The 144,179-nt window shown below is 42.8% G+C and overlaps 3 protein-coding genes across 5 annotated transcripts; 1 reads left to right on the top strand and 2 right to left on the bottom strand.

Annotated features, from left to right (window-relative positions):
* Positions 1-25,466: 25,466 nt before the first annotated feature.
* On the top strand, positions 25,467-31,969 carry paqr9 (progestin and adipoQ receptor family member 9). The gene has a single exon (XM_060917672.1). The coding sequence runs from the start codon at positions 26,659-26,661 to the stop codon at positions 27,799-27,801; it is 1,143 nt and encodes a 380-aa protein (XP_060773655.1). The 5' UTR covers positions 25,467-26,658; the 3' UTR covers positions 27,802-31,969.
* Positions 31,970-47,155: 15,186 nt separating this feature from the next.
* Positions 47,156-69,348, bottom strand: pcolceb (procollagen C-endopeptidase enhancer b). Of its 2 annotated transcripts, none has more exons than XM_060924585.1 (9): positions 69,064-69,348; positions 67,454-67,562; positions 61,844-62,102; positions 60,040-60,164; positions 58,781-58,917; positions 51,064-51,656; positions 50,900-50,977; positions 47,781-47,951; positions 47,156-47,637 (listed from the first exon to the last, which is right to left on the bottom strand). In XM_060924585.1, the coding sequence occupies exons 1-9, from the start codon at positions 69,150-69,152 to the stop codon at positions 47,510-47,512; spliced, it is 1,689 nt and encodes a 562-aa protein (XP_060780568.1). In that variant the 5' UTR covers positions 69,153-69,348; the 3' UTR covers positions 47,156-47,509. The 2 variants fall into 2 exon arrangements, with proteins under 2 accessions (XP_060780568.1, XP_060780574.1); XM_060924591.1 differs by having other exon boundaries at positions 50,900-50,974.
* An 861-nt stretch (positions 69,349-70,209) lies between these two features.
* On the bottom strand, positions 70,210-143,946 carry per1b (period circadian clock 1b). Of its 2 annotated transcripts, XM_060917463.1 has the most exons (19): positions 143,720-143,946; positions 110,861-111,761; positions 109,836-110,089; positions 107,866-107,987; positions 103,829-104,030; positions 101,985-102,179; positions 101,576-101,761; positions 98,669-98,822; positions 94,050-94,293; positions 89,071-89,179; positions 88,802-88,940; positions 86,842-86,960; positions 86,510-86,656; positions 83,491-83,829; positions 79,469-80,307; positions 78,999-79,191; positions 77,926-78,118; positions 76,306-76,456; positions 70,210-71,769 (listed from the first exon to the last, which is right to left on the bottom strand). In XM_060917463.1, exons 2-19 carry the CDS (start codon positions 111,250-111,252, stop codon positions 71,452-71,454), a joined length of 4,296 nt encoding a protein of 1,431 aa, XP_060773446.1. In that variant the 5' UTR covers positions 111,253-111,761; positions 143,720-143,946; the 3' UTR covers positions 70,210-71,451. The 2 variants fall into 2 exon arrangements, with proteins under 2 accessions (XP_060773446.1, XP_060773535.1); XM_060917552.1 differs by lacking the exon at positions 86,510-86,656.
* Between the last annotated feature and the right edge of the window lie 233 nt (positions 143,947-144,179).

Genomic DNA, 144,179 nt, shown 5'->3' with positions numbered 1-144,179 from the left:
CCTCACAGCAAGAAGATCCGGGTTCGAGCCCCGTGGCTGGCGAGGGCCTTTCTGTGCGGAGTCTGCATGTTCTCCCCGTGTCCGCGTGGGTTTCCTCCGGGTGCTCCGGTTTCCCCCACAGTCCAAAGACATGCAGGTTAGGTTAACTGGTGGCTCTAAATTGACCGTAGGTGTGAATGTGAGTGTGAATGGTTGTCTGTGTCTATGTGTCAGCCCTGTGATGACCTGGCGACTTGTCCAGGGTGTACCCCGCCTTTCGCCCGTAGTCAGCTGGGATAGGCTCCAGCTTGCCTGTGACCCTGTAGAACAGGATAAAGCGGCTACAGATAATGAGAATGAGATGAAAAAGTCATCATCATAATCATAAAAAAGTCCCCCCCAGTGAAGTATCTTATTAATTATATTTCAATGTAAAATATAGGACTGGAACAGGCACAGTGCTGTCTCATAAGTGTTATAGATTGTATTAATTGTTTGATTTATTTATCTGAAACATGAACATAGTGTTGTAAAAGACAATGTACCCATTTTTTAAAAACGCCTTTCGTCTTTACATAGGCTACATAGTCGTAAAAGTAATATCAGTAGGACAGAAAAAATGTCACTGCAATCATGGAATCACCCATCCTAATCTATATAAATGTAATTCATGCAAATCCCTCATCAAGGCATAATTATTTAAAAAAAAAGCACACACGTGCCACTATTATTGGCACCCCTGCATTTAATACTCTGTACAACCTCCCTTTGCCAGTAAAACAGCACTGAGTCTCCTATAACATTTTATAAGGTCAGAGATACAGAGCAGGGCATCTGAGACCGTTCCTCTTTACACAATCTCTCCAGATCATCCAGGGTTCTCGGCCCTCTCTTGTGCTCTCTCCTCTTCAGCTCTACCCACAGGTTTTTAATGGAGTTCAGGTCAGGGCACTGAGATGGCCAGGGCAGAAGCTTGATTCCGTGCTCAGCGAACAATTTTTGTGTTGATTTGGACACATGCTCAGATCATTGTCCTGCTGGAAGATCCAATGACGACCCAGTTTTAGTTTCCTGCCAGAGGCAGCCAGACTTTGATTTAAAATGTCCTGGTATTTCATGGAGTCCATGATGCCCTGTACCCTAACAAGGTTTCCAGGGTTTTTGGAGGAGAAACAGCCCCAAAACATCATAGAACTGCCACCATATTTTACAGTTGGGCTTGGGTTCTTTTCATTATAGCCATCCTTCTTTTTATGCCAAACCCACCTTGAGTGTTTCTCGCCAAAAACCTCCATTTTTGTTCCATCAGACCAGAGAACACGGTTCCAGTCAAAGTTGTAGTAGCATTTTGCAAACTTCAAGTGCTTACGTTTGTGGTTAACTGATATAAAAGGCTTTTTTCTGGCAAACCTTCCAAATAATCTGTTGATATGGAAGTGGCATCTGATGGTGGTTTTGGAGACTTGGAAACCCCAAGATTTTACTTTTTCTTGTAATTCACCAACAGTGATCCTTGGGGATTTTTTTTTTTGCCTTGTTTATCATCCTCTTCACTGTACATGGGGGCAAAATAAACTTGGGTCCTCTTCCAGGCAAGTTTGTAACAGTTCTAGGTGGTGTCCATTTTTTTTTTTTTTTAATGATTGCCCTAACAGTAGAAATGGACATTTTCAGGTGAGTACCTATTTTTTTTTTTTTTTTAATAACCATTCCCTGACTTATGAAGGTCAACACACTTCTCCTTCATTTGGTTTGTGTGTTCGCTGATCTTTCCCATGTTGAAGGATGACTAAGGGAATTTGGCCTCTGTGTCACTTCATATTTGTTCCCCAGTTAATCAGGAAGTCGTGGATTACAGCTTGAAAATTCCTACACACTCCAATCAACTCAAACATGTACAGTGTAAAGGGGAAACAAGCTTCAGTGACATTGTGTTCACTATAATTTTTAGGGATGCCAATAATAATGACATGTTTTTGTTGAAAATAATTATTTCTTGATGTTGGAATTGTTTTTCTCTGAATAAATTTGTTTCAATTAAAGGTTGGATTTTTCTCATTTTTTCAGTATGAGATGAAGCGACTTCACCAAAAGGTGGATTTAAAAAAAAACAAAAAACTTTTTACTAATCTTTATAAGGTGGGCAATAATCATGGAGAGCTCTATATATCTACATTCATACATCTGTACAGCTGCTTTGTGGCAACGTCTATTGTTAAAAATGCTATATAAATAAAATTGTACTGAATCTACCCATGGATCAAACATGACCATACTCAACACTGCAGGTGGTGTGGAAATCAGCGCCCCCTGCTGTTAATGCCTAGTTGAAGCTTATGGGAATTGACTTGTCAGAACTCTGTGTGCGCTATGGCTTAAAGTGCGCATCACGGGTAAATTCAGGAGCAAGATCAATGTAATTCTCCTATTTTATATTAAACTTTGGTCAAATATCTGTTACATTTTACATTTTGTGTAATTTTTTGACCTTGTGCAATACCAGAAAAATTCAGTTGAAATCAAGCCATTTGAGGTGAATTGGTCCGCCTCTGAAAAAACTTGGCGTTTGGATTTCCCGGCAAACATTGATTTTCGTGGCGTTGCGTGCGGGACGCCTCCCTCTGAATCCTACGTCAGCGCTGGTTTGTTTATGAGAAAACGACCTGGTGGTTTTCTGCAAATTTCTTCAATGTTATCACGTAATTATTAAAATGGTTAACAGATGTATTGTAGGAGGGTGTAGCAACATTACATTCTTCATCCAAAGGTGAAGTAACATTGCGCTCAGGTGACAATTCCATATTTCAATGCAAAATCGCTAGCTGCTAAACTTGGTCTACACAGGCTGTGCACTGAAACCGTGCAAGCTCGTGCAGCCTGCTGGCGCTTCCGCATGTGACATCACGAATCTGGCTCCAGACTCCCTTGGGATTTTTCCAGACTTGTTTTGTTATGTTATTTTTTTCTGCTGTAGACAGATGGCCTTGTGCAAAATTACCCTTCTGGATGAGTGTGTAAAGGGACATTCTTTCATATAAAAAAAAAATGAATTTGGTCCAGGATATGCACTTTAAACCAGACATATGCCACATGGTGGTTTAAAAGCTGATGGTGAAACTTTAAAACTCTGAAATATTGTGGTGCGTGCAGAAAGCCAAATGAAAATGCATGAGTTGCCAACAACCAAAGTAGCCCATGTTCTTTCTTCCTCATTTGAGTGCTTTACTGAAGAAGAAACCTTTATTTGTCACATGTACACTTCAAGCACAGTGAGATTCATCCTCTGCATTTAACCCATCTGAAGCAGTGAACACGCACACACACAACCAGAGCAGTGGGCAGCCACACTACAGCGCCCGGCGAGCAGTCAGGGGTTAAGTACCTTGCTCAAGGGCACTTCAGCCCAAGGCCGCCCCATGTTAACATAACTTTTGTTTAATGTTCCTTCATCCAGTCATCCATTTCCACTTAGAGAGCCTTAGAGCTTTCTATTTCCATACTTTCTGCTGTCAGAACTAATTAAAGTGAAGTTAACATTATTTATAGGCCTACTTGTTCTTGAGTTATTGAGGCTTGGATTGAACCCAGCCAAGTCAAGTGACCAGTCAAACAGGCTAGTAATGATGATAACCTATAAATCTATAACAAGTTTGATAATGGTAGGCTTTGATTTCCACCACTAGCATGGATCCCTTGGCTATGCTTCATGGACCACAATTTGAGAACCACTAACCGTAACTCTTAAAGGATATGGGACATGGATTTTTACCTGGGCATAATTATGTATAAAGGACATAAGAAGTGCCATCTAAATCACTGCAGGGCGTCAAAAATGTGAAAATCATCACATTATTCAAGTTTTTTTATACATCAGCGTAAAACAAGGATTCGTTAATGAGCTAGGTGGTCACGTGACCCATGACGTCACAAAAACTTTCCAAGGAGCCAGCGCTTGGGAATCTAATGTAAACAGGTTACCGAAATGGACACCATCGACAGTGATATTCCCGATGTTTCACAGAGATGTGAAGTTAGACCCTATCAATTCGAACCGATAGCTGGAAATTCACATGAACATGGATCTTGTCTTTACTCTGACGGGTCAGATGATTCTGAGAGTGAGAGTTCATTCAGCCCTCATGAAACTGAAAGCAGTCGGCTCGATAACACTTCCTGGTAAGTTAAAAACAATTCTGCTCAAAGGCTAATGATCTGTTGAAAGTATTATTTTTGTATCATACATTGAAAGTTCATCATAGATCTAGCTAAAGTCCGTTGCAAGCTAGTTTTTTTTTTGCTGATATTTTTCGAGATTGATTGAGATACAATGCTTCCAGAGTCCGAGATGAAAACATTCAAAATGGTGAAATGAGTCAGAATTATGATAATCAATAATTGATACACCCAAAATTATAATACTAATCCTTACCTCGGCTTTCAGTCGCTTAGCGCAGAGGTCTTCAACAGGGGGGTCGCGAAATCGCACCGGATCACTCATATCAACAAAAATATTCCTGCCCTGTCCCCTGGCCTCCGTGCAGGGATGCAAACAGCGCGCCTTTCGGCGGATGCCGCCTTTTTCACGGCTGAATCGCGCAGATCCGATTTTTAAAAAAAAATAGCGATATTAATTCATGAAACACGAAACAGGAAGTATAAGGATGAGAAAAAAACAGTTTAAATCGGGAAGCTGCGCACATTTGTGCAGCCTGGCGCAAATGTGCGCAGCTTCCCGATTTAAACTGTTTTTTTTCTCATCCTTATACTTCCTGTTTCATGTTTCATGAATTAATATCGCTCAGTACCTGAGTATTAATGTTGAAAGAATCCTCAGTGAAATGGTCCGAACACAGTTTGTGGGAAACAGTAGGTGCAAAGTTTTTTCAACAGGTGTTCTGTAAAGTTATCCTACCTCTTGGATTTGTCCTACCAAGCCTACTGCGCATGCGCGAAGCCTACTGCGCATGCGCAGGTGAGCCCACACTTTCCTCAGCTTCGGGTCCTTGGGGAATGCAAAAAAACTTACTCCAGGGCATTTCCCATTGGAATTATTGCAACCATAAGCAGCACAATACACCATGATGTCCAATGTACTTTAAAGACTATAAAAACAATTTTCTTGTCATCCACTTCTCCATTCATCTACCCGCTTGTGCTGTGCCCGAAAGTTTTTGTTACGTATGATCACGTGACAGCGGCTCTTCCGGTTGCAAAAAATGCATATCGGAAGTCGAGCAGAAATGCCATATAATCATCACGAATATAACGATTTTGCTGAATTTAATAGATGATTTTGTATTTGTTGATGCAATTAATTCATATTTTTAATGGAAAGAAACTGATATAGCGTGCTTTTATGTTTCATGTCCCATATCCTTTAACCTAATTATTTCCTGATTTTTATTGGATTTTTACTTTTGCCCCCCGTCTGACTTCAAACATCCTGCTGTTTTTTCCCCTTCCTGTCACACATTGTTTCACCACAGAGTGTTTATTTACAAGGCAAGAACATCTGAACACACAATGGTGGCATGGTTAAAGAGTGGCTTGCATTATTTTGGGCATTTGGATTTATTTACTTTTGTTGAATTATTTGAATGCTGTGATTCATTGAAACATTCATTTGAAAAACATTCATAATAGGAACTTATTTGATCAGACCCAGACGGACTTATTGATCCTTTTTAAATGAGATTGTCTCTGTCTCTTTCTGTAATGTACACTGATGGAAAGAGTGTGCTGCTACTGACAGACTCGTCCAGTTTGCCTTTGGGGTTTGATCTGTTGCTGTGAGTTCACTGGGCAGACGAGAAGCAGATAGAGATAATGGGAAGCCATTATGCAAAGGATGCTAGGATTGCTCTGCCACTCAGTGGCAGCTCCAATGTGTGGATATTTGCTTTGATGACCAAAGCAACTTCACAATTGAGGATTACACTGTCCCATTATAGGAATGATATTTACTTATCCGAAGTTATGTGTATGCCTTTCTACATTTCTCTCTCTCAGCCTCTGTTCTTCCAGGGTTGCTGAGCTGAGAAGTTTTTCACAGAGAAGTTTTTTTGCCCAGACAAGTTTTTCACTCTCCTGGCCACTGGCATAAGATGGCTGGATGCCACCGATGTAAATCCGGGGAGAGGAACACCATGCCCAGAAGTGTTTAGCATGCACTGGCCACCCACTTTCCGCTGTCATACTTGTAAGAAACAGTATTTACTGAGCCAACTGAAACCATGGTAAGGCAAAGAGGGAGAGGGAAAGGAGGTTCAGAGAGAGGATGAGAAAAAAAAGAGGCAAAAGAGTGAGATGTAAAAGACAGAAAACCAAAGGAAATAGTATTTGTTATATTTCAGAGGGGAACCGTCAGGGCCTTCTATGCCTTTAGAGAAGGTCCAAACATATCAGTGTTTCAAATGTTATATTTCTTTCATTCTTTCATGATTTCATTTGCATTATTCTCTTCTATTTCTAATTTGGCCTCATTTTCATCATCGTCATTATTTTATTGTCAAGAATACATCTCATCTCATCTCATTATCTCTAGCCGCTTTATCCTGTTCTACAGGGTCGCAGGCAAGCTGGAGCCTATCCCAGCTGACTACGGGCGAAAGGCGGGGTACACCCTGGACAAGTCGCCAGGTCATCACAGGGCTGACACATAGACACAGACAACCATTCACACTCACATTCACACCTACGCTCAATTTAGAGTCACCAGTTAACCTAACCTGCATGTCTTTGGACTGTGGGGGAAACCGGAGCACCCGGAGGAAACCCACGCGGACACGGGGAGAACATGCAAACTCCACACAGAAAGGCCCTCGCCGGCTACAGGGCTTGAACCCAGACCTTCTTGCTGTGTAAGTCAAAAAGTTCTAAGACAAATTGAAAAAAATCTTTATTTATGAAAATAACAAAGCTGTTTCTCTACATATCCTCCATTTAAGTCTAAACACTTCTGCAAGCGGTGTTTCCATCGGAGAATTCCTTCTTTGTAGAATTCTGGGGGATGCCTTTCACACCTTTGGAAATTATAACATTTGTCTTAGAACTTTTTGACTTACCTTCGTGTGTATAGATATATAAAACAATACCAAAAAATATGTACAAGATTCTTGACAATGAGGACTAGATGCCTAATGGCGTATGTGTCCTATACTTATTTACATAAACACCATTTTCAGCATAACAGAGGCTGCAGGAGAAAATATAGCAAAACAGCAAAAAAGAACAACAAGAAAATAAAAAAAACAATGGAAAAATACAACTTTACAACAACAAAATATATATACAGAAAAAAAAGATATTCATATTCCTTGACAAACAGTTGCTATTTCATTTAACTTATTAGTCAATTACTTAATTAAATAACAAATATTTTTAAGGTTATGTTTGTAAGATGATATAGAGCAGTTGGTGTCTATTTTGTTAATTAATATGTTCCACACTTTAACACCAAAAAAATCTGACTGACTTTTTTTTTTACACTGGTTAACTTTGTAAATAGAACATGCAATTTCTGGAATTGTCGCATTACATGATGATGGATGTCACTATTTCTTACAAATAACTTAGCAACACAATCAGGCAAAGTTTTGTTTGATATTTTGATCATAAATAAAGCTAATTTATAAATGTATACCTTTTTCAAAGTCAGCATTTCTAAAGATAAATACAGTGGTGTAGTTGGTGTGTAAAATGGGACAGATTTAATGAGGCGTATAGAGCGTTTTTGTATTTTAAATAAAGAGGACAAGTACTTATCACATGCATCCCCCCATACTTCCTGTCTTACTTGACTTTCTGTCAAATTTGCTTCAGAAATGAAAGGGTTACTGTCCTGAAAACATTAAAATCGAGTGATCCAATGAGATTTTTGTGTTTGTTGTCTCTAGGCAGAGAAGAGTTTAGAGCTGGCTCACTCATCGGTTAGGACTTCATTGCCGGGACAGAAGGCCATGGCAGTGTATGTTTATGTAGGAAGTGACTGTTGAATGAACCAATCAGATTTTGATTTATAGTGCGAGGGACCAAAAATCGATTGCCCCCAGCCTTCTCAAGGGCCAACGCGAGCTTAACCGTGACTTGGCGCCGTCAGCATAGCAGTGAAGTCACCTTCCAGCCGGTGTAGTGTTCATCAGTAGTGTTAGCGAATGCTAATAAAGCGGTCAAGCCAGTCCTATCAAGCTCAAGTAGCACAGGCAAATGACTGAGAAACTAAGATTTCTGTCTCCAGACTCTTCTTCCATGCTGCACGCTCGCTACAGTATTTTTCACTCAGACTTAAGTATTCATTTCCCTACGTAATTTCCTGAGTTACTTTTAAAATCAACACTGACAACTACACACAACGGAGCGACCTAGCAGCCTGCCGCTAAGCCCTTGCAAAATCCTTTGCCCTGTTGAATTTTTGGTGTGTCTGGCTAAGTTTTAGCTGAGCTCAAGTCCCAGCTCTAATAGTAACCATTCACCACTATTGTATTTACAGAATATCTTATTTTTTGAAAATTCATTTACTTGAGAAACCAAAGAGCACTGTGATTAGATATGACTAGAATCAGGTCAAGACATAAACAAAATAACCTGCTTTAAAGCCTTGAGCCAGAGGAAACATTCTAGACATTATGAAGATAGAGGTAAAAGGCTTATGGGTTATGTAATGATTAAAAATATTTCATAAGCAAACTGAGTCATAGAAAGTGGCACGGAGGTGCAGCTCCAAGGTTTCTGGTTTGACCCTCAGCTTGGGTTACTGTCTTGCGTGGAGATGTGCATGCTCTCCCTGTGTTCCCATGCAGGCAGGTGGATTGGTTACTCTAAATTGACCCTTGGTGTGACTGAACATGTGAACGGTGTGTGCATGGTGCCTTGTGATGGACTGTTTTCCTGTCTAGTGTGTTCTCTCACCTTGTGCTCAGTGATCCTGAAATAGGCTCCACATCCACCACAACGGAGTCAAATACAAAAACAGGTCCAGAGAGTCAACTGGATCAAAGTGGATCACCATATGACCATCTGGAAATGTCTTTTAATTGCTACTCTTTTGCTTTTATTCATTCTGTACATCATCTTCATTCCAGCATTCTCCTCACTCTAGTTCCATGCCGAAGGCTGTGCTGTTCTGGTCAAATGAATGCTCTCCATCAGCTTGCTGTCTGTCTCCATTCAGCTTTAGTTGGCATCACTGCTCTGAAGAAATTGCCCTTTACATGGGCCACCACCTCCCGCAGTGAGCAGACCTGTCCTTTACATATGTCTAACACACACACACACACACACACACACACACCTAAATATCACACTCTTAATTTTTTTGTTAAAGCATTATAGGAAAGCAGATGATTAAAATATCTATATTTCATGTAGATGCCAAATGTACACATACACAGTATGACTTTATATTTCATAGAGCTGCCAGTCTCTTTGTCAAAGAGAAGTGAGACTGTCTGAAGTAGAAACTGACTAGAAATGCTGATTCATTTCATTTTATCTGTTGTGATAGGAGCTATCTGTGCTTCTTCCTCACATGACTTTTGAACTTTTATTCATTGGATGAGGCCTTCCACAGGAGTGTAATAAACAGCAATAATTTTTTACAGAAGGTTAGCACAGCCACAAAAAACAGCCTCTCTCTATCTCTCTCTCTCACACACACACACACACACACACACACACACACACACACACACACGTTTGTCTCACTATCCTTGTGAGGACCTTCCATTGACATAATTTTTAGGCCCTGCCTAAAAGCGGAGCTCCCATCTGTTTCTGAGTTGTAGAATTTTCTTATATCATAGCCAGCCTCTTTTGTTTTATTTCTTTACCGGCTTACACTAGGCAGTGTGTATGACTGGTAATTACTAACACTGGCCACTAGGCGGTGTGTCCATCCATCCATCCATCCATCCATCCATCCATCCATCCATCCATCCATCCATCCATCCATTATCTGTAGCCACTTATCCTGTCCTACAGGGTTGCAGGCAAGTTGGAGCCTATCCCAGCTGACTACACCCTGGACAAGTCGCCAGGTTATTGTACACCCTGGACAAGTCGCCAGATCATCGCAGGGCTGACACATAGAGACAAACCATTCACACTCTCATTCACACCTACGGTCAATTTAGAGTCACCAGTTAACCTAACCTGCATGTCTTTGGACTGTCGGGGAAACTGGAGCACCCGGAGGAAACCCACGCGGACACGGGGAGAACATGCAAACTCCACACAGAAAGGCCCGAACCCAGGACCTTCTTGCTGTGAGGCAGCAGTGCTAACTACTACACCACCGTGCCTAGGCAGTGTGTATAACTGGTAATTACTATAACACTGGTATGGTGGAGGCACGCACAGGACCAAAACCATCAGAAAACAACTTGATGAGTTTCTTTATGTATCTACGCTCTATGCCTATGGGGCTCCGCTCGCGTGGGCCTTTGGCCCGCGCAGGAGCTCCGCTATTAACACAGTTGATTAATGCTGTGCCTGGACTTAAATCTAAACCTAACCTTTAACTTAGTAATGAAAAGGAAACATTTTTTCTTTTTTTTGCTAAAAAACAACAGCAATTTATTTGCAGGTACCATTCAAATGTCCCCACAAGGTCGGAATTGTCAGATTTTACTGTCCTTGTGGGGACATTTGATCCTCAGTAGTATTAGACTTTGACTTAGACAACCTTTATTGTCATTCAGGGTATCAATGGTTGGTTGATGCGTCTAGTGTGTTGGTGAAGTGTGCATGTGCTCATCACGTCTCACTTTCTGCCCTCACCGCTGACTAGCAATGCTGCTTGCAGCACTGTGAAAAGGCAAGCAGAGGGCGCAAGTCTTGCCCTGTCAGTATATTAGCCTCTCACCAGCAATGTCCTATGTTAGTGGCTCCTCGTGCCGATACCTTGTAACAGTGACCTATCAGACACTGGCTGTACTACAGGGATGAGGGGAGGAGGTCTGGCCCCCTTGATGTGTTGCATGCATGGCCCATCTCTATGGTGGAACACGCCCTGGTGCCCACAAACCAAACCCCCACCTATGGGCAAATAGCACCACTGCCTTGTGGTTGTCACGGGAGTCACCCTGTCTTCTAAGGAAGACAACCCCGACAGAAAAATTCGGAGTGGAGCCCCGAAGGCGGATGGTCATCGCACTGCGTCACCATCCGGCAACCCCTGCAGCTGTGCTGGCGCCAACCGTATTGGCTCATCCTTTCTATTGAAGACTGCCAGCAAAGCCGAAAGGGGGATCCTGACGACTGGGCATCCCAGGATCTCCATATCATTGCCCAGGCCTGCGCCCTGGAGAGGTCACTCCAGTGCCGCTACCAGCGGCAGTAACAACACGGAAAGACAGCAGTTACGAGTTCAAAGCCTAGAGCGGATTGGCGTAAGCTCACGGCGCTATGGGTTGTATTCCGATGGTGGGAGGGATCATCGTGTCCCACTGGCCAGCTACTGCCTGCCTCAAGCTGGGCAGCCCCCAGCCAGTAAGGTGTTGGCCCGCCACAGTCTGCCCACTTCAATGGGTGCTTGGAGAGTAGGCCAAAAGCCGAAAGACGGACTATAATCACTGCACCAACAATTGTTACTCAGTATGCAACAAGTGTACACTGAACAAAATTTCGTTGCAATTTGGCTCAGCACAGAAATAAGTATGAAGTGTATTAAATTAAATTATGCAGCAGCAAAAATATTATAAAGTGCAATAGTATAAAGTGACCTGTGGAATTGGGAATGTTCAAGTTATAAATAGAAGTTTAGAGTTTGGGTTTGGAGTTCAGCAGTCTGGTGACCTGGGGGAAAAAGCTGTTACAGAACTTGGTGGTCCTGCACCGAATGCTGCGGAACCTCTTTCCAGAGGCCAGGAGGGAGAACAGTCCATTGTGAGGGGTCACTGATGATGTTTCTGGCTCGAGACATGCAACGCCTTGGTGCAATGTTCTGAATATACAGTATATAAACACACACACACACACACACACAAATTCCTTGCCTGCACACCTCTCAAGTTCTAACATGTTTACAGGTATATATACAGTTAGGTCCGTAAATATTTGTACAGAGACAGCATTTTTCTAATTTTGGTTCTGTACATAACCACAATGAATTTTGAACAAAACAATTTAGATGCAGTTGAAGTTCAGACTTTCGGCTTTAATTCAGTGGGTTGAACAAAATGATTGCATAAAAATGTGAGGAACTAAAGCATTTTTTTAAACACAATCCCTTCATTCCAGGGGCTCAAAAGTAATTGGACAAATTAAATAATTGTAAATAAAATGTTCATTTCTAATACTTGGTTGAAAACCCTTTGTTGGCAATGACTGCCTGAAGTCTTGAACTCATGGACATCACCAGACACTGTGTTTCCTCCTTTTTAATGCTCTGCCAGGCCTTTACTGCAGCGGTTTTCAGTTGCTGTTTGTTTGTGGGCCTTTCTGTCTGAAGTTTAGTCTTTAACAAGTGAAATGCATGCTCAATTGGGTTGAGATCAGGTGACTGACTTGGCCATTCAAGAATATTCCACTTCTTTGCTTTAATAAACTCCTGGGTTGCTTTGGCTTTATGTTTTGGGTCATTGTCCATCTATATTATGAAACGCCGACCAATCAGTTTGGCTGCATTTGAGCACACAGTATGTCTCTAAATACCTCAGAATTCATCCGGCTGCTTCTGTCCTGTGCCACATCATCAATAAACACTAGTGACCCAGTGCCACTGGCAGCCATGCATGCCCAAGCCATCACACTGCCTCCGCCGTGTTTTACAGATGATGTGGTATGCTTTGGATCATGAGCTGTACCACGCCTTTGCCATACTTTTTTCTTTCCATCATTCTGGTAAAGGTTGATCTTGGTTTCATCTGTCCAAAGAATGTTCTTCCAGAACTGTGCTGGCTTTTTTAGATGTTTTTTAGCAAAGTCCAATCTAGCCTTTTTATTCTTGAGGCTTATGAGTGGCTTGCACCGTGCAGTGAACCCTCTGTATTTACTTTCATGCAGTTTTCTCTTTATGGTAGATTTGGATATTGATAGGCCTACCTCCTGGAGAGTGTTGTTTACTTGGTTGGCTGTTGTGAAGGGGTTTCTCTTCACCATGGAACTTATTCTGCGATCATCCACCACTGTTGTCTTCTGTGGGCGTCCAGGTCTTTTTGCATTGATGAGTTCACCAGTGCTTTCTTTCTTTCTCAGGATGTACCAAACTGAAGATTTTGCCACTCCTAATATTGTAGCAATTTCTCGGATGTTTTTTTTTCTGTTTTCGCAGCTTAAGGATGGCTTGTTTCACCTGCATGGAGAGCTCCTTTGACCGCATGTTTTCTTCACAGCAAAATCTTCCAAATGAAAGCACCACACCTCAAATCAACTCCAGGCCTTTTATCTGCTTAATTGAGAATGACATAATGAAGGAATTTCCCACACCTGCCCATGAAATAGCCTTTAAGTCAATTGTCCAATTACTTTTGGTCCCTTTAAAAACAGGGTGGCACATGTTAAGGAGCTGAAACTCCTAAACCCTTCATCCACTTTTAATGTGGATACCCTCAAATGAAAGCTGAAAGTCTGGACTTTATGTCCATGTCCATTATATAACTATAACTTGAATATGTTTTAGTAAACAGGTAAAAAAAGAAAATTTGTGTCAGTGTCCAAATATATATGGACCTAACTGTATACTAGTAACCTTTCTCATTATTAAACATCTAAAATGTGTGTGCGTGTGTGTGTGAGGTGAATCCTGCTGTAGGATTTGAAGAAAAAGTTGACAAGAGGAGTATACAAATCAAAGCATACAAAAGAGCTTGCATCCTCTAAGGCCCCAGACCAGACCTGGGGTAATTGGTGTGTGAAAAGAGAGAGAGAGAGAGAGAGAGAGAGAGAGAGAGAGAGAGAGAGAGTGTGTGTGTGTGAGTGTGAGAGAGAGAGAGAAAGGCGTCTTGACACAACACTTGAATAGAGGGAAGGAAGCAGTTGAACCCCACCAAAAGTATGAATTGTTCATTAATGAATCATTTTGCTGTGATCTTTTTTGAATGTGCACAAAATCCCAATACAGCACTAAACAATACAATGCAGCAAATGTCCCAGCACTGAGACCATTCACAGCATGTTTGTGTGTGTGTGTGTGTGTGTGTGTGTGTTTGCGTATCAGCATGACTCATGACTTTGCACTATACCCAGGCTTCAGGTAACACACTCTATCTCCAGTATTTGCTGAGCGTAATGTTACGTATTGATTATTTACTAAGGCCTGTATCTACCAAAGCACTGTCCTCTGTCCCCTGACTACGAGTCTCTCAGAGTCCCAGCCTATTTTTGTGAACTCAGCAAATTGAGCTGCAAGTCCACCAAGCAGGTGATGAGTTCTGCCACAGGTGGCGTTCTCCCGGCACCGATTATTAACCCTTTTCACTGTAAGGATCTGTGTAGCAGACAACCTGAAACATTGTTAAGAGGAACATGCGTTTTTCTTCTTTTTAAAATGTTCTACTTCCTCAGAATGCTGAAACCTAGTATACAGATGAAACTAGCCCAAGTTGACTCTGAGTTTCTTCAGTTTGGCTGAAGAGAAAATATTACATTTGAAGATACACTGGATTGGGGATATATCATATTTCAAATCCAGTGATGGATTTTATTCCAGGAACGCATAGTTTGTGCACGAACACGAGACACATTCTGTGAAAGTAGATTTGTATCAGTATCAGACACGCAATGCTCCGATGGGTAGATAGCTTCCTCTTTCTCTGTAAAGTGAACTCGCTCAGTTTTTATATTTATTTCTGCCACTGTCAGCTGCCAGGCTCTTTGTGGAAGAGAAGTGAGACTGTCTGAAAATGTACACAAAGACAAGCTATTTAATATTCAAACTGATAAACTTTAATGTTTTTTGAAAATATGCACTCATTCTGAATTTGATGCCTGCAACAAATTCCAAAAAAATTGGGACATATTTACCACTGTGTTACATCGCCTTTTCTTTTAACAACACTCGGAAATCTTTTGGGAACTGAGGACACCAATTGTTGAAGTTTTGTATGTGAAATTCCTTCCCATTCTGGTTTGATATACAACTTCAGTTGCTCAGCAGTCCGGGGTCTCTGTTGTCTTAGTTTGCACTTCATAATTCACCAGATATTTTCAATGGGAGGCCGGCAGGCCAGTTTAGCACCTGTTTTTTTTTTTTTTTTTTTTAATGACGAAACCTATCTGTTGTAACATGTACAGAATGTGGCTTGGCATTGTCTTGCTGGAATAAGAAGGGACATCCCTGAAAAAGATGTCAAATGGATGGCAGCTCCAAAAACCTGCATGTACCTTACAGCGTTAATGAAGCCTTCACAGATGTGCAAGTTAACCATGCCATGGACACGAACACACCCCCATACTATCACAGATGCTAGCTTTTGAACTTTGTGCTGGTAACAGCCCAGATGGTCTGTTTACTCTTTAGCCCGGAGGACACAACATTAATGATTTCCTAAAACAATTTGAAATGTGGATTTGTCAGACCACAGCACACTTTTCCTCTTTGTGTCAGTCTGTTTCAGATGAGTCCAGACCCAGAGAATTTGGCCGTATATATATATATATATATATATATATATATATATATATATATATATATATATATATATATAAGGATATAGTAATATCCTTTATACAATCATGTCAATTTTTTAATGCAGTGCCACCTGAGGGATCGAAGGTCATGGGGGTTCAATGTTGGTTCTCAGTCTTGCCTCTTACATGTAGAGCTTTCTCTGGATTCTCTGAATCGTTTGATGATATTATGGATTGTTGATGGTGAAATCACTAAATTCCTTGGAACTGTATGTTGAGAAATGTTGTTCTTAAAGTGTTGGATGATTTGCCCATGCAGTTTTCCACAAAGTGGTGAACCTCACACCATCCTTGCTTGTGATTGACTGAGCCTTTCCAATTACCAGTTACCTGTAAAATGTTCCAAACAAGTGTTTTTTGAGCCTTCCACAACTTTCCCAGTATTTTGTTGCCCCGTCCCAACTCTTTTGTAACGTGTTGCAGGCATCAAATTCAGAATGTGTGTATATTTATTAAACAACAACAACAACAATAAAGTTTATCAAATTCAGAATGAGTGTATATTTATTAAACAACAACAATAAAGTTTATCAAATTCAGAATGAGTGTATATTTATTAAACAACAACAACAATAAAATTTATCAAATTCAGAATGAGTGTATATTTATTAAACAACAACAACAATAAAGTTGGGGCGGCACGGTGGTGTAGTGGTTAGCGCTGTCACCTCACAGCAAGAAGGTCCTGGGTTCGGGCCCCGGGGCCGGCGAGGGCCTTCCTGTGTGGAGTTTGCATGTTCTCCCCGTGTCCGCGTGGGTTTCCTCCGGGTGCTCCGGTTTCCCCCACAGTCCAAAGACATGCAGGTTAGGTTAACTGGTGACTCTAAATTGACCGTAAGTGTGAATGGTTGTCTGTGTCTATGTGTCAGCCCTGTGATGACCTGGCGACTTGTCCAGGGGGTACCCCGCCTTTCACCCATAGTCAGCTGGGATAGGCTCCAGCTTGCCTGCGACCCTGTAGAAGGATAAAGCGGCTAGAGATAATGAGATGAGATGAGATGAGATGAGATGAACAATAAAGTTTATCAGTTTGAACATGAAATATTTTGTCTTTGTATTGTATTTAATTGAATATAGGTTGAAAAACATTTGCAAATCATTGTATTCTGTTTTTATTTACATTTTACACAGTATCCAACTTTTTTCGGAATCAGGGTTGTGTATTTATTGAAATAATGTTTGTATAAATAGTGTTACAAGAACTTACACACAGGCAGATAAACTACTCCCTCAACAGTAGTACAAGCTCTACAGAGGCTCATGTAAGTTTTATAACATGCCCAAGAACTATGCTATATGTATAGAATACACACATAAGCCAGAAGCTCTTTGATCAGCTGGGTCTGTATTGAATCTTAAAAAAAAAAAGAACGAAAGGAAATGGGCCAATTATATTGACCATGATCATTGGATAGTGGCCGATAAACTAAACAGCCATAGCCTGGATATGTCACAGTGAAAGAGAATGCACGGTAATCAAATATACCATGCACTGAGAGGCTCCGGTTGAAATTATGGATTCTCTGAGGTGACTGGCATTGTACTATTTTGTGAGGGGCGCAACCCTGAAGAAAATAGTACAATATCAGTCACTGAAGAGAATCCATAATTACCCGTGCCTCTCAGTGCATGGTATATTAGATTTATATCCCTGCTCAAAAAATTCCAGACTAAAAGTGTTGAGAGAATTTTGGCATAAACTCACTAGAGACAGCCATGTTTGTTGTTTACATCAGAGCGACCTTTGACCCGTGCATGTGCAATGTACCATGCTATCGCCTGCCTCGCTAGGCATGGTCATGATACATAGATCGACACACAGAAATGCTTGTGGAGCCACAGCTGTGACTCGAGTCAGCTGTATAGCTTGAAATTGTGATGCCAGTTCATGGTATATCCAGGATATACCATGACTGACTCACATCATATCCATTTTTTTAAATTATTTTTGACATCACAAAATACATTGCTTAATCAATGGTGGAACTATTTTATGTCATGTGAGCCATCTTTGGCCAATCCCTGCATGGGAATTTTCTGATGAGGGATATAATAATATAATTATTCTAATAATTTTATTTCATAACTTTGGTTTTGCAGTAAAAAGATAGTAGAAAAATCATTTTCAGACAGAAGAAAAAAAAGTTTGCAGTTTATGCATGATTGCACTGGGCAGTTACTGAGCCAGACTTCTGCAGTGTGACACTGTAATGCTCAGAGCAGTTGGCTAATGAAGCAGCAGGAGCATCCCAAGGCTTTGCTAATGGCAGGGCTGTTTGACAAACTAACCACAGGGCCACCTGTCATGCGGGCAGCGCGCCAGAACCCCCCCAGGGGGCGGGGCTTTAGAGTAAGTAACGCCCTCAGTGCATTTAGCACAGTCCCTCATTGGATCTCCTGTGTGTGGGGCACAGTTACGTAACTGCAGTGCACAAATCAGAGGAAACGCATCCCACTATGGGTCCATCAGTATGTTTTATTTCGTATTATTAACGCTCAATGAGAAACACGAACATTTATGTCAAGGAAAACACTGAAATAAGTCATAAAGGCATTTTAAAAAAGTGTTATCTATCTTTAAGGAACAAATGCCTGGCATGGTGTGATTAACCCTTTGATGCAAAACATGGGTCAAAAGTGACCCGGCTGAGTTTTTATCTTCTATATCTTTGCAATAAATTAATTCCATCATTCAGTATTCAAGGTATTCCTCAATTAACTTGTTTTTGATCATCTCATCTCATTATCTGTAGCCGCTTTATCCTTCTACAGGGTCGCAGGCAAGCTGGAGCCTATCCCAGCTGACTACAGGCGAAAGGCGGGGTACACCCTGGACAAGTCGCCAGGTCATTACAGGGCTGACACATAGACAACCATTCACACTCACATTCACACCTACGGTCAATTTAGAGTCACCAGTTAACCTAACCTGCATGTCTTTGGACTGTCGGGGAAACTGGAGCACCCGGAGGAAACCCACGCGGACACGGGGAGAACATGCAAACTCCACACAGAAAGGCCTTCACCAGCCATGGGGCTCGAACCCGGACCTTCTTGCTGTGAGGCGACAGTGCTAACCACTACACCACCGTGCCGCCGTTTTTGATCATCATACATCCTTATTTTATTTTTTCCTTTCTTGCTTTTTGAATAAAAACCCTTTTTGTATCACTACCCTTCTAATGCACAACATGGGTCAAAAACGACCTGCATTCATTTTCCAGGTTATTTCATGTATGGCTGAGTGTTTCTATGATATACTTTTGAAATGAATTCATTTTGTCATTTACTTTTCCAAATATGCAGTAAATATCTTGTTTTTGTTTAGCACAAATCATCATTTTTATTTTTCCTTTCTTAAGTTATGAACAAGCACAGCTTTTGTAATTCTACATCAAGTTTACACACATGGGTCAGAAACGACCCGCATGCATTTACTCCAGCGTTTGGTGGGAACTGTGAATTGTGCTTGTGTCAGACATTTCGCAGCTCAGCACAGCACAGCGCCCTTTGCCCATCTAATACATGGAAGTAATGTTTTTCAATTGTTCTAACATTACCTTAGAAAAAAAAATATTATGTTTAGGTTACCTTGAGAGTGAGTAGATTACTTGTCAGAAAGTTACAAGTAATTACTATTAGCTACCGAGCTGTTGACATATTCTACTTTAGTTAGCTAATTTTATTGTAGTTGGCTTAGTTAACTACATAGTTAATAAATAAATAACTGGCCCCATTCACTGCTAAAGTAATTACTTGAAACAAATTATTATTATAGTATTAAGACATTTAATTTTAAATCACACTTGGATGACCCATGTGTAGTAATATAAAAAGTATTTTTGTTCATAAAGTAGGAAAGAAAAAATTAAATTAATGATTTGTGGTAATTAAAAACAAGATGAGATATTCAAAGAATACTTGGAATATTCAATCATAAAATAAATTGATTTCAAAAGATAGAGCAAAGAAAAACTCAGTCAGCATGAAATAACCTGGAAAATGAATGCAGGTCATTTTTGACCCATGTTGTGCATTAGAAGGGGTGTGCATATGTTTTACATCAAAGGGTTAAGCAGCCTGCAGGTTTCAACATGAATGGGAACTTTTGAGGGCATTAATGCGTGTAAAGTATAACAGCAGGGAATGATATTTCCTGGAGCCATGCGTGAGATGGGGAATGGGGGGGAAGTGCTGTAGATAATAGGCTCTGTTCTCTGGAAGCCTGCTCCTGCCACCATAATAATAATGAGGATTCTCATGAATATGAATTAAGTTCTCATAATAATGGCTTAATATCTCATAATAATTAGATAACTTTATCATAATTATGACTTACTATCTCATAAATAGGGGTGGCACAGTGGTGTAGTGGTTAGCACTGTCGCCTCACAGCAAGAAGTCCAAAGACATGCAGGTTAGGTTAACTGGTGACTCTAAATTGAGCGTAGGTGTGAATGTGAGTGTGAATGGTTGTCTGTGTCTATGTGTCAGCCCTGTGATGACCTGGCCACTTGTCCAGGGTGTACCCCGCCTTTCGCCCGTAGTCAGCTGGGATAGGCTCCAGCTTGCCTGTAGGACAGGATAAAGCGGCTACAGATAATGAGATGAGATGAGATAACTACAACACTAGAAACAAATCTAACAGTCACATGGTTGAAATATCATCCAAGTCTGGTTATAGATGCTTCAATTATCCATCCATTATCCGTAACCGCTTATCCTGTGCGAGAGGCGGGATACACCCTGGACAAGTCACCAGGTTATCACAGGGCTGACACATAGACACAAACAACCATTCACATTCAGAATCAGAATTACTTTATTAATCCCCGGAGGGAAATTAAAATTTGCAACCAAGCTCCTGAATCAAAGAAGAAGTAAACATGTCTAATAATAGAAGATAAAATAGTCTTAAAAAAAGAATAAATAAATAAAAATAAAATAAATTTAAATAAGTTCAATAACTTAAGTAAAAGCAAAATGAAGTGATTTTATATACAATGATTCCTATATACATATACTGCACCTGAGTTAAGGATACATGGTAAGACAGTGTACCACAGTTATACAGTGGCATTGTACAAATTCACACCTACGGTCAATTTAGAGTCACCAGTTAACCTAACCTGCATGTCTTTGAACTGTCGGGGAAACCGGAGCACCCAGAGGAAACCCACACGGACACGGGGAGAACATGCAAACTTCACACAGAAAGGCCCTTGTCGCTCACTGGGCTTGAACCCAGAACCCTAGTGCTGTGAGGTGACAGTGCTAACCACTACACCACCTTGCCACCCCCTTCAATTATCCATCCATTATCTGTAGCCGCTTATCCTGTTCTTCAGGGTCGCAGGCAAGCTGGAGCCTATCCCAGCTGACTACGGGCGAAAGGCGGGGTACACCCTGGACAAGTCGCCAGGTCATCACAGGGCTGACACATAGACACAGACAACCATTCACACTCACATTCACACCTATTTAGAGTCACCAGTTAACCTAACCTGCATGTCTTTGGACTGTGGGGGAAACCGGAGCACCCGGAGGAAACCCACGCGGACACAGGGAGAACATGCAAACTCCACACAGAAAGGCCCTCACCAGCCACTGGGCTCGAACCCAGAACCTTCTTGCTGTGAGGTGACAGCGCTAACCACTACACACTGTAAAAAAAAATAGTTGAGAATACTTGAAATTTCAAGGCAACAGTCTGCATTAAGAATTTTATGTTTTGCCAATGATGTGCCCATGATAATCCAAACTATGATAAAACTGTTATCTTTATTAAGAATTCTTAATTAAGTCAATTTTCAATTCCTCATTCTGCCAACATAGATTTCTCTTTTTGCTGAACAGTGGCATTCACAGTAGTGCAAAAAGGCAATCACAATTTTTTTTTTACTTCTATTTGGATAGGACAGCGTAGAGACAGGAAATGAGCAGGAGAGAGAGACGGGGAGGGATCAGGAAATGACCTCAGGTCGGAACCGAACTCGGGTCCCCAGATTTATGATATGGCGCCTTATCCACCTGAGCCACGACGCCCCCGAGGTTATCATAATTTATCATTAAACCATACATGCCTTTTTTCACTGTTCTACACAATTACAAAAATTTTTAAAACCCACATTGTGGGTATGGCGTCGTGGCTCAGGTGGATAAGGCGCCATACCATAAATCCGGGGACCCAGGTTCGATTCCGACCCAAGGTCATTTCCCGCTCATTTCCTGTCTCTACACTGTCCTATCCAAATCAAGGTGAAAAAAAGCCCCCCAAAAAAGTCTGATAACCTTAATTGCCTTTTTGTACTACTGTGAATGCCACTGTTCAGCAAAAAGAGAAATCTATGTTGGCAGAATGAGGAATTGAAAATTGACTTAATTAAGAATTCTTAATAAAGATAACAGTTTTATCATAGTTTGGATTATCATGGGCACATCATTGGCAAAACATAAAATTCTTAATGCAGACTGTTGCCTTGAAATTTCAAGTATTCTCAACTATTCTTTTTTTACAGTGCACCACCTTGCCACCCCCTTCAATTATCCATCCATTATCTGTAGCCGCTTATCCTGTTCTTCAGGGTCGCACGCAAGCTGGAGCCTATCCCAGCTGACTATGGGTGAGAGACGGGGTACACCCTGGACAAGTCGCCAGGTTATCGCAGACCTGACACATAGACACAAACAACCATTCACACTCCCGGTCAATTTAGAGTCACCAGTTAACCTAACCTGCATGTCTTTGGACTGTGGGGGAAACCGGAGCACCCGGAGGAAACCCACGCAGACACAGGGAGAACATGCAAACTCCACACAGAAAGGCCCTCGTCGCTCACTGGGCTTGAACCCAGAACCCTAGTGCTGTGAGGTGACAGTGCTAACCACTACACCACCTTGCCACCCCCTTCAATTATCCATCCATTATCTGTAGCCGCTTATCCTGTTCTTCAGGGTCGCAGGCAAGCTGGAGCCTATCCCAGCTGACTATGGGTGAAAGGCGGGGTACACCCTGGACAAGTCGCCAGGTCATCACAGGGCTGACACATAGACACAGACAACCATTCACACTCCCATTCACACCTATTTAGAGTCACCAGTTAACCTAACCTGCACGTCTTTGGACTGTGGGGGAAACCGGAGCACCCGGAGGAAACCCACGCAGACACGAGGAGAACATGCAAACTCTGCACAGAAAGGCCCTCGTCGCTCACTGGGCTTGAACCCAGAACCCTAGTGCTGTGAGGTGACAGTGCTAACCACTACACCACCTTGCCACCCCCTTCAATTATCCATCCATTATCTGTAGCCGCTTATCCTGTTCTTCAGGGTCGCAGGCAAGCTGGAGCCTATCCCAGCTGACTACAGGCGAAAGGCGGGGTACACCCTGGACAAGTCGCCAGGTCATCACAGGGCTGACACATAGACACAGACAACCATTCACACTCCCATTCACACCTATTTAGAGTCACCAGTTAACCTAACCTGCACGTCTTTGGACTGTGGGGGAAACCGGAGCACCCGGAGGAAACCCACGCAGACATGGGGAGAACATGCAAACTCCACACAGAAAGGCCCTCGCCGGCCACAGGGCTTGAACCCAGAACCCTAGTGCTGTGAGGTGACAGTGCTAACCACTACACCACCTTGCCACCCCCTTCAATTATCCATCCATTATCTGTAGCCGCTTATCCTGTTCTTCAGGGTCGCACGCAAGCTGGAGCCTATCCCAGCTGACTATGGGTGAGAGACGGGGTACACCCTGGACAAGTCGCCAGGTCATCACAGGGCTGACACATAGACACAGACAACCATTCACACTCCCATTCACACCTATTTAGAGTCACCAGTTAACCTAACCTGCACGTCTTTGGACTGTGGGGGAAACCGGAGCACCCGGAGGAAACCCATGCAGACATGGGGAGAACATGCAAACTCCACACAGAAAGGCCCTCGCCGGCCACAGGGCTTGAACCCAGAACCCTAGTGCTGTGAGGTGACAGTGCTAACCACTACACCACCTTGCCACCCCCTTCAATTATCCATCCATTATCTGTAGCCGCTTGTCCTGTTCTTCAGGGTCGCACGCAAGCTGGAGCCTATCCCAGCTGACTATGGGTGAAAGGCGGGGTACACCCTGGACAAGTCGCCAGGTCATCACAGGGCTGACACATAGACACAGACAACCATTCACACTCACATTCACACCTACGCTCAATTTAGAGTCACCAGTTAACCTAACCTGCATGTCTTTGGACTGTGGGGGAAACCGGAGCACCCGGAGGAAACCCACGCAGACATGGGGAGAACATGCAAACTCCACACAGAAAGGCCCTCGCCGGCCACAGGGCTTGAACCCAGAACCCTAGTGCTGTGAGGTGACAGTGCTAACCACTACACCACCTTGCCACCCCCTTCAATTATCCATCCATTATCTGTAGCCGCTTATCCTGTTCTTCAGGGTCGCACGCAAGCTGGAGCCTATCCCAGCTGACTATGGGTGAGAGACGGGGTACACCCTGGACAAGTCGCCAGGTTATCGCAGACCTGACACATAGACACAAACAACCATTCACACTCCCGGTCAATTTAGAATCACCAGTTAACCTAACCTGCATGTCTTTGGATTGTGGGGGAAACCGGAGCACCCGGAGGAAACCCATGCAGACACAGGGAGAACATGCAAACTCCGCACAGAAAGGCCCTCGTTGCTCACTGGGCTTGAACCCAGAACCCTAGTGCTGTGAGGTGACAGTGCTAACCACTACACCACCTTGCCACCCCCTTCAATTATCCATCCATTATCTGTAGCCGCTTGTCCTGTTCTTCAGGGTCGCAGGCAAGCTGGAGCCTATCCCAGCTGACTACGGGCGAAAGGCGGGGTACACCCTGGACAAGTCGCCAGGTCATCACAGGGCTGACACATAGACACAGACAACCATTCACACTCACATTCACACCTATGGTCAATTTAGAGTCACCAGTTAACCTAACCTGCATGTCTTTGGACTGTGGGGGAAACCGGAGCACCCAGAGGAAACCCAGAGCACCCAGAGGAAACACGGGGCTCGAACCCAGGACCTTCTTGCTGTGAGGCAACAGCGCTAACCACTACACCACCGTGCCGTCTTAGTTTAAAGTGATCTTCATTTGAAAAGAACAGTGCTTCTTTTCTGTTCACTGAAGAAACTGGAGATGTCAACTGCTCATTGTCCAATAAATAAAGATAAAAAAAAAAAGAAGTAGCAAGCCATTATTATGGCTACAACAAATATGTACACACCTTTGATTGTTGTCCTCTCTTTCTCTTCCCCCCCCCCTTCTCCTTCTTATTAAGTGTGTATATCTGCTAATTTCTTTTGTCTCTGGTCTGTATATGTTTGCTTATTCCCTGTGTCTCTGTTCTTTTAGTTTCTGCTTTTATTACTACCTTTCCATTGCTTTTATATACTCTTACTACTTGTTCTTATTACTACTCTGTTTGTGTTTAACATACATCTAACCTGCCTATGTTGGACAACAGATGGAAATTAGCACTTGTGCTAAAATCTGGCACATTTACATATATGTATATATGTTCATTAATGTGCACTGTCCTGAAAAATAAAGTAAATTATTATGACATAATAAGACATGACAAGCCTATAAGATACAAAGTCATAATTATGAGATACGTTCTCATGTGACGTCATTATTATTATTATTATTATTATTATTATTATTATTATTATTATTATTTTTTTTTTAAGTGGTGCTTAAAAAACGGGCTTCCATCCTGTGCAGCAGGAAGGTGTTGGTGAGAGGAGTGTGAGGAGCAGTGTGGGGGAAGGAAGAGGAGCAGAGCTCCACTGCGCATGGCTCACAGCAATCAGCTGGCATTCTGCTCACGCTCCGCTCCGGGCGAGCCGGCTTCTCTCCGCCCCCGCCGCCGCCGCTGCTGCTGCTGCTTTCTCCCCGCTGCGCGCCCAGTCACTCAAGGACAGTGTGTGTGAATGCGAGTTCATCATCCTCGACTGAGCTTTTCGGCTCCTTTGAATGGAGGCTCGATTTCTTCCATGGAAAACAGATAGTCGGGGATTAAGCGGCGCTGCGTGATCCATCAAGGACACGACTCCAGGAGAGCCATCCAGCAGAACTGATGCTGGATCATATGGAGAGAGAGAGAGAGAGAGTCATCACAGATCATCTTCTGCCCTTTCATGGATGTATGCAGGGTATCAGAGCTGCTGCAATTACAATCTAATGTCAGCAAGCAGCACTTGTGCCACCACATCTGCTCGACTGACCTCCTTTTTTCCAACCTACTGATGTGACACTGATCTGCTACCGAAACCCCACGACCATGAATTATGCACACCGGATCGTCTGGCCAACATCCCGCATGACTTGGATTTCCAACGACTGATCTTCTGCAGCACAGCCAGTTCCTGGTGAAGTCATGAAGAGCTTCAGGACATAATACCAGGATACCAGCTTCTACAGTAGCTGCTCGTTTTCACACAAACATCTGGACCAGAGTCAATTCAACACTAAGAAGGACCTGCGTGCTCTGAAATATCAAATCTTTGGATTACGAAGGCTCCTGAAACAGAAAAGGCACTTAAGGGAGCAAGTTCAACGCCAAGTTTGTCTGCATGCGGTGAGGATTATTAACACTCAGGAATTTTGCCAGGTATACTGTCCATCCTGATCTGCACATGCACAATCCGCTTTCAATGGATTATCATGGTGTTGCATGTTTGAGTGACTGTTTTAATGAATTATTTACCTGCCACTCTGATTCAGCTGAGTAGCATGGTGAAGTAAGCGCTGGACTTTTTTTTTTTTTAATTCTTCCTATTATTATTATTATTATTATTATTTTAACGGAGTGAATCAGTGCTTATCCTGCTGAGTTTGAATCACCTTATTGCTGAATGGTTTGATCAATTATGTAAATCAGTATTTACATGATGAACAAGATGTCGGAGGACACGAACAAGAAACAAACTGCTGTATTGAATTGCTGTATTGAGCCAGTCAACTAGTTAGTCCGAAGTACGACATTCAGCCATGTGGTCGCTACCTCTCCTTCGTTACACTGATGTTCCACCAAGAGTGACAGAGAACTTCATTTTGTCAGGGTATCGCTTCCCTGACTACAGCCTCCTACAGTGCCTGGTCTCTGCGTTCCGGCCGACCAATGAGACCGGAAACTTCTGGACTCACTTCCTCCCAATATTTATCTTCACTTTTCACTTTGTAGAGATATTTGAGTGGGAAGGCGCCCCGGCCCCTGGGGAGCCCTTCTTTTACCCAGCCTGGAACTATTTCTTTGGGGTTTTTTATCTGCTGCTGGCCAGCAGTCTGGCTCATCTCCTCAACTCCATGTCACTGATCATCAGAGAGATCTGCTTCTTTGTGGATTATGGAACCATCAGTGCTTATACTGTTGGATCTTCTTTGGCTTACTATTACTACATTCACCCACAGGCAGGGATACCAAAGATTGGGCTTGGGACACAGAATGTATCAGAGACACAGTCAGAGAGGGAAGAGGCGCCTCCTTCAGTGCTATCTTCCAACTCTTCTTTCTCTTTCCTGTATTTGCACTCATTTTTTGATAGCTTGTACATCCCCTGCTCCTGCATGGTGGCCATCATTTGTGTGTTAACCTGTTGCAACACTAGGCAGCAGTGGAGGAAGTACCGCTATGCTGTACGCACTCTTGTTTTCCTTCTGCCTTTCTTCATTTCGTCCACACCAATTTTCTACCGACTCCTCAGCCCGTCGCCATATCCGCCCTACTCTCAGACGCCTTCTTCTTACCCATCACCTACAATGGCCACTTTCTTCTACCGTCACTGCTTCTGGCTGGTGGTGTCTGCAGCCTTTAACATTAGCAAGATCCCAGAACGTTTGTCTCCAGGAAGGTTTGACATCTGGGGGCACAGTCACCAGTGGTTCCACTGCTGCACCTTCCTCTCCATCCTTGATGAGCTCCATATGATCAAGGTAGAGATCCGAGCCTTGCTGCTTCACCCTTCCTTGGTCATAGCACCCAGAAAAAGTCCCCAGCTCCCTGGCCCAACTATCTACTCCACTTTTGGACTGATGCTGCTGCTACAGGGGTGTATAGCTTCCATTATTGGATGGTTTGGGTGGTGTGCATACCAGATTTATGGTCCTGTACAGAAAGGCCTGAAGGCACACTGAGCGGAGCCAAGCCAGAGACTCCAACATCTTTGGGCCGACAGAATTATCGGTGATATTATTGGTGACAGTAGCCATTATTTAACCACACAGGACAAGATTAATCATTTTATTTACCCATTATTTGATATTGATATGGGGATGGGGATGGCATGGCTATTTTTTCATCTCTTTAAGGTTACCGCATTAGTACTTACAGAGCGTTCAGGGATCAGCAAATAATTTAATCTTATGGGGATTCACTCACACAAACAAGCGTGCAATGCTTTCCGAGTCTCCTAGGGGGACTTGCTGATACTCTTTGCTGATATCTCTTACACACACACACACACTTCCTCCCCTTTTTAAACAGGAAGTAAAGGAGCCGATAAGCTTCAGCCACAGTCTTTTAGCATAGAGGAAATGAGACAGCCGTGGCTTTACTGTTGATGCAAAATGTACTTGAACAGTGCGCACTTTTGACTCCATGTTTTAAAGCAACTCTTCTTCAGCCTGCTCTCTCTGCACTGAAACCGAAAGACGAATAATCCTAAAAAGTAATGCTGAAAAAAAATATCGACTGTTCTCGTTAGTTATCAAAAATCATATACTGGATAAATATCAAGATAAAATCTCTGCTTATATAATACTGTAACCTATGCATGGGTCATGATTATACATCTAGGGGCATTGTTTATACTAGGAGAAGAAGGGATGTGATGAAAATGGAGGTTTATGAGTTCAATGTCACATGAAGTAGAAGAAGCCATAACATTGTTTCTTAGACATATCAACAGGGTTTCATTCTGGTGAGCTGAATTTGCACATAATCAACCAGATGCTTTCGGGAAGTGGTGCACTAAAGGGCATTTCGGTGATTACGAGTGCTTTGCTTGTTGTTTACTTAATTACAAATCCATTATTAATGTTACCTTAGTCCTTTGTAGACAGCAATCTCCCTAGTTCTACCTGTGCCCTTCTTTCCATCACTTACCTCCTGCAGCTGGTCCTGAATATAACTTGAACCTAAAAGAAAGTGTAAGATATAACACTGTGACAACTAAGTGCTTAGATGTCAGTGATAGACTTGTTTCGGCCTGTGTACAGTAATAATTCCAGGGCAAGAGTGCAGATCTAAGATTAGATTCCCTTCTTACATGATTCTCTGTGTCAGCACATGTATGTTGGGGGAAAAACCCCTCTTAAACTGATATGCTTCCTGAATACAGGCCTTGGTGCATGTCGTCTCTCCCCAGTTGGTACACAGTTACTGCATGTTCCTCAGCAGTCTGTCATGAACACTCTCGTGTAATTTAATGCGATGTTATGTCTGGCTAAAACATCAGTGATAGCTTTGTGACAGACTGTAGAGAGAAACCTTGCCAGTAACTGTTACTATGAGTATATTTGCACAGTTAAAAAAAAATCGAGTACATGTTAGCAATGTCTGTAAATCTTAATTCTGAACGTGCCTGCTGTATTTGTTTCGTGCATTTATGACTTGGTTAAGAGTCAGTGGTGAGTGAGTTACTTCTGTTGTGCAATGGAATATGTTGTCTCTCCTGTCTTGTACTTATTCTTGCAAGAAAAAGCAGTAAAATAGATGCATTAGGTTTTAGTGCTGGAAAATTGGCATTTTCTGTGTATCTAATTCAAGGAATCAATCTTGACAGGGTGTGCTGTTATAGGAAAATAATCAACACCGGGTGGTATAATGCAGAGCACTGTAAACCCCCCCCCCCCCAAAAAAAGCTGATTATTTTCCAATAAAGCACATTCTGAAGTGTTTTATACCTCTTACACCACAGCAGTTGGCCAACAATTACAATATTTAATTTATAAATGAATGACTTCTTTTTAACTATTTATAGTTACATTTAATATTATATAACATCTGCAAGACAAGTTAGTTCCTGTTACGTCTCTCTATATTTTTTTTCTATCCATATTCACCGATTCACTGGATATGAGCAATCGTGCGCTCTGATTGGCTACTCTGCCACTAGGATGTCAGCTCGTATACCGTGAGTAGAGAAAAACAAAACGGCGGAGCGTGTTACCGAACCAACCGAGGACGAAATAAAAACTCTTCTTGAAAACAAAACCCAAAAAATACAAAAAAAAGTGCAACAAAATATAAAATAAAAGTAGTTGATGGTAAGAACGTATCTTTTTTTAATTTTTCAAGAGTTATTATTACTATAGCATTTTTCACAAATTGCAACCGTCATTTTGCCGGTTTGTTTACATTCTATCAAAAAAGTCCTTCCCACGCCATGTGGCGCCGATCTCCGTAGCCCTCGGCCTCTCACATAGCTAGGGTTACGGGGGGTGGGGTGTCCTTCCTCTGGTACCATTTTTATAATGGTCTTTGGTATGACCCAACCGTGAGTAGAATTCACAATCTCCTGATCGAGAGGCGGACACGCTAACCACTAGGCCACTAGCCGGTTGTTTACATTCTAAGCGGAAATTATTTTGTTGGACGTTTTGTATAAAGTTTTTATTTATCGGCTTTGCAAAAAATAAAAATGCTCCGTTTCTCAAAAAAAATCCATGACTGTGGATATAATAAAACAGTTATTCCACTCAATCTTGTCATACATGGCTTATAGCCAACTCAGCGCTACGCTCCTCATCGGCTATCAGCTCATGTACGACTCGATTTTGTGGAATAACTATTAAATATTCGACCGAGTGCATTAATATAAACCCATCCTTTAAACTACAAGCAGCGCGATGGTCAGAGCTGTGCTGCTATAGAAATTTGATCAACACCTTCTGACCAATCAGAGTCAAGTTTTCAACAGTGCTATGGTCTGAGTAACCTTATATAATGATCTGTTATATTTCAGTATACATTTCATATCCGTCTAGTTCAGGTTATAGCATACTTCATGAGTCATATGTTATTTGGAGTATATTTCTGACCAGGGTATGTGTGTACTGTGAGGAAATGACATGATAAATCTGTTATGTATCGCAAAATGTCTGGTAGCACCAGCTTTGTGCATAAGCTCCATTCTGCTGACTCTTCAAGCATATACTTCTGCTTCGAAAGACTATTGTCTTAGCCACAATAATATTGCTAGTTAACGTATGTAGTATCTTGTGAGGAATATGATTTTAACATCCAGTTTGAATGCGTGTGCAATTAACTTCAGTGTTGGAGCAACAACTTTGCCCTCATTCTGCAATATCTGTAAGATGACAGAAAGACCTCATTCTTAAACCATGTGAAAATAATGCAGCTGCGACAGTAGAAGTAGTATTAATATGTTTGTATCTAATATAATCACTCCAGCCATACATAATACTTTGTAGGGAACCTAGATAGTATGTATTTAACAACTATTCACTGAAAGCGAAGTGAATATCGGTGAATAATAATCGAGACAAGTCAAGGTTATTCTTCACCAATATTCACAGAGACTGAGGTGGATAATTGTTTCAGTATAAATACACAGGTGATTATTTAAAAAAAAATCATATTTTAAAAATCGTTTATTTCAAACTTCGAAAGCAAATGTAATGCGCACAGACTTGTCATTTATCTATGACGAGTCACATAAAATAATTTGTTTTGAAATAGATAAAAGAAATCACAATCCCATCTTACCTTTGAATAGTTTTAGACCAAACTTCGTAGCATCTTTAGTGCATGCAGGAACGGCATTTTCTTTCATAAATTTCTAATTCTTCCTCGCTTACGGTAACAAAGTGATTGGCCGCCATTTTGCCAAGTCACTCGAGGTGATTATCGAGAAATAGTCTGAAATTTTGACCAATCAGCATGCACGATTTTCTATCTGCGTGTTTATGCTAAAGTACATTACACAATTATAGGTGTGTAATATTCATTTATATAACGGTGTCTGGTGTAAAGTGATTCGACCTGACAGATGCAGTTACAGAACCACTAGACTTGACAAGTTCTAGTTCTCAGGGCTAAACAGAAAAGCAGGATTGTGATGTGACGTTCCTGGACATGCAACTGTTTATGACTGATTTTGATTCAGTCTTATTTATGATTTACATATGTAGATCATTCTCGTTCTATCTTAATGACTGAGATATAGATATTCAACTATAGATTAAGAGTTAATATAATTGTATGAGTAAATTGTTATTCCTTTTCACTGTATTATTAAAAGACTTATAAGAAATTAATAAATTTAACTTGCTCAATCAACTGTTTGGTGTTTGAGAAGTGTTTGTGTCAGACACTCTGTGAAAAAACATGTTTGCTTTGTGAAGGGAGAATTAATGTATATGCAGCGAGTCAAGGAGAATTTGAATAATTCAAATTTCAGTGTTCTTCAGTGAGCAGGAGCATGTTTGCATATATTTGCATTAGCTTGAGTTTGATATCCACATGCTCTGTGTGTGTGTGTGTGCGCGTGCATGGAGCCCTGGCATACCATCCAGGGTATATTCCAGCCTCACACCGCGTGTTCTTGGGCTAAGCTCCAGATCCTCCATGACCCTGACCAGGATAAAGTGGCTACCAATGATGAATGAATTAATATGTGTGTGTGTGTGTGTGTGTGTGTGTGTGTGTGTGTGTGTGTGTGTGGTTTAGCCTGGCTGAGTTACAGGAACAGCTGGGAGGGTAAGCATTATGTCCTAGCAACCTCCTACACACCATTCTCTCTCTCTCTCTCTCTCTCTCTCTCTCTCTCTCTCTCTCTCTCTCTGTGTGTGTGTGTGTGTGTGTGTGTGTGTGTAATACGACACTGCTGGATGTTTTGTGAGAGTAAAATGATTCTTGAATGTCAAAAATAGTCAGTGGTGTGGGAAATCAGAGTGAATGAATGAGGGTGCATGATGAGTACACACACTCATTTTCCATTACCACTCTTTGACCTTACAGTGGTGCTTGAAAGTTTGTGAACCCTTTATAATTTTCTATATTTCTGCATAAATATGACCTAAAACATCATCAGATTTTCACACAAGTCCTAAAAGTAGATAAAGAGAACCCAGTTAAACAAATGAGACAAAAATATTATACTTGGTCATTTATTTATTGAGGAAAATGATCCAATATTACATATCTGTGAGTGGCAAAAGTATGTGAACTTCTAGGATTAGCAGTTAATTTGAAGGTGAAATTAGAGTCAGGTGTTTTCAATCAATGGGATGACAATCAGGTGTGAGTGGGCACCCTGTTTTATTTAAAGAACAGGGATCTATCAAAGTCTGATCTTCACAACACATGTTTGTGGAAGTGTATCATGGCATGAACGAAGGAGATTTCTGAGGACCTCAGAAAAAGCGTTGTTGATGCTCATCAGGCTGGAAAAGGTTACAAAACCATCTCTAAAGAGTTTGGACTCCACCAATCCACAGTCAGACAGATTGTGTACAAATGGAGGAAATTCAAGACCATTGTTACCCTCCCCAGGAGTGGCCGACCAACAAAGATCACTCCAAGAGCAAGGCGTGTAATAGTCGGCGAGGTCACAAAGGACCCCAGGGTAACTTCTAAGCAACTGAAGGCCTCTCTCACATTGGCTAATGTTAATGTTCATGAGTCCACCATCAGGAGAACACTGAACAACAATGGTGTTCATGGCAGGGTTGCAAGGAGAAAGCCACTGCTCTCCAAAAGAACATTGCTGCTCGTCTGCAGTTTGCTAAAGATCACGTGGACAAGCCAGAAGGCTACGGGAAAAATGTTTTGTGGACGGTTGAGACCAGAATAGAACTTTTTGATTTAAATGAGAAGCGTTATGTTTGGAGAAAGGAAAACACTGCATTCCAGCATAAGAACCTCATCCCATCTGTGAAACATGGTGGTGGTAGTATCATGGTTTGGGCCTGTTTTGCTGCATCTGAGCCAGGACGGCTTGCCATCATTGATGGAACAATGAATTCTGAATTATACCAGCGAATTCTAAAGGAAAATGTCAGGACATCTGTCCATGAACTGAATCTCAAGAGAAGGTGGGTCATGCAGCAAGACAACGACCCTAAGCACACAAGTCGTTCTGCCAAAGAATGGTTAAAGAACAATAAAGTTAATGTTTTGGAATGGCCAAGTCAAAGTCCTGACCTTAATCCAATCAAAATGCTGTGGAAGGACCTGAAGTGAACAGTTCATGTGAGGAAACCCACCAACATCCCAGAGTTGAAGCTGTTCTGTACGGAGGAATGGGCTAAAATTCCTCCAAGCCGGTGTGCAGGACTGATCAACAGTTACCGGAAATGTTTAGTTGCAGTTATTGCTGCACAAGGGCGTCACACCAGATACTGAAACCAAAGGTTCACATACTTTTGCCACTCACAGGTATGTAATATTGGATCATTTTCCTCAATAAATAAGTGACCAAGTATAATATTTTTGTCTCATTTGTTTAACTGGGTTCTCTTTATCTACTTTTAGGACTTGTGTGAAAATCTGATGTTGTTTTAGGTCATATTTATGCAGAAATATAGAAAATTCTGAAGGGTTCACAAACTTTCAAGCACCACTGTATTTCAACAGTGGACACCGCTAGAGGGAGACATTGAGCTACAGTTAATGACCCTGACAATCTGAAGGTCAAATGTTGAAGCAATGTACATTCAAATATTGTTGATGAGTCAAAGAAAATGATGTTAGAAAGGAATTATGAAACATTAATTTTCAGGGGTGGAAAATACTTAACTTTTCTATACATATTTTTTGGCATATTTATACTTTAAGTATAAGCCCCATTTCCAGAAAAGTTGGGATATTTTCCAAAATGCAGTAAAAACAAAAATGTGTGATTTGTTAATTCACACAAACCTTTATTTAACTGATAAAAGTACAAAGAAAAGTTGTTCAATAGTTGTACTGGCCAACTTAATTGTATTTTGTAAATATCAATGAAGTTAGAATTGGATGCCTGCAAGACACTCAAAAAAAGTTGGGACAGATGCAAAATAAGACTGAAAATTTTACAGGATGTTCAAGTAACACCATTTTGCAAGATTCCACAATAAGCAGGTTAATTGGTAATTGGTTGATTGGATATAAAAGGAGCAGCACCAAAAGTTCAATCTTCACAAGCAAGGATGGGTCGTGGCTCACTGTACCAAAATTCATGAGAGAATTGTTCGTCAATTAAAAAAAAAAAATTTCAATACAAGATTTTAGGCTGGGCGGCACGGTGGTGTAGTGGTCAGCGCTGTCGCCTCACAGCAAGAAGGTCCGGGTTCGAGCCCCGTGGCCGGTGAGGGCCTTTCTGTGTGGAGTTTGCATGTTCTCCCCGTGTACGCGTGGGTTTCCTCCGGGTGCTCCGGTTTCCCCCACAGTCCAAAGCCATGCAGGTTAGGTTAACTGGTGACTCTAAATTGACCGTAGGTGTGAATGGTTGTCTGTGTCTATGTGTCAGCCCTGCGATGACCTGGCGACTTGTCCAGGGTGTACCCCGCCTTTCGCCCGTAGTCAGCTGGGATAGGCTCCAGCTTGCCTGCGACCCTGTAGAAGGATAAAGCGGCTAGAGATAATGAGATGAGATGAGATTTTAGGCTTTTCAAAATCTGCAGTCCATAATATTATGAAAAGATTCAGGGAATTCAGAAACATTTCAGTGTGTAAAGGGCAAGGTCGGAAACCACTGTTGAATGTGTGCGAGCTTTGAGCCTTCAGGTGTCACTGCCTGAGAAACCGTCATGCTAATGTGACAAATATAGCTACATGGGCTCAGGAGTACTTCAGAAAACTGTTGTCACTTAACACAGTCCGCTGCTGCATCAAGAAATGCGATCTGAAGCTGTATTACACAAGGAGGGAACCATTCATCAATTCTATGCAGAAATGCCAATGGTTTCTCTGGGCCTGAACTCATCTTAGATGGACCGAGAAACAGTGGCAATGTGCTGTGGTCAGATGAGTCCACATTTCAGCTCGTTTTCGGGAAAACTGAACATCGAGTTCTCCATGCCAAAGGTGAACACGACCATCCAGTTTGTTATCAGGGAAAGGTGCAAAAGCCAGCATGTGTGATGGTATGGGGGGCATCAGTGCCCATGGCATGGGTGAGTTGCATGTGTGTAAAGGTACTGTTGATATATTGGGCATACGGGGGGTGCAAAAGTAGGTATACTGTAAGGATTATTCCAGTATAGACCCCTTCGCAGTAAACGTCATTCATACGAAAGTGGAAATTGCGCGCGCAGCCTGGACCCAAAAAAGACTCAGAAATGCCTAGTTGTTGTGTTTTCGGGTGTCAGAATCGTAGCAGTGATGGGGTTAAAATGTACAGAATTCCAGCAGGATCTCACCCATTCCAAAAAAATCGCTGACGTCTATGGCTACAAGCCATCAAACGTGTAGACTGGGATGAAAGCACTATCAAAAATGCACGGGTTTGCAGCGCCCACTTCATCACAGGTAAGATCAGGCTATTTATTAAATCTTTCTTTTTTATTCTTTCTAGTCTTCGTTTATTGATGTAGCAAAATACTTTGGTAACGTTTGTCTGATTAGCTGGGTCATAGTTACACAATGTAATGAATATTGTTAGCATGTTAACTTAGCTTTGCATGCAATTTTGTTTGTAGGAGAGCTCTCGCTTGACTCAAGCAGTCCAGATTTTGTGCCATCATTATTTGTGTATGCCGAAAATCACAATTTTAAAGCAAGGACGGAAAGGTAAAATTGTGTGCCCTCACTCTAAATGCCAACTTACGTTGACTGCTCTAACCTAGCTCCCGCCCCGTTCAGTTTCATTTCTGCTCTCTGCCTCTCGCTTTTTACGCAGCTCTGATTTCTCTTAGCTGCACTCTTTACACTATCATTCCTTTCATGCCATCACCTCCTGCAAATTGCTGTTTAGTGTTGGTATTTGCTGTTGTAGCTAAAGCCACATTGCCATCACATCACTGGCATAATTTGATTAAAACAAAATGAATATGAATGTCCCATTGTTAATCAAGTTGTACATGCCCGCACATAATAATCATATGCGTCTAAAGACTTGTAGGCATGAAGTTTTTCGTGGGTGTACACTGAAGTCTGGTCAATAAGGTACGAGTATATATCTGGCCATTGTATACCAGGGAACTTACTAACATCATCCGTCCACTCTTTAATTAAATGTGGATCCGGTAGGCGATGTCCACTTGTTAGAGTTAACTTATTTATGTAGCATTCTCGATCTTGTAATGACAATTGTTTGGCATAATCTGACAGCTCATAATGCCGGTCTATGGGCAGCGCCATTGTTTCTAAGTCTAGGCTGCGCGTGCATCCTGGCAACGGTCGGTTTGTTTACAAACATGCGAAGGGGTCTATTACCAGTATTATAATTAGTGGTGCTAGGTTTAATGTAATACTAACGTTTTGTGCAAACGTTTTGTTTTTCATTACTGTATACCTACTTTTGCAGGCCCCTGTATATTGGGATTTTAGAGAAACATTCATCAAGGCAATGTCTCTTCCCAGGAAGTCCATGCTTATTTGAGCAGGACAGTGCCAGGCCTCATTCTGTACAAGCTACAACAGTGTGGCTTCATAGACACAGAGTGCATGTGCTTGACTGGCCTGCTGTCAGTCCAGATTTGTCTCCTATTGAGAATGTATGGCATATCATGAAGAGGAGAATCGGACCACGGTGACCACGGACAGTTGAGCAGCTGAAGTCTTGTACCAAGCAAACATGGATAAAAATATCCAATCACAAAGCTGCAACAATTAGTATTCTCAGATCCCATACAATTAAAAAGTGTTATTTAAGGAAAGGTGATGTAATACAATGGTATTAATGCCTCTGTCTCAACTTTTTTTTTTGAGTGTGTTGCAGGCATCAAATTCTAACTTCGTTTATGTTTACAAGATGCAATTAAGTTGGTCAGTAAAACTATTGAAAATCTTTTCTTTGTACTTTGTCAGTTAAATAAAGGTTCACGTGAATTAACAAATCACAGATTTTTGTTTTTATTGCATTTTGGAAAATATCCCAACTTTTCTGGAAATGGGGTTTGTACTATTGAAATCAAATACTTGTACTCTTTGTTTAATTACATTTCCAAGAAAAAGCAACAAACCCCCCCCACACACACACACACTTTTTACTCCTTAGATTTTAAACATTGTAAGTACTTGTTTCAAATCTCAAAGCTGTCTTCTTTTATCTAGCCCGTGAAAGTATGCCATAAGCCAATACCACTGGCTTACATTTCAGTTTAAAGCATCCAATCAAGTTCATCACTGTAGAAAAAACTATCAAGAATCATGACAATTTATCATCTTCAGTGACCTTCTAATGCTACACAGTGTGCTTAATGTAATACCTACCTGTACATTTTTGGACTAAATATGGATGGCAGTGTGAACCTCGAGCATGAGCACCCTGGCTACACCTCAGTAAAATGTTTTAATATACAGGAGCAAGGAAATGCTCCAATATCAGTTCCAGTGCTCCAGTACAATATCAGATGTCTCCTTTGTCTCCCTAGAAGGCATGAAGTCCATCTAATTTGAACAAGCATGTTCAGGTAAGTTTTGCTAATGCGCTAAAGTTAACTGGATATATTTTTCCAAGTTTGCCTGTTTTGATTTTGCTAATGCCAGGTTGCATCCATTCCAGTAGCCAACATAACTGGCTAGGCAGCAAGTCAAATTTGAACTAATTATATTATAATATAGGTTATTTACAGGACATTTTAGCTTGAGTTGGCCTAGTGGTTGGCGTGTCCCCATCTCAACTGGGAAATCATGAGTTCTACTCGCAGTCGGGTCATACCAAAGGCCATCGTAAAAATGGTACCTACTACCATCTGGCAAGGTAGTGGAGTGGAGAAGTCAAACTCTCGTGGTCACCAGAGAACTAGCCCCCCACTGTAACCTTAGCTGTATAGGTGAGAAGCCGAGGGCTATCGAAACGGAGATCGGTGCCGCACCTGTGTACCTTAAAGAGTTGGTTAGTACTGGGACAGGAGACTGCCTGGGAAGACCAGATTCTGGTGTGAGAGGGACTTTGACTTGACAGGATATTTTACTTCTGATTAATTTGTTAGCAAACGACATATCATTAGCCATACACATGACCAGCTAAATTACAGAGATTGTTTTCAGGCAAAATGGCAGAGTTTCTTCTAACAGTTCTAGATAAATAACAAAAATGATACAACCCCGATTCCAAAAAAGTTGTGACAAAGTACAAATTGTAAATAAAAATGGAATGCAATGATGTGGAAGTTTCAAAATTCCATATTTTATTCAGAATAGAAAATAGATGACATATCAAATGTTTAAACTGAGAAAATGTATCATTTAAAGAGAAAAATTAGGTGATTTTAAATTTCATGACAACAACACATCTCAAAAAAGTTGGGACAAGGCCATGTTTCCCACTGTGAGACATCCCCTTTTCTCTTTACAACAGTCTGTAAACGTCTGGGGACTGAGGAGACAAGTTGCTCAAGTTTAGGGATAGGAATGTTAACCCATTCTTGTCTAATGTAGGATTCTAGTTGCTCAACTGTCTTAGGTCTTTTTTGTCGTGTCTTCCATTTTATGATGCGCCAAATGTTTTCTATGGGTGAAAGATCTGGACTGCAGGCTGGCCAGTTCAGTACCCGGACCCTTCTTCTCCGCAGCCATGATGCTGTAATTGATGCAGTATGTGGTTTGGCATTGTCATGTTGGAAAATGCAAGGTCTTCCCTGAAAGAGACGTCGTCTGGATGGGAGCATATGTTGCTCTAGAACCTGGATATACCTTTCAGCATTGATGGTGTCTTTCCAGATGTGTAAGCTGCCCATGCCACACGCACTAATGCAACCCCATACCATCAGAGATGCAGGCTTCTGAACTGAGCGCTGATAACAACTTGGGCCGTCCTTCTCCTCTTTAGTCCGAATGACACGGCGTCCCTGATTTCCATAAAGAACTTCAAATTTTGATTCGTCTGACCACAGAACAGTTTTCCACTTTGCCACAGTCCATTTTAAATGAGCCTTGGCCCAGAGAAGACGTCTGCGCTTCTGGATCATGTTTAGATACGGCTTCTTCTTTGAACTATAGAGTTTTAGCTGGCAACGGCGGATGGCACGGTGAATTGTGTTCACAGATAATGTTCTCTGGAAATATTCCTGAGCCCATTTTGTGATTTCCAATACAGAAGCATGCCTGTATGTGATGCAGTGCCGTCTAAGGGCCCGAAGATCACAGGCACCCAGTATGGTTTTCCGGCCTTGACCCTTACGCACAGAGATTCTTCCAGATTCTCTGAATCTTTTGATGATATTATGCACTGTAGATGAAGATATGTTCAAACTCTTTGCAATTTTACACTGTCGAACTCCTTTCTGATATTGCTCCACTATTTGTCGGTGCAGAATTAGGGGGATTGGTGATCCTCTTCCCATCTTTACTTCTGAGAGCCGCTGCCACTCCAAGATGCTCTTTTTATACCCAGTCATGTTAATGACCTATTGCCAATTGACCTAATGAGTTGCAGTTTGGTCCTCCAGCTGTTCCTTTTTTGTACCTTTAACTTTTCCAGCCTGTTATTGCCCCTGTCCCAACTTTTTTGAGATGTGTTGCTGTCATGAAATTTCAAATGAGCCAATATTTGGCATGAAATTTCAAAATGTCTCACTTTCGACATTTGATATGTTGTCTATGTTCTATTGTGAATACAATATCAGTTTTTGAGATTTGTAAATTATTGCATTCCGTTTTTATTTACAATTTGTACTTTGTCCCAACTTTTTTGGAATCGGGGTTGCATTATGTTGTGATAAATAACTACAGGTTGCTTAGTGACGTCACGACGTGGCGTGTATGTGAGGACGTTGTTGGGTACGTACCTGTGTTATGGGGAGTTAGCTGTAGCAACTCAAGCTGATAATAAAAAAAACAGCTCTTTACCAGCACGACCGTTTGGTTCCTCCTTTTATTAACATCGACACATGACATGGTGTCAGAAGTGGCCGACTCCACGCTCACGAAGTAAGGCATGGCGAAGCTCGGACCACCGGAATCTTTTGACTTCACTTGCCCGGCAGAGTGGCCAATGTGGCGCCGCCGTTTCGACCGCTTTCGGGTGGCGTCGAAGTTGGACAGAGATAGCGGGGAAGTTCAAGTGAACACGCTTCTCTACGCCATGGGGAGAGAGGCGGAAGTGATTTATGATTCTTTTGTGTACGATGACGCTGAGGAGGAGGATGACGACGGTGAGGCGGAAAGAGGCAGACCGGAGTTGGACTACGACACGGTGATAGCCAAATTCTCTGACCATTTTGTGCCCAAGAGAAATGTGATCCATGAAAGAGCATGTTTTCACAAGAGAGTGCAAAAGCCCGGTGAGTCGGTCGAGGCTTTTGTGAGGAGTTTGTATGAACTGGCACAGTACTGTGAGTTTGGGCGGACTAAAGATGAGCAAATCAGAGACAGAATTGTTATTGGCATATCTGACAACGATGCGTCGCAGAAGTTGCAGCTAGAGCCTGAACTCTCCCTTGAAAGGGCTATACAAATAGCGCGCCAAAGCGAACAAATAAAGCAACAGAATGTGAGCCTGCGCTCGGAGTGTGCAGTGGACGCCATGAGACAGGGGAGGCGGCAGTTCCGTGGCAGAAGGAGCAGCAATGAGGGACAATGGCAGAAAAAACAGGAACACAGTGAGTCAAAACATCATCCTACCTGTTCCCGCTGTAACAGGCAACATGGCAAAATGCATCCCTGCCCAGCCAAGAATAAAAAGTGCAGAAGGTGCAATAAAATTGGACATTTTGAGGCAGCTTGTCAAACGAGGATGCTAAAGGAGGTAGCTGCACTGCCCAGCAGCACCACTGATACGGATGAGATGTTTTTCCTTGGAGAAGTCAGTGAAACAGTGTCAGACATAATGGATCAACCGGATTCAGAAAACGAGTGGCTTGTAAACTTACCTGTCAACGGCAGCACAGTGGAATTTAAAATAGACACCGGGGCAGACATTACCGTGATGTCACAAGCTGCATTTAAGAGGCTGCCACACCACTCTCAGCTCGTCTCTGCAAGGAAGAGACCCATCACCAGCCCAGGCGGCGAAGTAAAGAGTATTGGCAAGTTTCTGGCAACAAGTGAGTACAAGGGCAAGAAATACAGATTTTGGGTCACTGTAATTGAAGGGCCATACTCTCACAACCTCCTGGGACGGAGTGTTGCCACAAGGATGGGACTGGTCATGAGAGTCGATGGCATGGACACTGTAATGTTAAGCGATGTGTTTGGGGATATAGGTTTGCTCAAGTGTGACCCTGTAAAAATTGAACTAAAAACTGACTGTGAGCCCTACTCACTGACTACACCACGTCGCATCCCGTTTCCCCTCCTGCCTAAAGTTGAGGCTGAACTGAGACGCATGCTGGCCCTGGGCATAATCGAGGAGGTTACAGGGCCCTCAGACTGGTGTGCCCCAATGGTTCCAGTCGAGAAGAAGAACAAAGAGCAGGTGCGAGTGTGCGTTGATCTAAAGCGCTTAAACAAGGCAGTTAAGTGTGAGAGGTTCATCCTGCCAACGTTGGAGGATATTGCTCCCAAGCTGGTTGGAGCTAAAGTGTTCTCAACCCTCGACGCTTCCTGCGGACTTTGGCAGATCCCCTTGGATGCTGCCAGCCAAAAGCTGACATCCTTCATTACCCCGATGGGGAGATTCTGCTTCCGACGTCTGCCATTCGGTATCACGTCGGCTCCGGAAATCTTCCAGAGACAAATGTCGACGCTGTTAAAGGATCATGATGGAGTTGTCGTGGTGATGGATGACATACTCGTTTATGGAGCAACAAGGAAAGAGCACGACACACGTCTTGATGCTGTGCTGAAGACCATAAAGGACAGTGGGTTAAAGTTGAACAAGACCAAGTGTCATTTTGGCAAAACAGAAATACAGTACTTTGGCCACATCATAAGTGCGGAAGGCATGAGACCTGACAGTGACAAAGTCAAAGCCATCACACAAATGCCAAGTCCAACCACTGTTACAGAACTCAAACAGATCCTGGGTCTTGTCAACTATGTTGGAAAATTCCTGCCCGGCCTCTCCTCTGAGCTGCATCCCATCACTCCCTTGCTCAGGAAGGAAAGTGAGTGGGTGTGGAGCGGTGCACAAGAAGAGGCATTCCAGAAGGTAAAAACTATGCTCGTGTCAGCCCCAGCACTTGCTTATTATGATGTCAACCGTAACACCATCATCAGCGCTGATGCAAGTAGCTACGGATTAGGAGCAGCATTATTGCAGGAACATGAGGGTGAGTTAAAGCCAGTGGCATTCTGCTCCCACACGCTATCAGATGCAGAGAAGAGATACTCCCAAATTGAAAAGGAGTGTCTTGCAGGAGTGTGGGCATGTGAATGGTTCGCTCGCTATGTGCAAAGCATGGAATGCTTCCGTCTACAAACGGACCACAAACCGCTTGTGCCCCTCATTAACACATATGATTTGGACAAAGTCCCTCCAAGATGCCAAAGACTCCTAATGCGCCTTCTGAGGTTCAATGTGGTGGCTGAGCACGTCCCGGGGAAGCACCTCGTCGTAGCCGATGCTCTTTCCAGGAGCCCACTGACTGACATTGGTGATGAACACACAGATCAGGAAGTACAAGCATATGTGGAGTCAGTGGTGGAAAATGCACCCATCTCATCACAAAAACTTGACAAAATCCGCTCATCCACACAACAGGATGAGGAGCTGCAGAAGATAGTGCAGTTCATTAGGAACAGATGGCCACCGAAGACATCACTGCTTCCATCCCTGCATGGATATTATTCTGCCAGAGCTCACCTCTCTGAGACCGATGGACTGGTGTTGTATCAAGACAGACTGGTTATCCCTGCTGCACTTAGATCAGAAGTGCTCAAACAGCTACATGAGGGACACCAAGGTCTGACAAGGTGTCGTGTTCGAGCCAGGATGTCAGTATGGTGGCCTCGGATCAGTGCAGAGATCACAAAGACTGTGTCAGCATGTAAGTTTTGCATTGAAAACAAACCCACTCAAAGACGTGAGCCGCTTCTCACCACACCTTTACCTGGGGGCCCCTGGCAGCGCATTGCTGCTGATTTGTGTGAGTTAGAGAAACAGAATTATCTCATTGTGACTGACTACTACTCCAGACACATCGAAATTGCTCACCTGTCTTCGACGTCCAGCCACCAGGTCATTACCAGGCTCAAGGGCATGTTTGCAAGATGGGGGATCCTGCTGGAACTGGTGAGCGACAACGTCACACAATTCACCTCGGGTGAGTTTCAAGACTTCTGCCAAAGCTATGGGTTTGCGCACACAACCACCAGCCCCCATTACCCCCAGGCAAATGGTGCTGTAGAGCGAGCTGTGCAGACTGCTAAGCGCATCTTAAAGCAGCCTGATCCATATCTTGCTCTGATGTGCTACAGAGCCACCCCTAGTGCTGCTACTGGGGAGAGCCCAGCTTTGCTTATGACTGGAAGACACATCAGGACCACACTTCCTATGGTGGAAGACAAATTACATGCTACTCCTGTGAACAGACAGCAAATCCAGCAAAAGGATGCTCAGGCCAAATCAGCCTACCGGTTCTTCTATGACCGCCGACACTCTGCCCTGCCACTTCCTGAACTTCAATCTGGGCAGGCCGTCAGAGTGAAACTGGATGGAGAAAAGGGGTGGAGAATGTCTGCTAAAGTCATTGGCAAGAGCACTGAGCCCCGTTCTTACATTGTGAAGACAGACAACGGTGTGGTGCTGCGACGCAATAGAAGACACCTGCAGGCAGTCCCGGAGCCTGCTGACCCTCTGGACCAGCAGCAGCTGCAGCCTGAGGGACCTCCACTGCAGCTGCCCGGCAGCCCTCCTTCTGCGGCTAGACCCAGCTACAGAGACCCTGTTTCTGTCCAGAGACTGAGAGATCCACCTGTGATGTGTTCACCACCTCAGTCATCCCCACACAGGGCTGTTCAGGTGACATCCAGAGGTCGTGAGGTCAGAGTACCTCTCAGATACAGTAAATCCTCTAATACTGGCCTGTATTCCATTACTGGCCGGGACTCTAATATTGGCCGGTCTCGCTGTCGGAGGAGGTAAATAATGGCCGGACTCTAATACAGGCCGGGGCTATAACCAACGATGTTTCTGAGATCATAGTGGCCTTACACAATCGTTCCGATCTGAAAGACAATTGTGATCAGTGGCGCCACCAGGCGTATGGCCGTACGCACTAGGCGTACCTTGGGGAGAGAGATATATATTTTTTTAATTATAATTGTTACCTGAATGCTTTGGCAATGCAACATAATTTGAGAGAGAGAGAGAGAGAGAGAGAGAGAGAGAGACGTGTGCGTGCCGGCGCATTTGTGTGCTTCAGGAGTGGGCGGGGTGTGCGTGACCAAGAAAGCTCATTGGTCAATGCAGATGTACTTTTCTTGCACCACTGAGATTCTCTCCAGTTTTGAGAAACGGAGACAGACAATCGTCAGTAGTCAGAGCTTGTGCGAGAATGTATTGAGAAGCGAGTCAAAAATGAGTAAATGAACCCTGAAACAAACGAGCTTGTTTCAGACTTTTACGAAAAAGTCCAAAAGCAGTGATCCAGGGGTGTCATCTGCTTGCCAGTCCTCTCCAGTATCAGCTAGTAACACGGCACCGGCAGCTTCCACTCCTCCGCAACCTAGCAGCAGTACGCTGCAGCTGGATGCTAGCTCAGTTCCTTTGAGGGAATTGCCTTCATCTACCTCTGAGTTTGAAACTAGCCATACATCCAGTGAATTTCATATAAGAACACCTACATCTCCCCCTGTCCCTTACGATCAGAAGTAGATGGTTGCTCCACCTTGCTGACAAATGAGCCATCAGATAGCTTTACTAATGAGCCACGAGTCAGCCCGCTATCACTGACATCAGATTTATCACACATAGGTAAACTTCAACCAGATGCCTTAAAATGTGCACCGGACTCTGTAAAGCTCAATGTCCTACAGAACCGCTTCAAACCAGACAGAGGGTGGGTGGCTCCTTCTACTCTGATTTTCGGTAAACTCAGAAAAATACCCGAGGAGTTTTTCAGCGAGTCTATGTACCCCACGTTGCGCTACAGTGCGTGTCAGAGTCGTGCGTGCGGTAGTGCTGAGCAAGTTCACTAGATTCTAATCGAGGCTATAAAGAGTTTATTGTTTATTGTCGTGTGTAGTTCACATATGTTGTTCAAATATCAGCCTGTGTTCATGGAAGGCTATTGTTCAGTTTCAAGTTAAAGTTCTATCGTTGTTTTGTGTATAAGCCTATAGATCGACTCTTCATAGAAACTGCAGCACGCAAGCGTTTTTTTTGGGGGGGGGAATTACACCGCTAGTGCGTACCTTACAGTTCAACCCTGCAGGCGCCCCTGATTGTGATTACCGGTAGGTCTGGTGGTAACCAGGCAACCAAGCATCAACTTGACTCGAACGTGAGACTTCAAATAGAAATAGAGGCCTGCCTCTAATTCTGGCCTCCTTCCAATAATGGCCTGGACCAAGATGCACTTGAGTGAAATAAAGGCCCCGGCCTATATTAGAGGATTTACGGTATAGAGACACTTGAACACGTAATGACACTCACCTTCACACTGTTTCCTGTTTTCCTGGGTAATTCTGTGGGGTGAGATAGGTATGGGGAAAATAACATTACATGTTCCTTGGTTAAAGTTATGTTCCATATACAGACTGTTATGTTTTGGGTAAGATCAGATAATTGACAAGATAAATAGGAATTGGAATTACATAAGCGCCTGAGATCACAAAAGCAATGCGGAGGTACTAATTGACCACCCAGAGACTGTTCTGAAAAACTGTTCACACATCATAGGAACAGCAACTATCGGGGGCAGAATAAACCCCACGTTGTTGTGGACGGCGGGCAGTCTACCCCAAAGTCCTAGAGTGAGACTGTTATATTCATGTTACCTTTAATTGATGTGATGTACATCTGGTTTAATTGTTGAGTTTATTCTTTTGGAAAAAGGGAGATGTTGTGATAAGTAACTACAGGTTGCTTAGTGACGTCACGACGTGGCGTGTATGTGAGGACGTTGTTGGGTACGTACCTGTGTTATGGGGAGTTAGCTGTAGCAACTCAAGCTGATAATAAAAAAACCAGCTCTTTACCAGCACGACCGTTTGGTTCCTCCTTTTATTAACATCGACACATGACACATTACTTATAGGATATTGCTTAATTTTCTTAGGTAAAAACACTTAAGTGCATTTAAACGTATAACATTTTTTACTTTCATTTGAGTCCATTTGGGCTTGGATACTTCCAGTTTTAATCAAGTAAAATTTTGACACATTATTTATACTTTCTCTTCAGTATAACTTCTCAACATGTTTGTCCTGAACAACTGATCTGACATGAAAGAATACACTCTGAAATGTAGTTAAAATCCTTTAATCACAGAACTTATATAATTTAAAAATAAAAAATACAATGTGATCTGTCTAGCACAGATAATACAAAACCATATTCTGCAGCCTGAAAAATCTGCTCCATATATTTGTGTCACATGCACAGATCTTATCGAAAGTTTAAAAAGCTTGTAGTTTCTGGATTTCATGTTGAGGTGAATAATATTTTAAAAGTAAGTACACACTTCATTTCTAGCCGTGGCAACAGGATGTATAGACAGTCTGTTTAAATATATAAATCAGAAGTGATTTTTTTTTTTTTGTTAGGTTCAGGATTAAACTTAATGACTAAGTTTCATTATTTCCTGCCTGGTTTCCAACACCGTGATTGGTGGAGTTGAGGTGAAGTTAGCATGCTTTCTTAGCTAACACTGCCAGAGCTTTATCATGCACCTGCTTATGGAGTAGGACAAAGCTGGAAGGGTTCAGAATGCCACGTCCTTCATTTACCTGGCCCATCAGCACGTAGTTTATTCCTGAGACAGCAAAGAATTACACAGTTAAAGCTTCATATTGTGACTGTGGTTATATATACATAAATAATATTAGGCTTCTTTGTTCTGTTGACAGAATGGATAAAACATTTATATGCAAACTATGAACCATGAACACACTGTACCTTTTTGCAGTGCAGGGCATTTCGAGCAGGGAGCAGTAAGAGTGACAGACATAATTGGGCCTTTCTTGGTGATGTTGAGTTTGCCTGTTTTAAAGGTCTTCATGATGCTCACTTCCACCTCAGCACTACCACGTGAACCTGGGGTTACTGACGTCACTTTCCCTGTCAGCACTGAGAGAAAATGAACAGAGGTCAGACAGACAGAGACATGAGGATATTATCATATTCTGACAATAATTTCTCGATACAGGGCTCGACATTAACGCTAGTCCGACTGTCCGGGACAACCAAATGTTTGGTCTGGACAAGTCAAATCCGCATCCGCTTGTCTGACGGGATAAGTTGAATTATTCCCAACTCTCCTGGAAGTTCTGGGAGTCTCTCACATAGTGGCTCCCTGAAGCCCACAAATTAGATACAATATCCCGGAATTTAGAGCCATGGCCTAATGGTTAGAAAAACAGCTTTGGGAGGACCAGAAGATTGCCGGTTTGATTCCCTAGACCAGCAGGAATGGCTGAAGTGCCTTTGAGCAAGGCATCTAACCCCCAACTGCTCCCTAGGCTGCCCTGGGTATGTTGTATGTTGCTCTGGATAAAAGCGTCTGCTAAATGCCATTAATGTAATGTAATGTAGAGTGAGCGAGCGAGAGTGCAAGCTAAGAGAGTGAGAGAGAGAGAGAGAGAGAGCACAAGTGCATGCTGATTGCTCTGTCTTGCTAAGTAGACCAGTTATGTTCTGTGTGGGCAGGAGCGTCATGGCAGTGCCCCAAAAAATGTAAACACAAAACTTACTTCACTTCAGACTACACGAAAGTGTCCCCTTGCCTAATAGGGGTAGAAAATAATGATGGTGTTGCGTGCTATACTGCTTGAAACAGTGACTTTAGCAATGCCCATGGTGGAGTAAACGATTGTAAAAGACATGTTGAGGTGAGTTGAACAGTGTCATGTGTTCATGTACAAAATATTTATACTCGTTGGCTTGCTGCTAAGGCTACATTATAAGGACAAACTCCTTGAAGACTTGCTTAAAATTGCAATAGAATATAAAAAGAGGAGTTAAATAATAGTACTAAGCAGTTTACATAAACAGTATAAGTCGTCCACATATTTTATTGTCACATTTTCTACATATAGGCCGATCTAATTTGCTTTACAGATGAGAGAAAATTACTCAACAGAGTATTACATATAACCACCTCAGACAATATAGTAATGATACCTTATGCTTTTATATCTTTTAGGGACCACATATTTTAGGGATTGTTGAAAATCACAATTTTTATAATAATTATTCAAGAGTTACATCAATAAAGTTCCAATAAAACTAGTTGAATCCCTTCAGTGATCCGGCCGTGTTATTGTTTACGAAATTCCAGGGAAGTCGAATACAACAAGTGTGTGTGTAAAAATAACCACGGCGTAATATCTATAGATTATTAGACTCTGAATTCATCGAAACTGGAGAAATGGCAATCAAATACCTCAATAAAATAAATATCTGTGGTGAATCTTCATTTCATTTGGACATTCATTGTGTTTTGTTTTGTTTTTTTGTATGGTACACATTAATCATTACAAATATCGTCAAATATTTCAGGGGAATTTTACGGCAGTGCCAAACTCACTTACGGTTTGTTTTCATTCACAATGTCATTCTGTCCCCCTTAAACTTGTTTTCTTTCGGTATCATTTCTTTAAACTAATTTATACTTCAAGTATTACTGGATTAATCAAGATTTAATTTTATTTCCTCCAGAAGCTTTGAATTTGGGTGAGCCTGACTCTAAAAATCACAGAGCTGGTAATGGGTTAGAACAACACATGCACCATAAGGGGACACTGGATAGTTTTTGTTTATTGTTACAGTTAAAGTACGAGTTTTATTGAAAAATTATAAATCATTAAAAGCGTACTGATTATCATAACTATACTTGCTTTTTGATCAATGTTGTTAACTACTTTCTTTTCATTGAACTAGTAAATATATAGTAATAAAAAGGTTATGGTCAGGACAAGTGAAAAATCTTGCTGCTTAGCCAACTGGACCAGAATTTATATAACTGGAATAAAATTTATATATCTTATCGACATTCGGCTCCCTGAGACAGCACCAGCCTCGGTTAAGGCCATTGCTGAGACAACATTTCCCCCTGAAGGTCACTGCTGGGAGACGCTCTCACATTCCTCGCATTCCTTCTCCAACTTTCCGCGGTCGCCATTTTCACCCCCAGTGTGACAAGCGGGTACGTGACCAGCGCCTTCATGGCTGCAGGAGCGGACGGCTGCTTGCTTGCACTGGGTTACCTCTACCTCCTCCCCTACCCCCCTACCCCTACCCCCCTTACCCCCCACCCCTGATTGCCCCCTCCTTTCCCCCCTTCCCCCCTCAAGTCCCGTGTTTTAAAGTGTACTTGTGTTATTGTGTGCTTATGTGCAGAGGTTTTTACATGTTCCCACACTGTACTCCTGACAGGAGCATAGTGTGTGTGTGTGGGGGGGGGGTTCTTTTTTCCTCATCTCTCCTCATGTTATTATTGTGTTTCCTTTTCTTTTATCCCTGTCTTCCTGTCCTGTTCCCCCTCTGTAAGGACAGGTTGATGGTCAATTTCACTGGCAACAGTGATAATAAAGGGTTCATTCATTCATTCATTCATTCATTCATTCACTGGATTCAAAAGTTAATGTCGAGCCCTGAGACAGTGGATTTACATGGCACTAAAAAGTCTGAAAGAGTATAGAATTTAAATGGACACATTATCAGACCTTTAGACATTTAGTAGGACGCTCCTGCCTGATATGTCACTGTATTGACTTGAAAAATAGCAAGAAAACTGATGATAGAAATTCTGGAAAGTTTAAAAGAACCATCATGGAAATGGCTGGAAGTTTTTGCGATAGTGAGGAAAAGGCAAAAATACAGTTTGCAATTTAATTTCTTTTGGGTTGAATTCATAGCCTGCCCATCAGCTTTGTAGTCAACTGCTGATGGATATCAGTTCATGCAGCCATCCTGAAAATGAACGTTCATTAAAAATATCTAGAGGCAAAAAATTATTATAATTATCATTTTATGACTACTAAAAATAAATGAAAAGCCAAAGGAAAGGAGTTTACCAAAGTCACTAGGACAGAAGGTGGTCAGAAGAGTGCCTGTCCTCTTACATGGCTGTGCACACTGTGGATTCTCTACTGCTGTGTGGAGAACAAAGACTGATAAGATTGTCCCACACAAATACACACAAAGACAGAATAAAGCACTAACCCTCAGATCTACTCACATTTCTTGTTTCCTGCAGGGGTGATCTTGGTGCTTGTGTTGGTGGCAGGTTTGGTTTTTGGTTTCAGGATAGGTTTTACACCAGGCTTGGGTTTGGGCTTGGCTTTAGATGGAGGTGTGGGCTTTGCTGGCTTAGTGCCTGGTTTGGCTGTGGCCTTACCACCGGGTTTAATATTTGGTTTAGCTTTAGGCTTCACTTTTGGTTTTGCTGCAGGTTTTGGTGTAACCCTATTAGCAGGTTTTTGTGGAGGCTTAGGCTTGGGCTTGGGTGTAGGTCTTGCTGGTTTAGGCTTGACTGGTTTGAGAGTTGGTCTGGCAGGCTTAGGCTTCTGTGCCCCAGATGAAGGTTTCACTGTTGCTTTAGGTGTAAGCTTGGGTTTAGTTCGAGCTGGGGGTTTCGATGTTGTTCTAGGTTTAGGAATTGAGTTAACAAGGTCAGAATCCATTTTAGATCCAAACACAACGTCCAGGGTCGGTGTTGCGGCTCGAGAGCCACGTGGGATGCTCTTATAGTGTGCCCTGAAACCTGCCCCTGTCAAACTGAGGTCAGATACAAACTGCACCAACAGCTCGTTTCCTCGGGTCACGATTGGCCTGTGGAAGAGAGAAATTATTGTTGTATGATGTATGTTTTTCAACCTCATCTCTATCTACCGCATCTGTAGCATATGCGCTATTACCACAGACATTTATTTTAAGAAATTTCTTTATACTTAGAAAACTCAGAACTAACTGATTATGAAAGATTTCAACAACTCGCCTTGGACCATCAGTAAAAAAAAAGTGCATTTTGGAGAAAGCTTTCACAAATTTTCCATCAATGGTGTAGATTTATTCTGTCGTACCTGTGTGAGTCAGTCAACGATCACACCGAGTTCTACCAAAACTGTTGGTTTATTAACACTAAGCAGGACATTGACACGAGGCTGATAAACTTGCAAGGTCTGCCTGGTGGAACAGAACTAATTAACTGAACACAGAGCACATCAGTAAATACACATACACCTAGAGGTACGGTGGCTCATCATGGACATACAGTACAATCCTTGAGTCAAATTATCTACAACCCTTTAGCTTACATGTCTTATATGAAAACACAATAACTTTGGTTAAGTGTAAACATTACAAAACATTTCTGTATGGTTTTACGGTTTCAGTAAACAACCCAATGAGGATACACCTTGATAAAACTTGAAACAATTCAACTGTAAATCAAGGTGGATGAATGCATCACTTTAAGAAATGGGCTTATTCATAAAAAACATACAATCACCATAGGTGCATAAGTGAAACGACTTAATGAAGATATTCAATTAGCATTACATAATGTACTGCACATTGGTAACTGTCACATGAACCGTGTTATGAACAGGAAAAGTGTTTTTTTTCCATAACTTCCATTTCACTGCATATATTTTGGGTTTGGTCTGCAGATGCGGCCTGAACTTGTTGTGTAGTACATGTTACTGTTCTCAGTGGGTAAGTATACTGTGTGTGTTGGCCGGGGAGGGGATGTGTGCTGTGATTGCATGGTGTTTGGCCTTGGTGTATGTGGTGTGAGGAGTGCACTGTCCATTGTAGAGGAGTTGATGTTCTCAGAGTCTGGGTTCTCTGTGTGGAACTGTGGCGGTGGTGGCTCTGCAACAGGAAGGATGTGGCGGCGATTTCTCCTGTAAGTCTTCCCATTGGACTGGATGGTGTAAGAGCGTGGCTCCTTGCTCCTCTCTGTTATAGTCCCAAGTTGGTCATACCCTTTGGGGGTCTGCATACGAACCACCTGTCCCTCTGTTAAAGGCTGTAGTGGGCGACTTGACTTGTCGTACTGGCGTTTTAGAGTGAGCCTTTTTGTTCAGGAGCTGGGCACTGACTTGCTGGGTGGCCTTCGGAACTGGTTCCAATAGTTTGGTGCACACTGGAATGGCTGTGCGTGTCTACCATGACATCAGATGTTCAGCAGGGGAGCCCAGTTTTGAATCGCAGGGGATGTTTCTGAGATTCAGGAGTTTGAAAAAGACGTCAGATCCATCTCTCTGAGATTTCTCCATCAGCTGCTTGGCACTGTGGACTGCTCTCTCTGTGAGCCCGTTTGACTGTGGGAATTCGGGGCTGCTGATGGTAGGGACAAAATCCCATTGTTTGGCAAAGTCCTTGAAATGTTAACTGGTGTATTGCCTAGCATTATCAGAGAAGAGGGTATGTGGTGTGCCATGGACTAAGACGTGTCTTTTCAGTTTGGATATCACAGCTGACGATGTTAGGTCACGGAGAAGGTCAATTTCAAACCAGCCAGAATATGAATCTACAAGCACTAGGTAGTGTTTGCCACACCATTCGAACATGTCTGTGGCCACTATGGACCATGAGAGATCTGGAATTGATTGGAGTTGCAGAGGTTCCTCTTACTGGTGGGACTGTTACATACTGCACAAGTGAGTAGCTTTTCAGTGATGTCGTTTAACATTCTTGGCCAAAATATGATGCCTCTAGCTCTGCGCTTAGTTGCTTCAACACCTGCGTGTCCTTTGTGCATGATATTGATGTACTGTCTGTGCAGAGACTGGGGAATGACTGTCTTGTGGCCTTTCATGATGATCCCATTCTCCACTGTGAGTTCATCTCTGTAGAGGAAAAAAGGAATGACAGCAGGCTTGAGCTGGCTTTCTCTGGTGGGCCATCCTCTTTGAATGACTGCACTGAGGGTTTGCAGTACTTCATCCTCTGCTGTGTGCTGTCTGAGCTCTTCTAGGCGAGCTGTGGAGATGTAACTCACCGACATGACTTCATTGGCATCATTTTCAGCAGGGCTCTGGGAGACGTGTGCATTTGGAGCTCTTGAGAGAGTGTCAGCCAGGTACATGTGTTTGCCCTTTTTGTAAACCAAGCTGATGTCATAGCTCTGAAGGCGAAGTAACATTCTCTGGAGACGGGCAGGGGCGGTGTGAATGGGCTTCTTTAGGATAGTCACTAGAGGTTGATGGTCGGTTTCCATGACTGTGGGCTTTCCGTACACATAGTCTTTGAATTTTGTGCAGGCAAACATGACAGCTAGAAGCTCTTTTTCTATCTGGGCATATCGTGTTTCTGTATCTGTGAGGGTATGTGATGCGAACGCTACTGGCCTGCCGTTTTGCATGCATGCTGCTCTGAGTTCATAGCATGATGCATCACAGGTGAGTGTGACTGGCTCCTGATTGATTTTGTAGTATGCCAGTACCAGTGGGGTGGATAGGCATGACTTGAGGCAGTCAAATGCCTCCTGATGCTGCGGGAACCAGCACCACACCGTCTCCTTGTGGGTCAGTTTCCTCAGAGGTGCTTCAATGTCACTGAAGTTCAGAATGTACTTGGCAAGGTAATTTACCATTCCAAGAAAACGTTGTAGTGAAGTGATATCTGTGGGGACCGGCATGTCGGTGATAGCTGCAGTTTTAGAGGGGTTGGCTTTTAGGCCCTCGATTGTGAAGATGTGGCCTACATAGCCTACTTGATCCAGGCGAAACTTACACTTGACTGGATTTAGCCTGAGGTTGACCTCTCTCGCTCTTTCAAGCACTTTTCTCAGGTTGGCATCATGTTCAGCTATTCTATAGCCTCCGATGATGATGCCATCAACAATGACTGAGCATGGGTAGCCCGTGAACAGCTGTTCCATCGAGTGCTGAAACACCTCACTTGCAGAGTTAATACCAAAAGGCATTTGTAGAAATCTGTAGTGCCCAAATGGAGTACTGAATGTTGTCAATATTGAGGATTTCTTATCAAGACATATCTTCCAGAAAGAGTTCTTCACATCCAGGACAGAAAACACTGTTGCCCTTGACATCTGTGCTGCTACCTCTTCAACATTACGCATGGGGTGATGGGGCCTTTTCAATGCTGTGTTGAGGACTTTGGGATTGATGCATAGTCTTATTTCCTGCTTGTCCTTCTTGTGTGCTGCCACCATAGAGGAAACCCAGTCTGTAGGCTCAGAGACAGGTGTTATGACACCTATGCTTTGCATGCGTTCAAGTTCTGCTTTAACTCTTCCTTGCATTGCTACAGGGATACGGTGGGCTGGCTGGACCACAGGCTGTATGCTGGGATCCAGCGTCATGGAGTATGTGACTGGAAGTTCTCCAAGCTCATCGCTGAACACGTCTTTGTACTGTGTGAAAATTTGTTAACTGAAGTCTGTGTTGCTCTCCATGGTGACTTGGTGGACATCGGGGCTCATTTTGACAATTCCCATGTCCATGCGTGCACGAAATCCGATTAGTGGCTGCACATCGCTGTCCACTATGAAGAAAGGCAGTGTGTGATGCTGCCCCTTTAAACGGCATTGCAACATGACGAAGCCCTTTGCCTCAATTCTAGCGCCTCCCTAAGCAACGAGGTTTGCAGCTTTCTTTTGTTGTATGAGTTGCTTGTTATTAGTCACTCGTTTAAGTCTCTTGTGACATGTCAAGTTTCATTTCAGTAGACTTGCCATTGGTGTATAGTGTGACAAAATCCTTCGTCCTTCTCATTTTGAGAACTAATAATATTATCAAGATAAATTGTCAACATCGATGCCATCCACATAAAATGTGTCCTCTTCACCTGCTGTGGCCTGATCCACTGTCACTTCATGCACAGATCGTCTGAAAGCTTTCTGTGTGGGTTGCTTTGACTCCTTGGTTTAGACTTGCAGCAGCTTTTGTAGTGGTTCATTTTCTTACAATTATGGACACTGTTGTCCGAAGGCAGGACACGTTTCCCTCTTGGCTGCATGACTACCCCCGCAATTGCTGCACTTGGTGCTTTTTGTTAGAAACTGGCCTGATTACATCAGCATTGGTGACCTGTGTGGCTAGTGTTTTGCTATTTTTCTCTGTCATTTCGTGAATGCGACAGAGTGAGATGGCTTTGGCAAGTGTTAATTTGCTGTCTCTCAACAGAGATTTTCTCAAAGAGTCACTGGTGATGCCACACACGATACGGTCACAGATAAGGTCGTCAGTCAAATCTCCAAATTGGCAAGTTTTAGCTTTGATCTTCAAATCACTGATGAAGGATTCTATGCTCTCACCTAGTTTCTGATTTCTTGAGTGAAACCATTGTTCTGTTGCTTTGGGGGTTGCACATTTCCTTGAACTTCATCTTCAGGCAGTCTGGATCCTCTCTGGACACCGCCGGGGTGATCACTGCTCCGTTTTCCCCGGACGCGCGCACTTCAGCTGCATAGACAAATGAACGCTCCCGTTCAATGGCTTCAGGTCCAGCAATATTGAGGAGAATGTAAGCCTTTGTCTTCGCAGGCTTGTCCGAGTGTGCTGCGGCGATAAAAATGTCATATTCGCGCTCAAAAATCTGCCAATTCTCTGCGACATTTTCGGCAAAAACAACAGGGCCGGGTCTGCGAAATCCACCCGGCATAATGTCCAGCAATCAGCGTGTCTCAGGCTAATTAGCTCAGGCTAGTTGATTAGCACTAATTAGGACTAATTGCAACCGGTCCGATGAAAGAAAAACAAAGCAAAACATGTAACTCACTGGCGAGAAGTCCTTACTGTCTTCTGACACCATGTAGATTTATTCTGTCGTACCTGTGTGAGTCAATGATCACACCGACTTCTACCAAAACTGTTGGCTTATTAACACTAAGCAGGACATTGACACGAGACTGATAAACTTGCAAGGTCTGCCTGGTGGAACGTAACTGATTAACTGAACACAGAGCACATCAGTAAATACACATACACCTAGAGGTACGGTGGCTCATCATGGACATACAGTACAATCATTGAGTCAAATGATCTACAAATGGATTTGAATTAAATTCAACCTTAAACGGAGGGCGGCATATTGATACAGCAGGTTGTGTTTCCTCCTCACAGCTCCACCGTCCCCAGTTCAAGCTTGAGTTACTCTCCGTGTAGAGTTTCGCATGTTCTCCATGTACCCACATGGATTTCCTCCAGGTTCTTGGGTTTCCTCCCCAAAACATCCCAGTAGGCGGATTATTTACGTTGATCTACCCCAAGGTGTGAATCTATATGTCCATGAGTGCTGTACTAGGGTCTCATCCAGGTTATTTTCCCACCTTGTACCCATTGTTCCCAGGACAGGCTCTGGATCCACCACAACTCTGACCAGGATCAAGCAATTACTGAAGATAAATGAATGACTGAACGTTAAATGTGCGGTTATGTGATTTTGGAAGTACAACTACTTTTTCAGAAGGAGGAACTAAAGGTACTTCCATGGTTACGTGTCTATACTGGTAACCCATAATCACATGAAAGATGAAAGTTTCCACGTGATCACACAGCATTTAGGAAAGTGAGACTTACTGGAATGATTTACTGTATGGCTGTGTGCGAGACATTTTGATAAATGACTTCTGACGGTGAGACATTCTCCCATGTTTGCACCTTCAGTGTTAGAGGTAACAGGGTTTTAGATTGAATTCAGGTGACATATTTGCATATTTTAAACATTTATTGTCCGTCCCAACAGCTTCATGTCTTCCAAAAAGGGGAACTGTGTTAAAACTTTTGTCAGTGGTAAAATGTTGCAGATGTCTTAAACCAGACATTAGGTTGGAATGAACAAACGTACGTACATACATTCTTTCTTTCTATCCACACACAATCACCGGCCACTTTAATAGGAACTTGTTCTTGACTCTAAGATTCCTGTTCTTGGCTGCAGGAGTGGAACCCAATGTGGTCTTCTGCTGTTACATGCTGAGATGCTTTTCTGCTCACCACAGTTGTAAAGAGTTGCTATGAGTTACTATATCCTTCCTGGCAGCTCGAACCAATCTGGCCATTTTCCTCTGACCTCTCTTATCAACAAGATGTTTGTTTCCACCCACAGAACTGTCGCTCACTCAATGTTGTTTGTTTTTCGCACCATTCTGTGTAAACTCTAGAGACTGTTGTGTGTGAAAACCCCAGGACAACAGCAGCTTCTGAAATACTCAAACCAGTCCATCTGGCTCAAACCAACAGCCATGCCACAGTGAAATTCACACTTTGAGATCACAATTTTTCCCGTTCTGATGTTTGAACTGAGCATTAACTGAAACTCTTGATTCGTATCTGCATGATTTGATGCACTGTGCTGCTGTCAAGGGATCGGCTGATTAGAGAACTGCATCAAACGGCAGGCGGATGGGTGTTCCTAATAAAGTGGCCAGTGGATGTGCAAGATTATATAATGCATTACAGTCATACAGAAGTCATACAGTATGTCGTCAAATAGAAGAGAAGAGCCGAGGCACTCACTTGGTTAACTTTAAAAAGCCTTTACTTTAATGGGTTTAAAACCTATTTAAAACTGCACCTATGCGTGTTGGTTTCTTTGAGCCTTTGTCAGTGTGCTCTCGGTCTCCCATACACACTTGTGTGATTTGCCTTCTACTTGACAGTGTATTATTTGTTTATCGAGTTCCATACTCCATGTTAACGTCAATCAAAATGTGGTCTCGGATCTCAGCGTGGACAGTGCCCTTATTCTTAAAAGATCCTTAAATGGACTTGCACATTTATACTTTTGTACAGTTTCATTTTAAAGTTCTTGTTTGACAATTTTAGGGGAAAAAATCTGGGAAAGATATCCAAAAATACATTCTGTCCCACACGATTGACCTAAAACAAACACATCCTCCCTTTCTTGTTATGTGGCATCAGTGGATAACCCAGCAAAAATGCCAGTGAAGGGGACTTTAAAATATGGTAAATGTGACTCACTCTGGTGCTATATCTCCGCAGAATTTGCCTATACGTCGTGAATTGTCTGTTTCTCCACCATTAAATAGTGCCACGTAGTCAAAGCGACAATATTTATCTGCCTCCAGGTCCAGCTTCTCAAACTTTACTTCAAGCACCTAGGAACGAACACACACACACACACACACACACATTAAAGGTCTGATACTTCTGTTTGGGTTGGAGCGCTATGTAAAACTTGTAATAGTCTTAATTTAAAAAACAGGCAGCTAAAATCATAATGAGTCTTTTATGCAGCTTTTTATGCATCTCTCTCCCCCTCTTCTCCCCTCTCTCCCTCTCTGCATCTCTCTCCCTCTCTCTCTCCCCTTCTCCCCTCTCTGCATCTCTCTCTCCCTCTCTCCCCTTATCCCCTCTCTGCATCTCTCTCTCCCCTTCTCCCCTCTCTGCATCTCTCTCTCCCTCCCTCTCTCCTTCTCCGCTCTCTGCATCTCTCTCTCCCTCCCTCTCTCCTTCTCCCCTCTCTGCATCTCTCTCTCTCCCTCCCTCTCTCCTTCTCCCCTCTCTGCATCTCTCTCTCTCCCTCCCTCTCTCCTTCTCCCCTCTCTGCATCTCTCTCTCTCCCTCCCTCTCTCTTTCTCCCCTCTCTGCTTCTCTCTCTCTCTCCCCTTAGTCTCTCCTTCTCCCCTCTCTGCTTCTCTCTCTCCCTCCCTCTCCCCTCTCTGCATCTCTCTCTCCTTCCCCCCTTCTCCCCTCTCTGCATCTCTCTCTCTCTCCTTCCCCCCTCTCCCCCTTCTCCCCTCTCTGCATCTCTCTCTCTCTCCTTCCCCCCTCTCCCCTTCTCCCCTCTCTGCATCTCTCTCTCCCCTTTTCCCCTCTCTGTATCTCTCTCTCTCTCCCCTTCTCCCCTCTCTGCTATGCTACTCTCTCTCTCTCTCTCCTTCTCCGCTATGCTACTCTTTCTATCTGTCTCTCTCCCCTTTCCCCCTCTCTGCTATGCTACTTTCTCTCTCTCTCTCTCTCTCTCTCTCTCCTTCTCCCCTCTCTGCTATGCTACTGTCTCTCTCCCCCCATCCCCCCCAACCCTTCAATGGAGTCTTAGTCTCTGGCATCACACATACATGCCTGCATGCGTGCACACACACACCCACACACCCACCCCAGTAAGCTAATCACAGCTCCCTTGTGTCAAATAAAATAATTTCACACTGCCAGAATGAAGAACGATGGCATGAGAGCAGAGGGAGGAAGAGGTGTGAAGTGCGGCTCGACATGCTCACCATGTTGGCCGCTACAGAGATGTGCCAGGAACAGCTGATGCCTGGTGGGTAATTAGAATCTGGCCAGTTTGGAGTCTTCACCGATCCGTGAGGCTTTGTCAACCTGCCACCACAATACTGAGTCTCTGTGTGGAGTGAGAGAGAAAGAAATATTTATCCTCCTGAATTCTTGTCTTTATCCTCTTGAATTTGTGTTTCTGTTTGTATTGATAATAATAATTCTTGGGTGTGAATGTGTGAGAGGACACTAGTTCTTAAATCCACAGCAAAAATGAACTGAAACAGAGTGACATACAGTGCTGTGCAAAAGTCTGAGGCACCCTATTTTTTTTTCCATAAAAACGTTGTTATAGATTTCTATTTTACGACTTCTGCATTATCGAGTCGGTACAAAAACATTTTAGAGTCCCAAACTTTCATTTTCCAGCATAAAATTAAATGTTACAGAGAAAAAAGTTTGTACCTGAGCAGCATATTACATAAGACACCACTTTTCAGATGAAAAAAGAAAACATAATGAAGGCTGCTGGGTTTTGGTGCAAAATGAAGAAGCGAGTGTGACAGTCAACGTGTCCAGAAGAACTGTGGCTGGTTCTGTAAGATGATCAGTAAAACCTACAGCTCATTTCCGCATAAAACTGCACTCACTGTACACTACCATTCAAAAGTTTGGGGTCACCCAGACAATTTTGTGTTTTCCATGAAAAGTCACACTTTTATTTCCCACCATAAGTTGTAAAATGAATAGAAAATATAGTCAAGCCATTTTTCTGGCCATTTTGAGCATTTAATTGACCCCACAAATGTGATGCTCCAGAAACTCAATCTGCTCAAAGGAAGGTCAGTTTTATAGCTTCTCTAAAGAGCTCAACTGTTTTCAGCTGTGCTAACATGATTGTACAAGGGTTTTCTAATCATCCATTAGCCTTCTGAGGCAATGAGCAAACACATTGTACCATTAGAACACTGGAGTGAGAGTTGCTGGAAATGGGCCTCTATACACCTATGGAGATATTGCACCAAAAACCAGACATTTGCAGCTAGAATAGTCATTTAGCACATTAGCAATGTATAGAGTGGATTTCTGATTAGTTTAAAGTGATCTTCATTGAAAAGAACAGTGCTTTTCTTTCAAAAATAAGGACATTTCAAAGTGACCCCAAACTTTTGAACGGTAGTGTACCTGAGACTACTATTTTTTTTTTAAAGCAAAGGGTCGTCTCAGATCAAATACTGACTTTGTTTCATTTATTATGGCTTACTGCTGTTTATAGTATTGTTTTAATGTTGAAACATTTCATTTCATTATTTTTAAGTCATTTTTGGTCTACAGCATTTCTATACATGTGCCTAAGACTTTTGTACAGTACTGTTACAGAGAGTATATAGAGACCAAACGAGGCATCTTTTTGTGTCTCAACCCCCCCGGCAAATATTATACATTTTAATTTATTGTATTTGTAATAAAATTGCGATATTTTCACTCAGAAATAAAGGTCTAGAACCTTTAAGGGTTCTTAAAGATAGGTTAGTCTACGTGGTGAAACCTTAACTATTCAAACTCTTGAAGAATTCTTGGATCTAACCAAGTCTAAATTGATCTTTTGTGATATTTCTGAGATTATTCTATTTCACATGTTGATTTTTTTCTTATGAAATCTTTGCTCTGTGGTTAATATCGTTCTGTATTAATCAAACATTAATCAAACAATCATAAGAATATAAAGATTTAGGCTTAAACATTTATTTAAAAGCCCAAATGACAATTAATGACACTGTTAAACAGCAAGCAAAAGCTTCCAACCATCCACATGTGGCTTTCCACCACTGAAGAAAGCCAGGAAGCCACGCCCTCCCCTGCCCGAGTCAGACACCATCTCCAGCATCATGAGGTTGGAGGTGGACATAAGCGCTCCAGGCCGGAACGTTCCACAGAAGCGGCCCAGCTTCTGTACCGTATACGAGTGACCGTTGTACACATCCACGTAGTCATAGCGACAGGTCGGATCAGCCTCCAGGTCGAAGAGACGGAACTGGAGCATGACCACCTGACCCACTGGAACCTGTAGGTACGACTCCGTGTTAACACTGTACTGTATTTTGGTGTGCTCATACTTGACATTACAAAATAGTATTATGTTCAGAAGATCATCCTGCATGTGTACGATCTGAAAGTTACATGGACGGAAAAAAATTCAGTGCCCACATTTTACACATAGAAACCTATATGTGATAATAAATATGAGTCAAGGAGGAGATGTCTCTTTTTGCATCTGTTCTTTTTATTACATATACAATTATTCATAGACTTGTGTTATAAAAGGTGTTTAAAGAGTAAAACATGATGTCTTTTGGATCTCTCGAAGTTACGAATACAGAAAAAATATCCTGAAGTGTTTTATTTCTCTTATGCTCGAGCAATTTGCCAATGATTACAATGTTTAACTTAGTAATAAACCTTACTTTTTACCTGTCGATAGTTACATTTAATGTACGACAAGGTCATTCTTATCAATTCAGTTATAGCAGCTATAGACAGATTTTCTCGTGACTCCAATAAGACAAAGAAATGCAGTTTGTCCTCTGTCCTGAAGACTTTCCCATGGCAGAAGTCAAAGCACTGACACTCGAGACTCCTATAAATGTTACATAAACATCTACTTATAGAGTCAAGCTGGAAAGTCTGCACACCCCTTTCACCTTCTCCACATTTTATTACGTTACAGACTTATTCTAGAATAGATTGAGTTTATTTTTTGTCACAAAATTCTACACAAAATAGCCCATAATGACAAAGTGAAAGCAAGTTTTTAGAAAATATAAAATTTTATTTGACTGACAAAAATAGGTTATTTAGGGGTTACATACCTGTATACACCCTTAGCCTAATACTTGGTTGATGCACCTTTGGCAGCAATTACAGCTTCAAGGCGTCTTGGAAAAGAAGCTATGAGCTTGGCACACTTGTTTGTGGACGTTTTTGCCCATTCCTCTTGGCATATCCTTGCAAGCTCCGTCAGGTTGGATGGGGAGCATCGGTACACAGCCATTTTCAGCTCCTTCCACAGATGTTCAATTGGATTCAGGTCTGGGCTCTGGCTGGGCCACTCAAGGACATTCACAGACTTTCTCTGAAGCCACTCCTTTGTTCTCTTGGCTGTGTGCTTTGGGTCATCGTCATGTTGGAAGGTAAACCTTCACCCCAGTCTAAGGTCCAGAGCACTCTGGAGCAGATTTTCTTCAAGGATCTCAGTGTACATGGCTGAATTCATCTTTGCCTCTATCAGGACTAGTCGCCCCATTCCTGCTGCTGAAAAACATCCCCACATCACGATGCTGCCACCACCATGCTTCACTGTAGGGATGGCATTAGCCAGGTGATGAGCAGTGCCTGGTTTCCTCCAGACATGATGCTTGGTATTCAGGCCAAAAAGTTCAATTTTGGTTTCATCAGACCAGAGAATCTTGTTTCTCATGGTTTGAGAGTCCTCTAGGTACCTTTTGGCAAACTCCAAGCAGGCTGTCATGTGCCTTTAACTAAGAAGCGGCTTCCATCTGGCCACTCTACCATAAAGGCCTGATTTGTGGAGTGCTGCCTGGATGGTTGATCTTCTGAAAGGTTTTCCCATCTCCACAAGGATACGCTGGAGCTCTATCAGAGTGACCCTCGGGTTTCTGCTCACCTCCCTGGCCAAGGCCCGTCTTCCCTGATCGCTCAGTTTGGCTGGGGGGCCAGGTCTAGGAAGGTTCTTGGTGGTTCCAAACTTCTTTCATTTACAAATGATGGCGGCCACTGTGCTCTTTGGGACCTGTAAAGCTGCAGCAATTTTTCTGTACCCTTCTCCAGATCTATGCCTCAACACAATCCGGTTTCTGAGGTCTGTGGATAATTCCCTTGACCCCATGGCTTGGAGTTTGCTCTGACATGCACTGTCAACTGTGGGACCTTATATAGGCAGGTGTTGGCAATCCCCAATCAATTGAATTTACCACATGTGGACTCCAATTAAGTTGTAGAAACATCTCAAGCAGTATCAGTGGAAACAAAATGCACCTCAGCTCACTTTTGGGTGTTATATCAAAGGGTGTGCACACTTGTGTACATATGATATTTAAATTTTGATTTTTAATAAATTAGCACAAATGTTTAAAAACCTGCTTTCACTTTGTCATTATGGGCTATTTTGTGTAGAATTTTGTGACAAAAAATGAACTCAATCTATTGTAGAATGAGTCTGTAACGTAATAAAAGGTGGAAAAGGTGAAAGGGGTGTGCAGACTTTCTGGCTTGACTGTACAAGACTTCACCATATCACTGATTATCCTTAGCTCTTAACTGTAATTTAACTCTTTGTTAAATAACTTCTATTTCATTAACAAAATCCATTTATTGTTCGTCTTAGCTTATGTGGAACATCCACCATACAGGTACCTTTGAATGAGTTGCTACTATAGAACACATTAGAATGAGTGCATTAATATAAATATGTGATTTGAATTACAGCTGGAGTTTTAGAAAATTCTTTAAATAAACATATCCAATCAGATTAGACAATCCAACATATTAACTGAGATGTACAGTACCAGTCAAAAGTCTGGACATACCTTGTAATTCAGTGTTTTTTCTTTATTTTTACTTCATGTAAAAATAAAGAAAAAACACTGAATTACATGATATGTCCAAACTTTTGACTGGTACTGCATGTCTCAGTTAATATGTTGGATTGTGTAATCTTTTCTTTATTTTAAGTCACTTCATGTCTTAATGATGGATGTCGTTTCTCTTGACTTAGTTGAGCGGTTTCTTGACATAATATGGATTACTACAGTTGTGGAATAGGGTTATTTACTGTATATTTATTATTTACTATTTACTGCTCAAGAAGGCAAGAAATTGCACTCATTAACTTTTGACGAGGCACCTGTTAACTGAAAAGCATTCCAGACAGGGCTTTGAACCAGAATTTTTTTCCTATTGGTTCGTTCCGAACAGAAACGGAATTTTAACGTTTCCGGTTTTGGGTTCCACCATTAAATAGATGTTCCCGAACCGGTTAGAACAAAAAAATTTCGTTCCCGGAACAGTTAATTACGTTCCCTGTCAGCTGTTTAACAAATGGCTATAAAGTTATGTCTCTGTCTCATCCAGCTTAAGCCAAATGTAGGCTAATTCTATTACAACCTTCATTAAATAAGACAAAAAATAATTCAAAACAATTATTATTTCAAATGTTGGCGATTTGGATTCTCAGTATGTCTTCCCATCTACACAAACAGAAAAAGTGCCAAAAATGAAAGATAATTCGTTTAGTGTGTTACCAAAGGCTAGTCAGGCCCTATAGAGGGCTACCGCATGACGTCACCGCGCCGCGAGATTTTGTTAGGCGCCATATTGGAAGACCAAGTACACATCTATGCAAGTACATACATACATAAACTACAGCTGAAATGTAGCCAGGGCCGGTTCTGCCCTAATCTGGACCCGGGTGCAACATCGCGCAACCCCCCCCCCAAAAAAAATACAGTCTAAATCAGGACAATCATCACATAACTATAACTATAAACATTTTATATCAACTATTTTAACTAAATGGGCTATAATAAATAAGCCTGCAGGCAGCCACGGCGGGCTGCCTCAGAAAAGTAACCATTTGTCCTACCTTAAAACTCGTTTTGCATTTTCTGCCTCCTTTTTTGTATTTTCGACCCTGCGTTTATTTTCTTTCCTTTTCTGAAAACCCGATTTGTGTCCAGACATTTTGTTCTGCTACCAACGAACTAACTCGTCAGGTCTCGTCTCTCGAGCCCGCGATGATTCCGGTGGGAGGGGCAACAATTGATACATTTTTACAAACAGCCAATAGGGAGGTTGCATCGTTCAGGCTCTTCTTTGCTCAGACACTCAGGAATGCAATTACTCACTTATCATCACATGGAGACGTGATAGTAGTCCACCTTCCCGCTCTCTCCATTCAGTCAGCGAACGTCACACAGGAAGTGAACCCCAGCGGGTCATAGAAACTTGTGCAGGAGAAGAATGACTTTATTTGTAGGCTACGGAAACTTTGAGGAACGAAATAAAAACCGGTATTAACCGGTTACCATTATTTTTAATAAGCGTTTCTGTTCCGGAACATAAAAAATAATAAAGTTTCTGGTTTCGTTTCTGTTCCATGTGAAATAGAAAAAGTTCCCGGTTTTCGTTCCTTGAACCGGTTCAAAGCCCTGATTCCAGATGACTTCCTCATGAAGCTGGGTAAAATAATGCCAATAGTGTGCAAACCGTCATGAAAGTAAATGCTGGTGACTTTGAAAAATCTAAAATATCAAACATATTGTTTTTTTTAACACTTTTTTTGTTTACCACACAACTCCATATATGTTCCATGTGTTATTTTATAGTTTTGATGTCTTCAGTATTGTTCTACAATGTAGAAAGTAGTCCAAAGGCAGAAAAACCTATAAATGAGCAGGTGTGTCCAAACTGTTGGCTGGTACTGTACATTCCAAAGCACAAAACTACCACTCAGAATAGCAGTCTTTAAAAAAAGAATAGTCTAGAGCTCCTAAGTGTTCTATGGAGAGAATGTTGATGGTATGCTGAAATTGAAATTAAAACTGAAAATCATGCGGGAAACCATGGCCTAACGGTTAAAGAAGCAGCTTTGGGAGCAAAAGGTTGTTGGTTTGATTCCCTGGACCAGCAGGAATGGCTGAAGTGGCCTTGAGTAAGGTCCCTAACCCCCAACTGCTCCCCAGGCTGCTCTGGGTGTGTTGTCCATCACGCTGGATAAGAGCGTCTGATAAATGCCAGTAATGTAATGTAATGGCTGTCCCTCTGGGGAATCCTTAAACATTACATTCTAGGACACTATTTCCTTATTCCCCACTGGAACCCATTGAGGATGCTAAGAACCTTTAACTGTCCCCTAAAGAAATCTTTTCAAAGAACAAATGATTTACATTACCATTCGAATGAAAAATTTTACAAATCATAAAAGAGTATAGCACCATTAATAAAATGGTAGATAAAAGGAGAAATTACTCTCCGAAATATTGATTCATTCATTCTCTATACCATTTATCCATAGCGGGAAACTGGAGCTAATCCCAGCTGACACTGGGTGAGAGGTAGGGTACACCTTGGACAGGTCACCAGTCTATTTCAGGGATAACACACACAGAGAGACAGACAGCCATTCACACCTGCAAACTCTACACGCTCCAGTCCAAAGTTTGAACTCAGAACCTTCTCACTGTGAGGCGACAGTGCTGACCGCTGCATCACATGCCGCCTTCTCTGAGGAACAATTTTGAGACTGTGATGTTTACCTCTTTTTAGAAACTCTTGTTGTCTTTGATCTGTAATGTCTATCGTTCGGTTTTTATGCTTGTGATGCGGACAGTTACTCACGGTGATGTACCAGGTGCATTTGGAGTTGGGTTTGTAGTGAGTGGGGAAGTCTTCACTAGCCACAAAGCCTGAATCTGTTGTTAAATGACCTCCACATCGGAAAACTGGCCTAGAGAGAGAGAGAGATTTCTTTTCACATTTCCATGTGGCCATGGTGTTGGCACCAGCACAACCACAAACATACGTACTTACACACACACACAGCAAACCTCCAAGACCCAAACAGCCGCACTCTGTTCCAGAAATGTAGGAAGGGCTGCTGAACTTATACACACACCCACACACCCCCTCAACACTTTAAAAGATGTGTGTTAAATGGAGTCAGTCACTACACTGACAGAATGTTTCCTTTCTCACACATACCGCTCTCTCTCTCTCTCTCTCTCTCACACACACACGATAATTCAGCGTGAAAAACATTCATTTAGCCTAATTGAAAGATTTAATGTGCTGCTTTGAATGCAAATGTATTTGAAAGCGTTTTTTATTCCTCTCTCTCTCTCTCTCTCTCTCGTATATATATATAAACACACTCCAATGCATCAAAAGATATATAAAAAGCAGCCTTCATTCCAGACGCACATCAAACACTATGTAATTCAGTGTTAATCAAAAGCAGTTGTGTCATAAAACAGTCTCTGGCTCTTTTATCTTTGTCAGAATGAGAACGTAACAGTTATTAACAGAACCCAATCAACTAAAACGTTGTTGTTTTGTCTGGCACAAACCCTGTTTTACCCAGCACTAGGTTCAGGGTCATTTTGGGAATCGAGAAACAGCACGTGAGCCTTTGGAAAACTTCAGCTTCTCCTTCAGTGAATGTGTGAATTGAAACAGATTTCAGTTTCTCAATTTCTCCATTTAACAGTTCGACTCTGACAGTACAAATATTTCTAAATACACTAAAAAGACTGTGAATGTCTTTATGAATGAATGAATGAATGATAGAGACAGAATACATTTACTCATTTTTTTTTCCTGTGGATGATGCATCGTTTTGCAGAGATATTCAGACTGTTAAAGGTTGTCCAGGTCATACAGCGTTTTTTTGTTTTTTTTAAAGACCCAAAAGAGCAGAAGAAATAATTGTAATACTGTTAATCAACATATACTGCCAGAAGTCAATAACTCATAGCATGAACCTAAAAATGTCCAACTAAAGAAGTAATAGCTACTGTACATAAAGGGTTCTTTTAAAAAGATTACAGCAAATCTGTTCAATGAAATGAAAGTGCAAAAACAAACAAAAAAATACAAAAAAACCAACTGGCAGATACGTTTTTCCTCTTTGTAGGACAGAAATACTGTAATACCATAAGGGTTCAGACTAATGTAGATGCAACAACTGGTGGTTTGATTAAAACTGACTCCTTCCTTCACACACACACACACACACACACTACAATAAAAATAATCTCAACTTTAATGCTTTCTGATAGCAGAAGAAACATCAGCAAAACTAGTCAGTCATTCACTTCAGACATGAGAAAATGAAACAGCGCAGTCCTGCAGTAACCTGTTAACCCTACACACACACACACACACACACACACAAATTACAGCACAATGAATACATGCATTCACTCTCTCTCACACACACTCTCACGCACCTTGTGAAGTTGGTTTGACTTTGTCCTTGCACCCATCGCAACCCCAAAACCAGGAGGCCCACATACCACACACACACACCACCCCTCATCCTGCCTTTCAGAGAAGAGAGGACGAAGACAGAGCATGAGGACGCAGGACAGGAAGAGACTGTAGGGGCGTGGAGAAGGAGCAGGGTGGCTACGTGAAAGGGGGATTGAGAAGAGGACAAGGGGGAATGAGAGAGAGAGAGAGAGAGACTGTGTTAAGGAATGGGAAGTTTGGGAATGGCTCCCAGATGCTGTTGATTTTGGAATGGTGGAAAGATAACTGCCCTCACACCCAAACACACACCTAATCAAGGGCTGTGTGTGTGTGTGTGTGCGCGCAAGAGAGAGATTCGAGGAGGGGATGATGTGTTTGGATTTTAGCTGTAATGTTTATTAAATGGTCAAGGACTCAGTATTTAAACAGTGATACTGATGTTTGTATGTGGGAGCGAAAGTCCACAGACTGAAGGACCGAATGCTTCCTATTGGACGCCTGCCCTCCCTCTTTCACTCCTTCTTTCACTCCCTCACTCATTCTCTCTCTCAGAATAACACAAAGAACCCACAAATATAGAAACTCATTTTTGCGCAGCCACATAACCGAACATGAGTATAAAAATGTGACTGATGGTTTAATCCCTTTCTGTACATTCACTTCATTCCTTTGTGATAGTAGTGACCGAGCCTTTCATTCAGGACCGTGTCTGAGACCTGCACGCTTCTGACACGAGGCTCAAGCTGGGCAGAAAAACACACACTAAGACCACAGGCACAAGCAAACTTCTTATTAAACCTGTCTCACAATCATTTTCATCTTTATTTCGCTCTTTGCGCATGCATTGTGCATGAAAAATAAAACGTGAATGCAAGACAATTTTGTGTGTGTGTTGCTCATGCCACAGTGTTTGTGCCAGGAAAAACCACCATGTGGCCACGTCAGGACCTTTTTAAAGCTCAGGCCACATTCTTGCCTTAGCCGAGAAAAGCCTGAGGTTTAGGACAATTAAAATAAAAACATTTAACTTCCACTCTGGCTCTGGAGACCTTTTCCAGTGATCATCCAACATGCTGAAAAACCCAAGCAGTGAACTTGTCGAGAAAAAAGTCACCATGCTGTAAAAGGGTGAAAGTTTTGATTTTATTTATTTATTTTTTTCCCCCATACAAAGAAATTCACAAAAAAATACTTAGAAACCACTCAAGACCACTAAAGCTGAGTACGACATGATTGAAACAGTCTGACACAGAAAAGAGAAGGATGGTAGAGATCGTCTGCTCTGTCCTACGCACTCTTTACACAGTTACTGGTGTTTACGAAGCCTATCATTTTCTTCTCCGATTGCCAAGCACGTATAACTAAAGCGAGACGCGAGTGAAAACGGGACCACACGGGCACCAGGGTGTGTTTTCGATGTCCTGTGACTGTCCGCCATGCTCATACATTCTCCTACCCATCATGCACCTCTGTTACTGAGGATGCCAAGGTCTTTTCTGTATATACAGGAGAAATTAAACATGTCAGAAAATATGAACAGACGATCGATATGGATTAAAACACACATTGCAAATAGTACAAGTACAAACCTGTGGACAGAAACTACACCGGTAATGTATAAAAATACCAACGAACCTTCAGAAAAATAAATCAACCTGTGAAATCTGGCCTAAATGCACATGTAAACTGCAGATCAAACATCTGCAAAAGGCAGTGACCCTGACCCGAAGCCTGCGTACGTTCGCTTTTGTTTTTTTTACATAGAATATTACTGTAATAAATCTTTCCGTAACACTGGAGTTGTTGTAACGAAGCTGATCAGAGCTGCATGACAACATACAGTCCGGTGACTTGTCAAGGCTGGAGCCGCACGGAACAATTGAAAGGCTCGAACTAATCCATGACGTTGTTGTGTAAAAGTGATCCGGGGCAGTGTGCAGAGCAGTGGTGTCACAGTCTTACAATAAAGTGGCCTTTTTTTTTTTTTTCCTTCACATTCATCATCGGTCAGCTTTCGCAGCTTTACTCACTACTGATCTGCATTCAGCTATGCAAATAAATACTCTTTTTTTTTTTTAAACTTATATAAAAACAAATTTGAGGGTTACTTGAGTTTAACAATGTAATCCCATTCTCCACAGTGTCATTAGTAAACTTCACAACATACTGTACTAGTTTACATCTTTTCCGAGAAAGAAAATTGTGCCCAAAAGTCAGTACGCTTGGCCGTTAGTGCTCGCGTCCTTTTCCTCCCGCTGCTGGCGGAAAAAAGTACTAGTGTAAGTGCTTTCGTCGTTATCCCACTGATGACATCATCAGCTGTAAGTATGCAGTCATGTTCCCAACCAGTCGTGGGCTAAACAGTTTCATATCAGCATATCACGGCCTCCTTTTTCCTCTTCGTCCTCCATTTGTGAGGTAACTTCCTGTTCCTCAGCTGCCATTTCCTGATCGATGACCTGTCTCATCGTTCTCTCCCGTCCTTTCCCTTCCTCGTCGATATGATCCTGTGCCTCTCCGTCTGCCTCTCGGTCATCCATGGCTGTGTCTAGCTGCGTGCGTTTCTCACCGGTGGCGCCATCTTCTGTCACATCGAGCACACTGCACAACTCCATCTCATGGATCTCCACATCAAAGGGCGCAGCAGGAGGCACTGAAGGAGGAGATTTACAGCCCACGCATCCCTGCAATGAAAGGAAAAAACACAGAACAGATTTGTCTTCAGTGTGTGTGGTTCTGGGCTGCATGATGGAAGCTGATGAGACACTGACGGCCATAGAGCCGATTAACACTCAAGAAAATACAACAGTAATTAAAAACTCGAACGGGTCACAGATCATTCAAGCTAGATAGATTTTCGATTTTAGCATCATGATAGATGTTCAGGGTTTCCCCAGGTTTGACCACCATAAATTTAAGACCTTTTAAGACCACTTAAATGAGAATTAAGACCTACATCGCACCCATTATGCGGTCGTAGCACACCAGATCAAATTCCCAATAATGTAAAAATACTTTTATTATAAAGGTTATATACTTAAAAGTCATTATGTGCATTGCTTGTCAAATCTTCACATTCAAGACAAGCAAGACCGAATTTTGTTATGTAAGATGTTTTGTTTTTTCCACAGGAGAATGTTGTAGCGATTTCCGAGTCTGGGAACATAGCCTTAAAGAGTTCGCTTATGCCCTCATTCGAGCTGTACGAGTGGTGTTCCGTAATTGTTTTTAAAATCCAGAGCACCTCTGCCCGAAGTGTCGGGGTTCCACCGACACCCATCATGCCACTGCTCGGCCCTTGTGTTGTTGCTAGCCTCGCCGATGATGTCTGGCTTGGCTGATGCTGCTGACGTTCGACAGTGGTGCTAGTGCCAACTCCAGGTGCATTCGGAGATTGAACCGTGCAGAACTGAGCGATGGGCTGGTGGCGGTGGAGGGCAGATGCAATGTGCTTTGAGCTCTTCATGTGAGACTCTAAAGCGAAATGACCTATAGTGGACAACTTGAAGGTCTTTTGACAAACACAGCATCTTGCTTCAACGTCGCTTCCAGGAACCTCCCTCACCCAATCACGATATCTTTCATCTGAAAGCCACTGCTGATTAAAACGACACTTCCCCATGCTGCGATTCGCAGAGTCTCCTCTCCACCACGGACTCCGGCGATTGCGCCGGCGCAAAAATGTATCAATATTGTTTCTTTCTTTGCGCATACTCCAAGAAATTCACTGATGTTACGCAAAACCCACGTTTTCACATTGTAGAATAGTATGAGTAAATTAAAGACCTTTGTTTAAAAAAATTAAGACTTGGGCAAAGCAATTTAAGACTTTTTAAGTCCTTAATTTTGGAATATTAAATTTAAGACTTTTTTAAGACTTTTAAGACGCCACGGCTACCATGATGTTAGATAGAGCAGTGTCGTTACTCCGATACTTTAATCTCAATCCAGATACTGCAGTACTGAACTAATACTGCTAACGGGCAAAAAAAAATCTTGCAAATGTTCTAACATTTCGACATTTTTAACAACGTCATAACAAGCCAACCTCATGTGTGTATCACTTTTTACCGTTTCACGATATTACAGAGCCTAATCTAGGGCGCGTAATACGCGATAATACGCGTTTTTTATCTGTCTGTCACACATCCACTTTTTGGGCATGAGAGTGATATCGCGTATCTATTCATTTTGTCACGCATTTATAAGTAGAGAGCGTGTAGTCGCGTTTTACTGAATCTTGTGCGTATCAATTTGTCAGCACCAGCTGACAAAGGAAATTTTTTTCCTTTGTTTTTTAAACTAAGAGAAAGTACTGAAAATTAGGCATACATCACACCATTAAGAAAAAAAACATTAAAAAAAGCTGCTACTGTTATTGCACTTTATAAACTATGGAGGTGCATACACGACCAATTGCTGTCATAATAATCAAAAGAAAAAGGTAATTTGGAGAAAACTGAAGCTTATCTGGCATCTGAAGAGGGTGACCACAGTTTGAAACCTCATCTCATTCATTCTCATCTCATCATCTCTAGCCGCTTTATCCTGTTCTACAGGGTCACAGGCGAGCTGGAGCCTATCCCAGCTGACTACGGGCGAAAGGCGGGGTACACCCTGGACAAGTCGCCAGGTCATCACAGGGCTGACACATAGACACAGACAACCATTCACACTCACATTCACACCTACGGTCAATTTAGAGTCACCAGTTATCCTAACCTGCATGTCTTTGGACTGTGGGGGAAACCGGAGCACCCAGAGGAAACCCACGCGGACACGGGGAGAACATGCAAACTCCGCACAGAAAGGCCCTCGCCGGCCACGGGGCTCGACCTTGGACCAGGACCTTCTTGCTGTGAGGCGACAGCGCTAACCACTACACCACCGTCACGACTGTCAGGGGATTGACAATTCATACCTCCTATAAAGTAAATGAAAAGAGGAACTAATCTGTTTACAGATGTTCCACACGTTATTGAGAAATAATCAGCTTTGTGGTGACAACAGTAACTCTGCTTCATGTTGGGCTCAGGACATCACACCGCCCTGTCTTTGTTCGTTTTCCTAAATCAGCATGCCCTGTTGTGTTTTACTCATTACATACGGTATTCCAATGAAACCAAACTGCTATATTCTCTTTGTGGAGTAGCTCCTGGGTATCCTGAAGGCTCTTGGTCTGTGATGTGTTTACTGACTTTGCACACTAACTGACTCTCCGACTCATAATAGTTGTCGGGTTTATGCTCACCCTAACAGTTTTTCACTTTCTTTAATCAGGGCAGATGAACAGTAATGAAATACACTACCGTTCAAAAGTTTGGGGTCACCCAGGCAATTTTGTGTTTTCCATGAAAAGTCAGACTTTTATTTACCACCATAAGTTGTAAAATGAATAGAAAATATAGTCAAGCCATGTTTCTGGCCATTTTGAGCATTTAATCGACCCCACAAATGTGATGCTCCAGAAACTCAATCTGCTCAAAGGAAGGTCAGTTTTATAGCTTCTCTAAAGAGCTCAACTGTTTTCAGCTGTGCTAACATGATTGTACAAGGGTTTTCTAATCATCCATTAGCCTTCTGAGGCAATGAGCAAACACATTGTACCATTAGGTGGGGTTTACATTAGACCGTATCAGCGGATCATCAGATGAACGTTTTTAAAACGATTAGTGTGCACACAGCAACGCCAATACACGGATACGCTCGGCTCTGTAGGCATCCTGCGCTCCAAATCACTCCGCCCTGAACAGCGAGTGCCCTCTGGAGGGTGCGCACTCCGGCCCTGCGCAGCTCACAGAGCGCGTGAGTGAAGCACACGAGCAGTGATTCGGGACTGAGCCGCTGTGCGCAAGTCACTTACCACTTGCAAGTGGAAGGATGGCAAGCCTAAAGACAATCATAACTACACAATGGGCAGTATTTGCATCAGTATTTGCAGTATTTTCATACTTTTATACTCTTTAATGAAAGGTGATACAAGGCGGAAGTCCGCGCCGTTTTTCAGCAGTCGCATCACATGACCAACGCCAGCGAATCAGGAAGGTGGATGTCACAGTGATGTTGTCCAATGACGACGCCAGCTAGAGCTCAGCACAGCGTATCCGCGTATTCTCAATGTTTACACAGCACCGGATCAGACACGATCTGGATTGAATACGTGGACGCTGGCGGATTCCCGTTTCCCGGCGTTTCCAGGCGGTTTAATGTAAACGGACAGTGCATCCGCGAAGAAAACGAGACAGATACGGTCTAATGTAAACTTGGCCTTAGAACACTGGAGTGAGAGTTGCTGGAAATGGGCCTCTATGGACCCTTTTCACGTGACGTCACGACAAATGCAGCCGCCATTTTGGACATGTACTACCAGTAGTTTACCACAGCCAACACTGAGGAACGGCAGCAAAGAAAGTGTTTATTTTCAGCAAGACTTCCATCATGCCACTATGTTGTTGTGCACCTGGATGTAGTAACCATCAACAAACAAGGCAAGGGTTATCATTTTATCGGATCCCGGTAGATGCTGACCGACGGAGAAGATGGATAGCGGCATACCAACGCTTGTGTAGTGACCACTTTGTTGGAGGTAAGACGAATAAAATTAGCCAGAAAAGGCATTACATTGCTGTTAACATTCCATTCTAGTTTACTGTAATTAGGATCTGGCAGCTATTTACACCGGATCCAGTGTAAATAGCTGCCGGAGCCAACGTCCCAGGTTCCGGAGCGCGCTCGCTCGCGGCCGGCCGGAGCACACTCCGGCAAGCTCGGACGCTGGCTCCGGCAGCTATTTACACTGGATCCGGTGTAAATAGCTGCCAGATCATAATTACAGTAAACTAGTAAATACAGTTTTCTGCATCTCACTCCTTTTTCTTTTATGTTTGTCGCCTTCCTCGCATTCAAACCGATTCGAGCCGAAGTCCACTACATGTCCAAAATGGCGGTCGCGTTTACGAAGGTCACGTGACTGAAAAGGGTCTATACACCTATGGAGATATTGCACCAAAAACCAGACATTTGCAGCTAGAATAGTCATTTACCACATTAGCAATGTATAGAGTGGATTTCTGATTAGTTTAAAGTGATCTTCATTGAAAAGAACAGTGCTTTTCTTTCAAAAATAAGGACATTTCAAAGTGACCCCAAACTTTTGAACGGTAGTGTATGTGCTGATGTAAAAGCCCAGAACAGACTCCGTTTTCTTGACGGAAACTCACGGATATATTGATGGCACGTGGCAAGTGTCCTCTGCGGATCCAGGGGTGAACCTGACTCAGCTCCTGCTTCTGCTCCTCAGTAAACCGAGGCTGATGCTTCTGCATGGCTCTCAGTGCAACACTGTCCTCACGCAGTACAGTCTCTCTGTCCCTGTCACACACACACAAATTGAATTAATGGAGTATAATCAAACTTCTAGTGTATTTTCAGACAGTAGGAGTGAAAAGTCTACTAGAGTTAAAATAATGCCTTGGCTGCATGTCTTAAAGGGGAACTGAATCATTTTTAAACTTGCTTTATTTCTTAATTAACGTGCTATTCAATTATGTTTTTGGTTTTATTAACCTTATATCGTGACTCGTATTGGCATATTATATTACACTTATCAGCCTTTTCGGTTTTTAGCCATGCTGAATGTAGTTCATATGGTCCATGATCTTCACGAGACTTGTGCGAGACTTCAAATGTGAAATGTCAGCACCGCCATTTTGAAAACTGTTTACACAGCGGCCAGATTGCCATATCATTCCAATTTAGATTAATTTCGAGATTTGCCAGCTTCATCAGTGATGGAGCGTCAGTCCTGTGAAGGCACGGCTCAGGCTGCATGCGCACCGTGAACAAGGTGCACCTGAGCTTAATTAAGGAGCTGTGTGTTTGCCTATTTAATTTGCATCGTGAAGTATTACGATACGCATTACCGAGCCTTTCTACCCGTTGTCTTGATTTCCTGTTTCACGATCCTTGTGCCTGTTTCTCGTTCTTGTCCTCGCTTAGCCTTTGATTCTCTGTTTGCGCTTCGACTGACCCTTTCGCCTGTATTCTCGTTTTTGATTGCTTCCCTGTGTATATACTGTCTCACTGTGTATATATTCTGCACTTTATTAAACTGTATACTTCTGCACATACATCCGCCTCCCTCGCGTACGTGACATGCAGATTATTCCATACGACTCTGAACCAACTGAGAGGAGTTGGAAAGGCGACAGGATAAGGACGAGTCCGTCGCGCTGGTATTTACGTCATTACTGTCGCACAATTAAAACGTGCCAGATCAGGCGACTGGTGGGTTTTCAAAATAATAAAAACATGCATGTGTTTTTGTGATAAATACGTATTATACTGAGCGCATTTTCCACATAATCCTCACTAAGGTTTCAGACAGCACTACAAAATGGCGTCCACACTATATAGCGCCCTATGTAGTGAGTAAGGAGCGATTTCGGACACAGGGAAAACTTCCGGCATTCGAAGGAGGGCGTGTGTGTCTTTTGACAACGTTGGCAGATGTTGGTCGCTTTGATTTCCGCCCTACGATGTCTCGCACAGGTCTCAGCGAATCTCGTTTACGGCCATTGCTTTGACATACGGACTGATATATTACAGAGCATATTTCAAACACTCATAACTTGCTATAGCAGTGACAAAATAGCTGTCAGAAATGCATTCCTAAATTTAATAAAACGAGATAAATAGAATTTTGATAATAAAAAATTTGCCTTCGGTTCCCCTTTAAAAGAACTGACAAAACATGCCCCATCATATGCAGTATAGGGGATCTGAAAGCGTCTCGTAATTAACTTTGATGTTTGTGTGTTCATGCGGTTTATTTTTTTAACCTGATGGGCAGTTGATAGGTCATCATGATTTTCTCATCTGTATTGGCCATAAGCAGCCAGATGGGATCCTGCAGGACACACTTAATGAACTGGGCCTCTCCGTTGCCCCCTGCTGTCTGCTTACGAGAGTGGTCATTCTCAGACGAGTCCACACTGCCGAAGTACTTGCTCGTGTGGCTGCTCTGGCTGCTTCCTGTAAGAGAAGTAAGGCACCAAGTCATTCCTACATGTAACAGCCTTAATACAATGTCAAGACTGAAAATGCAGTTTTTACTACGAGAAGAACTTATTCACTGAACACAGCCTCCCTCACAAAAAAAATATTTTATTGGTAACAATAAACATACCATCGCATACTAAATGACCAAGGTTTGCCACAGTTACCATAGCTTTTACTGAGCAAGCCTTGACCATGGCCTTGGTGTGCTGAGTAGGAAAAAAAAATCTTACATATCAAACACTAGCCCAATGCCAAAATGTGTTCTCCAAACATTTCGCAAATATTTTCTAACCATAGTTACTATGATGGCGGCACGGTGGTGTAGTGGTTAGCGCTGTTGCCTCACAGTAAGAAGGTCCGGGTTCGAGCCCCGTGGCCGGCGAGGGCCTTTCTGTGCGGAGTTTGCATGTTCTCCCCGTGTCCGCGTGGGTTTCCTCCGGGTGCTCCGGTTTCCCCCACAGTCCAAAGACATGCAGGTTAGGTTAACTGGTGACTCTAAATTGACCGTAGGTGTGAATGTGAGTGTGAATGGTTGTCTGTGTCTATGTGTCAGCCCTGTGATGACCTGGCGACTTGTCCAGGGTGTACCCCGCCTTTCGCCCGTAGTCAGCTGGGATAGGCTCCAGCTTGCCTGCGACCCTGTAGAACAGGATAAAGCGGCTAGAGATAATGAGAAGAGTTACTATGATGCATTTACTACAGCAAATTCATGGTTGAATCGTGGCTTAGACCTTACTCATCAATGATGTAATTGTAGTTGTAATAATATTTAATCTATAGAAAATTTTTAAAAACTACAAAACTACACTCACTACCTTCTAGAGAATCACTTTTATTTTCAAGCGCTACTTACTCGTTCCACTCCCAGAGCTGCTGCATCCATTGGACCCAGACCCTGAGCCAGATCCTGAGGACCCTGTGCCTGAGGACCCAGAGCCCGAGGCGGCAGAGCCTGTGCCTGATCGCGAGTCCTCCTGCAGCAGCAGGTCAAGCAGATCACTGGAGGAGGACGACATGGCATCCTGATTTGATTCATTGGCTTCTCCCTGGGAAGAGAAACAGTTTCCACCGAGTTAGACTATCGGTAAGAAACAGTGAGATTTCACTGCATGGCTGGAAGTCACTGAAAAGAAATCGGAGCATACTCTGCTCTTTTAGGTGCCATTATTTTAAACGAAAGTAAAATTATCATCACTATGATGGGTAATTCTGAGAACCTGCACTTACTTCCATGTGCAACCACTTTGTCTACGACAAACAAGCTTCTATTTTCACTCAATTTTTATGTACTCCATAAAAACAATAAATAATCGCTCTTCTCACATTTTCATTCTCTTTGGAGTCTGCAGCTGCACTTCTCTGATTGGCTGCTGCCGGTCCTCCAACCCCGCCTCCTTGTCCACCGGTAGGAGGCGTAGCCTGTTGCCCAGAAGCCAGTGCCGTCACTGCCTCAAGGCGACTGGTTGGTGACTCCTCGAGCTGAAGCAAATTCAGAGGGGAGGAACATCGGGACTGGAAAAGGGGCGACTCTGTTCCTTCTCTTTCCACCCCTCCTTCCCTCTGGCTGCAGGACTGAGGTGTGCTGCAGCGGGATGGGTTTCTTGGGGCTGGCGTTACTGTCTGAGTGGGTGCTGGAGGGGCAGTGCTGGCTGTGGGGTATTGAAAAGACACATTGGGGTTGTAGAAGGGCTGAGGCATAGGTGCAGTCCCGGGCTGGGCCATGGTCGTGCCAATTTGTGGAAACATGTAGTTGGGAAGTACCAATGCCATCATGGGGGGCACCATGGGAGGTGCCACCTGAGAATTCTGAACAGGAAAGCGAAGGCCAGTATGCATGGAGGGGTCTGTGATGGGGTGAGAGAGGTGCGGGTAGAGTGGATAAAGGGGCAGCATGCCTGGTGGATAGGGCACAGAGGGCAGGCTATTCTGGGAGCCCACTGAAGGAGGCCAAGAAGATGAGGTTGTTGGAGGAGCCAGAGGGAAAGAAGCGTTAGGTGTGCCCTCTTGTGCAGGGGCACCTGTGGAGAGGCTTCCTGTTGGGCCTGACTGGCCTAAAGAGCTCCCTTGCTCCGAGGTCTCCTGATGTTTCAGCCTCTTACCCCCTCTTCCACGCCGACGACCACTGTTGCTCATTGCGGGATAATCTCGTGAACAGCGTGCACCTGAGAGAGAGAGAGAGAGAGAGAGAGAGAGAGAAACTTTTAAGACAAATTTCCAAAATGGTATATGAAATCATAAATACACACTAGGTTTTCATCAATGGTTAAAGCAAAAGCAACTTTGCCAAATATTTAAATAATACTACTATCAAGCGGACAGGGTGGCATGGTGATGTAGTGGTTAGCGCTGTCGCCTCACAGCAAGAAGGTCCGGGTTCGAGCCCCGTGGCCGGCGAGGGCCTTTCTGTGTGGAGTCTGCATGTTCTCCCTGTGTCTGCGTGGGTTTCCTCCGGGTGCTCTGGTTTCCCCCACAGTCCAAAGACATGCAGGTTAGGTTAACTGGTGACTCTAAATTGACCGGAGGTGTGAATGTGAGTGTGAATGGTTGTCTGTGTCTATGTGTCAGCCCTGTGATGACCTGGCGACTTGTCCAGGGTGTACCCCGCCTTTCGCCCGTAGTCAGCTGGGATAGGCTCCAGCTTGCCTGCGACCCTGTAGAACAGGGATGAGATGAGATCAAGTGGACATGGGACAGATGAAGGGACGTTTTCCATTATGACTTTGCGTTCTGGAAAGTCAAACCAGGTGCTAATGGCAAACGTAAGGGTTCTGTCAAAGGTGGCAGTGTAGAATTACACCTGTATGGCCAAGAGTAGAAACTTATGGCCAGTTACCATAAGAAATATCTCTTTCACCAAGTCTTCTTAGTAATGGAGAAGGAATCAGCTCATTGATGATGGTGTTGAAGGTTGAGCAGAAACAGAGAATCATGGTATATGAAGTGCACCTGTGAAGTCCAGATGCTTTCTGAGAAAATGAAGACTGCTGTTGAGGTCATGTACAGATCCATTAATTTGGTTATAATTACAAGGGTAAGAGCTACTGGCCTGTAGTAATTGAAGCCAGTTATCCAAGCCAAGAAGCCTTTATTTGTCACACGTACACAGACTTAAGCACACGGTGAAATTTAGCCTCTGCATTTGACCCATCTGAAGCAGTGAACATACACGTGCACACACAAGTGAGCAATGAGCACACACATACCCAGAGCAGTGGGCAGCTATGCTACAGCGCCCGGGGAGCAGTTGGGGGTTAGGTGCTCAAGGGCACTTCATGGGCCATGGCTGCCCCATGTTAACCTAACTGCATGTGTCTTTGAACTGTGAGGGAAACCGGAGCACCTGGAGAAAACTCCCACAGACACGAGGAGAACCTGCAAACTCCATAAAGGCCCCCGTCGGCCGCTGGGCTCAAACCTAGAACCTTCTTGCTGTCAGACAACAGTGCTAACCACTGCACCACCATCACCTATATTTAGTGATTCACTTCTTTGAATTTGTTTTAAATTTTACCCTGTTTTTTCTCCCTTGATCATTTGCCAATTCCTACCCTCTAACTAGTGCTCCTCCATCACATGACAGCGAACCAACCAGGTAGGGTGAAGACTAACACGTGCTTCCTCTGAGACACATGAAACCAGTCACGACATCTTTTGGAAAGCACTGCACATCTATCACCACAGGCCAGCTGAAAACCCTCACAAGAAAGTGACACATGATCATACATAAGCTCACAGACATCCACAATTGCTTATTGTCACTCTTATTGACAAAGGAAAGAGTAACGCTGCCCAGTTTTGCTCTCTTAGACTCCTGGCCATGGACTGCTCTAGTACTGTCAGGAATTGAAATCAGATGATACCTAGGGTGAACACTTTTCTACTTCTCCACTCAAGAGTCTACCATGAGTTGGCCTAGTGGTTAGCGTGTTGGCTTCTCGACTGGGAGGTTTCGAGTTCTACTTGCGGTTGGGTGATACCATCATAAAAATGGTACCTACTTTCATCTGGCAAGGCACGTTGCAATACAAAATGCGAGTAGGGAGTCAAACTCCTGCGGCTACCAGAGGAACAGCCCCCAACTGTAACTCTAGTTATATAACGGGCGCAAGGCCAAGAGCTTCTGAAATGGAGATTGGCGCCGCACCCATGCGCCTTGAGAGATGGTTAGTACTTGGACAGGAGGCTGCCTGGGAAGATCAGATCCTGGTGCAGGAGGGATTTGACTCAAGAGTCTACTTTCTTGAGTTCCACCTTGCCTCCAGACCTGCCAAAGCCTGATTTTTTTTTTTTAAAGGAATTCCATTGTCCTTGACAAAACCAATAAGATGTAACCATGTTCATCAATACTCTGGGGTATTTGATTTATATGATGTTCCACTGAGATTGTGTTGTAGGTCTTCAATTGCTTCTTTGGCTCTTGCCTCTTTTCAGCCTGTTGGCAGGAAACAGCTGGCATGTTCGGATCATCAGAGAGGCACATCTGGTCTAAGAGGCAATTTTATTGGACTGCAGCAGTGATCCAAAATTGTACCTTCTCTAGTGTCACATCTGATGTGTTGATGGAGTGAGTTGTGGTCCAGTTTCAGAATGGTATGGGTGAAATCTCCCATTCAAATAACCACAGAGTCCAGATAGGACTTTCTCTTCATCCGTGACCAAATCTGCTAACTTTCTGATGTGTATTAGATTGCAGCATTATGTAAAACCAAGACAAATTCACAGAGTGATTCATATGGTCTGTATTTAAGAAATATGTCCTAAATTTTTGTGGTATACATTTGGTAGAACACATATTTGACATTCCAGTCTTGTCATTGCACCAGCCTCAATTTATAGAGAAGCACACCCACCCACTGCATCATCAGGGAACATGTCCTTCAGCCACGTGACTATGAAGCAATAAACCAAGATTATTTGCCAGGATTTTAAGTTCACTGATCTTGTTACAGACTGAATAGAAACTTTCCAGGAAGTGGAGACGGTAAACCTCTCTTCCTGAATCTATCCAATACTCTGGTGCCCTTTCCTCTCCAAATCCTGCTGTTATTTGTGTCAGTGCTTGTGAATTGTGGTAGTGAACTTCAGGAGCAGTTAAAAAAAAAATTGCAGATTGCATTAGAAATTGCGTTGCATCCACTGCATCTATCTGATCACTTGATTTCCTGTGAATAAGTCATGCGAGTGGGATTGCTTTCCCTAAAACTACGTAGAAAAACAGACACAAGACGAGACGCCGAAACACAGCCATCTTGAGTGCCAGAGCAGATACAGTCCAAGTGTGTAAATCCCACCTGTCTGTGTATGTTTGTGAATGCATGTGTGAATATGTACACTTATAACCCTACCTCTTGTGACTGGTGTGGTAGTATGCTGTCGAAGTACTGACGATGGATCGAACACTCTCAGCTGACTCAGATCCCGAAACCGGCACATGAAGTTCTGCTCCTCTTGCTGAGTATGTGCAGAAAGCACCTCTTTGGTCAGTCCTAGCCTTCCTCCTCCACTTCCTCCTCCTCCTCTCCTGCCTCCATCTCTGTCCGTCGTAACTGCAGGGCTGGGCGGAGTTGGCGGAGGGGGCAGAGAAGGCGCAGCTGCAATGGTAGGAGGAGGTGGTGGAGGTGGAGGAGTATGAAGGACAGGAGGAGCAAGTATAGGAGTTGTAGGGGCTTCTTCCATTACAATGTCTGACAGAAAGAAAGAGAGAGCGAGCGACTTAATAAACATATAAAAGTGCAATTTTACTTCAATTTCACCATGCATACGTGCACATGTGCAGCTCCTATGCAAGCAGCATTGTTCACATACTCGCTTGCCGTTTTTAATCCTCTAGATTTACATAAGATACGCATCCACTAGAAGGCACATCACAGCCCAAACATTTCTGTCCATCTGGTTTCCAAGTCAGACTATGAATGCTTGATGCTCAACAGAATGAGTACCATTTCTCTTGAAAACTTTCTCCTGTGGGTATGACTGTTCTCATGATCAGTGTCTCAAATCTAAAATGCTCACTGCACATTCAAAAATACAACCTGAATTCCAAAAAAGTTGGGGCGCTGTGTAAACTGGAAATTAAAACATAATGCGATAATTTGCAAATCATGGAAACCCTATATCTCATTGAAAATAGTACAAAGACAACATATCAAATATTGAAACTGAGAAATTTGACTGTTTTTTTGTGGAAAATATATGCTCATTTTGAATTTGATGTCAGAAACAGATTTCAAAAAAGTTGGTATGGGGCAGGGCGGCACGGTGGTGTAGTGGTTAGCGCTGTCGCCTCACAGTAAGAAGGTCCGGGTTCGAGCCCCATGGCCGGCGAGGGCCTTTCTGTGCGGAGTTTGCATGTTCTCCCCGTGTCCACGTGGGTTTCCTCCGGGTGCTCCGGTTTCCCCCACAGTCCAAAGACATGCAGGTTAGGTTAACTGGTGACTCTAAATTGACCGTAGGTGTGAATGTGAGTGTGAATGGTTGTCTGTGTCTATGTGTCAGCCCTGTGATGACCTGGCGACTTGTCCAGGGTGTACCCCGCCTTTCGCCCGTAGTCAGCTGGGATAGGCTCCAGCTTGCCTGCGACCCTGTAGAACAGGATAAAGCGGCTAGAGATAATGAGATGAGATGGTACGGGGCATGTTTACCACTGTGTTGCATCACCTCTACTTTTAACGACACCCTGTAAACATTTGGGAACTGAGGAGACCAATTGCTGTCATTTTGACAGTGAAATATCCTATTCTTTCCTGATACACAACTTCAGGGTCTCCTTTATCGTATTTTAGGTTTCATAATGCACCAAATGTTTTAAATAAGAGACAGGTCTGGACAGCAGCAGGCCAGTTTAGCACCCAGACTCTCTTATTACAGAGCCATGCAGTTGTAATACGTGCAGAATACAGTTTGTCATTGTCTTGATGAAAGAAGGAAGGCCTTCCCTGTAAAACATTTTGTCTGGATGGCAGTATATTGCTCTGAAACGTGTATATATCATTCAGCATTAATGATGCCTTCCCAGATGTACAAGCTACCCATGACATGTGCATTAATGCACCCTCATACCATCACAGATGCTGGCTTTTGAACTGTGCACTGATCACATGCCGGATGGTCCCTCTCCTCTTTAGCCTGGAGGACGTGGTATCCATGATTTCTAAAAACAATTTCTACTTTTGATTCATCAGACCTCGGGACAGTTGTCCACTTCATCTCAGTCCATCGTAAAAGAGCTCGGGCCCAGAGAAGCTGGCGGTGTTTCTGGATATTGTTTATATCTGGTTTTAACTTGCATTTGTGGATGCAGTAATGAAATGTTTTCACTGACGAGGGTTTTCTGAAGTGTTCCTGAGCCCATACAGTGATTTCCACTACAGACACGTGTCTGCTTTTAATGCAGTGTCGCCTGAGGGCCTGAAGATCACAGGCATCCAATGCCAGTTTTCAGCCTTGTCTCTTGCATACAGAGATTTCTCCAGATTCTCTGAATCTTTTAATGATATTATGTACCATGGATGATGTGATCCCCAAATTCTTTGCAATTTTACATTGAGGAACGTTATTCTCAAACTGTTGCACTGTCTGCCCACGCAGTCTTTCACAGAGCAGTGAGCCCCTCCCCATCTTTACTTCTGAGAGACTCCGCCTCTCTGGGATGCTCTTTTTATACTCAATCATGTTACTGACCTGCTGCCAATTAACCTAATTAGTTTTCTTTAGCATTACACAATTTTTTTTCAGTCTTTTGTTGCCCTGTTCCAACTTTTCTGAACCATGTTGCTGACATCAAATTAAAAAAAAAAAAAAAAAGCATATATTTTTCAAAAAACAATCAAATTTCTCAGTTTCAACATCTGATATGCTGTATTTGTATTATTTTCAAGGAAATATAAAAGATTCCATGATTTGCACATTATCGTATTCTGTTTTTATTTACAATTTACACAGCGTCCCAACTTTTTTGGAATTGGGGTTGTATTTACTCATCAAGAAAATCCAGAAGTCTGGTACTCAAAACAGACTTTCAGTAGGTCCAAGAGGTTCTTACAGTTCAAACAATAACTGTAACAGGAAAATCTGTTTGTGTTAGTACTCAATACTTGTCGATAGTAGTATATAAAGAATACGATTTGAGATAGTTTGCTTGTTCAGTCGTGGACACAGGGTCACATGGCGTGACACTGCCTCCACTGTTTACATTCATATTGCACCACACGGATGTGTCATGTTAATTCATGGTTACGGTTATTCTGTGTGCATGTAGGTGTAGTAAACAGCATGTGTAAATCAGCCTTAAGAGTATTCAAAATGTTATGATGAGAGAGAGAAAGACACAGTCCGATGCATAATATGTACAATAAACCTGCTCACCTGACTCTGGGGGTTTCTTGTCTCCCACATGGACAATAGTACTGCTGAAACTGCACTGGGACGTTACTGATGCTACACTCTCTGCCTTACTGTGTAAAGTCAGGGCTGGCAGTGATGTACTCTCACTAACCAGAGCTACTGACCGACCTAGAGCACGCAAGCGCACGCACACACACACATGTGCACACACACACACACACACACACACACACACACACACACACACACACACAATACTCTAAATTATAGCAGCAAATGTGATCATATATTATGTGTTTTACTGTTTCAAGTCACAGTATGAAACAGGGCACTGGATGATGAACAGCAATTACCTTTAGGGTTGTTGGGGGTGTCTTGCTGCTTATCATCATCAGAAGTGGAGGAGGCGGTACAGGAGGAGGAGCCACACTTCCTTTTTACTGTGTTTGGGACATTACAGCTCTCCAGGTACCTATAGCCAAAATGCACTTCTGTTATTTTACATACAAAACATTTGAACATTTGCTTTCTTACTGATTAGACTGCATCTGTAAATTTGATGCGGTTGGCGTGCTACATGTTTTGTCTGATTTTGGTTTACATTGCACTAATTTCAAAACAAAAACAAGACAAACAAACAAACAAACAAACAAACAAAAAAAAACATTCTAAGGGGTGTGAATGAAGGGGCAAAGTCAGAAAGATCATCACAAAAGTCATTTTACTCAATAATCAGTATTTTTATGAGCCATGTTATACCTGTGTTTCCCTTATATTGGGGGGTAGCTTCCCCCCTTATAGGACCCCGCACTCCCCCTGAAAGTCCCCCCCCAACACACACACACACACAATTGTCCGAAGGGAAAAAAAAACCCAAACAGGAGTGCAGTTCTATTGTAAAAATTGTTCTAATTATTGTTGTAAAAAAAATGCAAAGACTTAAATATGACCCCTTTAACTGTTTGTTCAGGTCCAAATGCTCTGTAATAGGAGCCACAAGGAGGGGTCCTGCAGGTGACCATCCTCATCCAGCACCCGATGGTAAGCTGCCCTGGCTCAGATGCAGCAAAACAGGCCCAAACCATGATACTACCACCATCATGTTTCACAGATGGGATCAGGTTCTTATGCTGGAATGCAGTGTTTTCCTTTCTCCAAACATAACACTTCTCATTTAAACCAAAAAGTTCTATTTTGGTCTCATTCATCCACAAAACATTTTTCCCGTAGCCTTCTGGCTTGTCCACGTGATCTTTAGCAAACTGCAGACGAGCAGCAATGTTCTTTTTGGAGAGCAGTGGCTTTCTCCTTGCAACCCTGCCATGCACACCACTGTTGTTCAGTGTTCTCCTGATGGTGGACTCATGAACATTAACATTAGCCAATGTGAGCGAGGCCTTCAGTTGCTTAGAAGTTACCCTGGGGTCCTTTGTGACCTCGCCGACTATTACACACCTTGCTCTTGGAGTGATCTTTGTTGGTCGACCACTCCTGGGGAGGGTAACAATGGTCTTGAATTTCCTCCATTTGTACACAATCTGTCTGACTGTGGATTGGTGGAGTCCAAACTCTTTAGAGATGGTTTTGTAACCTTTTCCAGCCTGATGCGCATCAACAACGCTTTTTCTGAGGTCCTCAGAAATGTTCGTGCCATGATACACTTCCACAAACATGTGTTGTGAAGATCAGACTTTGATAGATCCCTGTTCTTTAAATAAAACAGGGTGCCCACTCACACCTGATTGTCATCCCATTGATTGAATACACCTGACTCTAATTTCACCTTCAAATTAACTGCTAATCTTAGAGATTCACATACTTTTGCCACTCACAGATATGTAATATTGGATCATTTTCCTCAATAAATAAATGACCAAGTATGATATTTTTGTCTCATTTGTTTAACTGGGTTCTCTTTATCTACTTTTAGGACTTGTGTGAAAATCTGATGATGTTATAGGTCATATTTATGCAGAAATATAGAAAATTCTAAAGGGTTCACAAACTTTCGAGCACCACTGTATGCACTGGGTTTGAAACAAGGTGTCTGCTCTTGAGGATAGTTCACACAGAGGATTTTAAAGGCACCAGGGACTGATTCACAGATTAAATCCTGCCCTCAGAACATGAGAACTGTTGCAACGGTATTAGAAGAAAAACAAATGAAGACAGGTGTTATTTGTTAGAGATGTATTTGGGAATCAGTCATGGCTAACTGAGACTGCATTAACCTGTCTCTCTGCAAGTCAGCTGCTTTACACACTTTAGATGGGTCATGGAAACAGGAACGCACGTCTGACTGCACACACTTACCGTATAATGCTATCCAGGCAGTTGATTTGCTGGTAAGAGTACGCACTGGGCGGGTCCTTCCTCACCAGCTGAGAGAGGACTGGATCCTTTGAGGGTGGGGCCACATCTGGCACAGTGTCCACTACAGGTCGCAAAGAACCTGTTCAAAGAAGGGAAAACAGTTCTTGAATAAGCTACTGCTAAGAGAAACCTTGCAAGTAAATATCTTCTGGGAAATAGATCGAAGTGTAGGCTGTCAGTATTGTATATATGTATTGTATTGTGTGTACCTGTGGCAGTGTGTTTCCTAGGAGGGGGGCGGTTACGGGACTCGATAAACACTTGTTGGCCACTTGTCTTTACCATGTGAACATCCTTACAGATCTGCTGGAAGGTCATCTGCTCAGAGAGAAAGCAGAAATACAAAGTCATGCTTTAAAAATGAGCTCTCTGTGGGTCTGAATATGTGACTCTCCATCTCCCTTACGTTGTGCCTAGCAACTACTGCGTCTTTGAAGTTTTCAACCCCATAGTCATGATTCATGGTTAAAGAGCATATTCTGGACCAATTTCATGTTTTTTTTAATATCAGGGATGCAAACGGTGCGCCTTTTGGCGGATGCCGCCTTTTTCACGGCTGAATCGCGCAGATCCGTTTTTTTTTTTAGGGGGGGCGTTGGAGTGTCTGATTATAATTTCAAAGTAAATTCTGTATTAAAATTATTAAATAAGCAAATGCCATTACAGTCCATGAAACATAGGAAGTATAAGTATGAGAAGAAAACAGTAAATCAGAAAGCCGCGCACGTTTGCGCGAAAGCTGCGCAAACGTGCGCAGCTTTCTGATTTACTGTTTTCTTCTCACACTTATACTTCCTATGTTTCATGGACTGTAACGGCATTTGCTTATATACAGAATTTACTTTGATGAAATTATAATCAGACACTCCAACGCGTCCCCTAAAAAAAAAAAATCGGATCTGCGCGATTCAGCCGTGAAAAAGGCGGCATCCGCCAAAAGGCGCGCCGTTTGCATCCCTGTAATATGAAAGTATGTCCCTTTACACACTCATCCAGAAGGGTAATTTTGCACAAGGCCATCTGTCTACAGCAGAAAAAAATAAAATAACAAAACGCGTCTGGAAAAATCCCAAGGGAGTCTGGAGCCAGATTCGTGACATCACCTGCGGAAGCGCCAGCAGGCTGTGCGAGCTTTGCACGGTTTCAGTGCACAGCCTGTGTAGACCAAGCGCTCCCATTTCTCTCTCATTGTCCGGTCTTTTGGGAAACGATGAGTACTAATCCCATCAAGATTGGTGTTGCTACACCCTCCTACGATACATCTGTTAACCATTTTAATAATTACACGATAACATTGAAGAAATTTGCAGAAAACCACCAGGTCGTTTTCTCATAAACAAACCAGCGCTGATGTAGGATTCAGAGGGAGGCGTCCCGCACGCGACGTCACGAAAATCAATGTTTGCCAGGAAATCCAAACGGCAAGTTTTTTCAGAGGTGGACCAATTCGCCTCAAATGGCTTGATTTCAACTGAATTTTTCTGGTATTGCGCAAGGTAAAAAAACTGCAGAGAATGCAGAATGCTACAGATATTTGACCAAAGTTTAATATAAAATAGGAGAATTACACTGATCTTGTTCCTGAATTTACCCGTGATATGCACTTTAAGAACATGTATTCGGGTCTTTCTGATTTACCACAGAGGATTAATCAGATGAATCACAGCGATTCCAAATTGATATAGTGAAATTAACTGAATGATGAGAAATATGTAAAGCTGTATATATTATTCTATTCACATTCACTGGATATGAGCAATTGCGCGCTCTGATTGGCTACTCTACTACTAGGGTATCAGCTCATATACCGTGAGTAGAGAAAAACAAAATGGCGGAGCGTGTTGCTGAACCAACCGAGGATGAAATAAAAACTCTGCTCGAAAATAAAACCCCAAAAAATACAAAAAAAAGCAACAAAATATGGAATAAAATTATGTGATGGTAAGAAAATACCTTTTTTTTCAAGAATTATTAATAGAAAATTTTCCACAAATCGCTCCTGTCATTTTGCCAGTGTGTTTACATTCTAAGTGGAAATTATCTTGTCAGGCATTTTGTATAAAGTTTTTATGTATCTTATTTGCAAAAAATAAAAATGCTCGGTTTTTCAAAATCCAGTGAAATGTGGCTAGAATAAAACAGTTATTCCACTCGATCTCGTCGTACATGGCTTATAGACAACTCGGTGCTACGTGCCTCGTCAGATACTGTATCAGCTCACGTACGACGAGATTTCATGGAATAACTGTTAATTATACATAACATACATAAATATGTACTGTATGTTACAGTACAGGGCGGCACGGTGGTGTAGTGGTTAGCGCTGTCGCCTCACAGCAAGAAGGTCCTGGGTTCGAGCCCCGGGGCCGGCGAGGGCCTTTCTGTGTGGAGTTTGCATGTTCTCCCCGTGTCCGCGTGGGTTTCCTCCGGGTGCTCCGGTTTCCCCCACAGTCCAAAGACATGCAGGTTAGGTTAACTGGTGACTCTAAATTGACCGTAGGTGTGAATGTGAGTGTGAATGGTTGTCTGTGTCTATGTGTCAGCCCTGTGATGACCTGGCGACTTGTCCAGGGTGTACCCCGCCTTTCGCCCGTAGTCAGCTGGGATAGGCTCCAGCTTGCCTGCGACCCTGTAGAAGGATAAAGCGGCTACAGATAATGAGATGAGATGAGATATTACAGTACCAGTCTAAATTTGGACGCTCCTACTCATTAATAGGTTTTTCTGTATTTTGACTATTTTCTACGCTGTAGAACAATTCTGAAGACATCAAAAATAAGAAATAACACCTGGAACAGATATGGAATTGTGTAGAAAACAAAAACAAAAAAGGTGTTAAAAAACAAACAAAATCTTTCATATTTTAGATTCTTCAAAGTAGCCAGCATTTACCTTGATGACGCTTTACATACTAGTGGCATTATCTTAACCAGCTTCATGAGGTCATCACCTGGAATGCTTTTCAATTAACAGATGCCTCGTCAAAAGTTAGTGGACGAGTTTCTTACCATCTTAATTTGATTTGGAATCTTAATTTCCCTGAGGGAACCCTCCCAAAGGGATCAATAAAGTTTTATCTAATCTAATCTAATCTAATCTAATCTAATCTAATCTAATCTAATCTAATCTAATCTAATCTAATCTAATCTAATCTAATCTAATGCTTTTAAGATCAAACAGTAAATAATAATAATACAGTAAATAGCCCTATTCCACAACTGTAGTAATCCATATTATGTCAAGAACTGCTCGACTAAGTAAAGAGAAACGACATCCATCATTACTTTAAGACATGAAGTGACTTAATTAATAAAAATAAAGAAAAAAAACACTGACTTAGAAGGCGTGTTCAAACTTTTGACTGGTACTGCAGGGTTTTTTCTAGAAAAATTTAGTATGAGGGCGCTCACCATGGCGAGGGAGCGAAGCGGGGGGGTGCCGGTTGTCCCCCCCCCCGCCGTGCAAAGCCTTTGAAAAATGCTCCAATGGGACATTCTGAGGCTATCTGAGAGGGAAATTGTAGCAAATTGTCTGTCAACATTGAAAAAGAAAGAAGTAATCTTCTTCTGCCCCGGACAGTCTTTGGCTTTCTTCCGCTTCGTGCCGCGGGATGACATCTTTAAATGCCCAAGTGTCAACAAAAACAACTCGCGAACTACTTCTGTCAAAAGCTCCCGCACCAGTGGGTGAAAGGTCATTCAGTCTTGAGAAATCTCGCTCTACAAGTCAGCCGACCTTGTATGTAACCCATGTCAAATCTCGCGAGAGCAGCCACAACAAGTAAACAACATGGCGCCTCAGTCTGGAAAACGCCAATTCGGATTGTTTTTGCACTGTCTGGCGGTGTATCTACTATGATTGGAATATTTTTGGAGCAATTATAACGTATTTGATGATCAGACACATTGTCACGTAGTGTTGCTGGGATGTTTTCACGGAGTCGGTAAGGGGGCGCACGCCGAGAGTAAGAGGGCGCAGCGCCCCTGTTCCCCCGTTTAGACGAAAGCCTGGTACTGTATTGCTCTCCACTGACTAACACTGTACAGACTGTAAAATACAGCAGCACTCATGCTGTAGTACATACTTTTACTATCTGTAAATAGTTGAACGCTAACTGAATTTCACTGGCTTTGTACCTGTACTCTGCACAATAACAATCAAGTTATATCTAATCTAATCTAATCTCTCATCCATATCAGCAGGCAGTTCAATAAAAAAAGATGATGTCTTCCCCCACTAATGGCTACTCGAGGTGTTGTGTTCTTTGACATAAGCTTAACAATTAATGTTTTCTAGCAGCCTGAGCAACCAGGAACCTGTGGTTTCTTCGCAGACTGATCTATCTGCATGAAGGAAGGGCTAACTGATGATTAACGCAAACTGTGCACAGAAAGGGAACTATACTCACTAGCTGTTCACCTAAAAGCGCAACGAAAATGAAATGGGATCCTGATTGCAATAGTTTTGAGACATTACATACGGAACACTGTGACTGTCGAGTTTTTGTGTTGTGTTATATTCAGATCACTGACCTTAAAGGCCTGAGCTTTTAAATCAGCAGCTCTCAAGTTCAAGTCATTTCATCCCTTACGGAAACCTATCTCCCTCAGACTGAAGCGGATAGCGGACTGCTTATTAGGGCAAACGTACTCAAAGCTATGGAGCCATGGGAAGCGGTGAGTTGTGTCGATAATGGACCTAAGAACCAAGTTAGGTTGGACCGTGAATGGGCCCTTAAGCAGAGGCTGCAGTCACAGAGTTATGAGGAAACTGATTAAAACTACGGCAAACCATACATCAGTGGTCTGAAGTCCTTAAACTGCTTCCTAAGTCAAATCTAAGTCAACTCCTAAACTGGGTCTCAGATAGAGGCGGAAGACTTCGACTACCTTAATGAATCGATTATAGTAGGTTAGTGTGATTTTTTTTTTTTAAATGTTGCAAAAACAATTATGGACTCATCCATGCCAACTTTCAAGTCTCCAGGATGAGTCAAGCTACAGATAAACCAGTCAAATGCAAATTACAAAATGTGTGCATGTCAGTCCAAAATCCCCGGTAGAACATTGCTGCTGTGTGCCGATGAGTTTGTGTGTAGCCAGAACTAGTTTACACCCACTTTGGGTTTAAATCTGAATACAGATAATATTTGGAGCATTTAGAATGTGTACTGTATGCGTGTGCTGACCGGTTTGTGGAGCTGAGCTGGGTCCTCCAGAGTGGTGCCGTTGCTCTCTGATGATGAAGTGGCACTGGGTTGCAGCTCATGCGAGCCGTTACTTGCCAGACTGCCGTAGCCCTGCGAGCTGCTGCTGTGTACAGGCTGAACCAGAACTCGGTGGATCTGCTCGCTGAGCTGTGCGATATCTGGTGTCAAGGTGCTCTCCTCCAGAGCCCTCGGCAGGGTGAACACGTCCTCATTTAGTGGAGAACTGAAGGAAAAAAAGCGGCAGTGGGGAAATCAGACCACAGAAGACGACGTACATGCTGTCTCTGTGTGCATCTTTGGTTTTGCAGACTGCACAACAATACAAACCTGTACAGGTCATCAATGTACAGTATCAAATACAAGAAAACCGACTGTCTTTTGATTTAGGTAAAAACTCTTCCATTTCTGTGACTCATCCACAAACGCTGTGTCCATAAGAGATATAAAACAATGCTAAACTTCATCAAATATAAGTGCAATTAATGTGTGTGTAATTATAGTGCAATATACATTTCATTATATTTGTTACAGTGCAATATATTTATACATATTCTGTATACTGTATATTTTACAGTGTATATTGCTGAGCTACATATGTTTATTCCATCCACATTCACTGGATATGAGCAATCGTGTGCTCTGATTGGCTACTCTACTACTAGGCTATCAGCTCATATACTGTGAGGAGAGAAAAACAAAATGGCGGAGCATGTTGCTGAACCAACCAAGGACGAAATAAAAACTACTCGAAAACAAAACCCCAAAAATACAAAAAAAAGCAACAAAATAAGGAATGAAAGTATGATGGTAAGAATGTACTGTTTTTTATTTTTCAATAATTATTATTATCGCAAGGGGGCGGCACGGTGGTGTAGTGGTTAGCGCTGTCGCCTCACAGCAAGAAGGTCCGGGTTCGAGCCCCGTGGCCGGCGAGGGCCTTTCTGTGCGGAGTTTGCATGTTCTCCCCGTGTCCGCGTGGGTTTCCTCCGGGTGCTCCGGTTTCCCCCACAGTCCAAAGACATGCAGGTTAGGTTAACTGGTGACTCTAAATTGACCGTAGGTGTGAATGTGAGTGTGAATGGTTGTCTGTGTCTATGTGTCAGCCCTGTGATGACCTGGCGACTTGTCCAGGGTGTACCCCGCCTCTCGCCCATAGTCAGCTGGGATAGGCTCCAGCTTGCCTGTGACCCTGTAGAACAGGATAAAGCGGCTACAGATGATATGAGATGAGATTATTATCCCATTTTTCACAAATTGCTACCGTCATTTTGCCGGTTTGTTTACATTCTAAGCGGAAATGATTTTGTCGGACGTTTTGTATAAAAGTTTTTATTTATCTAATTTGCTAAATAAATAAATACTCTGTTGCTCAAAATCCAATCAATGAGGATAGAATTGAAGTTATTCCGCTCAATCTTGTCATACATGGCTTATAGCCAACGAGGTGCTATGTGCCTCATCAGCTCAAGTACGACTTGATTTCGTTGAATAACTGTTAAATACATATTCGGTATATATTGTGTATATTCTGTAGAGCACTCCATCTTCACATTCTTTTCTTCTTCTTTTTTTATTCTATTCATTACATTCTACAGGGTTAGTCAAAATTATGTTAACACTAATGGATTATTTTTTTCCTGCAGATAGACGTACGCCATGGGTGACAGATTAAATGGTACTGTTGCTCGCTGGTTTTTGTGTGTTGAACATGATGGCGGACAGGCTGAGATCGTCCTGTAAATCATCTTGCACATATGATGTACGTTTTGTGAATAAATGGTTTCTACCATTTAAGTGTTAACGTAATTTTGACTCGCCCTGTATTTTACTCCCTTTCCTTTTTTACCAACCCCCTCTCCCCAACTATCTTCACGACCTATGGAGCATTGCAATAAGCATTTCATTGCATGTCGTACTCTGTACAATTGGGTATGTGACAAATCTCATCTCATCTCATTATCTCTAGCCGCTTTATCCTTCTACAGGGTCGCAGGCAAGCTGGAGCCTATCCCAGCTGACTACGGGCGAAAGGCGGGGTACACCCTGGACAAGTCGCCAGGCCATCACAGGGCTGACACATAGACACAGACAACCATTCACACTCACATTCACACCTACGCTCAATTTAGAGTCACCAGTTAACCTAACCTGCATGTCTTTGGACTGTGGGGGAAACCAGAGCACCCGGAGGAAACCCACGCGGACACGGGGAGACTCGTGCAAACTCCGCACAGAAAGGCCCTTGCCAGCCCCGGGGCTCGAACCCAGGACCTTCTTGCTGTGAGGCGACAGCGCTAACGACTACACCACGGTGCCGCCTATGTGACAAATACTTTTGAATTTGATAAATGTTGTACGTGTGAAGCCTGGGGTATTATTATGCAAACCGAAATAATGAATAAGATTACTACTTCCATGTAAATCACAATACGTGACATGTAATAATACGTAATACGTAAATGCTTGCTGTGTAAAGAGGCAGGGAATGCATGTGGAGGTGGGCAGAAGAAAGAGAGAGACTGTTTACATAACCATGGAAAGATACAAGTCAAAAGGGAGAGTCGCTTGTGTGTGTGCATTAGAAAGTAAGGCTGCAGAACAGTCCTCGTATGACTCAGTGTATACAGTAAGAATTGATTAGAGAGTAAAGCTGTCCAGGGGATAACATAACGAATGACAGTGGAGGGTAAGGAGGGGAATAATTCTGTGGGAAACATCCTCAGCATTGTGCCCATGTTTGTTTATGAAACTGCTCATGGTAGTGCATGTGGTACTGAGCGGTTAATGTGGGTGGATTGTGCTGAACATTACAGACAGCTGTGGGTGTGAGCACAAGTAGAATGCATATGAACGCCTCTGTGAACGTGCACACACTGTGGGCATGTTTTTATGCCTTGGTCAGGACCTGATCTCACTGCAAAGATAAGAATATCTGAGTTATGACCGTGTACGTGCATGGTTTTTCAGTGGGTTGTGAAAACACAGAGGTGTTATCTGATTACAAAAATGTGACAAAGATACCGTTGCGGTCAGACGTTCACATACATGGACACGATGGTCATCATGGACATGAAGGTCAGTGCAATACCGCGTTTCAATTATTTCGTTAAAAAAAAGAATTTGGTGCACAAGTTTCAATTTATTTTTGGATTTCTGAAATCAACACAGGGTCAAAATTATACATGAACCCATTTAGATAATTAATTAGGTGCAAAACCTCTTAACTTCCTATTAGTAGTCATGATCGACTACAGCTAGTAGTTTCTCTGTGCCAACATAAAAAGGGTTTGTTTGACAGCACTCACTGGTATGACCAACACACAGTACAAAGTCCAAGGAGCTCAGTGCAGATCTGAGAAAGAGGATTATAGATTTACACAATTCAGAAATGTTTCCTGGAGCCATTTCTAAATAAGTGCAGATTCCAAAAACAAAAGTTCAAATAACTGTACACACAGTAGAGGTATGCACAAGTTATTGGAAGGTGTAGACACTTTACCCACACAGTTTGCTAGAAGAAGAAGAAGACCCAAACGGTCACCCTCAGCTGAGAGGAAATTGATTCAGATGGTCAGGAACTACCCAGGAACCACCAAGGCACAGGCCTGCCATGAACTGGAAGCTGCTGGAAAACCAGTGTCACTGTCTACAGTTGTTTTACACTGGCATGGAGAAGCAGCCTTCAAAGAAAGAAGCCCCTGATCAACGATCGACACCTTCAAGCTCAAAATTTACAGCTGACCACATGGACAAAGAAAAAGCCTTCGGAAGGAAAGTTTTATGGTCAGATGAGGCAAAGATTGAGTTGTTTGGTCACAATGACCAGCTGTTAAGCATGGTGGTGGTAGCATCATGCTCTGGAGCCATTTTTCTGCCAGTGGAACTTGTGCACTGAACAAAGCAGATGGAATCATGAATTATGAGGTAGAAGAATTATACTACCTCATACTTCTTCAGCACAACTTAAAACCATCAGAAACCTGGACTCAGTTATGTGTTCCAACAGGACAATGACCCCAAATACACATTAAAGCTGGCTGTGGAATAGATAACATTTGTGATAACACAAATGTAACACAAATGTAATTGAACTCTACCAATTCTGCCAAGCTGAGGGGTCAAATATCCAACCAAAGGTCTGCCAGAAGCTTGTTGATGGCTATCAAAAGAGTCTGGTAAAGGTGAAACTTGCTAGGGGACATTTAACCAAAGATTATTTGTGCTGGATGTATAATTTTGACCCTGTGTTGATTTAAAAACAAAACAAAACCCAAAATACATTCGAACTTGTGCACCAAAGTATTGGTTTTTTTTTTAAATTAAAAAGATGCATGTTGTACAATAATTCTGCCACAGAAAAAAGAACAGTTCAAAGAAATCACAGAAAGCCCAATATCGCCACAACATTCATGTCCCTGTATGCAAACTTCTAACCACAATTGTACATTTGAAAATATTTATAAATCAGATTTCAGTTGTTTTTTTGACTGATTACTTGACTACACGAACTCAGAATCAGCTTCTCTGCAAGTGCGTTTTAAATAAACACTGTTTTGTCAGGGGGTCATAGAGATTCATGAGGATGCTGAAGTCCTTACGTTCGGACTTTGTGACGACCCACGATGAACGCCACCTTCCTGCTCCAAGGGTTAACAAAGGAGGACCAGGAAGTGTCGATAGTCAGGTACTCTCCATTCCGGGCACACATTCGCAACGGAGAGTGTTCAAACGGCTGCCCTGCAAACTGCAGAACTACAGAAAGACAAAATAATACCAGTTTTAGATTATGCATTCTGCTCTTATCTTCACTGTATACAAACAAGAAAAAAAAGCACACCCTCTTTCTGTTCTTCAGTTTACAATCATGGACATTAATCACAGTCATCTGTTCATCACCAACGGTTATATTTAAACAAATGCAGTCTCAGGTAACAGACATCATAGAAGAAATAATAAATACCACGTAAGCCAAAATGAAGAAACTGTGTAGGGAAAAGTAAGTACACCCTGATCATCAGTGAAGTGCTGTAAGGACTTCTATAAAGGCAAAGCATTCAGGTATGACATTTTTGTTAAGCTATGGTCACACTACAGCTCGTGATGCTTTGCGATGGCTGATGGATGAAAATGAGGCGTTTTGGTGACGATATACAGGCGAGCTAATAGTTGTGGTCACGCAGCAGCAGTGCTTAATTTGTGAAGTGGTTATGCATAAAACCGGGAATAAATGCGCACTCTTTTTCAGACGATGTTACGGTGTGTGTGTGTGTTTTTTAGTAGTCTTACTACAACTCCGATTCCAAAAAAGTTGGGACAAAGTACAAATTGTAAATAAAAACGGAATGCAATAATTTACAAATCTCAAAAACTGATATTGTATTCACAATAGAACATAGACAACATATCAAATGTCGAAAGTGAGACATTTTGAAATTTCATGCCAAATATTGGCTCATTTGAAATTTCATGACAGCAACACATCTCAAAAAAGTTGGGACAGAGCCAATAAGAGGCTGGAAAAGTTAACCTCCTAAGGCCCAAGCTGTTTTTTTACATGCATTTTTTATTTCTCTTTGCTATTTGGGCTTATTAGAACCTGATTAGAATAAAAACTAAGCATCATCTTTTGATAAGATGTACTTTTAGAGAAAAAGTATGTCCACATATGTGGATTCTTGTTCCGAATTTCTAAAAAGTGCTGTCCACGCATGTGACCGCTAAGCCCTAGGAGGTTAAAGGTACAAAAAAGGAACAGCTGGAGGACCAAATTGCAACTCATTAGGTCAATTGGCAATAGGTCATTAACATGACTGGGTATAAAAAGAGCATCTTGGAGTGGCAGCGGCTCTCAGAAGTAAAGATGGGAAGAGGATCACCAATCCCCCTAATTCTGCGCCAACAAATAGTGGAGCAATATCAGAAAGGAGTTCGACAGTGTAAAATTGCAAAGAGTTTGAACATATCATCATCTACAGTGCATAATATCATCAAAAGATTCAGAGAATCTGGAAGAATCTCTGTGCGTAAGGGTCAAGGCCGGAAAACCATACTGGGTGCCCGTGATCTTCGGGCCCTTAGACGGCACTGCATCACATACAGGCATGCTTCTGTATTGGAAATCACAAAATGGGCTCAGGAATATTTCCAGAGAACATCATCTGTGAACACAATTCACCGTGCCATCCGCCGTTGCCAGCTAAAACTCTATAGTTCAAAGAAGAAGCCGTATCTAAACATGATCCAGAAGCGCAGACGTCTTCTCTGGGCCAAGGCTCATTTAAAATGGACTGTGGCAAAGTGGAAAACTGTTCTGTGGTCAGACGAATCAAAATTTGAAGTTCTTTATGGAAATCAGGGACGCTGTGTTATTCGGACTAAAGAGGAGAAGGACGACCCAAGTTGTTATCAGCGCTCAGTTCAGAAGCCTGCATCTCTGATGGTATGGGGTTGCATTAGTGCGTGTGGCATGGGCAGCTTACACATCTGGAAAGACACCATCAATGCTGAAAGGTATATCCAGGTTCTAGAGCAACATATGCTCCCATCCAGACGACGTCTCTTTCAGGGAAGACCTTGCATTTTCCAACATGACAATGCCAAACCACATACTGCATCAATTACAGCATCATGGCTGCGTAGAAGAAGGGTCCGGGTACTGAACTGGCCAGCCTGCAGTCCAGATCTTTCACCCATAGAAAACATTTGGCGCATCATAAAACGGAAGATACGACAAAAAAGACCTAAGACAGTTGAGCAACTAGAATCCTACATTAGACAAGAATGGGTTAACATTCCTATCCCTAAACTTGAGCAACTTGTCTCCTCAGTCCCCAGACGTTTACAGACTGTTGTAAAGAGAAAAGGGGATGTCTCACAGTGGTAAACATGGCCTTGTCCCAACTTTTTTGAGATGTGTTGTTGTCATGAAATTTAAAATCACCTAATTTTTCTCTTGAAATGATACATTTTCTCAGTTTAAACATTTGATATGTCATCCATGTTCTATTCTGAAAAAAATATGGAATTTTGAAACTTCCACATCATTGCATTCCGTTTTTATTTACAATTTGTACTTTGTCCCAATTTTTTTGGAATCGGGGTTGCATATTAACAATCTGCCTATAACTGCCTTGGCAATATGGCAGGCAGTATCCATTAAAACTGAAAATCAAAACAGAGAAAGAAAAAGGGAGAAAATAAGAAATAAAAGAAAAATATATATATTCGCTTCATATATATTTTTTATTTTCAACTAGCCAGCCGGGCTGCCTAGTGATAGGAATTACCCGCCAAATGACAAATTAAGTCGCCTCGGGCGACCGGACCACCGCGAATTTCAAGCCCTGCTGTGGGATCAAAAATTGATGATCTCCTGGGACTTTCACACACGCAACAGTTCCTCGAGTTTACAAACTGTGTTACACTTTTCTGTGCAAACTCTAGAGACTGTTGTGTGTCTGTGTTGAAAGAAAAGAACAGAGAGAGAGAGAGAGAGAGACACTCACTCTTCTTATGGATGGCCACCATCATTGGTCTGTCCTCCGGGTGGACACACAGCAGCACTGGGGTTCCCACCAGGTCCTGAGGCAGGTACCCCAGCAGCGGCACAGCTCTCTCATCAACCTCCTGGAAGAGACAGCTGGGTGTGTGACTGGTGGTAAAAATCCGCTTATCTGGAGGAATACGAGGAGCTGACAGAGATGGAAAGAGAGATGGGAGGCTCAGACAGTAAAAACACAAGAACAAAAAGAGTCTCTGTAATACGTGGCTTGATAAAAATGGTTCAAACTTTATCAAGGCGAGCGTAAGATTATGTCGATTATTCCTGGACAGTGACTTCTGATACACAGTCACCGCTGATGTTTATGTAATTGAGTGATGGAGGGAGAGAGAGGGTGTGTGTGTGTGTCTTACCCTCGTATCCAGAGTGTACTCTCTCAGCAATGAGCAGGCAGCAGGGTTGGGGGTCTGCAGTGTCGGAGTCTCGGAGTGTGAGCAGGTATGGGGTCAGTCTGAACGGGTAATAGCGCATGTCTCCGCTGGAAGAGCCGTCTGCGCTGATCCTGCAGAACATGGACTTCTCCTGGGTACGCTCCACTGGAGGGGGAGCTACACACATGCAGGAACAACATTTCTCATTTCTTGACAAGGCCAAAACATACATCTTACTAAACCTTCATATTCTTAAAAAATTCTAAGGGTTAAAACTGAGAACGATTAGTATACTATATCCTTGACTTGCACGTGACGTCAAAGCAAAACAGAAACCTGGATGTCGGCCATGTTGGTGGATATACAAATGTGTGGTCGAGCGACATTCCATACAAAACATAGTCAGGCATGCGCAACTCTCTTTGTTTTACTCCTGCTTTAAGCATTCTTTTAGCTCTGCCATATCTTTGTGCTGTATATGGTTATGATTACAACAGTACTCGTGACCGTGGCACGTTCCGATTTTTTAGAATTCTGTCTGTGATTCGGAAAGGGGGCGAGGAAACTCTGAGGCTTAGTATGGAGAGGAGACGAGCGCGGCTGAACAACATCGGCAGGGCTGATCTAATAGAGGCTAAAACCAAAACAGCTCGTGTTTGCAGTAATCGTTTTATCTCAGGTGAGATTCGAAAGCTTTCTCGAGAATATCATGGAAGAATTTTATTTCGTGTTGCTAGAATTTTGCTATAAAATGAGCGCTCTCTTGTCGTGGTTCACTCGGTCGTTGTTATAATTTTAACGTGTATTACCATTTCGCTTCTAGGAGCGAAATAATCCAGACTGGGCGCCCACTCAGAAAACGGGCTGTGTTTCGTCCAAAGTCAAACTTGATTCTTCGGCAGCCAAACCAGATAGAACATGATATCTGGGTACTCGATGGTCGGTAGAAGCATCTTATCTTCAGAAAAGTCTAACTTTTTTAAATAATATGGGTCAAAACCACACATATACTACCGTTCAAAAGTTTGGGGTCACCCAGACAATTTTGTGTTTTCCATGAAAATTCACACTTTTATTTCCCACCATAAGTTGTAAAATGAATAGAAAATATAGTCAAGACATTTTCTGGCCATTTTGAGCATTTAATCGACCCCACAAATGTGATGCTCCAGAAACTCAATCTGCTCAAAGGAAGGTCAGTTTTATAGCTTCTCTAAAGAGCTCAACTGTTTTCAGCTGTGCTAACATGATTGTACAAGGGTTTTCTAATCATCCATTAGCCTTCTGAGGCAATGAGCAAACACATTGTACCATTAGAACACTGGAGTGAGAGTTGCTGGAAATGGGCCTCTATACACCTATGGAGATATTGCACCAAAAACCAGACATTTGCAGCTAGAATAGTCATTTACCACATTAGCAATGTATAGAGTGGATTTCTGATTAGTTTAAAGTGATCTTCATTGAAAAGAACAGCGCTTTTCTTTCAAAAATAAGGACATTTCAAAGTGACCCCAAACTTTTGAACGGTAGTGTATCTATCTTCTCTTTGTATCGAATCTTCGCTCGACCGTGCAAATACTGAGAAAATTCAGCATTGTTTACAGACACGCTTTCAGCGGCTGCCATCATAGTTGCTTTGTATATCCACCATCATGGCAGACATGACGTAGCACATTTTGATCACATGGTTGCAAGTCAACTATACTTGATACGTTGATATTAGTATGTACTTGATACTAGATATTTTGCCAAATAGGTTCTCCAGCTTTATTGATTAGAGACTAGTATGAGTAAAATCACCACACACACACACACGCACGCACCAGATCCGATGCAGGAAGCCCATGACGGTAATTTACAGGGGGCAGTGCTGCTGTAGAAAGTGCTGACGTCCTGAGGGGCGAGAAGCTCTGAAAACAGTGCCCCCTGCAGCTTCTCTGGTTTACTGCGCAACAAAGATGAACCCTGCGGAGAGATGTACACCACCTTCCCCGACAGGAAGGATACTGCCATGGAGAACGTGTCCTAAAAAGAAGGGAGAGTGACAGCTTGCATATATCACTATTGACTTTACTGTTACCATATTCCATGACTGCATCATTACATCGGAGTTTTGATGTAAAATGTGATATTTAAGAAACCTAAAGTTGACGTGTAATTACAAGCATGCTAGTACACACTCAGTCTCTCTGATAGCACTTTTTTTCTCCCAAATTTGGTCACTTTCCAGTTCCCACCCACTAGCCAGATCTACTCCATCATACAAAAGCCAACCAGTGAGAGTAACGGCGAACATGTGCTTCCTCTGAGACACATGATGCAAACCACTACATCGTTTCACAGTGTTGCTCATGTTGCATCACAGCACAGCATAACACACTTGGAGGAAATCTCATTCTGCTTCCTTCTGCATACAAATCCATACACACACACGAATGTTTAGTGCCACTTTGACTGACAGGGAAGAGAGACAGAGTATGCCATCCCTCCAGTCCAGAGAGCAGGACAATTTTAGTCCTCTGGCTCCTGGCCACAGATGGCTGTGGCAGTGTCTGGATTGAATCTCATGATCTCCTGGAAATATGGCAAACGCTGTTCGATCACACCACTTGGAATCCCCTGATCGGCAACATTTATTCAGTGCCAGTATGACCTAAGTGAATGCCTGATTTAATTAATGAAGAAATCATTAAATTATGCAAGAATAAATAGACAGCAGACTTTAAATTGGCAAATTCCAAAGAATGATGAAGAGTTCACCAATATCAGTGACCAAAATGATGCTCTTGAACCATTTAAGATAATGTGAAAGTAACTGTGTAACTCAGCTTCTTGCTTCTTTCTGAACATAATTAAAATTCGGGGGCATTTTCGGGTGAAAGCTCTTCCTGGATTCTATGCGCTTGTTTATAATTTTATGACGATTTACAATTCATAAAACATCCCACAGCACATAAAGATCTACAAATAGTTTTTGTGCAAATGTACATTTTCACACACACACCTCAAGGTGGGTTTGGTGTGAAAAGAAGGATGGCTGTAATGAAAAGAACCCGATCCCAACTGTAAAATACGGTGGAAGTTCTGTGATGTTTTGGGGCTGTTTTTCCTCCAAAGGCCCTGGAAACCTTGTTAGGGTACAGGGCATCATGGACTCCATGAAATACCAGGACATTTTTTTTTCTCCGTGCTTCCACAGAAGGCGGTCGCATTTTCTGCTCTCCCTCTCCCTCCTTTTTTTCCCTGCTTGTGCTTCTGTGTCTTGTCTCGTCTGCTGTACTTTTTGAAGAGACTCTCCCTGCATTACTTTCTAAACTAAAAAAAGCATGGAATTGATAAACTGGTCTAACGAAATTGACACAGTTTTCTCGACGAGAAGTTTGGGTTCGGGGTAACCCGTCTGTCCTGCCGGAACGTTTGCGGCTGGTTACACGATGGATGCATGGGAGCGGTGGCGGGTCGTGTGCCTGGCGGTTCTTTCTGTGGAGGACATTGAAGATATCTACCTATTAGGAACCATGATTACAGGACTTTTGCTGATTGGATTAGGCATTGCCCTGGTATATCAAGGAAATCAGACAACGGTGACAGCTGTTCAAAGCCCCACAAAGCTGCCCGATATGATTGGAGTGGTGGGCAAAGCTGTTGGCACTAGGACTGTGGACATTCAGAACTTTAACCACAAAATAGTTGTTATCTCGGAGCAGCTTTCAGCTTTGCAAGGAATACGTTTTTCGGAGATCAATTTGAATAGAATGGATGGAATGGACAGATATGGACGAGCGGCGTGGACGTGCAAAGACTGCGTCTGGAAAGACCAAACAATTCATATCTTATCGACATTCGGTGCCCTGAGACAGCACCGGCCTTGGTTCAGGCCGTTGCTGAGGCGACATTTCCCACTGAAGGTCACTGCCGGGAGACACTCTCGCATTCCTCGCATTCCTTCTCTAACTTTCCGCGGTCGCCATTTTTACCCCCAGTGTGACAAGCGGGTGCGTGACCAGCGCCTTCATGGCTGCAGGAGCGGATGGCTGCTTGCTTGCTCTGGATTACCTCCTCCCCTCCCCCCTCCCCCCTTACCCCCTACCCCTGATCCCCCCCCCCCAAGTCCCGTGTTTAAAGTGTACTTGTGCTGTTGTGTGCTTATGTGCAAAGGTTTTTTAAATGTTCCCACACTGTACTCCTGACAGGAGCATAGTGGGGGGGTGTTCTTTTTTTCCTTATCTCTCTTCATGTTGTGTTTCCTTTTTATCTTTATCCCTGTCTTCCTGTCCTGTCTACCCTATGTCAATTGTATGTTGTATATGTACAGACAGGTTGACGGCTAATTTCGCTGGTACATGTGACTAGTGACAATAAAGGGCATCATCATCATCATCATTTTAAATCAAAGTCTGGCTGCCTCTGGCAGGAAACTAAAACTGGGTCGTCACTGGATCTTCCAGCAGGACAATGATCCAAGCATATGTCCAAATCAACACAAAAATGGTTCGCTGACCACAGAATCAAGCTTCTGTCCTGGCCCTCTCAGTGCCCTGACCTGAACCCCACTAAAAGCCTGTGGGCTGAGCTGAAGAGGAGAGAGCACAAGAGAGGGCCGAGAACCCTGGATGATGTGGAGAGATTGTGTAAAGAGGAACGGTCTCCGATGCCCTGCTCTGCATCTCCGACCTTATAAAATGTTATAGGAGACTCAGTGCTGTTTTACTGGCAAAGGGAGGTTGTACAGAGTATTAAATACAGGGGTGCCAATAATAGTGGCACATGTTTTTGATGAAAATTATTTCTTGAAGAGGGATTTGTTTTTCTACGAATAAATTTCAGTTAAAGGTCAGATTTTTCTCATTTTTTTTCCAGTGTGTGATGAAGCGACTTCACCAAAAGGTGGATTTTTTGCTAATCTTTACAAAGGGTGCCAATAATTGTGCAGGGTACTGTGTGTGATTTTTATATTAGTGCCAGTCAAAAGTTTGGGCACCCCTACTCATTCATAGGTGTTTCTGTATTTTGATTATTTTCTACATTGTAGAACAACACTGAAGACATCAAAACTATGAAAGAACATCTGAAACATATATGGAGTTGTGTGGTAAACAAAAAGTGTTAAAAACAAAAAACATGTCTCATAATTTAGATTCTGAAAGTAGTCACCGTTTACTTTGATGACGTTTTGTACACTATTGGCGTTATCTTAACCAGCTTCATGAGGTAGTCACATGGAACGCTTTTCAATTAACAGGTGCCTCGTCAAAAGTTAATGAGTGCATAATAAACATACAGTAAACAGCCCTATTCCACAACCGCAGTAATCCATATTGTGTCAAGGAACTGCTCGACTAAGTCAAGAGAAACGACATCCATCATCACATTAAGACATGAAGTGACTTTTAATTAATAAAAATAATGACTGAATTAAAAGGTGTGTGTCCAAACTTGTCACTGGTACTATTTTTAATAAATGAGGCACAAAACGCAGATTTTGAGAGAGAGAGAGAGAGAGAGAGAGAGAGACAGAGAGAGAGGTATGAATTTGGATAAAAGCGTAAAAAAAGGCATGAGGGAAGAGGAACATTCTGGTCTCACATGTACTAACCCTACTCTTTATGAAAAAACAGGACCCTTCAGTAAACAAGAGGCTTTAATGGATATTGCAACAGATACAGGTATTAGAGCCCTGAGAGAGAGAGAGAGAGAGAGAGAGAGAGAGAGAGAGAGAAGGGGAAGCCAATATATTATCCAAATTGGGGAAAAGAGAGAATGATAAAGGGGCTAGAAGATAAAGAGAAAAATATTGTATGAACACTTGAATATATATGTGTGTGTGTGTGTGTGTGTGTGTGTGTGTGTGTGTACATACTGTGTTTTTCAGCGTATATTCTGAGGTAATGTTATCAAGCTCTTCTATGGTAAATGTGGAAAGATCCAGACTGCAACCATGACACTCTTCAACATTCCATTGGTGATAATACTCCTGATTGGCTGGAAAAACAAAGAAGCAAAAGACATGAATACACACTTCAAAGGGGCAGTCTGTCATGTTTAGAGCCCACTGCTGCCTTCAAATCAAACTGCAGTAGAGGCTTTGCACCGTCACGTAACCCCCATAGCAACGGTAACTACGCCGCCATGACCGGGGGTACGCTTGTAGCGCTTCACTCAGACGAGTTAGTTGTTACTGACAGGTATGGGAAGGTTTCACTGCGTTTCTGGATGTGCAAATCGTTTTGAACGAAACAAAGACATCGGAATTTTTAATTTGCCAAAAGTAATTCATCAGCAGGGGGGGAAAAAAAATGAGAGAAATTTCTAAATGTAGAAGTGAAAATGAGGGAGGAAAAAAATTTAGCGGGACTCGGTGTTGAATGGAGAGGTCAAAAACCCTATGGTATGCTCACTTCATTTCCACAAAGGTAAAGCCTAGGTCACAACCGGACGTACGATTTTTTGGCCGTGCGATTTTTGGCGTTTCCCAAATCGCTGCGTTTTTTTTGTTCATGCGCGTTGGCCGTAAGTTTGTCTTGCAACCTGAAAAAAACGTAAGCGCCCGTAGAGTTTGTTTGACATGACAAAGAACCTCTGCGGCCAGTCTACGGCTCGAAAATCAGCACGTCACATGTGCGCCCTCCATGCGTTTCACGCGCGCCCTCTGTGCGTTTCTCGCATTTTTTGCATGTAGACCGGCTGTAGGAGCACGTACGGCCAGTTGTGACCGAGGCTAATGAATTAAAAAAAAAAAAAAATTCACAACTGGAGCAAGGTGCTCATTCATATACAGTGACGTGAACGTGAGTGTCAACACAGCGTCTCTGCAGAGCTACTTTCATCGAGATTTAAAGAAAGTGCATTTACGTTCGGGAATCCTTCGGAGCGCGTTGTGCGTGCGCTTGGGACCCAGTCATTATGGGAAATACCTGATACTGATTTGAGTGCAATCAGCACATGCACATAAGGACACAGAGGCTTTGTGAAGTATTATCATTATCACAGTCACGTTTGTTTCTATCCATGTCTCTGACTCTGCTTTGTTTCATTTTGTTTTTGTAAATATCACGCTTGCTAATACACTCTTCCTGCACTTAGACCCGTCTACCGCTGCACACCTGACAGAATACTTGCAAAGTCTCCGTGAAAACAGCGTCCTCATGTACATGTGCTGATTGTGCTCAAATCAGCATCAGGTGTTTCCCATAATGACTGGGTCCCAAATGCACGCACAACGCGCTCCGAAGGATCCCTGAATGTAAATGCAATTTAAGTCTCGGTGAAAGTGTGTTGATGCTCATGTTCACATCACTGTATAAGAATGAGCACCTTGCTCCAGCTGTGAAATTTTTTTTTTTTTGGAATTCTTACCTTCGTGGAAATGAAGTGAGTATACCATCGGGTTTTTGAGCTCTCTGTTTGACACCAAGTCCTGCTGAATGTTTTTTCCCCCCATTTTCCTTTCTACGTTAAGAAAACTCTGTAGTTTTTTCCACGATGATGAATTACTGTTGGTAAATTAAAAAATTCTGATGTCTTTGTTTCGTTCAGAACGATTTGCACGTCCAGAAACGCGGCGAAACCTTTCCATACCGAACAATAACAACTAACTTGTCTGAATGAAGCACTACAAGCGTGCCTCCTGTCATGGCACCCTAGTTACCACTGCTATGGGTGTGTGTGTGTGGGGGGGGGGTCACGTGACGGTGCAAAGCCTCTATTCCAGTGAACCATCATCACTTAACTCCATAGCTGAATCTCCGTATGCCTAATGAGCTGCCATTTAACAAAAAAACGGGGAAAAAACAGAGCACACTCATACAAACAAATGCAGTGGCCTCTCACCTTGGACTTGTTTGACACAGCTAAGAGCGTATTTGAGGGCGCTGAGGGTGCTGGAGCGTCCTTTGGTCTTCTTCTCAGCAGGCAGACGAATCTTGAGCTCCTTCAATGCCCTCATCAGCTCCTTCTGCGTCTGCACGCGAGCTGACTGTTCACTGCTGCAGCCGCTGGTGGATGAAGGGTCCTGCTCTGAGCTTGCACTCAACAAACTGTATGCCAGTGAGCTGCTGGGGGGAGACAGACTCTGGGAGTTTGAGCTGGGACGGTGAGTAAAGAGAAACAAAGAAAGAAAGGGAGTTGGAGAAGCAGAGAGAAATGAAGGCAGGCAGTGAATTGAGAGAAAATGAATATTACACTTAGTGTATTAGCACTTACACTACCGTTCAAAAGTTTGGGGTCACCCAGACAATTTTGTGTTTTTCATGAAAAGTCACACTTTTATTTCCCACCATAAGTTGTAAAATGAATAGAAAATATAGTCAAGACATTTTTCTGGCCATTTTGAGCATTTAATCGACCCCACAAATGTGATGCTCCAGAAACTCAATCTGCTCAAAGGAAGGTCAGTTTTATAGCTTCTCTAAAGAGCTCAACTGTTTTCAGCGGTGCTAACATGATTGTACAAGGGTTTTCTAATCATCCATTAGCCTTCTGAGGCAATGAGCAAACACATTGTACCATTAGAACACTGGAGTGAGAGTTGCTGGAAATGGGCCTCTATACACCTATGGAGATATTGCACCAAAAACCAGACATTTGCAGCTAGAATAGTCATTTACCACATTAGCAATGTATAGAGTGGATTTCTGATTAGTTTAAAGTGATCTTCATTGAAAAGAACAGTGATTTTCTTTCAAAAATAAGGACATTTCAAAGTGACCCCAAACTTTTGAATGGTAGTGTAAGTCTATCTAGGGTGCGTGATATTACAGATCCATTTAACATGCCTTTCTACTAAAAACAAAACAAACATCCTTCCTTTGTTCTATATCCCTATAATCTTGCTCATTTCACCTCATTTCTCTCACCTCTTGTTGCTCTCAGTGGTCTCCATCATCATGCCAGAATCTTTGCCGTTATGACTTGAGGAGCTCTGGTAACTTCGCATGGACTGTCGTCCCCTGGAGCCGTTCTCTCTCTCCAGCCCTCCTTCACTCTCCCTCTCTCCGGAGTCGTTGCCACTCGATAACGCGTCCATGTCGTCCGAATTCGGCCCCCGGTTATCACTGGCTAAACCTGCGGGTCCTGACTCGCCTCCCGGAGACGATCCTGTCCGGCCACTGGCTGGATTTGATGATGGGGAGCTGCCACTCATGCTTGGCGAGCTGCTCTGTTGCACCACCTCTTCTTCCTCCTCAGGCCCTGCTGCTCCCACCCTAAGCGCATTGCTGGGGGCAGAGTCCGAGTTGTCATCACTCATAGTACGGTGAAAATCCCGGGTGATAAGTCTCACCTGTCTCGTTTGAAAAAGTAGTATAAATTTCACTAGGTTGGGCTGCAGGAACTGGAGACGCAAATCATTTTGAGTTGAATCTTCCTCATTGGCTAACGCAGAACATTCTAGATATGTTTTGTAACACAGAGTTCCCTTTACGAGTCTTAAAAGCAAGTGAGTGGACAACTTGTAACCTCCAACCCCTTGGGGAAATGATGATGAACTGTGAGATTATCCTTTTTCATGAGCAAGAAGTAAATAAACTGTTAATTTCAGAAGCTGTGGCAGCCAAAATACATGCAGGCAAAAATGACTGCTTATGAAACAGTCTTGGATGCAATCTTGCAGCCAGATGGACACAGAGTGAGAAAGTGAAAAAGCAGCAAAAAAAAAAAAGCAGCCTTAAAGCCTCAACTCTCCTTTTTCAGGATTTGTCTGCTCTTCTTCTCTTTTTTTTCCTGCTTGCTCTGGTCCTCTATGCCGTTGTCTAGAAGCTTTGGAAGAAAAGAAAGAGGTGCATTAATTAATAACTACTTATTAACTGAGCACGAGGTCCTTACGGGAAAATATCAGACCGAGGTCTTGACATTACAGACCGTACAAAAAGACTGAAGTCTGATATTTTCCTGTAAAGCCCGAGCAAGCGAGGTTAATAAGGAATTTATTATATGGCTTTTATAATTCTAAGATTAAAATAGACGGTCATTATAATAAGGTGTGACGGTGCTTTCAGTCACGTCATATTTGTGACGTAGTTGAGTCACGCATGCAGAATAAAACGGCTAGCGGTTTCAAAACTGAATTTCTGTTAGCGGTTTCTGAATGCTCTTCATTGCTCATTTCTTGAATAACTCTGTGACTTGTGTTTGTCTTTCGGCCATTTTTCATTCCATTTTGGTTTCCATTTCATCTTTTTTGTTGTTTTGTTTTTCTACAACATTGAAAGCCTTGGAAAGAAAAAAAAGTCTGTAATCGCCCATGGGCATTACGGGAAAATCCTGCCCGCCAAGGAACCAATCAGAGCGCACGATTTTACCGGAAGTAGCTCGTGCCATATAATAAAAGGACATAATCTGAATGTTGTATTTGGCTTTGCTCTTTTATAGTTCTCATGAATTTCAGGTGTAAATCAACCACACAGGCACACAAGCAATTATGAACAAGAGTGCTCCGAGAACACAATATCCCACGCTGCCAACTATATCTGTGCTATAAGTGCTTAATACACCCTCATGAAATTGTCAAAGTACAAGTTTGGTAATCGAGGGCCATGACTCTGGTGAAATGCGACTGAATTGAACGAAACTGCAATATGCATATTACCGACATATAACAAAGAATCCTGTCAAGTTTTGTGAAATTCTTCCAAAAATTGTGAGAGGAGTTGATTTCAGAAGGTGAGCACCCTTCCCGGGACGGACGGACAGACAGATGGACGGATATCACCACGACATAACCTCCCTTCGTGCCTTTTGGCCAACAGAGGATAAAAATGACCATTAAATCAACTCACCCCATCCTCAGACATGTCTGGGTTCTCCTTCTTGTAAAACCTTCTCTCTACCATTTTCACAACTAGACCTCTGACTTTTTATACACTCAGTCTGCCACAACCCAGCAGCAGACCTGGGCTCAGATGGTTATGTGCTTGGAGGTGAAAACAGATGCAAGACAAGGTAGATCTACTGGATGGATATGCCACATCAACTGGACTACACATCAGCATCAACAAAACCAAGGTGCTGATAGCTAATGCCAACAAGAGAGAGCCGGTGAAGAGAAAAGGAAACGTCATCCAGGAAGTCGAAGATTTCACCTACCTTGGCAGCATCATAGAACAGGAAAGAATGTAAGAGCCAGAATGGGAAAAGCCAGGACAGCTTTTGGAATGCTGGGTAACATCTAGAAGGCACGCTTCCAACATCTCGACCTCCCACTACATTGCGGATCTTCAATTCAAACGTGAAATCAGTTTTGTTGTATGGGGCAGAAACTTGGCGAACAACAAAAACACTCCTGAAGAAAATCCAGGCTTTTGTCAACCGATGCCCATGCAGGATCCTAAGGATATGGCGGCCAGAAGAGTTTACCAATGAAGAGTTGCTGACAAGAACAAAAGAAACGCCCATGGTAACCCAAATACAGTGAAGAAAATGGGGGTGGATTGGCCAAACCCTACAGAAACCTAGGAACTACATCACAAGACAGGCGTTACAGTGGAAGCACCAGAAAAGAAAAGAGAGGTCACCCCAGAATACCTGGAGACGGAACACAACGGCAGAGATCCAGACAGCTGGCTACACCCGGAAGCAGCTGGAGAAAGAAGCACAGAAAAAGACAGAGTGGAAGAGGATTGTCAGTGGCCGACGTTCTTCTTTGGAACCACAGGCTTAAGCAAGTAAGCAATTGGAGGTGAAAGCTGCGCATGTAGAAGGTCAGAGAGTGCCTCTGTTTATAGCATCGACCACAGTCAGCAAGTTAGGCAGCGCTTCAGTGTATCTACATATACTATTCAGTTATGCTTTTTAAATGACAATTAACTTTTCCTTGTATTTAGAGGGAAAAAAAAATAAATCACACTTCACACCAACGTTCTCAAATTCACTCAGGTTTTAATGTCTGGCCTGTCGGTCAAAAAACCCCAATGATTTTAAACCCATTTGCAGTTATTTGGGTGTTAATTTTGGAAGCTATATTTAAGAGTAGGCAACGTTCTTGATTTAGATATGACGAATCAACAGAAGTACATCACATGCCGCTTTCTTTGGTTGTATAAAATGATCACCCAGTCTAGTTAAAGGGGAACTGGAGTCATTTTTAAACTTGCTTTATTTCTTAATTAACGTTATTCAATTACGTTTTCGGTTTTATTAATCTCATGTCGTGACTCGCATTGGCATGTTATATTACACTTATCAGCCTCTAGCAACGTTGAATGTAGTTCGTATGGTCCACGGCAGGCGTCGCTTATCCACGCGATCTTCACGAGACTTGTACGAGACTTCAAACGTGAAGTGTCAGTGCCGCCATTTTGAAAACTGTTTACACAGCGGCCAGATCGCCAGACCATTCCAATTTAGATTAATTTCGAGATTTGCCAGCTTCATCAGTGAAGATTATTCCATACGACTTCGAACCAACGTGGAGTAGAGAAGAGTTGGAAAGGCGACAGGATAAGGGCTACTCCGTCGCGCTGGTATTTACGTCATTACTGTCGCACAATTAAAACGTGCCAGATCAGGCGGCTAGTGGGTTTTCAAAATAATAAATACATGCATGCATGTGTTTTTGTGATAAATACATATTATACTGAGCGTATTTCCCACATAATCCTCACTAAGGTTTCGGACAGCACTACAAAATGGTGTCCCCACTATATAGTGTCCTATGTAGTGAGTAGGGAGCGATTTTGGATGCAGGGAAAACTCCCGGCTTGATTACATCAGCATTCGAAAGAGGGCGCACGCGTCTTTTGACAACGTTGGCACATGTTGGTCGCTTTGATTTCCGCTGTACGTTTTACTTCCGTCCTACAATGTCTCGAACAGGTCTCAACGAATCTCGTTTACGGCCATTGCTTTGACATATGGACTGATATATTACAGAGCATATTTCAAACACTCAGAACTTGCTATAGCAGCGACAAAATAGCTATCAAAAGTGCATTCCTATATTTAATAATACGAGATAAATAGAATTTTGAAAATGAAAAAAATTGGCCTTCAGTTCTCTTTTAAATTCCATTACGCAACACGGTGGATAGTGAGTTGTTGTTTTTTTTTTTAACCATTTCCCTGTACAGACGTGATCTATGTATCCGGAACCATTTTAATGCCGCAAATGCTTAAGACTATTTCTGCACTCTCACAGCACTGAAATGGATATTTCTGAGTGGCTCTGTTTCTATATGTCTCATCTCTTAAGCTCCTCGGTTAGCAGTATATTAAGTGTCGCAGGTCTGTGCGTCACTCGTTTCTTGGATTGCTGGTGATGTTTGGAGAGATCTGAAGCTGGTTTTGACACTTCTTATTTTAGAGTTAAAATAAATGCAACCTTGCTGTTCATTTTTTTTTTTACTGTGTACCACCCACAGAGGCTTGAAATCTTAGTGCTTCTTTACATCACTAGCACTGTTTGGCTCACAGATAACTGGTTCCGGGAATCTGCAGTCTGTGGACGTTCTTTACACGGCCATTTTTGCTTGATGACTTGTTGAAAACCATGAACAAATCATGAGACAAGATTGTCTAAAACGGGATCACACACACCGTGAAAGAGTCAACACTAAAAAATCCCTCTAAATTGTAAAATGTTCCTGTCGCCATCCCATTGCCTGCAGACTTGTAGTGCTCGAGTCCAGGACTTGGACTGGAGTCTGACTCGTGCCCTAATTTTAAGGACTTGTGACTTGACTTGAGCGTTGATGACTCGGACTTGGACTCGTAAATTGGAGACGAGGACTGATTTTTTCTTTATTTTTTGGAGCATGCCATAAAAATTTTGCATGAGATATTTATATCTACATTAATTTTTGTATTAATTTCGTGCAAGAGTGTCACATCTGCATGCCTTGGCATGTGCATCAGATAGACTCTCGGGCGCCATCTGTAAATGACTCGCACCTGTACAGGATTAGGGTGCAATCATCCATCCATCCATCCATCCATCCATCCATCCATCCTCTGTAGCCACTTATCCTGTGCAGGGTCGCAGGCAAGCTGGAGCCTATCCCAGCTGACTACGGGCGAAAGGCGGGGTACACCCTGGACAAGTCGCCAGGTCATCACAGGGCTGACACATAGACACAGACAACCATTCACACTCACATTCACACCTACGGTCAATTTACAGTCACCAGTTAACCTAACCTGCATGTCTTTGGACTGTGGGGGAAACCGGAGCACCCGGAGGAAACCCACGCGGACACGGGGAGAACATGCAAACTCCACACAGAAAGGCCCTCGCTGGCCACTGGACTCGAACCCGGACCTTCTTGTTGTGAGGCGACAGCGCTAAACACTACACCACCGTGTAAGGCGCAATCAGCACGCCTATATAAAAACTGTGAAAACACACTTACTTTGCAAAGTACTGAGTTGCATTGCTGACACATTACCGAGCCTTATTTCCTTGTTTGGTTTCCTGATCCCTGATTTCCTGTTTCTCGTCTTTGATTCTGCCGAGTCTACGATAGCCTGTTTGCGCCTCGCTCGACCTGTTGCCTGTTTCACTGTTTTACGATTTTGCCTGCTGTTCTGGATTGTTTACCTGTCTTCACTTATATTAATAAACACACCTTCTGCACTTACATCCGTCTCCCAACCATCTCCGACAGAACACTTCGCACTCCCTGATAAACAGAATGCACATTCACCTGTTCACACGTCATGTTCAGGAACAAACTAATGCTAATGGTGCTAAAACAGCCACCGTCAAATGGTGCGGTTGGAGTGTTGGACTCGACTCGAAATTGTCTTTAATGACTTGGACTTGAACACTGGGGACTTGAGGTTTAGTGACTCGGTTACAACACCGATTGCCTGTGCCATTCACTATGAAGTAAGATCTGCTGCACAAGTCATGACTGAAATGCTGCTGCTGCTCATGACTAAATAAGTGCAGTAACTTGTGACTTCCAACATCAAGGCCAACAAGCTGTTCTTTGTCCTTCACATGACCACACGCTTACAGCCACAAACTCCATCATCCCAACGCTGAAGGAAATACCCACTGATTTACATTTCTTTGACTGATGCGTCAAGTTTGATATTTTACATGCATGTGATTGCTCATTTAAATACAGACATGCCCACAATTAACCATTTATGGTACACATACATTGTCGGAGGGACGAATCGGACCGAAAACCCAAAGTCCTCCCGGAGTGAGTCGAGGGTTGTTGGTAAAACCCGGGATGGAACAGGACGTGACATATTACTCGGGCAGTGACCTCCCCACGGTTGCTGCTAAAACCGGTGACATCCTGTTCTGTCCCAGGTTTTATTAATTGCCTGAGCCGAGCAGTAAAGGCGGAGTACGCCGTATAGACAAAATAGAGAATGAGTGGAGCAGCCGTCTGATTTCTAAACTGGATATTGCTGCCATCTCGCCCTTACGTGGAAGAAGCGAATGAACAGAGAACTGAACGAACAACTGAAAGTCAGATTGTTTCAAAACAGTCGGCCACAAGATCGGCCTTCAAGAAGCGAGAACACAGACGGGTAAGCTCCGACTCTCATTTGGATACAAAACAACAAAAACAACTTGTTTACCTGCATTTAGATTAATACATGTAACTTGTATTGTGTGTTTAAGTTACCGGTATAAGATTATTTAATTTGCTTCAGAATGTGATTGTCTCAGTTCATCTGATTATTTAATTAGCCTTTTATGTTTTATCAGTGAAAATGCATGCATGTACATGTATGTTGCATAAGTTATAACACCCATCCTGTTTTAATGAGAGTCAACCCACAATCAGTGAAGTCAAATCAGTCTTAGTTGAGCAAGTCGGTGACGGGATTTCTTACTTTCACCAGAAAATTTTTTTTATATGACTTTGGTCTATAGCTGTCAAAGGCCTCGGCCTTAAAACCGGTTATGGCAGTGACGTCACGCACTCAGGGCTGACTGGATCAGCGGGGCAGCTCGAATGCCAACTTTGCGGTCAATTTTAACGCTAAAAAAAAATAAACATTATATATATATATATATATATATATATATATATATATATATATATATATGTAAATCTACCAGCTGGGAGGTCTGTATTGTGAAATACCATACTGACCGAGGCGTCTGGGCCGAGGTCAGTATTCAAGGCCGAGGTCACGGTATTTCACGATACGGACCGACCTTAAGCTGGTAAATAATTTTATTTTTTTCTTTACCAAATTCTAACAGAAAATGAGAGCGCCCGAAAGGCAAAACCAAGCCGAGCCGCCATTTTGAATCCTCATTCACAGCTGTAATGCAAATGGCTTCCTCCTTGGTATACAAGTGCACTTCCATGGCAGGAAAAAAAACTACATTTTGCCACCTATGTCGTCCCCTATTTATACAAATAGGAGTCATTCAGGATTCAGCCATGTTTTTGCTCGGCGTTAGCAACAGTTACAGGTTTTTAGCTTTCTCCAGAAATGTTCTTTTATTTCGTCATCATCAGGGTAGTAAAACTCGCTTTCACTGTGAACACTGTCATTATCGCTATCTGGGCTCAAACCCAGAACTTTCTTGCTGTGAGACGACCGTGCTAACCACTATACCACTGTGCCACCACTGTGCCGTATTAATTATGGATGCTGTGTGAAACTAATAGGCAACAACTCCAATGGTTAAGAGCTGGTTCTTGTTTTTTATTCCTGCTACACAAACTAAACAGTTAAGACATTTTTAAAGCTATACTGCCTTTCAGATTTTTCAAGTGTAGGTCATAAAAAGAATTTTCCCTGACATCCGATTATTTTTCTTTAGTGGACTGAAAGCTACTGAATTCAAATCACAGACTTCCAATTTTATTAATTTTTTAAAAAATAGAACAATTAATGAATTTAGGGCCATGTGGCCCTAAATTCTCTGCTATTTTTTCCTGCTTCACCATGACCCAATTCAAAATACTACGTCATGCGTCACGTGGTGAGCGTTCCCCGTTCACGCAAGGCATTGTGGGATACAAATTTGAAACAAGAGAGAAAAATGGAGGATGTCAGTGTGCAATTGAAACGTGAAAGAAAGACCGACTACAGTAATGGAAAGCGAGAAGAAAAGATGTCATGTTGTGAAGGAAAGGAAACGCAGGACCAAACTAATAAATATCGGCGGTCGGCGAGTACTTCGGTGTGATCACCTGTTCGTTTAGCGACAGAATGATGGAACTGTCAGCGCGCGGTCAATGTAAACCTGTAGATGGCAGTAATGCAACACTGTGGATGCCAGCTGCCGTAAAATCCAAGGGATGAAGAAGACGACGATGACTAAGGTCTGCGCATGCGCACACAAGACTTCCTCTGTCTGCTTGACTGCGCAAAGCGAGCGATTTTATGCATATTTGTTAAGGAATCCCCTCAAATTAAATAACTTTCCAGACACAGAATGGCCTAGTTTTTTTTTAAGATATTAAAAAAATAAACATATATCACCATGACCAAATTTCAGAGGGAACTAAATTTCACTGATTTTATGAAATCGAAAAGCCGTCTACTTTTAACATACAATATATAATGGTCCATTTTTTCCCCCAGTTTTGTATAACATTTACATACAGGATTCTAGTGACAGTGATGCTGATACAGCCTTCATTTGGTCCAGATTGAAATAATACTAATAAAAAAAGACTGTCAGAAAGATAAAAAAAGTGCAATCAAATGAAAACATTTAAAAATACCATCAAAATAGTATGACATCAAACTGATTCACTCATTCTGTTCTTTGACCCACGCAGAAATAATGATCTTTTCCATCATTCTGAAGTGTTTGTCTTACCCCTTCCATTATCTGCTTTATTACGCAGTTGAAGTGACTACAAATCAGATGGAAGACCACGATAATAATTTCTCCAGTGATTTTTCAAGAACCCTTCAAATAATCATTGAGCCCTGATCTGAATTGCTTTTAATTACCTCCTGAAAACAATTGCTCTCTTATTCGATGATCAGGGATGTAAGATACCAGATGTGTTTAGCCAAACAAACAATTAAATTCAATTTTATTTGTATAGCATTTTTAACAATGGGCATTGCCACAAAGCAGCTTTACAGAAATACACTATATAACTTTTAAATGTATAAATTTTTCCCTAGTAAGCAAACCAGAGGCGATGGTGGCGAGGAAAAACTCCTAGAGACGACATGCGGAAGAAACCTTGACAGGAACTCAGAAGTGAAACAATCCTCATCTGGGTGACACTGGATAGTGTGATTATTTATAATTTCTCCCCTATAACTGTATACTTTTTTGTTTTAGCTGGGCACTGCCCAAACTGATAATCGCATCATCAGTTTTTCTTTGGCTAATCAAACACTCTTATCAGAGCAGTTGGGGGTCAGGTGCCTTGCTTAAGAGCACTTCAGCCATTCCTGCTGGTCCAGGGAATCGAACCGGCAACCTTTTGGTCCCAAAGCTGCTTCTCTAGCCATGGCTTCCCCATATAACTGTATACTATATAGTCATAAAGTGCAATTGCGTAAACAGGAACTTATGAGCAAACAAAAATGATTAGTGTTTGACAAATTGTCATGCTCCGCCCCGAACTTCCACTCCAGAGATTACTTATCTCCCAGGTCAGCGCTAATCCAGATCCGGGACGGGAATTCCATCTTGCCTGCATTCACTTCCTGTTTTTTTCTGCCGTGTAGATAAACGCCATTCTCAGTGATTTGGATGTGGCCCAAATATTCTTGACTCTGAGGACATTATTATCTGCTCCCATTTCCTCAGTATTACATAAGTGTTATGAGAATGAAAAACCTGATGGTGCATATTGATGTGACTGTCACAGTTATTGAGTACACTGTCAGAAATAGGGGTACAATAGGAGTCTAGTTCTATCCCCCAAGGTACAGTCTATACTAATGTACCCCCATGGGCGCATTGTCCTGGAGCAACAGCACACCCGCTTGAAGCTTTCTTTCCTCTCCTTTTTTCTTTGAGTGCTTCTTTCAGTTGAGTTTTTGTGGACAGGGATATAAGGCTTTATAGTATACAGTTATACCCCAAAATGGGGGTCACACCCCTTGTTTCCGGGTGAGGCCAAGAACTTTTTGAAGTACCCTCGTTTTATGATAAACTCACTTTTTCAGTGCTTGTGCACATCCATTTGGGTACTTGGAGTGCCTAACACACAAACTCTCAAATAAGACAATCAAAGGGTGGCACGGTGGTGTAGTGGTTAGCACGGTCGCCTCACAGCAAGAAGGTTCTGGGTTCGCGGCCGGCGAGGGCCTTTCTGTGCGGAGTTTGCATGTTCTCCCCGTGTCTGCGTGGGTTTCCTCCGGGTGCTCCGGTTTCCCCCACAGTCCAAAGACATGCAGGTTAGGCTAATATGGGACGGCCTTGAGCGAGGCACCTAACGCCCAACTGCTCCCCTGGCGCTGTTAGCATGGCTGCCCACTGCTCTGGGTATGTGTGTGTGCTCATTGCTCACATGTGTGTATTCACTGCTTCAGATGGGTTAAATGCAGAGAGGAAATTTCACAGGTGTGTGATGAATAAAGTTGTGCTTTCTTTCTTTTTCAAATAAGTCAGTTTCCTTTGGACTGCTTATTTCAGAAAATGTGCTTCATCAAGTCGTTCAGATTTGGCTCCTCTTTCTATGTCACAAGCGGAACTCATTAGAACTATGCTGCTGCTTCATCCGAGTATCTCCACTCACAGCTTGAGAACTGCCTTTGTGAATGAATATTCAGGAGGAAAGTGCTACCTGATTGACCGGAGACAGATAGGGGTGGGGGAGCAGTGATTCATTATCATTTAAAGGAACAGTAACTCAAATCGGCTGTTTCGAAATAGGGCTGTCTAGACAGGATGAGAAGGTGCTGTGGTGTTTTATCCTTGTGGTATTTTGACCAAAGCATGTCATTGACTGTAAGACCTCAGGGAACTGTGTCAACTTGTGGAAAAGGGGTTTAATATGTCACCTTTAAATGATCTTTGTGCTGGAGCCATGATAATGAGTTCAATACGTTCTTCTTTTGTCATCCGAACTCTCGGTGTCCAAAATATGTCCACCAAAGTGTACTGGACTTGAAATTAAATGAATATGACGTATTTTTTTCAGGTGAACGGTGTAGGAATCACAGCACTTTTTAGATGTACTTCACTCTATTTAAGAGACTCGAAGAAAAAGTATTCTTGTTTCGAACGTTTTTGAAATTGCCCCTTCTCAATCCCAACACTGCACTTTTTGTCTGTAGCCATGACTAAATATCATTTAGTAAAATAATTAGTCAGCATAGTCAGAAGAAAAAAAAAAAAGGATCTTGGAATTTAGCTCAGGGTTAACACCGTCTGTTGCCACTATCAACTGAAAAGAAAAACTGTAACATGTTGGCCAGTGGGCCACCTTTCATACAGTCCAAAGTTGCTTTGACACGGGCAGCGGGAACAAGTTGTGCCCACTTTCCTTCGTGTTTACATGCTCACTTTCTACTGCTGGCAAACTTAGACCGGTAAACACAAAAGTTCACAAACGCAAATCATTAGCTTGCTTAGAACTTGCTTTGTTGTCCTCTCGCTGCTCAAATGTTCAGTGATTTCAGCAGTAAATAATTACATTAATGGCGTTTAGCAGATGCTCTTATCCAGAGCGATGTACAACATACCCAGAGCAGCCTGGGGAGCAGTTGGGGGTTAGGTGCTTTGCTCAAGGGTACTTCAGCCATTCCTGCTGGTCCCAGGAATCAAACCGGCAACCTTTTGGTCCCAAAGCGGCTTCTCTAACTATTCGGCCATGGCTTCCCCTCATTGTAGCCCGACTTCTCCAAGTCCAACTGGGTATCTGCATCTCCCCACAACTGAATGAGGATAAGAACTTCTTCTTTAGTCCAGTTATCACTGTGATTGGCTTGGGAATCGCTGGACTTCATCGTTTAAAGGCGAAGAAGTCTGACAAGGAAAAGCACTCGAGAAGAACTGACCAACGAATCTGCTGTGAAGCAGTCTTGTCCGGATGATAAATAACCCGGATGAACGCTATTGCGCATGCGTAAGCCCTCCTATTCACCACTGATCGTGTTTAGACGGTAAGTGGGAAGCAGCTACAAAACAGATACGTGTGTGGCCAGAGGGGTCCTCAGAGGCACTCCAGGACTGTTTTTCCACCACTGACTGGAGCATGTTCAGACAGGCGGCCACCTACAACACCACCACAGATCTCCAGGAGTACACGGAGACCGTCACTGCCTACATGAGGAAGTGCATGGATGACGTTATGGTCACCAGAACCATCTCCATTCGGGCCAATCAGAAGCCATGGCTGACAGGGGAAGTCTATAGGCTCCTGTGGGCTCGGAACGCCGCCTTCAGAGCTGGGGACGAGGTGGGCCTGAGGACAGCTAGGGCCAATCTGTCACGAGGCATCAGGGTGGCCAAGAGACAGTATTCCAGGCACATTGCTGACCATTTCAATGACAGCAGAGACACCAGGAACCTGTGGCGGGGGATTCAGACCATCACAGACTACAAGCCCTCGCCACAGACCTGTGACAACTCCACGTCTCTGCTGAATCAGTTGAATGACTTCTTCGCTCGCTTTGAGGCAGACAACAGTACCACGGCACAGAAGACCCCACCACCTCCCGGCGACCAGGTGTTGACGCTGTCCCCAGACAGCGTGAGGAGAGCTCTCAGGACGACAAATGCACGAAAAGCCCCGGGTCCTGATAACATTCCTGGTCGTGTCCTGAGAGACTGTGCTGAGGAGCTCACAGATGTCTTTACAGACATCTTCAACATCTCGTTGAGCCAGGCTGTTGTCCCCACGTGCCTCAAAACCACCACCATCATCCCGGTCCTGAAGAAGCCGTCTCCCTCCTGCTTCAATGACTACCGCCCTGTCGCACTCACTCCCATCCTCATGAAGTGCTTCGAGCGGCTAGTCATGAGGCATATCAAGTCTGCCTCCCCCCCCGCCCTGGATCCTTTCCAGTTTGCATATCAGTCCAACCGTTCGACTGATGACGCTATCTCCACTGCCCTCCACTCAGCCCTCACCCACCTGGAGACAAAAGACTCATATGTCAGAATGCTGTTCACAGACTTTAGCTCAGCATTCAACACAATCATTCCTCAGCAGCTCATTCATAAACTGGACCAGCTGGGACTCAACACCTCCCTGTGCAACTGGCTGCTGGACTTCCTGACGGGGAGACCACAGACTGTACGAGTCGGCAGCAACTCCTCCAGCACCATCACACTGAACACGGGGGCCCCCCAAGGATGTGTGCTAAGCCCCCTCCTCTTCACTCTGCTGACCCACGACTGCACACCAACATCCAGCTCAAATCTCTTCATTAAGTTTGCGGATGACACGACTGTGGTGGGTCTCATCAACAATGGCAATGAGACAATCTACAGGAGTGAGGTGAGCCGCTTGGCCATGTGGTGCAAGGACAACAATCTCCGTCTGAACGTGGAGAAGACGAAGGAGATTGTTGTGGACTTCAGGAGAGCACACACCCAGCATGCTCCACTATCTATCGACGGTGCTGCAGTGGAGAGGGTGAGCAGCACCAAGTTTCTGGGTGTGCACATCTCTGAAGACCTGTCCTGGAGCAACAACACCACATCACTGGCCAAAAAAGCCCAACAGCGTCTGTACTTCCTCCGCAAACTGAGGAGAGCAAGAGCCCCGGCCCCCATCATGCACACTTTCTACAGAGGCACCATCGAGAACATTCTGACCAGCTGCATCACCGTGTGGTATGGCGCCTGCACCGTGTCCTGCTGCAAGTTTCTGCAGCGCATCGTGAGAGCAGCTGAGAGGATCATTGGTGTCTCTCTCCCTTCTCTAACGGATATCTATAACTCCTGCCTCACCCGCAAAGTCATCAGGATTGCAGGTGACCCCACCCACCCATCTCACAGCCTCTTCAGCCTGCTGCCGTTGGGGGGAGACTGCGGAGTCTCCGGGCCAAAACCAGCAGGCTCAAGAACAGTTTCTTTCACCAGGCGGTCAGGAGGCTCAACTCCCTCCCTGTTCTGCCCCTCCTCCCCCCTCTGCCCCCTGCCACAGATTCTGCTCGCACACACCCCTGCCCCCCCTTCAGCATCTGACATGTCACCCTCACAGTTTCCCCCCCCAACACACACACACACACCTCATCGTTCATTAACACACTGAACTCAGGGACCGCACATCTCACTTTACCTCGCTCATTTGCACTATTCCGCACTACCTCATCTTAACAGCTGCTAGTTTGTTTATACTGCTTATTTCATGTTTCGTGTTTACCTGCTATACGTCAAGTGCCCTTGACTGTTTGGTTATTTGAATCAATTTATATATGTGTGTGTGTGTGTGTGTGTGTGTGTCTGTGTGTGTATATGAGTGTTTAGTCTACGTCTAGTGTATATCTAGATATCGGCGTCGCCAGGGGTATTTTACTGGGGCACGTGCCCCAGTATAGATCTGTAGTGCCCCAGTAAAAAAAATCCAGTGACGAAACGCTCTGAATTTTAAACTTGGGAATAGCTGCAATTTAATTAATTCATAACGTGGGGTAGGCTAACCGATGCGCGAAGAAGACCATCTACAATGCTTTTACATTGGTAGTTTTGGCTGGCCTCGCGCACACTAAGCAATGTGAAAAAAGTGTGCGCGTGACATGAGTAACATCTTGGTTGCTATGGGGACCGCAGACTCCAGCAGCCCTCAGATGCAATGAAATTCAGAGCAGGGGAAACCATCTCTCCGTGTTTTTCAACTGTTTACAGGTTAGTAGACAGTAATTCCACTGTCATTTTTGTAACACACACACACACACACACACACACACACACACACACACACACACACACAGTGGTGCTTTTAGAGGCTTTTGGATTGTGTTTAGAGATGTTCAATGCTGAAAATGCGTGTGCTTACAAAGATATGTTTGGTGATTTAAAAGGTATCAAGTGTGAATACTGTTGGCCATTAAGTACTCTTGGTTGAGTTTAAAAACTCGGCGGTGTTGTATTGTATGTTAATATGTTCTTTTACAATATTACCAACAGTATAAGTATTACATTGCTATTATCACAAATATTCATACTGTTATTATTAAATGATTGACCTGGATTCAGTGTCCTCGTAATCATTTTGAGTTTTACAGCTCTAGTGACTAGTTTTAAGCAGGCCGTTTCTAAATATAAATATCAATATATAAATATATATTACATAAAATATAATATATATTACATAAAATGTAATATATATTATATAAAAAATATAAATATAAATATAAATATAGTGCAAAATTTTTAGCTCGCGCGCTTCGCATACATTTCCTGTGCCCCTTTTGTGCCCCAGTATGGTCTTGGGTCTAGTGACGCCCCTGTATCTAGAGTGTTTATACTGTTTATATTGTCTGTTTAGTCTGTGTGTAGTTCTTATCTAGTGTTTACACTGTTTATACTGTCTGAGTGTTTAGTCTATGTCTTGTTTTATCTAGTGTCTATACTGTTTATTTATACTGTTTATATTGTTTGTCTGAGTGTTTAGTCCATGTCTAGTTCCTATCTAGAGTGTTTATACTGTTTATATTGTTGTTTGTTTTTTTCAATTATTCTATTTTTATTTATTGCATTGCCTGTTTGCACCGTGGGTCAGAGAGGACTGAAATTTCATCTGTGCTGTATGTCGAGCATGTATAGCATATTTGACAATAAAGTTGACTTGGCTTGACTTGACTTGAAGTTGCACCCAGAACAAAACTTTCCGGAACAAGCTGCACTACCTTGTAAAGTGGGACAAGTTGCGCCCCACTGGTGTCAAATTGCTCCAGAACAAATCGTGTTTAGATGGGCAGTTGCGCTGGAGCAACTTGTTCTGGCGCAAGTGCCTGTGTCAAAGCAGCTTAAGGGCGAGACATCCATTCACAGGCTGCATTTGGCCCTGGGGCCTTGAAAGAACACATTAACCCCTTTTTGGGGACAATAATGATGAATTCATCATTTGATACAAGACACTACAGAATTATAAGCCCACAAAATCCCCTTTGCACATTTATGGTTCTATTTAAAATAAAGTTGCACTGTGTGCATATAATTTCAATTTAGTTACTGTCTAATTACACACCCACTTGGTTTTCCATGCAGCTGCCACTATTGAATATTTTTCTTACCAATGACCCCGTTACAGTTTTTTTCTATGCCCCAATTACTGATATTGGCTGGAGACATTCCTCAAATAGGAATTTGAATTTGTTCCTGTTATAACATTCATATTAGTCTGGCATCAGTGTATGGTGGGCAGCACGTTGGTGTAGTGGTTAGCACTGTCGCCTCACAGCAAGAAGGTTCTGGGTTTGAGCCCGGTAGCCGACAGGGGCTTTTCTGTGTGGAGTTTGCATGTTCTCTGCATGGGTTTCCTCCGGGTGCTCCGGTTTCCCCCACAGTCCAAAGACATGCAGGTTAGGCTAACTGGTGGCTCTAAATTGACTGTAGGTGTGAATGGGAGTGTGAATGGTTGTTTGTCTCTATGTGTCAGCCCTGTGATGATCTGGTGACTTATCCAGGGTGTACCCCGCCTTTCGCCCATAGGCAGCTGGGATAGGCTGTACAGGATAAGCGGCTACGGATGATGGATAAATCAGTGTATGGCTTTGTCTCCTCCTACTCATGAATGCCTTCAGGATGTACCAGTCGGCAAATTTTGTTAAATCTTCAACTTGTGATATGGGCAGAAATATAATATGTTAAACCAATAAACAATTTGTACAATTTCTTTTTTTCCTTTGGAAATCACCTGGTGTTTCTGTATGGAATTCTCAGATATGGGATAAGCAGCAGACATGCACTGAACATATGAATGTGCATTTCATTTACAGTTATCATCAGACAGAAGCTAGAGACAGATGTTTGGGACAAAATCTGCAATAGCTGCTGTCGCACACCAGGAATTATTTCACCCAAGTTTGTGAGGCGAGTTATATGACATGTTGAAATACTGCTTTGAACCACCTTTAGTAACTGTAATGCACTTCATTTGAACACTGAGAACTTGCACTTAACAAGACTGCACAGCTTGAAGAGTAGAAAAGAGTGAAGGCTAAAATGGCAATGTTCTGTTATTGGCCACTTGCACTATGGACTTGTCGCGTCAAGCTGAAAAAGTCTCAGGCGAGTGACTGACTGCTTCAATTATGAAATGCTTTAGCCAACAAAACTGACCCGACAAAACACAACTATAGAGGATTTTCAGGTGACGTCATTGTAACTGCGGATCTGTTTACGTGGCCATACTGCTGGGCAAGCTTTGTGTTTGCCAGCGACTGGCACAAGTGTATGCGAGTGATTGTAAGCCCAATTCAGTGCATCTACAGATAAACTTGTAGAAGTTTCATCTAAAAGAACAATGCCAGAGACCTGTAGTGCTTATGGATGTAATAACAGACATGGAGATAAGCCTGGTTTAAATTCTCACTGCTTCCCGACGAACCCAGAAAGACAATGGCGAGCTGCAGTTAAACAGGAAGACTGGATGATAAAACCATTCCCGTGTGTGTTGAGAACATTTTATATCAGGGTAGTGTGAAAGCTCTGCGCAGCGTTCAAATGTATATCTGAATGTGGGTTTTGGACGCGATATAGCTTATTAGACCTAATGCTTGGCTTAACAAGCAGTATGTGTGTTGTGTACTGATAATGTAGATGAGTCTAAACACCATAAAATATGCGAGCTCGAGGCTCTTGCTTGTTTATTACTATTAGAAGTCCACATTTGAGCTTACCTTTTTCATAATAAGGTATTTTTCCTTATCGGGATTTTCCCATAACATTCCGGCATGAAACTTGCTTCGAAATATTGGTAGGCTTCTGTATTTTTGTAAGTCTTTAGCATCTCTGGTGTATTTAGAAGTCCCAAATACTAAATAGTTCAGGATGTTGTAGTGTCCCAAATCCGGTAGCTGGTTTGCTGAACGCTTTTCAAGTGGAATAAATACATTTGTGGGTAAATTAAGAAGAAGCCTTTATTTTTGTTACAATCCTCCTTGCACACACGTGGCACACACACATACACACACGAGACAGAGAAAGAGAGTGCAATGGGCAGAATAAATAAATATATGTTTGTGGGTAAATTATATAGATCTGTGATGCCTGCATGATTCAGCTTTTGGATATAATGCGATCTGCGGGTATAATCTAAATATTTTTATCACTTCAGAGAGATATTACTGACTGCAGTCCTCTTGATTTTCTTCGTTGCCTGTTGTGGCTATGGTTCTTTGTTTGCCCGGCGATATGGCAGACGCAGCACGATAAACAAAAATCCATGACGTCAGTGAAAGTCCTCTATAGCTACCCAAGAGGACATTTGCTGTCTGCGATAGTTGATTAAAGCAATGACATTTACAATTTCTTAAGTTTAGATACAATAGGTAAAGCAGTGTTCTTGTTTAAAGGCTAAATTTGGCAAGCCACTGATAACTGAAAGGTCTGCATTACGCCTTATTAAATACAATAGTGAGAAGATATGTTCAAGAATAATACAGAGAAGATGAGAGATATCATCAACTCTGTGCAGGGCTCGACATTAGCACTTGCCTGATGGCCCGGCGGTGTTTTTTACGTCTTTTGGGCCAGTTCGGGCCACTAAATTTGGCCAAACAGTGGCCCGGGCGGGCCAGTACGTTTTTGATACAAATTAACAAATTTTATTACTCATATTTTACCCAGAATTGTGAAGAAATTGTTCGTAAAATGCATCTTTTCGATATGAGTTCCGCCATCTTTGTTTTCGTCACGCTCCGCGGCAGGAGTGTGCCCTCTTCGTGCATCTTCGGAGATGTTCGGCGCTGTTCGGAAGCGTCATTTTGGCAGGAAAATCGCATCTTGTAGACGAAGACGGTTGCGGCAAGGAGACCATCAGAACGGTGAAATTCAAATAGAAATATGTTCAAACTCCATGCTCCCCAACCTGGCCAAAGGCCAGGTAAACAGTTTAAATACGATCGTGCATAAATTAACTATCGGGTGTTAACGAACGGCTTCATTTTGAACTCAGCAGCCAATCAGAGCGTGCGACGTCACGCTCGGTTTACAACTCGCCAAATCGTAAAACAGCATTGCACCACACGCGCTTTAGCTTCAGATGGTGTAAAATCGTTCAGACTTTGTATACCGTATTAATATCAAAATTTCAGGATACACTGCCAAGAAATATGGCTACACGTGTATCAACTTTTAGTGATTAAAGAATGAAGTATAAATGTTGGTTGTTATGACTGAAATAGAAGAACAGATAAAATAATGTGGTAAATTAGATCTGATCCCATATATTATTCAATTATCCAAAGATGATGAAATCTATCAAAATAGCCAAACTAGGTCTACATTAGTTCATTACAACAAAAAGAACCATTCTGAACCTCTCTGGTACAACCAGACCATGCTAAACCCAGTACACCCCCAGTTGCTAGGCTATCTTTTCATTAATTTCACCTTAAATTTTAAGGCTTAAAATGCACCAGAATGCATGAATATGAATTGAAAAATCAAAATTTTCTGGGGGAGGGCCCCAGGACCCCCCTCTTTGTGCAAGCACCTGTGGTGCTTGCCGCGGCTGCCTGTGGCACCCGTGGTTCGGGTACCGCGTGCATTCGGGCCACCGCATTTTCCATTTGGGCCAGTAACTTTTCAATTCCACTGGCCCAATGGGCCACCAGTGGTAAATGCTTAATGTCTAGGCCTGCTGTGCTTTCCACCCAAAGTTGGTGAGGGTGAGTAACATGAAAGAAGATATGAAGTAGGAATCAAGCTAAATGGATATGCTGAGGGAGAATATCAAGCTAAAAAAAGGATCATTTCCAAAAGAGATGTGAATAAATGAATATAAAGTGTTAACTGGTGAGAAATTCAATGGATTTTATCGGACTTATAAAATCTAAGTTGTTGTTTTAAGGCTCTTGTATGAGTTTCTTGGGGCAGTATGTTGACATTCTCATTTATAATTTATCACTTACAGCAAAAATTTTTGATGACACACGTTTGTACTCGTCCACTGGACTTCAAACACATACACATTTCTCTTGGCTTCATAAACTGTGATTACAGTAGCAGCTGCTTAGCAACAAACATGGGTGATTCGTGTCGTTTTAGTCATGCCGTTTCCTGCATGTTATTCCCACTCTAAACTCTCCTGTGAGGTTTTTTTTTTGGTTTGTTTGGTTTTTTGGAGTTCATATGCATGTACGCCTGCACTCACTCACCCCACAGAAACCTTGATCTCATTTCAAACATACAACCTCGCCCCCTCGACACCACCAACCCGGCTGCACTGAAACTTACTGTGATAGAGAAGGGAAAAGCTGCTGTGCGCAATTACAAAAGGTCCACAGTCCAATACCAGTCCAAAGCACGACTGTTGGAAATCTACTCTATGAAACCAAACAGAACAAAGTCAAAGTCAAATTGGCAGTGAGAAATCGCACACTTTTGAAAGCAAGTTCTGTTTAAGCTCTCCTTTATTTAGCAGCCAGTGTTGAGGTTGGTGGGAGGCACTGTGTATCTCAGACATGACTGGCTGTTGCGGAGATCAGTCAAGCCCTTTGACCCGCTCCGTCTCTGACTTACTGTTTCAAAAAGAAATACACCAACACATGAAGTCTAATTACGGCTCTTGAGTAATTTCATTGGCACTTAAAGAAACTGGCCAAGTCTGCTGCAGTGAAAACTGACTAGAACAACTGACGAGAGAAAAAGGAATCTAGTGAAATGTTCACAGAAGACATGAACTCAAGATGTTTATGTATTTGAGTATAAAAGCACCAAGTTGTTTCGATCAAATTTGTGGCAAGATTTAATTATAGAAAAGGTCTAAATCTGACATCACAGACACCTGACTGCATCTCGAGCAGTTCTTATTATGTCCATGTGTGTGATTCATTTTGTATATTCACGTTAGAGATTCTTAGTTTCAACAGAGACAGGTGACGGCTTATTCTATCCACATTCACTGCATATGAGCAATCGCACGTTCTGATTGGCTACTTTACTACTAGGCTATCAGCTCATATACCATGAGTAGAGAAAAACAAAATGCTGAACCAACCAAGGACAAAATAAAAACTCTACTCAAAAACATCCATCCATTATCCGTAGCCGCTTATCCTGTACAGGGTCGCAGGCAAGCTGGAGCCTATCCCAGCTGACTACGGGCGAAAGGCGGGGTACACCCTGGACAAGTCGCCAGGTCATCACAGGGCTGACACATAGACACAGACAACCATTCACACTCACATTCACACCTACGGTCAATTTAGAGTCACCAGTTAACCTAACCTGCATGTCTTTGGACTGTGGGGGAAACCGGAGCACCCGGAGGAAACCCACGCGGACACGGGGAGAACATGCAAACTCCGCACAGAAAGGCCCTCGCCAGCCACGGGGCTCGAACCCGGACCTTCTTGCTGTGAGGCGACAGTGCTAACCACTACACCACCGTGCCGCCCATGCTAATAAACTGTTGTTATTATTATTATTATCATCTTGACTTTTGTAGTTGGCCTTCATTTACTACAAGTAAAGCTTACGGGCTTCACACTCGTGGCTTTTTTCACTTCCATACGCTCACATAACCGACAGTATAATGATGCAAATCGATTCAGTGCAAACATGGATTGCTTACATTATCAGAACTTTTACCAAGGTGACTATTGATTCCTAAACCATGTGAAACCTTTGGATGTAACATGTTGACCAAACAACAGTACTTACAGTTATACATTAGACAACTATAATGACCTGTACTATGCGCACAAACTCTGCAAAAATGACAAGATCATCCAGTGAGTTTCTCTGAAACAAATACTTATTTTACACAAAATGTAGAAGATTTCCACTGGTTGGTTCGAGAATGCACACAGACGGTAACACTTATGGGCAATGAAGGGTAGCCACTCCACCTACTGTCATGTTTTTGAGAGCCGAGAGGAAACTGAGAAAACCCAAAAGAAACCACAGACGCAGAGAGATTATACATATTCTTCAAAATATTGATCACCGATAACACATTTAGTACATTACTGTTTGGTTTTTAGACATAACCATACGTTTGTTCTTACCGTCATCTCTCTTTGTCTTGATCCGCTGTGTATTTCATGTTAACTCGAAACATGAACCTACCTTTTAAGAATATATCTGGGAATTGCATAACTGGTTTTCCCTCGGATATTTTCTTTTCCTGTTTTACATCTAATGCAATTTCCTTTCTAATTTGAATAAGTGCACTTTCTGGACTGGGAAAACCAGAGGAAATGAGTGGCTTAAATGAAGCGAAGATTATCCTCAGGACATGGTGAATATGAGTCTTGATCAGAGGGAAATGAGAGTTCATTTTACGACCCATTTCCAAAAATGCTGGGACGCTGTGTAAACCAGAAATAACAGAATGATTTGCAAATTCTTCTCAGCCTATATTCAACTGAATACAATATTTATATTGTCTAAGACATTTAATGTTCAAACTGATCAACTTTATTTTTTTTTTAACATAAATATACACTCGGGGCAGCACGGTGGTGTAGTGGTTAGCACTGTCGCCTCACAGCAAGAAGGTCCGGGTTCGAGCCCCGTGGACGGCGAGGGCCTTTCTGTGTGGAGTTTGCATGTTCTCCCCGTGTCCGCGTGGGTTTCCTCCGGGTGCTCCGGTTTCCCCCACAGTCCAAAGACATGCAGGTTAGGTTAACTGGTGACTCTAAATTGACCGTAGGTGTGAATGTGAGTGTGAATGGTTGTCTGTGTCTATGTGTCAGCCCTGTGATGACCTGGCGACTTGTCCAGGGTGTACCCCGCCTTTCGCCCGTAGTCAGCTGGGATAGGCTCCAGCTTGCCTGCGACCCTGTAGAACAGGATAAAGCAGCTACAGATAATGAGATGAGATGAGAAATATACGCTCATTCGGAATCTGATGCCTGCTACACATTACAAAAAAGTAGGGACGGGGCAACAGGAGACTGGGAAAGTTGTGGAATGCTCAAAAAACAACTGTTTGGAACATTTTACAGGTAAACAGTTTAACTGGTAATGACCCTAACCCATAATTATGTCAAGGCTTGTTTCCTGCAATGCATTATGGGCGATACCCGGGGTCAGCTCCGCCATATTGTTTACTTTGTTAAACACTGCGTTGTTGTGTCTAAGTGGCTTTAACCGTGCCAAAAGTGAATCGCTGTGTGCCTTACTGTGTCTCCACAACAAAGAGAACACCTAATTTGAGCTTTTATCAGCTGCCAGTCGAGAAGAAGAGAAGAAAGAAATGGAGAAGTTTAATCCGCAACAAAAACCTTCGAAATGAACAAGTGTTTGTAGCTTACATTTCCCTAGTGGGGCAAAGACGGACTTAAGCTGTGACCCAGCAATATTTCCATGGTCTGTGGAACGGCCTTCGGTTATAGAATATTATAACAATCAATACTGTTCATCGTCTGAAACTAGCGATATTCCAAAGCTTGTGAAACAAAGAAGCATTCTTCAGCCTTTGCCTCTCAACGTACCGAAGCACTCAGCAGCCGAATGAGCCTGTCGGACCAATAAACCTCCCAAACCATGAAGGGTTCTCTTTTGGGTATGTATAACGTCCAGTGTACCTCACTAGCAGCATTTATTGAAGAAAATGCATTAATACTGAACATGGCACGACAGATCAGTGGGTTTCCAATTTTTTTTTTTTTGGTAAGGTTTTCTGATAGCAAGTTTTATTTAACTAATCATTCTCATTCATTATCTGTAGCCGCTTTATCCTGTTCCACAGGGTCGCAGGCAAGCTGGAGCCTATCCCAGCTGACTACAGGCGAAAGGCGGGGTACACCCTGGACAAGTCACCAGGTCATCACAGGGCTGACACATAGACACAGACAACCATTCACACCTACCGTCAATTTAGAGTCACCAGTTAACCTAACCTGCATGTCTTTGGGGGAAACCGGAGCACCCGGAGGAAACCCACACGGACACGGGGGGAACATGCAAACTCCTCGCCGGCCATGGGACTCGAACCCGGACCTTCTTGCTGTGAGGCGACAGCGCTAACCACTACACCACCGTGCCACCTTTAACTCATCACTCATTTATAAATGTTTTGATGCTGTTCATCCGGGCCCGGGATCACAAAGCAATCTTACCCTGTCTCTGAAATCGCTCACTCCTTCACTACTCCCTATATAGGGAATTACTATACAGAGGACTGTTTAGTGAGCTCATTGGTAAAATGAGAAAAAAACATGCTTTCGGACACTAGTCCGTTGTGCTGGTATTTACGTCATTACTGTCGCACAGTTAAAACGTGGCAGATCAGTCGGCTGGTGGGTTTTCAAAATAATAAATACATGCATGAATTTTTGTGATAAATCCATATTATACTGAGCGTATTTCTCACATTAATCAAGACAAAGTACCTGCATCTTTCAGGGGTTTTTTAAATCAAGGCTGAATACTTTCTTCTTTGCTGCTGCCTTTTATTAAATCAAATTTGAGACTTTTAATTTGATTTCTTTCAGCGCAGCCACAATGCATGATGGGATATATTGCTTTGGTTAGTGACCATCGGTTGTACACTATTTTTTGTGATGCATTGTGGGATACTTTGAGTGCACTATATAGGGTGTAAATAATCCTCACTAAGGTTTCAGATAGTATTACAAACTGGCGTCCCCACTATATAGTGCCCTGTATAGTGAGTAGGGAGCCATTTTGGACACAGACTTAAGACAACAGTTGATTTTTCGTAATAGTTTCCCTTACTGCATCTGTAACTTTCATTGTGCTGGATCAAGAGTAAGTATAAGGCTAAGATTTCAACAGAACAAAGCTTCTTAGAAAATGGTAAGGAATAACTGAAGATTATTATAAAAGAAGCAAATTTAGACTTAAGTCTAAGATTGCTTCGTGATCCAATATACGTCCTCAGAAATAAGACATTCTGAGATTTGATGTTGTTGTTGTTGTACAGTGTGGTAGACTCGGTCTAGACTCTGACCTTCTCACCAAGCTTGATTTGGATTTCGATTTTCCTGCTGCAAACCCTCGACATGTTATCCACCTTTTTAAATCACCAATTTCATTGCCTTCCACGACAAAAACTGCTCTTCTCACATCGCTCTCAAGTAAAATTAATCTGACGCCCGTCATATCATTCAACTACCGACCCTGGCGATCCCCCGTAATGCATTGCGGTAAACAAGTGATGACGTAGGTATGCTTGAGGGCTATTGGAAAGGCTCAGTCAATCAGATCTTGGTGAAATGGACCAAGGTTCAGACAATAAAAAAAAAAATCTCTCAGAGACAAAAAAAGCTCTACGGATGCTTATCTTGGAGCCCCAATGCTCATGTTATTATCATGTCTAGCATCATTTATATCTTGTACACGGACAGATTGTCGACGGTCATTTAACTCTTCAATGCATCAAATCATGCAGATACAAATCGAGAGCTTCAGTTAATGTTCACTTCAAACATCAGAATGGGAAAAACAGTGATCTCAAAGTGTGACTTTCACTGTGGCACAGGTGTTGGTTTGAGCCAGATGGACTGGAAACTGCTAATCTCCTGGGGTTTTCACACACAACCGTCTGTAGAGTTTATACAGACAGAATGGTGCAGAAAACAAAAAAAACACTGAGTGAGTGACGGTTCTGTAGGTGGAAACGCCTCGTTGATGAGAGAGGTCGGAGGAAAATGGCCAGATTGGTTCGAGCTGCCAGGAAGGAAATAGCAACTCTTTACACCTGTGGTGAGCAGAAAAGCATCTCAGCGTGTAACAGGAGAAAACCACATCTGCAGCCAAGAACAGGAATCTTAGAATCAAGAACAAGTTCCTATTAAAGTGTCCGGTGAGTGTATTGTATTTTCTAACAAATTTAGCTCCATTGATTTTCCCAAAATATAAAACAAAATGGTCATTTAAACCGCCATGTCTGCTGCACTCCTATGTCAACGAACACAATCTGTTTTTCCCCCCGTTCCAAACACTTCATATCTCACTGTCTGCTGCCACGTGTCGTTTACAATGAACAGGACTTCAAATGTACAGTAAGTCCTGTTCTTCCTTCAAGAGACTCTTAACGGATTCTCTTCAGGATAGCTGTATTGATAGCTAGACACCTGAGTTAATGCTTCGATTTCGTTTCATGTCTAAATTTTCTCATCTATATAATTTTCCTTGCTAGTTTTTCCCCCCTTATGCTTTTCGTGTGTGTGTGTGTTAGTGTTTGATTTTTTTGTGGGCGGTTGACTTCTTCTTGTGTGCGAGTTTTATTGATGTATTCTCCTACAATTTGAATTAATGCCTGGCCTAAGCCTCTTGGCTCAATTATGCCCCTTTTACACCAAAGCAGTTCCAGGGCTGGTTCGGGGCCAGTGCTTAGTTTGGAACCGGGTTTTCTGTTTCCACTGACAAAGAACTGGCTCTGGGACCAGAAAAACCAGTTCCAGGCTAGCACCAACTCTCTGCTGGGCCAGAGGAAAGAACCGCTTACGTCAGCGGGGGGGCGGAGTTGTTAAGACCAACAACAATAACAAGACCGCGAAAGATCGCCATTTTTAAGCAACGAGAAGCAGCAGCTGTACAAACGCGAAGTCATCCATTACTATTGTTGTTGTTGTTGTTGCTACTGCTGCTTCTTCTGTGTTGTTTTTGCTTCGATATTCATGCCAAGGTTTATGCAAACGCAGCGACGTAACTGACGTATACAGCGACGTAATGACGTGGCTCCCCTTAGCACCCCGAGCTATGGAAAAGCAAACTGGTTCTCAGCTGGCTCGCAAGTTGAACGAGTTGTGAACCAGCACCAGCACTGGCCCCGAACCAGCCCTGGAACTGATTTGGTGGAAAAGGGGTATTAGTCTCAACTACTTCCAAGTGGCGTGTGCTCCTTTTCTTTCGAAATCCTCTGTAATTGTACCATTTTCTTTTTCGCAAAAGAGTGCTAATAAAGTATCTGCCTCCTCCTGGGGATAAAATAATATCCGGTAAGCTTCTGTAAGTTGATGGTAAACAGTGGTGGTGCTCTACTGAAGACAACGCCACACCACTGTCATGTCAGCGTTCTCTTACGTAATGCTGTAATACGTCACATTTAGTCATCCTCTCATTCATACGTGAAGTGTTATATAAGTAGTGACAAACCCATGCGTGTTCACACAGGTTTTACCTGATAAACATAGCTGTGTTCTACGTGCCTTCCTTTGGAATTAATTGCTAAGGAATTAAATGCTGCATTTAAGGCGAGGCGGCAAATTGTGATTCCCTGCCTCCAACTAGTAACAAGAAAAACACAGAAAAACAACTTGAAATTTTGACTCATCACCTTGGAGGAGTCTTTTCAACTACCAATAACTTCCCCATTTACAGAGTGACATAAAGTCCCCAGTCAATGTGTTTTATCGCAGTACTGGCTTCAGATCAATTAATATACACAGACAGTGTTTGATTAAATCTATAAAGCTGACCATATTAATTGCTAATTTGAGAAGATAATCATTAAATGTTGTTTAACTAACGTTAGCTGACGAGCTTCTTGCTAACATGCGAGCACTACCCCAGTGCAATTTCAGTCCAAAAACGTTGCATGAATATCTGAAGTTCACCACAACAGAAGAGAACCAATAGCCACTCAGGCATGTGTTCCTGTAAAAGTGCAGTTAGAATAGATTTTTATGAGTTTTATATGTTCTGACAGCAAACAAAACACGCTTTTGTAGCGCCGTCCAAGTTTTTATATTCCACTGCACCTGTTGAACGTGCCGAGGTGGGAAATGAGATAATTACAAGCTGCAAAATATCACTTACAACCCACCACAAATGGAGCATACAGTGGGGCAAAAAAGTATTTAGCCACCAATTGTGCAAGTTCTCCCACTTAAAAAGATGAGAGAGGCCTGTAATTTTCATCATAGGTACACTTCAACTATGAGAGACAGAATGGGGGGAAAGAATCCAGGAAATCACATTGTAGGATTTTTAATGAATTAATTGGTAAATTCCTGGGTAAAATAAGCAAACAAGCAAGATTTCTGGCTCTCACAGACCTGTAACTTCTTCTTTAAGAGGCTCCTCTGTCCTCCACTCGTTACCTGTATTAATGACACCTGTTTGAACTCGTTATCAGTATAAAAGACACCTGTCCACAACCTCAAACAGTCACACTCCAAACTCCACTATGGCCAAGACCAAAGAGCTGTCAAAGGACACCAGAAACAAAATTGTAGACCTGCACCAGGCTGGGAAGACTGAATCTGCAATAGGTAAGCAGCTTGGTGTGAAGAAATCAACTGTGGGAGCAATTATTAGAAAATGGAAGACGTACAAGACCACTGATAATCTCCCTCGATCTGGGGCTCCACGCAAGATCTCACCCCGTGGGGTCAAAATGATCACAAGAACGGTGAGCAAAAATCCCAGAACCACACGGGGGGACCTAGTGAATGACCTGCAGAGAGCTGGGACCAAAGTAACAAAGGCTACCATCAGTAACACACTACGCCGCCAGGGACTCAAATCCTGCAGTGCCAGACGTGTCCCCCTGCTTAAGCCAGTACATGTCCAGGCCCGTCTGAAGTTTGCTAGAGAGCATTTGGATGATCCAGAAGATGATTGGGAGAATGTCATATGGTCAGATGAAACCAAAATAGAACTTTTTGGTAAAAACTCAACTTGTCGTGTTTGGAGGAGAAAGAATGCTGAGTTGCATCCAAAGAACACCATACCTACTGTGAAGCATGGGGGCGGAAACATCATGCTTTGGGGCTGTTTTTCTGCAAAGGGACCAGGACGACTGATCCGTGTAAAGGAAAGAATGAATGGGGCCATGTATCGTGAGATTTTGAGTGAAAACCTCCTTCCATCAGCAAGGGCATTGAAGATGAAACGTGGCTGGGTCTTTCAGCATGACAATGATCCCAAACACACCGCCCGGGCAACAAAGGAGTGGCTTCGTAAGAAGCATTTCAAGGTCCTGGAGTGGCCTAGCCAGTCTCCAGATCTCAACCCCATAGAAAATCTTTGGAGGGAGTTGAAAGTCCGTGTTGCCCAGCGACAGCCCCAAAACATCACTGCTCTAGAGGAGATCTGCATGGAGGAATGGGCCAAAATACCAGCAACAGTGTGCGAAAACCTTGTGAAGACTTACAGAAAACGTTTGACCTCTGTCATTGCCAACAAAGGGTATATAACAAAGTATTGAGATGAACTTTTGTTATTGACCAAATACTTATTTTGCACCATAATTTGCAAATAAATTCTTTAAAAATCAGCCAATGTGATTTTCTGGATTTTTTTTTTTCACTTTGTCTCTCATAGTTGAAGTGTACCTATGATGAAAATTACAGGCCTCTCTCATCTTTTTAAGTGGGAGAACTTGCACAATTGGTGGCTGACTAAATACGTTTTGCCCCACTGTAAGTAAAGGAAACGTCCCGGTTGCTCTGCGGGTCATAGTGTGCCCTGCTTCATATTCGGCTGTGTTCTGTATCTTTGACCCGAGATCAAACTGAAACCTGATGAACTCATATTGCTGAGTCCTCTGTGCAATGAATGGTATCCGGTGGTTTAGCCACTTGGTGGTTTAACCCCAAGTGTATTAGCCCCATGTTTAAATGTGAATAAAGTTAAAGGGGAACTGAAGGCAAATTTATCATCAAAATTCTATTCATCTCATTTTATTAAATACAGGAATGCATTTCTGACAGCTATTTTGTCGCTGCTATAGCAAGTTCTGAGTGTTTGAAATATGCTCTGTAATATATCAGTCCATACGTCACAGCAATGGCCATAAACGAGATTCGTTGAGACCTGTGCGAGACATCGTAGGACGGAAGTAAAATGTACAGCGGAAATCAAAGTGACCGACATCTGCCAACGTTGTCAAAAGACACGCACGCCCTCTTTCGAATGCTGATGTAATCAAGCCGGAAGCTTTGTTTGTTTTGACAGCAATCAGGAAAGTTTGAAAAGAGTAGGCAGTAATCGTCATTTAAACTTGTTTTTGTGCAGTATTTTGTTTGGAAAACAGTTTTCAAAATGGCGGCGCTGACACCTGGCTTATCGCGTGGATAAGCGACGCCTGCCGTGGACCAAACGAACTACATTCAACACGGCTAAAAACCGAACAGGCCGATAAGTATCATATTTAATTGCAATTAGTTGCCAATATGAGTCACGATATAAGGTTACTAAAAGCAAAAATGTAATTGAAGAACACGTTAATTAAAAAATAAAGCAAGTTTAAAAATGACTTCAGTTCTTTCATGTTAAGCATCCATGTGAAAAACAACACTCTCGCAAACATAACACTCATGTGCTTTACTGTAACAAATGCACTTGTGTGCATTTCAAAAGCATAATCATGTTACACAAACATGACGCATCTCAAAAACAAAAAGGCTCTCGCCGGCCACGAACCCGGGACCTTCTTGCTGTGACGCGACAGTGCTAACCACTACACCACCGTGCCGCCCCTGAATGACATTCAGTGCTTGCTTATTTTAAAATTAACACTGATTTCTCCTTCTTTGTGATGTATAAATGAAAGTTAAGATCAGCTTTATATTGCACAAATAAAGCCATTTGGTGAAACTTTGAAGAGAAGAATGTACAGATTTAACAGTTTACCTAATTAGCATAATTAATACGAATTAAATAAGTACTAATTTTTTCCCCTAATTTTTCAAGCTTTGTATTCGGTATACATCCATCTATGTGCTGCCAATTTCCATGTAAATACCTTGAAAAATAGAAAAGTTATTAAGAAAAAAAAAAATTGATCTCATTGGTTAATGAGGCCCATTTTGGACCATGTGATCCTCAGACAAAATATTACAGCAGTTTTCTAAAAATTAAGCCGTTTTTTCAATCTTTGATTTGTAATATCTCAAGAACAGAGAAACATTTTAATTCTGTAAAAGGTTTTTTTTTAGCGTTCAATTCTGAATTCAATGAGAGCAGTCTCAAGCAATTTGGATTGAATTTTCACCTAAAATGCCGATCGATCGATATTTTATTGATCCCAAGCTGGGAAATTATCTTACAGCAGCAAGTTATCAGACATACAAAAAGAAAAAAAAGACACACTGTACAACATAAAACATAATTTAAAAAACATCCCAAGAACTGACTATGCAATATACAAACAAAAATGTAACAATTAAAATATATATATATATATATATATATATATATATATATATATATATATATATATATATGAATAATACATATACCAGCCTCAGCCTTATATTCCATAGCTGTATCGCATCATAAACTAAACAACACTGTCTAAAATTTCAACAGCTTATATTAACTAGATGTAGGTTTTTATCCCTGATTTTCTGTCACCAATTAATTTGCTTGGCTCCAAACTACCATTTGGAATTAATCCAGCATCAACAGCAAAATTACAAAATCTTACATACGGCTGCTTTAAACAGCCCGAAAAATGAATACTGACTCACAGGCTGCTCTGACTCAGGCAAAATGTTCCTGGTTCAAAGAATCTGCCATCTGATAGTTATTTTCACATAACAACACCATGCATGAGCAGCTGTCATGTATGCCAGCCATGGGTTATGTTTTGCATTCAGATGTATTAGGTGTAATTTACAGTGAGTGTACACGGGTTGTTAGTGCTGCTGTGTTGTAGGTGGAGCTCACATGACACTGGGTATAAGCTTTATGCTGCTTTAAGCTGTTTCTCCCAGCAGGGCTGCCTGGTGAGGAGATCTGTGTTGCCTTTCATGCTTTGACTCTGCTTTAGGAAGTGTTCATGGACGAGCTTCATAAGTGAAGTGTTACATACATACATATATACATATATATATATATATATATATACACACACACACACACACACTGTCGCCTCACAGCAAGAAGGTTCCGGGTTCTAACCCAGCGGCGACCTTTCTGTGCGGAGTTTGCATGTTCTCCCCGTGTCTGCGTGGGTTTCCTCGGGGTGCTCCGGTTTCCCCCACAGTCCAAAGACATGCATGTTCTCCCCGTGTCTGAGTGGGAGCGGCCCTTGAGGTGCTGAGGTGCCCTTGAGCGAAGTACCTCACCCCTGACTGCTCCCTGGGCGCTGTGTGTGGCTGCCCACTGCTCTGGGTGTGTGCGTGTGTTCACTGCTTCAGATGGGTTAAATGCAGAGGATGAATTTCACTGTGCTTGAAGTGTGCATGTGACAAATAAAGGTTTATATATATATATATATATATATATATATATATGAAGAAACCTTTCGCCTCACAGCAAGAAGGTCCGGGTTCGAGCCCCGTGGCCGGCGAGGGCCTTTCTGTGTGGAGTTTGCATGTTCTCCCCGTGTCCGCGTGGGTTTCCTCCGGGTGCTCCGGTTTCCCCCACAGTCCAAAGACATGCAGGTTAGGTTAACTGGTGACTCTAAATTGACCGTAGGTGTGAATGTGAGTGTGAATGGTTGTCTGTGTCTATGTGTCAGCCCTGTGATGACCTGGTGACTTGTCCAGGGTGTACCCCGCCTTTCGCCCGTAGTCAGCTGGGATAGGCTCCAGCTCGCCTGCGACCCTGTAGAACAGGATAAAGCGACTACAGATAATGAGATGATATACACACATTATATATATGTATATGCATGCATGCATGCATAATATCTCCAAAATAGAAAGAATGACTAAATAAATAGCACAGGAGCAGAAAGATCAGTAGCTGATCTTCAGTAAAATAATAAACACCACATTAAACATTGCATCACTATAAAGCATAAGATTAAAATGCCTGGCCTTACCTCTCCAGCCTTGCAGTAGTGTTGTCTAGGAACAAAAAGACCTTCTCACTCATCTACTGACAGTCTCCTGTTTCCAACAGCGACTCCTGAACAGTCAGAACTATCCGATTTCCAGCCTCACTTGCTCGGATCAAGTTGGTTTTCACGCTGTTCAAGGTCGCAGCTGAAGTGCGTACTGCATGGCACACTTCTTCTCCCTGTGCCACACCAAGACACGCATTAGTACACGTTCCTGAGCGTCCCAACGCGAGCTGATCGCATACGCGATTCCCATTGGCTGCCCGCGCTACCAAATTCAGCCTATTCACGCCCAGCTCAGCGCTGATTGGCTGCAGGGGGAGGAGCTCGCCGCACGGGTCCCAGCTGTCACGTTGCAGAATGCCTGCTCCACAGCAGACATAACCGGCGCGAGCTTTGAGCCTGCAGAGTAGCCGATGTACACCTAATATACGCGCACTAC

The sequence above is a fragment of the Neoarius graeffei genome, chromosome 1 (genome assembly GCF_027579695.1).
Source record: "Neoarius graeffei isolate fNeoGra1 chromosome 1, fNeoGra1.pri, whole genome shotgun sequence".
Lineage (NCBI taxonomy): Eukaryota > Metazoa > Chordata > Actinopteri > Siluriformes > Ariidae > Neoarius > Neoarius graeffei.
This window is presented reverse-complemented; position numbering and strand designations above follow the sequence as displayed.

Coding starts and splice junctions, on each gene's coding strand:
- paqr9 (XM_060917672.1), top strand. CDS start 26,659: ATGTGGTCGCTACCTCTCCTTCGTTACACTGATGTTCCACCAAGAGTG.
- pcolceb (XM_060924585.1), bottom strand. CDS start 69,152: ATGAGGGGTGGTGTGTGTGTGTGGTATGTGGGCCTCCTGGTTTTGGGG. Junction 58,918..60,039: donor TCTCTGTAGCGGCCAACATG/GTGAGCATGTCG, acceptor GTTCGTTCCTAG/GTGCTTGAAGTAAAGTTTGA. Junction 47,952..50,899: donor CTTCTGTCCTAGTGACTTTG/GTAAACTCCTTT, acceptor ATTTTCTCTCAG/TGCTGACAGGGAAAGTGACG.
- per1b (XM_060917463.1), bottom strand. CDS start 111,252: ATGAGTGATGACAACTCGGACTCTGCCCCCAGCAATGCGCTTAGGGTG. Junction 104,031..107,865: donor AATATACGCTGAAAAACACA/GTATGTACACAC, acceptor CCTTCTTTTTAG/GACACGTTCTCCATGGCAGT. Junction 88,941..89,070: donor TAGGAAACACACTGCCACAG/GTACACACAATA, acceptor TTCTTTGAACAG/GTTCTTTGCGACCTGTAGTG.